Raw genomic sequence first — 125,992 nt, forward strand, 5'->3', positions numbered from 1 at the left:
CGCTCTGTAGAGCTGTTTGTCCGTTAGAGCTTACTGTACAAAACATGGCTGCGCAACATAACAAATTCGATGTACATAGGCCCGCTCCCTATGTAGATACAACTGGTTTATTCTAAGGTAATAAAAACATAACTTTTCATTACGTAAGGTTTTTATACACATCTAAAGACACAGTTTTGTATGTTATATTGCATTTCTGTTAATAGATCATACAAAACATCCCGCACTGTACCTTTAACGTTTTTCACTTGCCTAAATGTTGGTACTGTATGTGTTGTTCAGAAAATAGACTACTTTTAAAATACGAAGAACACATGCCGAAACGAAAGTTATATTGCTTTCACAATTGCCAAGGAGAAGAAAGAAAGATTCCTCAACGTACTCAGACCAGGTGGAAAAAAAGGTAAAGTGAAATGGTATTCGTCAGATTGTATAAATTATTTGATATGTATATAAATATATATGTATGTAGGCATGCATGTGTATATGTATATATGAAGGGTTTGGTTCCAAAATTAGATAAATCCTTTTTTTAAGAAATTCGTTTAAAACGTTTATTTTTTGTCATGTTTTTTTGTGTTTTATTGTGTTAGTTAGCTGTATTTTTTAGAGTTATTATGGCTTAAATCAAAAGAAACCAACTGCAGTTTGATTGATATTAATTGGAATGCACAATAAAAAAACATGATTTTTGAACATTATTAGTTATCTCATTTAGGAACCAAACTCTTCATATATATATATATATATATATATAAGAGTCTCTTATAATTTCATAATTTCAAGTTGTTTCTGACCTGTACAGGAAAATCGAAAAATATCTATGAATTGGAAGGGGATCATTTCCCAAATGCAACTAATGAAGTAAGTTCTAAGTCAGAAAATAAATCTGACATTTACAAAGGAATAGTGAGGTTACATAATGTGGGGACATTGTAAATTGATGTGATAAAACAGTTTTTCTTTTAATTTTTTAGGCACAATTCAAAAATAAACTTTTGAAAGGAAATAAAACTTTATCCACCTTTAAAGGGACTATTCTGTATAGACTGTATAGACTAGAATGTTTATTTACTTTTGACCTGTTTTAGTAGTGATACGTATGTTTCACGCTCACCGAAGAGGACTAAAGTATCCACCCCCACAGATAAAGGCCTCCAGGTAAAGTTAATATGACTGTTGATATAGGAGTATGTTGTTTTTTTATTTCTCATAATGCTGTTTCCCTCTTTTAGGACAATATACTATTACAACCAGAGACCACTAGCGAGTCGATAGAAAAACAGGTAAAACATTTTTAAGTGGGCATAGTAGCATTATGTGCCATATGTGATGCTGTTGCACGACCTTTACTGCAAAATTTTAAACAGTTTAATGGAGAGTATGGGTGTGGGCACTGTCTTCATCCAGGTGTTCAAGATAGTTACTGGACAATTACTGTGCTTAATTTGTCAGTGAGACATTTGCATACTGAGGATTACCAAAGACTATTCTTTTAAACTTAGGCACGCCTCCCTGAAAGGAAAGAACAGTCACAATCACCAGACACTAATGTAAGATTTCTTTCTTTAAAAAAGAAATAACTCTAAATACTTAATTCTGTATTTCTTAACATTCTTGTTCTGCTCCATCTTACGTTAGTCAGTTTGGTGCCACCTAGGGGTAGTTGTAGGAAAAAATTAATAAGTGTGAGTTCAGAATCGGCCACGTCTTCCAGTCAGCTTGTCATCAATCTTTCGAGGCCATCCTTTGTTTTGTCTTTGTAAAGCATCATCTGTAAGTTGATTTTGTTGTTATATAATCTTTGATGATGCATGTCTGCGTATAATTGTAGTGTTAGGCTTTGATACATCATTATTGGTGATCGTTAGCTTAGCCTATCTTTGAAATTGCTCTTTGTGTTAAACCTGTATTTCTTGCTATTTTATTTGTCATATAATGATTCCGTTTGATTAATTTGATGCATTTTCTCAGTTTTAGAACTAAAAAGAGGAATATTATTAGTAATTTTCCAATTCTTGATTATTGTTAATTTACTGTTTTTACAGTTTTACTCCTTATTCATAATGTACTCGGCATCTTATTAAACAAGAACAACTAAGATGAATCCTGACTCATCTGTACTTTGTGGATGGAGGTTGGCTGGCTGTTAAATTGCACACGTATACGCAACGAGAACAGTATAATTCTCTTTCACATTTATTAGTTATTTTTGTCCCCACATCCAGGTCAATATCCTGCTGAGGACACAGCAGCCTATATCTGTAGAAATACAGGTAAACATGGCCTTTTCCATTTTATTTTGTTTCTATATGTTTTGATTGCTATATTTGCTATCGATAGTTTACATTATATAAGTACTGTTCTTTTCAGGATGACAGACCTGTGTCAAATTCACCAGAGACTGCAGAAGAAGGGACCTCATCAGAAGTACAGGTAAATACAAAAGCTACCTCATATGTAAATCAGGAATGTTGTATGTAATTTTGGTTAATATGGTGTTACGTACATGTGTATAACAATTGTCTCTAAATGTGTAAAGATAACTGAGTTTGACATCAGATGCTTAAATCAGTACAAAGCATAATGTATTATTGATAAGTTTAAAAGAGGAATATCAGAATTTAACACATTTTTTAGTACACACTTAGCTTATGATCACTCAAATTTCGATTCTTTCTTATTTGTTACAGAATACCAACCAATCAAACCATGTCTCTTCAGGTCCCTCAAATTACCTTGTCACAGATACCAGTTGGCTCAACATCCTTGCATTTTCCCTGAAGCACAATGTAACAGGTGCTTTAATGGAGGACATGCTGAAGCTGTTAAGGCTATGTTGTGGGGATGCCACAAGCATCCCACGTAGCAAGTACATGCTAGAGAAGGCGTTTGAAGCTTTTGTAGACAAATCAGAATACCATCATTATTGTGGTGTTTGCAACTCTTACATTGGCCTTTCAGTGTCAAACGACAGTGAATTGAAATGTCAGATTTGCTCATCAACCCAAACTGTGAGACAAAGTTTAGAGTTGGGTCAATTTTTTATTTGTATGCCTTTGAGAGATCAACTTACAGTTCTTTTGGAAAACGAACCTATTACAAATATTTGCAATGACCAAAGCAGAGGTGGAATAACAGATGTTTATGATGGGAAGTTATATAAATATCTGAAATCAGTTGACGATTCTTTCTTATCACTGTCATTTAATTGTGACGGAGTGCCTGTTTTCAAGTCTTCTAAATTCAGCATCTGGCCCTTACTATGCTTCTTTGAATGAAGTACCCCCAGAGGAAAGAGATAAAAATGTCTTGCTATGTGCCCTGTGGTTTGGGTCATCTAAACCATTAATGACTACCTTCCTCAAACCTTTTGTGGAAGAATGTAAAAGTCTTAGACAAACAGGTCTTCAGTGGCAGGATCCCGTAGATCACTCAATCAAAACGGTGAAGGTCTATGCATTATGTGCCATATGTGATGCTGTTGCACGACCTTTACTGCAAAATTTTAAACAGTTTAATGGAGAGTATGGGTGTGGGCACTGTCTTCATCCAGGTGTTCAAGTGAGAAAAGGCAAAGGGACTGTGCGAGTGTATCCTTGTTTGAAGGAGATGCCAGACCTCAGAGATCACGACACAACTGTGCAAATAGGTGAAATTGCCAAAAATAACGAAAATACTATTTTGGGCATAAAAGGGCCATCTCCAATTGTTGACTTGCCCAATTTTGACTTGATTAATGGCATGGTCCCTGATTATATGCATTGTGTGTTGCTAGGGGTTTGCCGGCAAATAGCCAGTTTATGGTTTGATTCCAAAAGCTACAGTAAACCATGGTATATTGGTTTGAATACTGCAAGAGTGGATGGAAATCTTTTAGCAATCAAGCCTCCAAGCAGTTTTTCCAGAATCCCACGGTCTATTGTTGAGCGAAAGTTTTGGAAAGCTCACGAATGGCAAAATTGTCTTTATATTACAGTTTGCCGGTCCTGAAAGGGATACTTCCAAACAAGTATCTTTGCCACTGGGCTTTACTTGTGGAGGGTGTGAGCATTTTGCTAGGTTCAGACATTGGCCAAGAGGATATTGACCATGCTCATCAGGCACTAGAGCTTTATGTTAAATCAGTTCAGTCTTTGTATGGTGAAGATCAGATGACCTACAATGTGCATTCAATCCTGCATTTGACTAAGAGTGTTGAGAATTTAGGTCCTCTCTGGGCCCAGTCTGCTTTCATGTTTGAGAGCTATAATGGCTACTTGCTCAAGCAAGTTAAAAGCAGTAATGCAGTGCCTCAGCAGATTTGCAAAAGAGTAGCTTGGTCTCGAGCATTGCCACGCATAGCTAAGGTCTGCTCATCTAATGATGTCTCACCTGAAATGAAATCATTCTACACAGAAATGACCTCCAGTAAACATCATGTAAGGAACTATGCTAAATATGACAGGGTGACTGCACTTGGAGTGCCAAAGATTAGGCCGGTGTCTGAAAATGATGTGAATGCATTGCATGCATTTTTAGATTTACCCGGGACCTCTGTTGGCAGGTACTATAAAAAAATAGTTGTCAATGGAGAGGTCATTCATAGCCAAACATACACAAAGACAAAGAAAAGGAACAACTCTGTTGTGATATTGAAAGATGGGAGTATTTTCAAGGTTTCATACTTTCTCTGCGTCAGTGATGATGAACATCACTTATACGCAATTGGTAAATTTGGAAATTGTACAGTGCAGAAGCTGGTTCGAGGATGTACTGTCAAAATTTCACTGACCTTTATGAGGACTGTTCATTTTCCTACAGGATTTGAAAGAGCAGTTGACAGCAATGACATTGTGAGACCGTGTATTTACATTAATTGTGAACAGTGTGGGCCTGTTGTTTGTGAACAAATCAGAACATATTATTGTAAATGAACAAATTTGAGTCAAATATGTTTCTACAACAGGAATCTTATATGTTAAAACCGAGGTGTTGAAAGTTGGCTTGAATATATTCAAAAAAAATTATGTTTTACTTTGCTGGTGGTGATAAGCACAAAAATCACTTGACATTTTGGAAGGTTTTATGTCTGTAGGTTAAGTATAGAACTGTCTATATACTAAACTTCTGAGATAATGTTTAGAGAAATTATCAAAAATAAAAATGAAATCTGGTGATGTAGTATTTGGAAGGAAAATCTTGATATATAAAATATCCAGCTGTATCTTAAATACAGCTCAAATAAATAATTGTGTAATTAAATGTGTGTTTTTGTGTGTGGTTTACATAAATAATGTGTTTTATCCAAGGTTGAAAATCTATGATTGTACATTATATGACTCTGATTGACAATAGGCTTAGGACTCCACTTAATAAGAGCAAAGGCATGAGGGAAATACAGCATTATACTAATAGAGGATATGCATTGATGTCACTTTCCCACGTGAACATGTCGGGACACGCCCTGGCACACTCTCCCCTGGGTGGCAAAACACCCAGCAAAATGGCTGAGGAGAATAGGAGAAACAAAAAAACCAGTGGCCTATACCACGAAGCTGGTTTGGGTTTTTAGTTCACGTGTAGTTTGAGCATACTCCGAGTTTTCAGGCTCAAGAAGGTGGATTGGTTTTGAGCATGGTGACTTAGGCTACACGGCTAACCTGCTCCGGAGCAGGTTTTATTCTAGGTTAGAGATCGCAAAAAAAACTGGACCAGTCAGCTGTGAGAAAGTGGCGTATATCTGACGCAGTGAGCCACCCCCCTCGTATCTCTCGCTCCAAATAAAAAAAAGTTTAAAGTGATAAGATTTTAGAGGGAAAATCTTTTGCCGCTAAGTGTTTATTTGTATTGTATATTTAAATGTATTGATTATAATTTAAAACACGTTCATATAACTCTTATGTGAGTTGATAATTAATATTTATTCATTAATATTAAACATAGCATTTAAATTAATATAACTATATTCGTATAAAAACAAACTTTAATACATAAAGCATTTTAAAGTAATGAAGCATAGGCCTACATATTATCTTTAGATCTTTTTGTAAACCTATATAAATAATTTAAATGTTGCACGGAATTGCGTTTCCTGATATTGTAAGCAGTTGATTGGCTGTGTGTTTTGCCACCCACAGGGGCGCGCTCCCGCGTGCGCTCATGTGGTGTTCACGTGGTAAAGTGACGACACGTCCATACCCTCTCTAGGTAAACTGCACTACAGTATACAGGTGCATCTCAATAAATTAGAATGTCGTGGAAAAGTTCATTTATTTCAGTAATTCAACTCAAATTGTGAAAGTCGTGTATTAAATAAATTCAATGCACACAGACTGAAGTAGTTTAAGTCTTTGGTTCTTTTAATTGTGATGATTTTGGTTCACTTTTTAACAAAAACCCACCAATTCACTATCTCAACAAATTATAATACTTCATAAGACCAGTAAAAAAACATTTTTAGTGAATTGTTGGCCTTCTGGAAAGTATGTTCATTTACTGTATATGTACTCAATATTTGGTAGGGGATCCTTTTGCTTTAATTACTGCATCAATGCGGCGTGGCATGGAGGCAATCAGCCTGTGGCACTGCTGAGGTGGTATGGAAGCACAGGTTGCTTTGATAGATGGAGCACTTCATGCTTCCTTCTGCTGACAAGCTTTATGGAGATGCTGATTTCATGTTCCAGCAGGACTTGGCACCTGCCCACACTGCCAAAGGTACCAAAAGCTGATTCAATGACCATGGTGTTACTGTGCTTGGTTGGCCAGCAAACTCCCCTGACCTGAACTCCACAGAGAATCTATGTTGAGAGACACCAGACACAATAATGCAGATGACCTGAAGGCCGCTATCAAAGCAACCTGTGCTTCCATACCACCTCAGCAGTGCCACAGGCTGATTGCCTCCATGCCACGCCGCATTGTTGCAGTAATTAAAGCAAAAGGAGCCCCTACCAAATATTGAGTATATACAGTAAATGAACATACTTTCCAGAAGGCCAACAATTCACTAAAAATGTTTTTTATTGGTCTTATGAAGTATTATAATTTGTTGAGATAGTGAATTGGTGGGTTTTTGTGAAATGTGAGCCAAAATCATCACAATTAAAAGAACCAAAGACTTAAACTACTTCAGTCTGTGTGCATTGAATTTATTTAATACACGACTTTCACAATTTGAGTTAAATTACTGAAATAAATTAACTTTTCCACGACATTCTAATTTATTGAGATGCTCCTGTATGTGTTATACATGTCTTTAAAATATGGTGGACATTCATATTAAATTAGCATTATTTCCCTATGTTTTTACATTATAAAAAAAACTATAGGGCTTAAATTGTATGTAGGACATGTATGATTGCAATACATTAATGTCATGCAATTTGTATATGTGGTTTTTATCACATGTATGTCCCTTACAATATTCTGTTGGAACATATAAAAGTCACATGTGTTTTTAATAAAACTTATTCATATGGGCTCTAATGGGTCATTTGAATCATTTCTAACCCTCGAATCTATGAAAGCACTGGCAGATAAACGTTGGTATCTTTTCTCATAAAATGAGAGGTACAACATATTACAATCAGCATATTCAATACTTGTTTTTACTGTTGCCTGTATATGACAGTGGTTCTTAAATTTGCTTGAACAGACTCGTCTTTTGACAGGCAAGCGTGAGTCACATTTTCACTTCCTGTATTTTTGTCACATGAGTGACGAACTAAACAACTTCCTGCTCAGATGAATCTTCGAGACAGTTATATTTGAACAACATTTATATTTCCTCCCATATGTGTAATTATGTAACTTTTTAACGATTTTTGGAAAGAAGTCCAAAAAGTCCAAAAAAATGTTTTTACAAAATAATCCAATTAAATAAAAACGGAGTTTCCGTTTTAAAACGATGCAAATGCCCCAATATGAAATAACTACACACCGAGGCAATCGACATGGAAATGCCAACGTCTGTTCATTTTTTTTCTACAGAGCTAAACCAGAACGTTCAGCTTTTTTCTAAACTAGTGTTTATGGTCTGTAGCAGAATGCAGTCACGCCAAATCTGATTGGGCAATCGTGAAGTGTTGAACTTCATACTTTCGTTTCTGAATAAGTGGAGAGAGCACTGCCGCCTTTGTGCATTAGATTCTGGACGCACTTGACAATCCAGGAGGTTTCTGAAGACACCCAGATAAACTAACGCAGGCAAAAATGAAAAACGGAATTTTGTTGATTGCACTTCTCATGGCAGCAACGGGTAAATCATACATTTTTATTATTTCCAACAGTATTCCTGCTACCTTTAAAAGAAAATATGCTTTAATTATGCATAGGAAACCTTTATGATCGTTTTATTATACCATGGTATTTATATGATAGCCTACTATAAGGCACTACAAATACTACTTTCCAAATATATTTATTTTTAGTGCAAAACTAATAGGCCTAGGCTACTTATGTACAACTGACAGCTGTTAATAAAGCATACATGTTAACATAGCCTACAGATCTGCTAATTATGCTTCATTTATTCGTTTTTTTATTTATTCGAACGATTTTACGTCAAACTAGGAGTATTTTTGACATTTTCGAAACTTACCTACTTTCGCTTTCCGTGACTTCCTTGATTTGTAGACAACGCAATGAAGAGAAATTGATAAATCTCAGGTCACACACTGCTGCGCTCTTCAGCAACAGCAGAAAATTCAAGAAAAAGAGCGCTATGTCATATGGCGTTAATAATAATGCACTATACGTATTTGCAAAATAATCTTTTGCAAATACGTATAGTGCAATTCAACCAAAACATGTAGACTTTGGGCTTAAATGAACGGGTGAAACTTTGAAACAAACAAAGTAACAGTTACAATTGTCAGCAGTTACATTTCTATTATTCAGCTCACAGATCACGCGCAAAAGGCTGGATTGTCACATTTCCCCGTTGGGAAATCCTGGCGTGCGCTGTGACTGCCAAGGAGGAAGTGAATGTACATTCATCAGCCATTTTAAACGAAAGACCTTGCTAGGTTGTACGTCCATGGTCCATGGTGTTTCAAGAATCGTTTATTTTTTTTAACCAATCTCTGTAAACCTGACAGATTGTTTTGCATGAACATATCAGTGGACATCACCTTACTTTCACATATATTTCCACTAACAAACAATTAAAAACGTAATAATAACGTAATTATGTTTGTATGTGTATTTAAATCTGTACCTGAAACTCCGCTGAAAGAGCTTTGAGTTAGAGCAAAGGTTATGTGTTTGATCCAAACACACATACTGATAAAACATATGCTATGAAGACACTTTAAATCGCTTTGAGTAAAAGCGTCTGTCATATGTGCAAATGTAAAAATGGTTTGCCCAATAAATTGAAGAACCTTTTATTAGTTGCAAATGGGGTCTATTGCATTTTTTTCTTTCTCACGTTTTTTTATTCTGTCTGCATCTTTTTCCTCAGCTTTCACTATAGGTGTTCCACATGCTGCCCAGCCTAACAGCGCCACCTCAGCTCAGACAGAAACTACAAGCAGTCCCACTACCATGATGGCTATTGCTGTAAACAGAACAACTCCACATCACACAACCACGACTGTCCCTTTAAACACAACAACCCCACACCACAAAACCACGACTGTCCCTTTAAACACAACAACCCCAGATCACAAAACCACGACTGTCCATTTAAACACAACAACCCCACATCACAAAACCACGACTGTCCCTTTAAACACAACAACCCCACATCACAAAACCACGACTGTCCCTTTAAACACAACAACCCCACATCACAATACCACGGCTGTCCCTTTAAACACAACAACCCCACATCCCAATACCACTACTCCACACACCACTACACCATTGCCTGGACCGACCTCACCTACCAACATTACGGGAGGAAATTACACTGTTCTCGACAAAAATAACAAAACATGTGTTATGGCTGATTTTGAAATCAAGATCTTTGTGAACAACAGCGAGGTAAGATGTTATCTGCTGGAGTGACTTATTTGACATTGCAGCCTTCTTTTTCCATAAGATTGCTTTCCTAGTTATTTTTTCTTTGAATAACATGAAAAATATATTTTTTATTAATAAGTTTTCTTTCCTTAGGTTAATGGTACATTTATTGTTCAGCCGATCAAAACCAATACCTCTGGGTACTGTGAGGATAAAGTGGCTAGTCTGTTTCTACAGTTCGATGAGGGCGAAATCACAATGAAATTTAGAAATGTAAGTCTGCTTTTGTTTTTAAAAAATATAAAAATGTTGTTTAGCTATAAACATTGTCTTCCATGTATGATGGGTAATCTAAATTCTAAAGGCTAAAATTAAAAAGCTATTTAAAATCAAAAGCTAAATTCTTTCTAAAGTGATGTAAGAAAACAATGGTTTTGTTAAAAGGGGTACTGTAAAAAAATTGTTGTTTTTTGTTGGTTCAATTTACAAAATAAATTACCTGGCGCCCGTTTCAATAAGGAGGTTCAACCAACACTGCGTTAAAATGTGAACGCTGAGTTGTTTAACACCGAGATGCGAAACTTTGAGTTTTTAGTTTCAGAACAGCTGATTTGAGTTAGTTCTATCAACTCTGGGTAGACTTACCTTGAGTTAAGCGCTTTGCACCACAACTACGACAAGCCATGTTCAATGGAGCTCCGAAATTACGATTCACCATGACAACGGCACCAAAAAAAAGCAACATGGCGGCAGAAAGCGCTTGAGAGCGAGGAAAACTTTTCCGCTCTGCATACAGTGGATTTACAAATGTGCTTTAATATGTAAATGACTTAGTTGAAAGTTGAAAGTTTAAATTGAAAAAAGATAAATGTACCAATAAACAAACAAATGAATCAGTAAATTAATTAATAAATGAATGAAACAACAGAAATAAATCAGAAATAATACAAAAAATCTTATTTTCTAACTCCTCATGAGTACTCTAGTGAGGTGTCTAATATATCATGGTGAGTAAGACACTTGTTAGTGTGTCAGACTCTCATGTCAAAATCAGACTGTTCATCGGTTCGAACCCTGCTCGGAGCAGTTTTGGGTAGGAATGGCTGCACGTCTAAATTAATTGTTTATTATCTTTATCACTTAATTTCTGCATTTGTCTGTATTTATTAATTTCTTTATTCATGCACTTTATTTACACACTTTATTAAGTCATTTCTTATCCTCCATAGAAAACTACCATTTGTGCTCTGATGTAATACACGGCCACGATGGCTAATGTTATTGTTGTAAGGATGGATGAGATATATTTTGAATAAAAAATGCACAGGGAAATATGACAAAATTCCACTCTGGTCCTAAATTCCTTTCTTAAAATCAGAGAACATTCCTATGAATAAATGCAGCCTCTTCAAATACAGGATCCTCTATAAAAGCACTTATGACATTTTAGTCACTGAGATGGTCTCTGTGTGATCAAAATGCGTGCCATGAATGACTGTATTAATGAAAGAATGAATGAGGTACACCACTTGCACTTTAAAAAGGGGGAGGAGATCGAAAGAAACTCTGGGTTTACCAAAGAAAACCTGCTACCGACCAGGTTAGGTTCACAAAGTAAGTTACTATGGTTACTGACTCTGAGTATAAGTTACCTCTCTTTTAGAAATGGGCTTGAGTTACCCCGTTTTCTCGGGTTTGACATACCTCACATTCTGAAATGGAAAACCCAGAGTTTCCCTCATTTCAGGGTTGACAGAGTTTTCACTAAACCTCCTTTCTGAAACAGGCCCATGGTTGCCTTAAAATTTTGAGTTAATTCATCTTAAAAAATTTGTTTGTTTAAGTGACTAAAGTTGAATTAAAGGGATACTTCACCCTAAAATGAAAATTTACTCACCCTGAGATTGTTCCAAACCTGTATAAATTTCTTTGTTTTGCTGAACAGACAGGAAGAAATTTGGAATAATGTCAGATCTCATCCACCATTCACTGCCATAGTAGGGAAAATAAATACTATGAGAGTCAATGGGGGATGAGATTTGACAATCTTCCAGATGTCTTCATGTGTGTTCAGCAGAACAAAGAAATGCATATAGGTTTGGAACAATCTGAGTGTGAGTAAGTGATGACAGAATTTACATTTTTGGGTGAAGTATCACTTTAACTCAAAACTTTAAGGCAACCAGTTATTTTATTAGTATTTTTTAAGTTGAACCAACAGTTATTTTTACAGTGAGGCAATTGTTACTTTAAGAATCTATTGGGCTACTTATAAGATTACTTTCATTGGTTTCACCCAATGTAAATAGGTTGATTCAGTCCATTAACTTTAACATTCAACTGTTCATGTTCATGAAACTGGAACTGTTAATCGGAAGTCGCTAACTTTTTACTTTGGGGCCTGTGTTTCCATACAGTATTTCTAAAGTATTTATCCATAGGATGAAATACTTGTAAATTTAAAAGTAATGCAATTATTGAAAGGTCATACATTAACTGATTCCTATTTTTTTCGGGATTTTCCAGAATGAGACATCAAAAATGGTCTATGTTGAGACTTTGGAATACGAGTTGAACTATGCTTTTAAATCTGGAGGTAAATATCCTGCCATTTGACTACAGTAACATTATATGCCATGTAAAACAACCACAACACCGCATTCCACCACATCCTCTATTTAAAACAATTAACAGACTTTGGACTTTCTTCCTGTGAAGTTACACTATTTATTTATTGCATCATGTATTGTGGCAAAGGAGGTAAATATTAGTAATGGTATTTATATAGGTCTATGACATTGCTTAAAATAAAAAGATGCAAAAATGTACAAAATACTAAATTCTTGCAATAAAAACAAATAAATGGTTTCAGCTTTGTCTTAAGTGAGCAGTTAAAATGTCAATATATACAGTAGTTAAATAATGTGCCTTAAAATGATTCGATTTAACTACTATTTAACTATGTCTGTTTGGCTGCTTTGAATCCTTTTTCAAGGATCCAGACCGACCAGTTTGGCCACACTTGCATTGTAAGTCAGTCACATGCGAGGAAGAATAAGGAAGTATTGATCTCATTTTATGCAGTGGTTACAGTAAATGTTCCTTTTTGACGAAAAGTCCCTGCATGAGTATGCATGTCATTTTAGGAACGATAAAATGTGTGGGCCTTATGCTTATCATTTGAAGAATTTACCCTGGTTTATCTGAGATTACTATTACAGCTGTTAAACATATGGAGATTACTCTTCATTTTTGCATATGGCTGTTTGTTGTTAGGTTAAAGATTGTGTAAGGATGAAGAATAGGAGAGGACCTGGTTAGTTTGGTCATGGTTTATCAACAATAATGAATTTTATTTTTGTCAATAGCATTGAGAAAATACTCAGGGAAGAATGAATCTCTTCAGCTGTTTGCCGCAGCTGCTGGTCACTCATATTCCTGCAAAGATGTGAAAGTGTTCGTGGGGCAAGGTGTGCATCTGGATTTCACCAAGAGCAGAGTTCAGGCCTACAACATCAAGAACAAAAACTTTGGAAAGAGTAAGTCTGTCATAACCTTGTTGTCATCAGAGGACAAACATAATTCAATAATTTGATTATGTATTTGTTTTGAGATTATATGATGCACTGGGCACAAATCAAAAGGCACAATGTACATCACCATAGTTATATTATCACTAAAATACATGGTAAATCACTGGTAAATCAGAAAATGTTGATGACACTGTAATAATTTTAATTTTTTAAGACACCAAAGTTATACAGTATGTGTACTCCTCGACTTTAAGCTCACCTTTGTTCTGACATTCTGTACAATGCAGAGTGTTGCAAAAAAGCCATGTAAGAGAGCCGGTTAAACCTGAATGTAATTCATCAGTCATACTAAACACATTTTTACTTTAGAGCAGTATGTTAATACCTGAAGCTCATTTTAAGATAACCTGACAAAACATTTTTTACAGTGTGGGTATTATGCATATCTGTTGTGGTTACAAGATGGTCCAGTTTCATTTAACTCAACTCAACTTTATTTACTGTATATAGCGCTTTTTACCATTTTCATTGTTTACAAAGCAGCTGTACATGAGACATATTGACTATAAGCAAAACAATTAAAGTTATACCTGTAAAAACAAGAAAAAGGTGAAAACACAGAAGACAGACATACCCACATACAGACACTCCACACACACAATATGCACACGTACTAACACACATAGACATAGACACACACACGGACGCACAGACACATGGACGCGCACGCACACACACACACACACACACACACACAGACAAACACACACACACACAGACACGCACGCACGCACAGTGAAAGCACACATTTAAGATAAAGGAGAGAGAAACACAGGTCAAAAATTAAACAGACTATAAATACCTATATGCAATATTAATTAAGTAAAACTTTAAAATTCTAAAGCAGCCCCCACGGCCAGGCAAATAGTGCAAAACAGTATGCAAACGGTGGCGAGGAACCCAAAACTCAAATCGAGAAAAAAAACCTCAGGAGAACCCAGGCCCAACCAGGGGATTCCAGTTCCCCTCTGGCAAAAGCTGCTGCCTCTGCACAAACTCAACAGTGCTTGCACAACAAGGCTAAATAAAAATAAATTATAAGGTAAATTATAGATTTAAGATTATCATTAATAATCTAATAGCATTTGAAATTTTGTAGTGAAGACGTGTCAAGTCACCGCGTCCTCCTTTATCCAGCTCTATCATCTCAGCTTTTGTTAGATGGCCGATTCCCATTCTCCGCTCTACCATCAGGGCATGAACTGCATCCTGCTCGCTGTGGTAACCTTGGAACAATGAGACAAGACTGGCTGAGAGTAGAGTACTGTTCTGCACTCTTTGATGCAACAAGTACATCAGTTGTGTTCCTGGTTCCACTTGATCTAACTAATGCAGCCTAAACCCTCAGAGGATTTATATTATGGAAGTGTAGTGTATGCAAGATTAAAAAGATGTGTCTTTAGTCTAGATTTAAACAGAGTGTGTCTGCCTCCCGGACAGTGCAGGGAAGACTATTCCAAAGTTTAGGCGCTAGCTAGGAAAAGGATCTACCACCTGCACTTGATTTTGAAATTCTAGGTATTACCAACTGACAGGACGCCTGAGAGCGTAATGCACGTGAAGGACTGTAATACAAGAGAAGTTCACTCAAGTACTGAGGAGCTAAACCATGTAGGGCTTTATAGGTAATAAGCAAAATTTTAAAGTTAATGCGATGCTTTATAGGTAACCAGTGCAAGGTTGACAGAACCGGGCTAATATGTTCATACCTTTTTGTACGTGTAAGAACTCGAGCTGCCGCGTTTTGGACCAGTTGGAGTTTTTGTAATAAGCCTGCAGGGCAACCACCTAACAGTGCATTACAGTAATCTAGTCTTGATGTCATGAATGCATGAATTAACTTCTCTGCATCTGATAGTTACAGCATATGATGTAGTTTAGATATATTCTTAAGATGGAAAAATGCAATTTTACAGGTGTTGGCGACATGGCTCTCAAATGGCAGATTACTATCGAATAGAACGGCAAGATTCTTAGCTGACGACAAGGGTTTTATGGAACATCAATAGTTAAGCAGTATTCTTGGTTGTTACGTATGGCGGTTTTCGGTCCAATAAGTAACACTTCTGTTTTGTCCGAGTTCAGTAATAAAAAGTTGTTATAAAGTTGAGTATCATCAGCATAACAGTGCTGTTAACTCCGTGTCGCTTTATTATATCTCCTAGAGGTAACATGTATAATCTGAAGAGCAGAGGCCCTAAGACTGAGCAACTTTAAAGTTGATGTGAAGATTTTCTTTTCTGATTGTGTTTTTTTTTTTACAACAGCTGACCTGTGCAAGGCTGATCAACCTGACTACCGTGTTCCCATTGCTGTGGCCATCATACTCATCCTCCTCATTGTCATTGTAGTCATTGCTTACTGTATCAGCAGAAAACGGCGGACCAATGGTTACCAGTCTCTTTAAAGGCCTACACTGACTTCCCAAAAGTACCACCAGTAATACCAGTTTACAGGAATTTTAATAATGTTATGTAAATCCTAAAATAATGTTGCTCTGGTACAGATAAACATGGATGGCATAAGATTTATTTAACTAATGAGTTTGTGAAATGCAGACATAATGCATCCAAACACAAGCTGCTTTTGCTGTTAAGATTTCTGCATCACCAAAGATCATGTTACAATTCAGACAAGTTAACCTTAGTGCATACCTTATTTGGCCTACCTTTATAAAATTACCATTTTAAAGAACTTTTGAAAATAATAACAGTCAACTGACAGGGGATGTTTATTCTTTGCTGTTGCTAACGCTGCATCCAGTGTGGACGAAATGTAAATTTATAATGGGTTCTAATGCTTTCTATTGTCTTTTGTCGCATCGCGCCGCGTCCGATGTAAACACGGTGTTAACCTAAAGACCTGCACACATGTACTGCATTCTCTGTCTTTGGGGGCCAACCCCATATATTAATCTGATGTACATAAATCTAGGGAACTTTGAAAGGGAATTCAGTCGTGCTTTGTTTCATGCAAGCATTTTGTACTGAACTGTACTTTGTAATTAGTTTAAATATAAAAGAAAGAGTTTAAAAGGCAGGTATATCCATGTTTTCATTCTAAACTAATTCTTTAGAGAATTATAAATCGACTTTTTTGTACTTTTCTGCTGTTTTCTGTGAAAAGCTGCGATTTAGGATAAATTGGAAACGAAATACAGGAATGCACTGAATAAATTGGGGAATAATATACATGTTTTGTTTACATCTAATAAATGCATGGTGTTTCACTTTAATATCCAGCCTTGTTCTTTGTAAAATTTAAACTGTAATGCATATTTGATGTACACTAACATTTCCAGATGTGGACAGTTTTTACTGTTGTCCCAAAATGCATGTTATATTGAAAGATCTGCAAAACCTAACAGTCTGCGATGCTGTGAAAATGTACAGCAACATTTTTAGTCGAGGATGGTCTACAGTAATATGGAATAATAGTAGCCTAGTGTTCCTGAGACGTCCAGATGTGGAGAAAGGGGCGGGAACTGAAAATTCAACAACAAACTCTTCAACCAAGCCAGCTCTCCTCGACGGGATTTTTTTCTGCATCTGACTTTATAGGGTTTTGGTCAACTTCTAATCGAGTTTTTCTTTAAACTGACATAAGACCATATAAAAGAGAATGATAAGTGAGTAGTAAATTTACTGATTTTTCTTCACCCATCATTTTATATGCAGTCCATTCTTGCTTGTTCGTTTGTTCTTTCTTCTAATCCAACATTTTCTTTCAGTTTTGCATTTTTATCTGAAACAAGAATTTATTCTCTTGTCTATATCCGCTAGATTGATCCACGAGTCTTGTTTTCATAAACAGGCGAACACGAAACGGGGGTTTCGGATGCTGCTTCTGATGCGCCAGTCGAAAACCCTCGCCCAAGTCCGAGCGATTTGCTGGAAGTGACTTTCCTAAAGAACCCCAATCAAAAATATAAATACCGAGAAGCAGAACCCAAGATTTTAGGGGTAGGCTACATATGAAATTCACATCGAATAAGAATATTTCCAAACACTTCCTAATCGACTGAGGAGTCATTATTTCGTTGTGTTCTTTTAAAGGTTGCAGAGATAGCACTGACTGTCTTCTTCATTAGTTCCAGAACTGCGACTTTCACAAAGGATGAAACCAGTCGTTTTCTTACGCCCTTTTCTTCGATTGTAAGTGTCTGTTTTGATTGAGAAAAAACGTGAGCCTGAACGTTATCCACAAGACGTGCTGGTATTATTAAAGTTTCATGTCGTGTTTAAAAAGTAATAATTATTTAACACAATGTTCTCCTTGAATAGAGCATAATAGCTGGCGGTCTGGCAATAGCTGCAGAGAAACTCCACCTACCAATGGTAAGTTTTGAAGAGACCCCACTATGTGGACTGCAGTTTCACTGAGCATGAGCAAAAACAACTTTCGTTGTATATTACCCTAAAAGCAGTTTGGATGGCAAGTTTTAAAATGTTACTTTTAGATGCTGTTTAAACAAAATATTGTATCGCTGTTTCAACCTTTTGTCTGGAACAACCATCAATACGATCATAAGGAGAATGTTCTCGTCATGTGTGTCTAATTTCTTAACAGCTCAAGGCTTGTTTGGGAATGCAGATAGTCATGTGTGTGATATATGGGTTTCTTTTGGTCATTTTGAGCTCAGTGGCTCATCAAATCCCTCAAATGTCAATCAATTCTACCTGCTGGCTATACTACGAGAACCACGACGAACCACCTGTAGATGGTCCTGATCGTGGCATATGTACAGGTATCATGGTAAGTTAGCTTAAACCTTTTAAAGTGTTATCCTGCAGATTAATTTCATATGCGACTTAATCGGATATTGTAACCATCATCACTGTACACATCATACACAAATATAAGCTTACTCATTTTATTATTTTTATCCATAGGAAGGATATACTCATCTAGAGTTAATACATCAACTAATAGTAGCAGTTCAGATTGCTCTTTCGGCCACACTAGCTGTATATTGTTGCAAAGTTATTCAGTGCTGTTCACCCAGTTCTTATGTGGTATGTAATGCAGAAATGCAGCAACACAGTTCTAATGACACAATGCTGAGCTTTTGAAGGTAAACCTTTTCTGTCTTTTTCAGCCTGTCATTGCTATGAAGTCACCCACAGCTCCAGAGTGAAAGAGAGGGGGGTATACATCTATCAAGTCATGTGTTTATCACATTAGGATGTTATTTACCTTACAACAGGAACTGATCATTTTGTTATTACATGAATACAGCTAATCAAATATATGATTTACTGAACTAACACAGTCACTTATATCATATTTAAACATTTTAAGAGCATAAAACTGCCTAAATGTATTAAATGTTGTCTTTTAACAAGATGTACAGAGCTTGTACTGAAGTAGGTATGATGTATTATTGGAAGTTGTCATTATAATCTTTAAAAAATCTTATACATATTATATAATAAACATTTACTAGGTGGTTAGCGTAAAAACCATAATAAGAAGGTATTAAACAAATGCAAATAGCTGCTTAATGTTTTATGTAGTTATTGGTCTTAATACTGTTGTGTGCCACCAGTTTGTTTTCAATGTGAAAACAAACATCTAGTTATGAACTACGATTTTACCATAACAATAAAAATGTGTTACCTTTGGAACTATAAAAACTTCACATTCTCCTGCTGACCTTTTGATGTCAAGATGATATTTGTTACTCCTTAGAAAGCAAAAGTCATCAAAAATGAATGGAGTTTACATGTGTTTTACATTATCCCCAATCATTTAATGAAATCATTTAACATTAAATATTTCCCATGTAGACATTTCAGATACCACAAACCAGAAATGTTTTAAATTGTGCAATTCTTAGAAAGTTTTTTTATTGACAAAGCACATTAGTTAAGAATCTTCACAGAAGATAAAAACAGGTGGCAGCAAAACTGTCTATTTAAAATAAATGAAAAAGGTTCTGATCTCTTTTGGAAAAATAGTTACATTGAAGTCCTTTGTCATGCCACTGACTTCTGTAAAACATACATATAGGGACAAAAAAAACAAAGATATTACTGATTCTAAATTATTATTATTGAAATCTAAATAATTGGGTTGCATATACGTCACAACATTTTTAGACTGATCATTTTAATAAAGATCAAAAACTGACATTGAAAGAGAAATTAATGAAATATCACCTGTTTTCCCTACACCTGTATTGGTTTTCCAGCTCCACCTCTGAAGGTCTGATATATCCCAGGTTCCAGTAAGAGAACGTTCCATAACTTTAGTCACCTCTCCAATGCCCTGCATGACTTCCTGTTGAATAGCAATGAATGTGTTCACTGTTTACAGCAATGTTTATGAAATAAATATGCCAATTTGACAGTATATTCATGATCTAAAACAGCAAAAACGGTATAGAATGTATAAGGACCTTTAGGTTAATAGTGGTTGGCTTTGATAAGACTGGGTCCTCTCCTTCTTCATACAGATGTGTGACCCTCAACAGAATACGGTCAAAGTTGATCTTAAAATGTTTGTCTCCACCTCAATATATAATAAATAGATAATATATCTTTTAGTTTAAGTAGACTTTATATATTGTACATTAAAAAAAATCTATATTGCACTTAATCAAATATTGGTAAAAAGCATAAAGTTACAATTCTACAAGCCAGTGTTGGCTCACTGGATGCTGTCAGGAATATCAGTCTACCTGAGCCAAGATTTTGGAGCTGCCGGGTATGATTGGGACTGTAGTTCCAGCCAGGTATGCTGAGGGTCTGCATGTGTAGGTTTTGCGGCAACACAACGGGCTGATCAAAGGGCTGAATAGATTTCCCCTTCTGAATCCAGAGCTTTTCTGTGTAAGAGGGAAAGATTTACACACTACTATTTTTCTTTGTAATACATATATAAAGCAACCAAATAGGAGTAATGTATTCCAAACCAGATGTTGGGTTTACTACATATTTTACATAATAAGGTATGTAGGGCACATCTTCAGGATTACTTGAATTTTTTCAGGTAATTGTGTTCCACATGCTTAAGTACTATAGCATCTGCATACTCACGAGGTTTGTCAATAGGCATAACGACTGGTCTATGCTGTAGTTCTAGTGCCTCCTGCTGGTAAATGGATGATACTGCAGCAGGGGAGCCCAGTATCATCCAGAGGATTGGCCGTACCACAGAGGAGTCATTAAGGGTCAAATTATAACCCAGATTCCACTCCTGATTGTTCCAAAGGCACCTATGAAGCATCACCTGACACACACACAAAATGTTTGGCAAAGCTATAACATTTACTAGTCGTTTTCTAGGTAAGTTCTCCTACAGACTGAAACAATAACAGCAAGTCTGTGTGTTTTAAAGTATAAAAAAAAGTTGCACTCACCTCAAACTGACCCTGGCTCAGACTGGCCACTCCATGAGCTCTTTCGGTGAGGAATGCAACTCTGCAGGAATCATCTTCTATATAGGCTGCTCGTACCACTGGATAGTAATTCTGTGCACATACATGCAAAACATTCAAGTTGAAAAAGCACACGTGTACCTTCTCATATCAGATAAATTTGAATGAAATTTGTAAAAAACATTACTCGAGCAACCGTGTTGTTGACAAAGTTCTTATATGTCCTTCTCATCATCTGGTAGCCATTGTTGTCAGTAAAAAGTGTTCTGTTATTTTGAAGGCTTGTGCTGGTTCTGAACACAGTTTCTCGGTTCACCTCTAAGGGGCCTACTTTGTAGCTCTGCTCCAGTCGGTGGCAGGCGAGCTTACCTTGAAATCCTACTGGAACTCTGGTGACCACAGAGTATGTATGGTTCTTATCATCCTCGTTTCTGCAGAGACAAAAACACAGACTCTCAGTTTAGAGAACTACTACAAAATACACAAGGATTTTTAGATTTTCATAAGAAAATGCGGTGGCTGGTTGCAAGTGCTTTGCTGTGGTTGTTAGGAATATACCATGCAGCTGCCATTTATATCTAGTAAATACTCTTATCCAAAGTGACAATCTCTACAACTGTTAGAGACATATCCATTAGAAGAGCCAGAGAAAATCAAGGAAGAGGATTTTTCCTATAGAGTGACCATTCAAGGTCTCAAAAGTGCTCATCGAAACATTTCTGCAGTTTTTGAATATTGTGAGTGATGTGTCTGACATGGTGGCGTTATTTCATAGACATCTTTATGATGTTCATTTCCTTGGAAATTGTTTGGTTCCTCCTAATTCATTCTTTAGGTTTATTTTGCCTGCTGTACAATCTTCTATTTAAAGAATGTCAGTAACCAAACATTTATGACTCCCATAGTATTTATTTCCCCTACTATGGCAGTAAATGTTTGGTTACTGACATTCTTCCAAATATCTTCCTTTGTGTTCAGCAGAACAAAGAAATTTATACAGTTTTGGAACGATGTAAATAATGACAGAATTTTCATTTTAGGGTGAACTATCCCTTTAAAAATGTTAAACCCTTGCTTAGAACAGTGATATCACACCTCTTAAGTGGCACAAAGGTTTTCAAGATATAAAACATAAAATCGTTCATGTGTGTCTGGATTTTTGACTGATGAGTGTATGAAAATTCTGAAATCAGTTACTTTGACATTATGCTAAACTGTCCTTGGAAATGATGTGAACCACTAATTCAGAACACCAAAGGACTTTTGATTTCTTATACCTGTAAAAATACTGTCGGATCTCTGAGACTACTTTCCCTGGCACAATCTCCATAGCTACAGATTTGTAGGCAAGAACAGCTGATCCATTGGCTGTAAAGATGTAGTTGTCAGAGATGGGCCCAGCATTAACATCTCCATTGGCCTCATATTCGCAGAAGTCCTGTTGCACTAGAATACTCCTCTTTTCGTGCCTGTAACATAACATTTAGGGTAAACAACCTATTAAACACACCTTAAATGACTGTTTGGACACAAGCTCATACAAACGATGAAAAACATACCGATCTGTGATGCTGTGCAGAAGGTTTGTCTCTTGATCAAACATCAGTTTGTAGCATTCATTCAGCACTGGCAACAACTTTCTCCCTGTGCTCTTCCAATGGCTCAAGTACTTTCTTTTAAATTTCACTATCCTGGCAACATGGGTCTTCCTGCAGGCAGAGCCAGAGCCACAGTGGGATTGTGGGAACTGTACAAGGTATTTCCTGTACTGAAGTCCACCCAGCTCAACAACAAAGAACAGATCATAGCCAGAGGAATTTGTTGCAGATTGTTGAATCTGTGGAGTTTATTATCAGATTATTATAACAAATCAAAAGAGAATATGTGAAATGTGAAGCAATAAATGCAGCACACAGCAGGCATATACATATTATAAACATGTGTGCATATATATCTGAAAGCACAATTGTGTGTTACCTGAGCAGGTACTGGTTTTCCATCATCATCAAGCACAACTGCCATTGCATATGATACAGAAACATTAATATATGAAGAAATGTTCCAGGCAAGAGGGTTGTACACAATGACATGCTGCTCGAGAACATCTAAAACATAACAACAAAACATATCATCAATACTAGCAATGCCAAGGTCATGGGTTCGATCCCAGGGGATTTGCACATAGTCAGAAACAAATGTATAATACAATGCAATATAAGTCGCTTTGGATAAAAGCGTCTGCCAAATGCATAAGTGTAAATGTAATACAACTTTTTTTATATTATGTTCCAGGTATAACTGCTCAAATAAAAGCAAAAGGTACGAATTTCTTGATAATTTTACCCTTCTTCTCTACAATCGGTCTGGTTTGGGGTGGGTGGATGTTATTAGAATGTTCTAGGGAGTGCGGAAGTAAGAAAATGGCTGCCAAAAGTTCCTCAGCTCCCATCATGCCTTGCATGAGATGTTGCATGTACATGTCAGCCACTTTGGGGGATTCTGTACCTGTAATGCCATCATGATGCTGAACCTGGTCAAATCAGATCAACCATTATTAGTTTCTCAAAGCCTTGAAAATGGTTGCGGCACAAACAGATAAAATGTACCTCTGAGACAGCCCAACGCAGGGCTTGAGTTTTTCTAGAGCCCACTCTCTCGGAACTGGCCCATCTGGGTAGCTGATGCTGTATCGAGTGAAGAGAGACTCTGCTGCATGCAAGAGAGAGCTTGCTCGTCTTGCTATTCCTTTAAGAACATCCCTGGAGCCATAAAACCCTGTCCACGCCTGAAATGATTCTGGAATAAGGGTAAGAGATCATTTAGGGCCATGTGTAGACCTCATGACACATAGAGGCTTTATTACACAATTCACAATGTTTATGCTTACCTGTTGAATAAGGGAGGAAGTCTTTGCTTCCTCTAACATCCCAGGACAGGTTAGTCTGGTGGACAGCCTGGAAATAATCCCCCAGTGTGGCATATTGAACTGCAACTCCATATTTGTCACTGTGTGTGTTAATATAGTTAACCATCACATCCATGTTCATGAATTGCACTGAAGCATTGTAGAACTGCTTGTCACAACCCTGTAATAAAACAAAAACTCCAATGAGTCCGAGTAAATCAGCGAAATTAAAAACTATTTATTCACCATGAAGCTGAACTGACCCAAGGCCACAGAACATGACTGGTTTTGAACCACTGGGCTCTTTGTTTAATATTGTCCACCATGGTCTACGCATAAAGCTCCATGGTTTCCTTGGTCACAGGCAGACTCATGTTGGGGTAGATGCCATCTTTAGGTGGGTCTGGAAACAAGGCCACACCATTCCAGTAAAAGCCAGACCTGAACACAACCAATATCAGAATCATTCTATGCAGTCGAAAAACTTAAGAATGTAACTGAAGAATGTAAACAAATGAAACACAACAACATGTTGTTATACAGTCATGTATAGCCAAAATCTGCAGCATGCAGGAATTTACCTGTTAGAGAAGGGAAGGTAAGATGGCGTGCAGTAGCTGAACTGGTCCATGGTGTGTGTGAATATCTCTTGTTTTTCCAATAAAGAAGCAGAACCTCTCCATACAAACTGCAACTTCTATAAATACAGTTGGAATTAATATACATGTATCAATACAGCATAACCCAATAAACAACTCTAAAAGAACAACCTTGTTTTTCTGCATAACATCTTTCAGGTCATAATCGATACGGGAGATGAGGTGAGCGTTAAACCCCGCCAGTGCAAAGAGGACAGGGGTGGTGGCTGAAGCACCAAACGGGTCAACATGCCATGAGAACCGTGGCCGAACACCGAAAGTCTCATACAAGAAGCCATGACCCTCTACATGCCAGACAGAGAGAAATGGCAAATAAAAAACCCAGAAACATGGTAATACAAAGTTCTCATAATAATACCAAGAATATAAGGCACAAACACCTGTGAGTTGAAGGATGGCATCATCTACATCTGTCACTGCCTCATCATGCATCACCTGACCCCCAATTATAAACTCCAGACGACCCTCCTGCAGCAGCTGTTTCACCTGACATGTGAAAACAAAAAACATTTAGCACAATATAACTTATTTAACAGCATAATGTATAGAAAAAAGGAGTAAACCTATGTGTCAGTCCTTACCTGTTTCTTGTGCCAATCAGATGCCACATTAACCCACCAGAGTCGAAAAAACTCCTGCTCAACTGCGATGAATTTGCGGCTTTTGACTCTCGAGAGCTCCTCTACTACGCTGCTGTACACATTGCTGGCGTATGCATGCATACTTTCCTACAAAACAAGTTTGATACAGCTTTGACAGGTCCAAATATGCATAAACACAGAGTCTAAATGGACATAATTCCTTAAAAACCTGAGTTTACCTTCACTGTATACACCCAACCAACATCCATATGACTGTGAGGAATGACGAAAGCTTGAATCCTTTCAGCAGCATCGTTTTCAGAGGTTGTCATAAGTAGTAAAACGAAAAAGAAGAATAAAAACATGTTCACCACGACAGGACCACTAGAACATTATAAGCAAGGTTTTACTGGCGGTCTCATGACTGCGGGCGCGTGAGATCTTCTGCGCACGCGCACTTGTACGGACAACTTGTAGGCTACTTCCCTGTTCGATGTGCTGGCATAGAGGGTTTTGACAACTTTTTGAACCCCCAACTTCTTAAAAACGACAAGTTAAAAAAAGGTCATTAGTTTAATTGTAATATGTATACAAAATGATTTTAAAATAAAATAAAAACAGCATATAAACATTTGGCATTTTCGTTTTAATTTCAACAAAATATAACAACCCAAACATTAAGTGTATACAGAATGATATGGACATTTTTTCCTTGTTTACTGTTATGAACTTTTTTGTCAAGCCCACAAAATATTTGGTCTCCCGGGCGATAGGTGGCAATATACTCGGGTTTGTGTTTAGCAGTGTGCGCAAAGGAGCAGAGATGCAAAAGATGGCCGAGGTTGGTAATGATGGTGACCAAAAAATAGCAGACAAAGATGATTTACAAGTGTTAAAGGTTTGAACCGCTCGTTTACTTTCATCTCTTGTAATCCATAGTCAATCGATATCATAGATGTTGATCGTGGTTATTGATGACGTATATATTTCATGTGCATTGCTGCAGTTCTGCCTGTCACTATAACAACACGGTAACGTTACACTGCAGCTTCACAACAGATAATGTCGAAACTGGTTTATTAAGCTGCATTTCACTCTGTGATAAAGCCAATTCACTCTGTGATTAAACTGTTTTGTGTTATTTAGTTTCATTTCTATTGTTGATAACTATGTTCCCATCATATACCGAGTCATTAGTTACAGCAGTTGTATTATTTTAACTTCGGTAATCAGTCAGGCCACACCAGACACCACAAGGGACCATTCACACTATTACCAATGTTGGAAGCACAGAACGTCGTAGTGTGGTTTGGTGTAATGCAGTTTCACCTATGAGGGATACGCCAACCATTAGTATGCACTTTGTGCACCATAGATGTTTAGTTGGAATCTTTGTTACCTCTCAATTTTGTGGTTTTGGTTCTTTTTAAAGTATTCATATTGCCCTGTGTGGCAGTTTGCACAGAATATAAGCCAATTTTCTTCTCACTGGATCTTAAAAATGTTCAAGCATGCTTTTGTTCATTAATCACACATTTATGTCACAGGACCTGGTAGATGAACTTTACTTCTTTAGAGATCATTACTTTGAGACGCACAGCCTTGAAAATGCTGGTAGGAAACAGAATGATGTCGCTCAAGAAATGGCAAAAACACTTCGGAAGTTGGAGGAAAAGGAGGGTGAGCACCACTTCTTCATTTTCTACACCCATGATGCCACTGTAGGTGTAACAGTGCCAGAAAAAAATCTGTTTGTATCTTCTTTCATAACAGACCAATATAAACACAATGCACAGTTCCTGCAGCTGCGGGGTCGTTGTCTGAATGTTGCCCCGGAGTTCAGTCAGGCCGCAGAAGAGTCTCTGTCGCGGGCTGTTAAACTGGAACCAGGTTTGGTTGAGGGTTGGAACACATTAGGAGAGCAGTACTGGAAAAAGGGAGACTTGACGGCAGCCAAGACCTGCTTTACAGGTTCACTGCAGCAGGTGAGAAACAGCGGGAATAAGTGAGCAGATTTGTACATTTGAGATTTTTGTCATTTGCTTCTCTGCATGAAACTGGCATCAACCCTTTATTTCGTGTTGCTCCAGAGTAAGAATAAAGTGTCTCTGAGAAGCCTCTCTATGGTGCTGAGACAGTTGCAACCAGAAGAGGGCGCACAGGAGCAGAGCAAACGCATTTTAGAGAGCGTGGAGCTGGCTAGACAAGCGGTGCAACTTGACGTCACTGATGGGACATCTTGGTGTAAGTATTCCTCTTAAGAAACAGTATACTGTTAAAAATACTATTAAAAAGTAATGTACAACATGGAATTGAATTGACATTTTGCTTATGTAAAGAAAACCTGTAATTCATGTTATTAGGTCAATTAATATATTTTTATGATAAATCTTTATGCACTCTGATCTTCTTTAACAATACATGCAAATATAAATACTACAACATATGAAAGCTTTCTTGTGAATGTGTAATATAATAACTTCTGCTGTCCTCAAATCTTCTTATTAATTTTTGTAAAGTGATATTGGTCAGATATTGTAGAGTTGCCTCGCACTAGCCTATACAGCCCTGATTTTTATACGTTTTGTTTTGACCTAATAGATATTTTGGGGAATGCATATATTTCCATGTTCTTCACCAGTGGACAGAACCCACAGCTCTCTCAACAGGCCCTCAATGCGTATGCACAGGCAGTGAGTATTTTCCCCCTTTCATCACCTTATACTTTTACAGTATAAAAAGTAGACTTACAGGTACATCTAAAAAAATATAATATCATGAAAAAGGTCAATATTTTTTGTCACTCATTTCAGAAAGTGAAACCCATATATTATATAGATTCATTACACATAGAGTGAAATATTTCAAGCCTTTATTTCTTGAAATTTTGATGATTATGGCTTACAGATAATGAAACCCCAAAATTCAGTGTCTCAGAAAACTAGAATATTACACGAGATCAATAAAAAAAGGATATTTTAAACAGAAATGTCAGGCTTCTGAAAAGTATGTTCATTTCTATGCACTCAATACTTGGTTGGGCCTCCTTTTGCTTGAATTACTGCATCAATGTGGCGTGGCATGGAGGCAATCAGTCTGTGGCACTGCTCAGGTGTAATGGAAGCCCAGGTTGCTTTGATAGCGGCCTTCAGGTCATCTGCATTGTTGGGTCTGGTGTCTCTCATCTTCCTCTTGACAATACCCCATAGATTCTCTATGGGGTTCAGTTCAGGCGGGTTTGCTGGCAAATCAAGCACAGTACCACCATGGTCATTGAACCAGCTTTTGGTGCCTTTGGTAGTGTGGGCTGGAAAATGAAATCAGCATCTCCATAAAGCTTGTCAGCAGAAGGAAGCATGAAGTGCTCTAAAATTTCCTGGTAGGTGGCTGCGTTGACTGTGGACTTTGGAGATGGAGCAGTGTCTTTAAATTTTTTTCCTGTTCCTGCTTCCTGTTTCCTGCATCGCTGCCGGCAGCTTGTTTGTATCAGTGCGCTTACCACTTCGCTCTAATATTAGTGTATTTTATTATCGTTAATTATTATTGTCGTTGCTAACTTATCCTGATATCTCAATAATCCCTGTTCCTGTTATTTACTTGGAAGAGTCTAAACCAAAAGTGATAGTTAACTTAACGCCGTTAGCATAGCAATAGCGTGTTAGCTTGCTTTCTGTTCACACTGTGGAATATCATCCTGCCTCTTGTTTGTCTTGTGTGCTAACTGTTTCTCTTTTTAAGCGAGTATACTACGATCCATCGAGCAACCTTGGTAAATTGGAATTGCACTTCAAATCCGGTGAGTTATGGCTTCTATTCCTATTATTGTTAATTGCACCACATGTCATATGTTTAACTTAGCCTTCTCTGTCAGCTGCGAGGGATTTATATGCGATAAATGAAGGGAAATAGTTAGGCTGACAGAGAAGATCTTAGAATTAGAGTCTCGCATCCAATCATTATCTGAGGATAGTAAGAGTTTAACGACGATAGAAAACACTTTGGATGCGAGCAACAATAGCGCACACAGCTCGGTTCCGGTTGAAAATCCTCCGCAGCTGGGAAACTTCGTGACTGTGAGACGGCGTAGTCGCAGGACAAAACATCACTCGACCGTTCCGATTACAGTCTCGAACAGGTTTGCCCCGCTCAGTGACGCACCGACTGAGAAACCTGCTGAAAGTGCCCTAGTTATCGGTGATTCTATTGTTCGGAACGTTAACATAGAGGCACCAGCCACCATAGTCAAATGTTTACCGGGAGCCAGAGCGCCTGACATCAAGTCAAATTTAAATGTGCTGGCTAAGGCTAATCGTAAATTCAGTAAGATTGTCATTCACGTCGGCACAAATGATGTTCGACTCCGTCAATCGGAGATCACAAAAGATAACATTAAAGAGGTGTGTGAGCTCGCAAGCATGATGTCAGACACTGTAATATTCTCTGGCCCCCTCAATGCTTATCGTGGTGATGAGATTTATAGCAGATTATCATCACTAAATGGCTGGTTGTCTGAGTGGTGCCTGCAGAATGATATAGTTTTTATAAATAACTGGAAGAGTTTTGAGGGCAGACCTGACCTGTTGAAACGAGATGGTCTCCATCCCTCCTGGGCTGGGACTTCCATCCTGTCTAGAAATATGGCAAAAAGTCTTAATGCTAATGCTAAAACTTGACTCGCTGGGGCCCAGGTCAGGGAGCAGACAGTATGGCTTAACCAACTGTCTGCTTGCCGTCTCACGTCGCAGAATACACAAAATGTACAACATGTAGTAATCCGTTCTCCCAAACATCACAAAATAGAGACTGTGTCTGTCCCCCGGATTAGCAAACATAAAATAATGCGTAAACCTCTTGAAAGTAATTTAATAAACGTTAAACAAACTAAACATGAACAAAATACAGATAATCAACTGTTACGACTCGGATTGCTAAATATTAGATCTCTCTCTAATAAAGCACTTTTTGTTAACGATATGATAACAGATCATAAAATAGACATGCTCTGTTTGACAGAAACATGGCTAAAACCAGATGATTATATTGCTTTAAATGAATCTGTCCCCCAAGATTATTATTATAAACACGAGCCTCGTCTAAAAGGCAGAGGGGGAGGTGTCGCAGCACTTTACAATAACTCTCTTAGCATTTCCCAGAAGTCGAACTCTAAATATAATTCTTTTGAAGTCATGGTTCTTCATGTTTCAACACCTAATACTAAAGATAAAACACTTTTTAAATTGATTCTAGCTATTGTATATAGGCCTCCAGGGCACCACACAGATTTTATTAAATCAGAATCAGAATCAGAAGAGCTTTATTGCCAAGTGTGCTTGCACACACAAGGAATTTTCTTTGGTGTTGGAAGCTTCTAGTACAGACATTCAACACAATGACAATACAATATAATACGATTTACAGTCTAAAAGATTCTAAATTGTGCATATATAAAATAAAGACTATTTTACAGAAAATGGGGGATAATAACATATAAGAGACATTGTACAGGGTAGTATATAGTAGAATAAACATATTGTATGTACACTTGTGCAAATGGATAATTTAGTAAGTAGAGGTAGTGTTATATCATGTATACATAAGATGTAGATATAATAAGGCACTATAGTGCACACTATAGGAGTAGTGGAAGTGGAATATTGCTCTTAAGGAGCAGTTATCTGTTTAGGAGGGAGATTGCCTGGGGGAAGAAGCTGCTTCTGTGTCTGGAAGTCCTGGTGTTTGGTGCTCTAAAGCGCCGGCCAGAGGGCAGCAGATCAAAGAGTTTGTGTGCTGGGTGTGTGGAGTCAATGATGATTTTTCTTGCCCTGTTTTTCACTCTGGAATCGTACAGGTCCTGAAGTGTGGGCAGAGGAGCACCAATAATTTTCTCAGCACTACGAACTGTCCGTTGTAGTCTTCGTAGGTCTGATTTGGTGGCCGAGCCATACCAAACAGTAATTGAAGTGCACAGAACAGATTCGATGACCACTGAGTAGAACTGGGTCAGTAGCTCCTGTGGTAGGTTGAACTTCCTCAATTGACGGAGGAAGTATAACCTCTGCTGGGCCTTCTTTACAATGGAGTCTATGTGGGACTCCCACTTCAGGTCCTGAAAGATGGTGGAGCCCAGGAACCTGAATGACTCCACAGTATCCACAGTGCTGTCCAGGATGGTGAGGGGAGGAAGTGATGGAGGGTTCCTTCTGAAATCCACTAACATCTCCACTGTCTTGAATGCATTCAGCTCTAGGTTGTTTTGACTACACCAGGCAGCCAGCTGAGCAACCTCCTTTCTGTAGGCAGATTCATCACCGTCTTGAATAAGGCCAATGACTGTGGTGTCATCTGCAAACTTGATGACCTGAAGGCCGCTATCAAAGCAACCTGGGCTTCCATTACACCTGAGCAGTGCCACAGGCTGATTGCATCCATGCCACGCCGCATTGATGCAGTAATTCATGCAAAAGGAGACCCAACCAATTATTGAGTGCATAGAAATTAATATACTTTTCAGAAGCCTGACATTTCTGTTTAAGATATTTTTTTATTGATCTTATGTAATATTCTAATTTTCTGAGAATTTTGGGTTTTCATTATCTGTAAGCCATAATCATCAAAATTTTAAGAAATAAATGCTTGAAATATTTCACTCTATGTGTAATGAATCTATATAATATATGGGTTTCACTTTCTGAAATGAGTGACAAAAAATATTGAACTTTTTCACGATATTCAAATTTTTTTAGATGTACTGCTGGTAAATGCAGTGTCGAAAACATTCTTTAGCCAAAGGTTGTTGCATTTTATTTTATTGTAGTTGTCTATGTGTTAAATTCCAGGAAAAAGTTGACAAAGCATCCGCACTGAATCCTGACCTCCACTTCAACAGAGCAACGGTAACAGCTCTTCCATCATCTCTGTTTCCTGTGTAGTTTAGATACCTTCATCATAATTTAACACATCTGCGGAAAAACCTTTCGTTTGTCCAGTTATTTCAGTATGAGGAGATGTTCAGTTCAGCTTTGGATGGATATAGTCGGGCTGCAGCCCTTGATCCTGGCTGGGAAGAACCTCTGGAGAGAGAAAAACTGCTTTTGAATTACCTAGAACAGATTACAACATTACAAGAAACCAAGGTAATAGAGGTTACAGCTGAACATTTTGATACATCAGATGTATTCACTTGATGTAAGGAATGTGTGCATTTGGTTGTAAGAACAAGAACCAAGTAAATTTTTTCACCACATTCCCTTGTTTACAGGGAAAAGTAAAAGCACGGCGTCTGCGTAACATGCTCGCTTCTCTCAGCAACTCCACCCTGGGCCCATGCTCTTCCCCTCAGTTCCGTTCTCCTTCAGGCCATGTGGGAAGTATTGAAGCCCGCAGCCTCTCTGCTCTCACCCACGGCCACAACGCTCTTGTAGCTGCCATAGGAAAAGTGGTCTTCAGCTTCGCCTCAGAGGGTCGTATGGCCTTGTAAGTTCTGTAACTGAAATTTTTATTATTGTGTGAAAAATGCTCTATGCTAATACGTAACCATTGCTGGTTATGTAGTACATAAATGTGTGCTCTGTGAGCAATGTGGGATTTGTAATGTTTTTTTGTTTTTATCTTTTAGTACATTTGGCATGGTGGACATTGAAGAGACCTGTTGTGTGGTCATGGTGTACAACACAGCAGACAACTGGGGTGTTTTAATAGGAGATACTGTTGTCATTCCCGAACCACAGGTCAAACGGCACAGCGTAACGCATAAAGTTAAGGTTTGTGTACAAAACTTTTCTGCAGGCTTTAATATGTACTGTATGTATTGCCATCAATTTGATATTTGAGTTATTCAAGCTTGTAGTCATTTACAGCACATTATCAGTGATCAATGATGTAGAAACTTAATTTTATTTGAAAAGTGCCTAGTTTTAGCACAAAGGCCTTTTTATATTAATTTATGTTTTGACTTCTTTCTAAACAGAAAGTTTATGACTTCCGAAGTATACGTGTGGACTCTCCCTTGCTCCTCGTTGTAAATGGGAAAAGACAAGTTTTGAAGAGCCAAAGTGCAGCCTTTGTTACTTACAAACCACAGAGTGAATGATTACTCATTGAGAGTAATGAGGGTGGTGTTTTCTTCTGTTTGTATATATTGTAATGTTTCATGAAGATTCTGTTTGTGATACATTTTGTATATATTTTTCAAATTTCCTTTTTAATTTACCTTTGTGTTGAACTTTATTTGTAAGAATGTGCTGCTGTTTATTTATGTACATTTTGTGTCTTATTTGGGTTGTGAAAATAAAACACTCACAAGGTGCTCACTTAGTCTTAGTTATTGTTTATATTGAACTGGGACTGTTTGGAAGTACCTACAGATAATAAAAAGCTTAGGTTATGTACAGGTTTTGTGATATATTTTATTGAATAAGTTTCCAGAGCAAGGCCGCATCAAACTTGATCAATGATACAGTTTTCACAAAGAACTCCACAGAAACAACTATACCGGACAGTAAATTCAAAACTGATCAAAATTAATAAATTAAACAAATATTAATACATTCTCAAATATCCCGGTTAAACAGTCAGCATTAAAGACAAGCAACCAAGTCAGTTTTTCTTAATGAAAGGGTGGGTTCTGTCCCAGGCTGGTGAGTTGAACTGGAAGAATGTTTTAGCGTTTTCTGGCCCCAGTGAGAAAAACCTGTTACCCTCTTGTCCCAGGAAAGAGGGGCTGTTATGGAGAGAGCACTGTTTCACCAACCCTGTTCATAATTGCAAAAACACATTCAAGTATGCCTTTAAACACTTGATCATGTAAAATAGTGGCCAAAGTGATGTCTGGCGTTGGACAATTGACATACTAAAATAAATATTTTATTAAAGATGCATTTAAAAGATTTTGTGCTGCATGTTGCATTGGAGCTTGGGTATAGAGGAATTTAAGGAGTCTTGACATAAAAATGCTCACAACATGTGAAAAGGTTACTAAGAAATAGCCCATCAGAATGACTACATCACTTTTGGCCACTACTGTATATAGAACTCTTAACATGAAAAAGATAGTTACTGTGCTCATAAGCATAAATGAGACAAGTTCTGTCAAATATTAGTAGAATTTTTTTGATTTTTTTTGTTATTTCTAGTAACCCTTTATAGTCCCTACTTATTTCCTGACCTGTAGTAAAAGGGTGGGACATGGTGTCTTTCTCACCCGTCCCCAGAGTGTGCATCTGCATTGACTCGAAAAGTCCCTGTAACTTCTGGTATTGTCTGTTTCGTTCATTCAGACGGTCCAAAACCTCTCTGTACTTCTGCTTATATTCCTCCAGCATCTAAAGAATGTATTTCATAAAAAATAATACCGGGGATTAACAGCTATCAAAAGATAGAAAAGTATAAATATATGGAAATCTTGAAAAGTTGAAATCAAAAGTTTGGACAAACTTGAGTGCAAACTGTATGAAATGCTTATAGGCACAGTAGATGCTTCACATAAAATGTTTTTTAGAAGTTTATTTAATATCACTATATATGAATTTGGCTCTTAAAAACCAAAATGCAGGGTGAGTTTTAACACATTTAAATTGTAAATATTTTTAGATAAAGAGGGGATTCGTTGAATCAGATTGACAGAGGCGAAAGACAAATATTGTATGTAGAGCAAGAGAAAAAGAGTGTAAGCAATGGATTGATGTCATATATTTAAGACCTTCTTTAGTGATGCAATCTCCCCTTTTAATGCATTTAACTCAAGTTCTCTACTTTGGTTCTGCTGGGTCAAAAACTTCTCCATTTGAACCACTTGTCCCCCAGCTCTGGACAGATTGAATTCCATAAGCAACCTCTCTTGGTTTACCTGAAATAAAAAAAGAACCACAACAGAATGAAAAGTCCCACAACAAACAACACGTTTGTTGTAAATAAGCCATTGCAACCAAGTAACCCAACCTGGTAGGTCCAGAACGTCAGTGCTTTATGACTGATATCTAGAATGGTTTCAGGCGGCAGTCCGACCAAAACCATGGACTTGTACTGCTCTGATGGGACCAGTTCGGTTCGCAGCACGTCAAGTTTACCCGAGAGCACTGATGAACATGCAGGGCAGATGGCAGGTGTGCGGCTGAACTCGTCCGAACCGTGTTGATCACAGAATACATGAGAGCAGGCAGTGACCCACGCAAACCCACTCAGTTTCACCCGGCACTTGTGGAAATTACACAGCAAGGTGTATTCGGACGCGGACATGACTGGTCTTATGGAAGAAAAGACAGAATAACAAGTTTATTCGTTTTGAAGTAAAACATTTTTGTGGCACCATGTAAGTGTTATGCTAATAGCAAAAGGGGTAAACGTGTTTCAATCCCTATTTCCATTCCTATTAATAGTCCAAAACTAAACCAAATATAAACTTATATCGAAGCTCTCTTATAACATCTTATAAATTATATCTTATAAACTCGATATTTTTATTTTGCTCTGAAACTCACGACCATTTACAGAGTTTTCTCATCTGTGTCCTTTACAGTCAGTCAGTTTCGCGCTAGCGCTTAGCATGCGTCATTTAAATGGCTTTATCTGATTGGCTGCTGATTGAGCATGAAATGCATTGGACTTTCGAATGGTATGGTTTTGGCAAATTTGTTTAAACTTAAAATCACAATAAACTCAAAATAAAGACATGCTTAAATAATGGTTACCAAAAATATTATATTGTGTTCTTTAATGATCCTTTCTCTCTCTTTGGGTAACGAAAAGAGGTGAGTCTGCGTACAGACAAGAGGTTCAGCAGCTGGCTGTCTGGTGCAGTGATAACAACTCGGAGCTGAACACGCTTAAAACAGTGGAGACGATTGTGGACTTCAGGAGAACCCCCCCTGCAGTCCCCCCTCTCACCATCATGAACAGCACTGTGGCAGCAGTGGAGTCATTCAGGTTCCTGGGCACCACCATCTCTCAGGACCTTAGGTGGGACAATCACATTGGCTCCACTGCTAAAAAGCCCAGCAGAGGTTGTACTTCTTACATCAGTTGAAGAAGTTCAACCTACCACAAACTCTATTAAAACAGTTTTACTCGGCAGTCTGTCCTCTGCACATCCATCACTGTCTGGTTTGGCTCAGCCACAAAATCAGACATCAGAAGACTACAGAGGAAGGTTCGGACTGCTGAGAAGATCATTGGTGCTCCCCTGCCCACCCTCCAAGAATTGTATACATCCAGAGTGAGGAAAAGGGCTCAGAAAATCACCCTGGACCTCTCACATCCAAGCCATCATCTCTTCACAATACTGCCGTCTGGTCGGCGCTACAGAGCACTGAGCACCAAAACAACCAGACACAAAAACAGCTCCTTCCCTCAGGCCATCTACCTCTTGAACAGTTAAATGTTTTTTACCCATGCAATTAATAACTCTGTGCAATAATAATTAAGTGCAATATTAATTATATCCTCCAGATAATACACTATCTATTTTTATACAGCTTTTTCTGTAAATTATATTTCATTCTGCTGTATATAGCACATAGTACTACAATAGTCTATTGTTATTTTTTACTTGTACATATTTACATACACACATAGCTTTACTCTCTTTATCTTATGTTTATTGTATTGTATTTCTTTATTCTTATACCCATAGGCCCTTATTTAAATCATCTGTGTACTGTATTCTATTGTGTTATGGTCTCTGTGTACTGTTGTTGCTGTTTCTGTGTACTGGATGCTCCTGTCACCAAAACAAATTCCTTGTATGTGCAAACATACTTGGCAATAAAGCTCTTTCTGATTCTGATAACTGAGAGCTAATGTTTGGATATGCTGCAGGATGACTCGCCCATGTATTTTGTGGCAATTGACTCATTTTTACTTACATCTCAAATGCGATATATTGTTAATTTTAGAAAGACACTCTGAGCAAATACGAAATAAAGTATGCTTATATCTAAAAACCCTGCTTTATTAGGAAACTTGGCCTGACAAGAAATACTGTGCAGGTCGGCTGCTTGTTTTTGATACAACTAATTAAAAATGGCTTTTCACTTCATCCCTCCTCCACGTGGTGTATGGGAACATAAGCGGGGGTGAAAGGGGGCATTGTGTGGAGCGGCAACGGATTCTGGGGGTGAAGAGAGAGAAAGAGATGCCCACTCAACTGTGTCCAGGTCGCCATTGTTGGAAATTCCCTTCCCATTCACTGCATTTTAAATAGAGCTCCGAATATGCGGACACACCGACAAAGTGAATGAGCCACAGGGGGTCTTTACTCCAGTAGCCCATGCAGTTATAGTGTATATGCTGCTTGACGTATTATCCGAAACCATCACCTTCCTCGAATTTCATTTGTGCTTTAACACCGTCCTTTAATGTTTTATTCACTGTAAAAAAAGTTTAATCTAATGTGGTCTTTCTTTTCTTAACCTACCAAGGAACAGTGATTTGGAGAATTTGTGATCTTTATGGATTGCCACAGATTTAGTAGATAAAATAGACAAAGGTGTTTTCAAAGGGTATATGCGCATTTAATTCATAACTGAAAATAAAAAAATTGAGCAATTTTGATTGACGCATTTTGATATAACTCTGTCGTCCGAATTGTGTAGAGAGCTGCAATATAGGCCTAAGCATTAAGAGAAACGCCACGGAGGGAGAAAGAAAGAAAGAAAGAAAGAAAGAAAGAAAGAAAGAAAGAAAGAAAGAAAGAAAGAAAGAAAGAAAGAAAGAAAGAAAGAAAGAAAGAAAGAAAGAAAGAAAGAAAAAGAGACGGTGTTCCAAGCCATTGAAATGCAAATGTCAGAACAAGGAGAGATTGTATTTGTGTGTGAGAGAGTGTGTGTGTGTCTTTGGAGAAGGGGGGTCCACAGAGTGGACAACTTTGAGAAAGAGGAGACTTGTTGAGGAAAAACAGCCACACACGCACTCGTCAGTTTGCACAGCAACAGCGGACGACGTCACGGTCCGCTTTAGCAGTTGATTCGAATGTTGAGTTTATTTAACCAACTCTACTAACATATTGTCTTCTAACGTACCCTGCAAGTTGGATTATTGATGAAGACTTGGTTTTAAAATTAAACACTGCCGTTTTAACCTGCGTTGCAAACTTGTTGATGCTTGTAACTCTCACCGGCTGCTCGTGAATCATGTCACGCCGGAAACAGAAACGGCCTCAGCAGCTCGTTAATGCGGACCCCGGGGGCACGCTCTTGATGCCACAAGGTGAGGAAATCATTGCTTTGTTAATGAGTTGGGATATTTTGTACTAAATGATGATTGTGTGGCTGTGTAAAAACCTGTATTAACCTGTTTCAATCGGATTCGTGCTTTTTTACATTAATTATATATTTTGTTAAATAGTAAATAAATATTATACTGTAAAAAATATACCCTTGTATACCCTTATAAGCTATATATAGCTATATACATATATATACATATGTGTGTGTGTGTGTGTGTGTGTGTGTGTGTGTGTGTGCGTGCGTGTGTGTGTGTGTGTGTGTGCGTGCGTATAGCTCCTTTTTACATGGCTTGTCTAACCTAAAAAGTTAATGTATTAGGTTGCAAAACTCACTAGTCAGTGAGCCATTGTTTAAAGCTCAGCAGTTCTGCTTCAACATACATTTATTTTCATAATTATTTAAATACCATATTTACCCCAACACACATATGTTCGCGAGAGGGTTGGTGTCGAGGTGTTCAGCCGTATGGCTGGTCATTGTGTTTACATGAATTTCTTAGGGGCCATGACTGTGTTAGCTTTTCACCAACGTCAATCACATATAGAGACTTGCAGCATAGTCGGTTTGACTGCTGGGGGTCTGCTGCATTTAGAAGAGTCTCCTTTTCAGCATGAATAAGGTGCAGGCAAGGGGAGGAGGGTCGAGGGGGTGTTTGGGTAAAGATTAATCTCTTCACACTCTATTATTCTCTCTTCTCCCTTTTTTTCTCTCTCGTGTTTCCATGTGCTACTCTTTTCTACTCCCACCATGTTCCCCCCTTCCCACTCTCTTGCCTATATTCACTTTGTACTTCTCAGTTGGGGGATCCACTGTTAGAATACAGAGCGGTAAAATAATGCACGGTTGCATGCATGCATGGATAAAAAAGTTATCTTAGGAACCTAAAGATACAACACCTTTGAAGTGGTTTGACAATTTGTGTATTTGTTGACAAGCTAAGAGATAGCGAATAGTGCATTTCTCATGGTGGAAGGTCTCATCCCAAGATCTGATTGCACATTGGTCTATGTACAGTTATTTCATGTGTCAGTATGCCATACAGACTGGGAATAGTTTGTCTGTCAGTCAGTCCACTATATTCCCAACCCCCTTTTTCTCTTTCTGCGCTCAAGATTCTAAAGGAATTTGACCTTAAAGCTCTAGAGGTCAGGTCATCTAGCCAATCAGAGGGCATTGACAGTGGCCAAAACCTTTTCTATGCTCTGACCTCTGACCCTGTGTGGGTTCAGGGGGAAGGGTGAATAGAGAGATGAAAGATGTTGTTGATGGACAGAGGATTGGGTTAAGAGGGGTTATGGGTTGTTGTGGTGATATCCATTGTTCTTTAAATGCGTTGCAATAGCTGCAAGGTGGTCACTGAGTTTGAGGCAAGAGCAAGGACAGAATATGTGAGTGTTTTTTTTTCTATGAAGGTTGTGACGTAAGGGTTTCTTTTCAGCTGATTGACCAATGTAGGGTTGTAGCCGCGTGGCCGCCTAGTAGTAGTGACTATGCCACCCCAAATGAATGGGGAAATAACTTAAGGAAACACATATCCACTCCACTCGAGAGACTAGGCAAGAGGCGCGAGTTCTAATACAAAATCAGTGTTCGTTTCATTACAATAAAGAAAGAATTTAGCCAAATATCAATTAAAATCACAATAAATAAACACGAGTCAAGAAAGCCAAAATACAAAAGAACAAAAATCAGAATCAAAACCAATCAACCAGGAGCTGAGACGTCCTGTAAAGAGAGTAGGCTGACACACAACACTAGTTGTGCAAAGAATAACCACACCACTCAAGATCACACCAAAGGCACAGCAAATAACACAGCAATAGTGACACAGCAACCTTCAATATGATAGCACCACTTGGTGCAAAAAGGAGTCAGCCCGCCTCAGGACACACTCAGCTCCTGCAACAAAGAACAAAAGAACCACATTAAACCAAAAGAAACAAATAATGAAACAAAACAAAACCACTTCCAAAACAATCAATCAGAAGAGGTTAACAAAAGAAACCAAAATAAACAAACCAATCATACAGTCATCACTTGTCTAAATTAAAGGTCACGATATTACCACATGACCAATTCCACTCTTTCTTTAGCTAATTACTCACAGCCACCATAACGGCACGGCAGTGAAGGGCAGAATGACCACACCTGGGGTGACGGCGATGACCCTAAATAAAAAGAAACAAAATACAAAGGAACCCAAAATAACAAAAAACACAAAAATAACTTGGCTTTTCATGATGCAGCATAGTCCAGGAACAGCAAATAGACAGGAAAGTGTTACGGCAACAGTTCTCCCCACTAAACAGCTAAGAAACAGGGAAGTGTCATAACCACAGTTCTCCCCATAAAGCAGCACAATGTCCAAGAATGGCTGAAAGACGGGGAGGTGTCACTCGTATGAGAGAAGTGAACTCCTTTAGCTGATACCGCAACCACAGCTGATACTCCGACATCCATTAAACCAAAGCACAAAAATGGAAGCCCTGGGAATGAGCAGCATACTACGCCCAGTGCATCCCCACTGTCGCACTTAACAAACCTTAATGCAGCCCTGAAGAGGCACACCGTGGAAAGGCCACATTTAGTGGCCCAAAGTAACACTCCGTGATCCACAAAGAAGAAGGGGCTGGTCCCGGAACATGACGTACCCAAGAGGCATAACCGACAGCCTTTTATACCAAACCAAACAATAGCTCATTGGTCACACATTAAGTGATTGTTAAGTGATTGTGACGCATGCATCATTACAAGCCGACAAGTGTTTCATTACAAACTAACACGTCTTTCATCACCCACTCCACTACATAGGGTTAAAATGTAATGGCTAGTGATTTAGCAAAATAGAACCAATCATAAATCACAACAGTATAAAAATGCAATATGAACAATGGTTATTTAAAAACTGGCTTACTAAAATAATTGTAGACCATTTTCATCTTCTCAGAAATGATTTGTTTTTGTTTTCCTTGTTTTACAGATGAGCACTTTCCAGTGAAATCTCCATCCTCTCTTGCCTCAGAAGCTACCTCATCATCTTCCTCTTCATCCCCCACATCCCTTCAGGACTGTCATCCTCCTATAGCCCCAAGGCCATCCCCTGGTGGACTTCATGCCCCCTCACTCCCCAATGAGAGCTCATCTCCTCCCCATTGGCCTAATCACATTGCCTCATACACTACATCTCTGCCTAATGCATACTCATCTCTTTCTCCAGACTTTCCACACCCTTCTCTGTCCTCCCAGACCCACTCCCCTCCTCCTGTGCAGCAGAAACCCATTCATATGCAACCTCACCAGCCCCACTCCACTGTGAGTTCACCACCAATGGGTATTTCAGCAACAACCACTACCTCCTCTTCATCATCTTTATCCTCCTCATCATCATTGGGTGCTCCACCACATCAAGCAAGCCCTAGTCCAATTCACCAAATTCCTTCATCGCCCCACGAACAGTTTCAGGTGCCTCCTACCTTGGCTGTACTGTTAGAGGAACTTAGAGTTCTGCAGCAAAGACAGATTCACCAAATGCAGATTACAGAAGAGATTTGCAGGCAGGTGCTGCAACTTGGTGGTATGGTCAACGACCAAGATGGACCTCAACGACCTGTGGAGAGTCAACAGAGAGGTGCTGACCTCTCCCCACCTAACACTGCCTTCGGTGCTGCTTTGATTTCCCACGCTCCTGTGTCCAAGCCCAACCTGCCCTACACGAATGGAATTAAAGCCTATTCCTCCTCTTCATCCTCTACAACCCCTTCATCCTCTTCATCCTTAGTGACCTCTTCAGCCCCTGTTCACCCCCTTTCTCTAACATTGGGACTTCCACCTCGTTACCTCAATGAAAAGTCTCCCAGCAACTCCATCAATCACAGCAATGGTGTAAATTTCTCGACTACTCCCTTGCCCACACCCAGCCTTTCCCAGGACCACCTATCACTTAGTTCTACTGTTAGTACCTCAAACATCTCTTCAAATTCCTCTTCAGGCCGCCAGCAGCACGTTTGTAGGTTCTGTGGAAAAGTTCTAAGCAGTGACTCCTCCTTACAGATTCACCTCAGATCCCACACTGGAGAGCGTCCCTATCAATGTCCAGTCTGTCTAAGCCGCTTCACCACCCGTGGCAACCTCAAGGCCCACTTTCTTCGTCACCGTGAACAAAATCCTGAGCTGTCACTCTCCCTTTTGCCACCTGCTCTTTCTGAACAGTGCCAATCGGGATCTGGCTCAGGACCATCACAGAGACGAAGAAAACGTCGGGCAGAGGATGAGGAGCATTTTGGAGTTAAAGGCAGTGTAGGTGTGCCAGACAGTTTAGCTCTGGGTTTCCTGTCTGGGTCATCTCATTCATCTCCCTCATCCCTTCCACTTCCCCCCAGTGTTGATCTAGCTCTGCTTTCCACCGCCCACTCTTTGCTACAACTTAACCGTGCCTCAGCCGCAGCTGCAGCGTCTGTTTCGACTAGTGCACTGCCCTCATCCACATCCATTTCCTCCTCTAACTCTTCTGTCATGACCAGTCAGTTTAAAGGTTCAAAGCAGCAGAGATTTGATGAGAATACACCACCACACTCAACCCTACTCCCTGGTTCTCCGTATTCTCAGCTTGCACACCTTCCTAAGATTCTATTCTCCTCGGGCCCCTCCGCCCACCATCCCAGCCTTGCTCTTCTCCACCCTCCACACCTCTCCTCCTCTCACCTCCCACTTACTTTCCCCTTTTCCTCCTATGCCAAACCTCAAAATTCCTCTCCTCCATCCTCCTCTCAGTCGGCCACTTCAGACACCTCCAAGCTGCAAAGACTGGCACAGAAGTTAGAGAAGCAGCCCCTTCCTAAAAGAAGCAATGAAGGTCAGACAAATTACAATGCTCAGCCTCATGACATATCCACAACCTCAAATGGTATTACTATCTCAACTTACAGAAGAGAGATGATGGCAGCCTTAGGGCTAAACCCCAGCCCAAACAATGAGCCGACTAGCCAAGAGCTCTCAGGATCGGCTTCCCCCTCATTGGCCCCTAATCAGTGTGGGGTGTGTTTGCGTGTCCTCAGCTGCCCAAGAGCCTTACGTCTTCACCAGGCCACCCACTTGGGTGAACGTCCATTCCCGTGCAAACTCTGTGGGCGCTCTTTCTCCACAAAGGGAAGCCTAAGAGCTCATTTAGCCACTCACAGAGCACGTCCCGCCAATGCACGCGGCCAGAACTCCTGCCCACTCTGTCAGCGCAAGTTCACTAATGCCGTGGTACTACAGCATCACATTCGTATGCATCTGGGGGGTCAGTTGCCTCCGGAAGGGAATGGGGACATGCAGTCAGAGGAAGTCCCGGGTCAAATTGATGGGGTCTCTCTGCCGAAAAACATTCAGTCTCTTCCTCTCAATATGAGCACATCTTCCTCTGCCAGCATGCTAGAGTCTGGTGCTAGCCTCAGAGATGCCACATCGACTGATGGAGACCAGCTCAATGAGTCAGATCAAGACCCATATGACAACACACCTGAGACCAGTCCACCTCTGACTTTGGCGAAGCAGGATCATGGCACACCCTCCACAGAAAATAGCTCAACTGACAATGCCATTGTCTCAGAAGAGAGCCATTATGGCACCGCCAATCACAGCAAGTCTGAAGTTGTAAATGGTTCTGCAGAAGACGATGAAGACGTACCTCTTTCCCTCTGCACCAGAACCAACTCCCAAGATACCTTGTTTGGAAAAAAATTGCTCAATGGGACTTCACATCACACAGTGATCGCTGTGCCAAAACCTAGTTTAAGCACTGAAGCTCTGGATCTGTCCCCTGCCCTCACACCACCCTCCAGCCCAAAAGTGTCCACTGAGACAAAATCAGACCAAAGCGATCAGACAGCCTCTCATGTGAAGGGAACAGACAGTGGTCTTGAGCCCAATGACAGTGACTCTCAGCCAGCCACAGGAAATGCATCTAAAATTTCCCACAGAGCCCAAAAGGAGAATGTGAAAGTTACGAATGGACACACCTCTGATATGGAGGTGTCAGCCGCAGAGAATCAAGGGAAAGCACCACATGAAAGAGAGAAAACAGAAGTGACATCATCAAAAACTCCTGTGGCCCCTTCACAACCCCAGCGCTCTGAAAAACCTTACAGCTGCATGGAGTGTGGAAAAGAGTATGCTAGCCGCAGTGGATTAAAGGTACGCACAGATTTATATTTGTTATTATGTATTTTTATGAGAGTATGATTTTGTTAAATTACTTTTTTCCTGGAAGACTTTTAAGAATATTGCTTGTGTTTCAACAGGGGCACATGAAACTCCACAGTGGAAGTATGAATCAATTGGGCAGCACCGTTTCTGCACAGTCCTCTGAGGGAAAAGTTGTGGAGGAGCCAGTCACATGTCCATCTAATGGAAAACTTCAAGAGGAGGTTAAAAACTCATCAGAGGAAAACCCAGACAAACTGTCCTTTAATGAGCATCCAGCATCTACAACAGACAGTGATAACAGACCTTAATGCAGTGCTTAAAAGAAGAAAATATATAATTCCACTTTTTTTAGATTTTGTTCTTAGAAATAGTTTGTAATTGTTTGATATTTTAGAGTTGTAGTGAATCAGTCTTTATAAAATTGTAGTGCCTATTCATGAAGGCAATAAATAATATTGGTAAAGACTTAGTAAGTCTTTTGACTTCAAGTATCTGAATGCACAGAAATTGGATCTTGCAAACTAGTATTTGTGTATAACAAACGACATGCAAATGAATGAATATACCTTTTTTTGAACAATTCTGCATCTAAGTGCAATTTTAAAAATCGATTTGGAACTCTACAAGTCTTTTAAAATCTTAAAAATAAATATGTTTTCTTCTTAATCAAAAGGGATTGATCTAATGTGAGATGAGAAATGATGGTGGATTGTACCAAAACTGATGTGCTGTTGAATGTAAATATCCATTTTGTTTTATGTTCCCTGTTTTTATCTTTGTCCATGCTGCTGTATTTTGTAGGCGTTTATAGCTGCTCTATATCTGTGACTTTTAAAACTTTGTTTGACAAGGGAGCCTTTCAGTATTTCATCTGTTGGCTCTATTGAATTATATTTAGCTTTCATATCTAATTTTCTTGGATGTAGCATGTTCCTAACTTGTCAAAGAGAGGAATAAAGTCAAATAAATGTCACAAGAGTTGTCCATTATTTCATATACATTACATGTGTATTATTTTATCATCTATATTTATTTGATTATTTAACACAAGCAAACAACCACACTTAAAGGCATTTCCATGTCCTAGGAGAGTCATTTTGGCTCAGTGTTCTGTCTGTCTGCATCAGTAATTGTCATCTTTGTACCCCAGTCCCCCTTCTTTTTTTAAGTCTTCTTTTTAATGTTTTAGTTCCCAGATTGGTGGTGTGCATGTAGATGGCTGTATGTGTGTGTATGGTGGTTGGTTTGTTCACACACACATACTTGTGTAATGTGGTTGAGTGTGCAGCTGTACAGGCTTCACCCTCTTCCCTCCCCTCAAACACTCTCGCTTTCTGTGTCATGCTCTCTTTATATGCTCGCTCTTTCATTTTCTCTTTCATTCTTGCTTCTTTCACTCTCTTTCCACCCCAACCACAACCCACCCCCCCCCACCCGTGCAATGCGGCTGACACACAGGAAGCTCTAATCCTTGCACAATGTCCCCCTCCTATTATCCCCCCGAGCGTCTCTGCGAGGGATGAAGGGGCGGCGGAGACCGACCCGGGCAGCTGTCCCTAAAATGGCTCCTAATCCTGCCTCTGCCAGATCCTTGAAACCATGACAACCTGTAACCAAGGAGAGAAATTCTGAGGTTGAGAGGGAGAAAGACAATGAGCCAGAAACAAGACATGTGGGAGAAGTTTGTCCACTTGTGTTCAGAAAACGAAGACACGTCTCAATCAAAAAGGATAGAAAACAATGTCAGTTCTTCAGTTCCAAAATTTGGCACCTTAAGAGGCAAATGATGCTGCATGTGAAAGGTTTTTCCTTTAGTTTGACAGTAAAAAGTTTCCTTCATAAACCAGCAATAGGCCTACTGATAAATCATGCTTTATATTTTAAGGCTTTATGACCAAATCTGAATGTTTATTCTTAAATGATACATTGTATCATTGCAAGGAAGGAAAAAATATTCGATTTGAACCACACGATGGCGACACAAGCACAGGTATCCAAGACCTCCGCAACCTAAGTTTTCTGAAAAGGGAAAAAAATCACTTTCACAAGACCATAAATGAATAACCTGATTTAAAATGTTTGCGACTGTTTTTATTATTTTTACGTAATAAAATCCATGTCCGTACATCTCATTTTATTGAATTATTGAAATGTAACTGCCTATAAATCCTGCTGATGTCAAGCGGAGATATGGAAATTAGTCTATAACAGGCTATCTATCTTGTAAGTAGAAAACGAACTATGGTTTATCTGGTAAAATGGCAACAACCATGTTTTTGAAGGTTTGATTAACATTGTATAACTACACCGTTTTACTACAAATATAGTTCAACTAGCAAAACCATGGTTAATTTAAAATTTTACAAATTTATAAACAGTAGATAGAAACCATTAAATAGTATATAATAAATGTATCTCATATATAGGCTAATTTCATTCATAAAAAATATGAGAATATTGAATACGTAATTGTGTCTATAATGTTCTCCACTCCGTCCCTTTCCTCCACCCCTTTACTCACTATCTTAAATAGTGTCTGCTTATCTGAGAGCAGAAGTAGGCCTACATCAGTTGATTAAACCTCAGTCAACTACAGACAATCTCTAGCTCAGGAATTGAAGGAGAACTGTGCGCGGATTGTGACAGACTACGGGTAGCTATATGATTTCGAGCTGACCCGATCTATTAAAAGGAACTCTAGACTGACATTGATCTTGACTACGAAATGAACGTAAGATAAAGATCATCAGCACAAGCTTCATCTTTTTTCCGATGCCATATCACCTGGTGGAAAAGGTAAAACACTTGTTATGCGTAAGCAGGCTTTTCTAGTGACTTATAATGTAAAAGTGACTGGTCGATTTTCGTCGGTTTAAAGAACAACATATCCTTTCAAACAGAAAACATACTGTTGGATGGTAAGCTATCCGTTGAAGATATAAGATACACTAAACAGACATTATATGGACAATAATTACCACAAATGAATCATTACTGTAAACGTGTATAACATAACCTAGCATAGTGAAAGTTATTTTCAGTGATTCTTTCCAGCAAGGCTGTGGCTCAGGCTATAACATTTGAGTAATTTTGTTTTATATGTGTTTTTTTCCCTGAGTGCTTATCAGCAGGTCCTGAACCTTGCTCTCTTATCTTAAAGATTTTGCATTGGTGTGGCTTTTAATTATCACGTGCAGCAATTGTCTACTGTCCACCCACTCACTGCAACTCTTTGATCATTTTGTCTGTTCACTGTAAAAAAAAATAGTTGGTTCAACTTAAAAAAATAAGTTAAAAAACCTGATTGCCTTAATATTTTGAGTTAACTAATATTTGTATTAGTTTTATTTGAATGAACAAAAAACAACAAATCATGTTTTACATTGTTCAACACATTTGGACTTTCCTCAATGTGACTTTCTTCTTTAGTGATAAGACCTTCCTTAAACAGAACAACTAATCAGATTTATATGGCTACTTTTAGTTGAATCCACATTTCAGGTTCAATAATAGTTTTATTTTATGATGGGCAATAATGTCATTTGTTATCTTTTATTAAATTAATAAGGTCAGCAATTTGAAAAAATCCATATTAAATATGCTTTTATTATTTACAAGATGGCAATAATTCAAACGATTTGGCCAGATTTGTAAAAGAAAAGCTTTTTTCAAAATGTCTGTATTTTGTCCTTGCTGTAATTAATAAAAATATGTTTTATGTTATGTTTTGCCTCAGCACCTGAACTTAGTAAAGAGCACAGTTACAGCCTTGTCTTCTCAAGATGCTCTTCTGATTGGACTTGGTCAGCATTTTCTCTTAAAAATGCTGTCATCTTGAAGATTAAAATACTCTAGCTGTCAATTAACTAGTTCTATATGTATGTGCATTTTTCTTATATAGTCATATGAAAAGTTTCACAGTATTCTTGAGCCTAGCTCTTTTGAGTCCATTGAACCTTGAGGAGCATGTGACGAATCAGCATGCTGACGTGTCAAGAAATCTCCAACTAAAGGGCATGTGTAAGGGAGATAAAATGAGAATCGACAAGTTAAATTGACCCTGCCGTATTAAGAATCCCTTCCACTGCATGGGTCTAGGTTGACTAATAAAGAGATCAGATGGATCAATGTCCACATCAAGGATGGGGTACTATATCTACATATAACCTATATAGTAGATGTATATATCTATATGCTGTAGTATTAGATAATTTATATAATTGGAATTTAATGTTTTTCCTTCATGTGGACCTCCTGTAAACCTCCTACCCTGCTTTTGTGTTTACACACTTTAAAAATATGTTTGCTTTGTCTGTTCTAATGGATCAGTAATAGCCATACACATGTTTGAAAAGCAGATGATTACCCTGTTAGTTACTTAGGAGAGTATTATATGTGTGTGTTTATATAGAAATATGACCACTGAACACTCTTCCTGTAATCTTCCCAGATGTCGGCTGAAAAGATCAACAACTAACCAGCACACTTCTTAAAACACTGAACTTTCATAACATACTGAAGAACTGTTTCTCTGTCGTATCCTTCAACCTTCCAGTGCCTTAAAACAATGGCTTCCTACAGTCCGGCTCCCACAGAGGAGCCGTCTCCTGAAGTCTCGAATGGCAACCTCAAAACAAGTGGCTCTCAGGAGTCTATGAAACTGAAAAAAGAAATTTCTTTGCTCAATGGCGTGTGTCTCATCGTGGGAAACATGATTGGCTCTGGAATCTTCGTCTCACCGAAAGGCGTGCTGATGTATAGCGCCTCCTATGGGTTATCTCTGGTAGTGTGGACAGTTGGTGGGGTCTTCTCCATATTCGGGGCCCTTTGCTACGCTGAGCTTGGGACCACCATCACCAAGTCGGGTGCCAGTTACGCCTACATCCTGGAAGCCTTTGGAGGATTTCTGGCATTCATCCGTCTATGGACATCCCTCCTTATCATCGAGCCCACCAGTCAGGCTGTGATAGCCATCACCTTCTCCAACTACATGGTGCAGCCCATTTTCCCAACGTGTATAGCACCGTATGTGGCCAATCGTCTGCTAGCTGCAGCATGCATCTGTGAGTTGGTGTGTGTGTATGTGTATTTACCAAAGTTTTGTGTGTTACCTTAAGGCAATGGTTGTCAGAGTGTGGGGTGCATCCGATTGAAGAAGTGTTGATTCTTCCCACTGCCATTGATACTGTGTCAGCTTTAACATTTATTTGTTCGTATCTATCTAAAAAAACATAATTTTAACATAATTGGGTGTAATGTTTTAGAGGTTTGAGGGGTGGGGGTGACCATACAATTTTGAGAATCGCTGCCCTAAGGTATGCAAAAAAACTTTGAATTATATTTCAGATGTGTATACATTAGAATAGTCCATCCTTTGTTTGTTAAAGGAACAGTTTAGACAAGAATGAAAAATCGGTCATCATTTACTTATCTTCGAGTTATTCCAAATCTGTATACATTTCTTTGTTCTGATGAACACAAAAGAAGATATTTGGAAGAATGCTTGTATCCAAACAGTTCTTGGCCACCACTGACTTTCATGGGAGGAAAAAGTACAATTGCAGTCAAAAGTGCTCCAGAATTGTTTGCCGTCCTATATTCTTCAAAATATCTTCTTTTGTGTTCAACAGAACAAAAAAATTAAAAAAGTAATTTTCCCACTATGGTAGTCAATGGGGTCCAAGAACTGTTTGGTTTTAAGCATTTTCCAAATATCTTTCTCTGTGTTCATCGAAACAAAGACATTTTGGTGAGTTTGGGTGAGTAAATGATGACAGCATTTTTATTTTTGGGTGAACTGTCCCTTTACGTTAGCATGATGTCAGTTTAAATCAGTTTTAATGTATTTCAATGCTCATTTTGTCCTATTTTAAATTATTAGTCATCTTGAGGCCCCCTCGGAAGTCAGTTGAGGCCCCCTGTTGAGAACCACTGCTCTAGAGGTTAAAGAGATATAAAGTGGATTATGTATTGAAAAGTGACACGGTATGACATTATGAGCCATAATGAAAGTGTGTCATGTTGTAAAAGGGAAGAAGAACCGAATGTGTCAGATGTGTTCAGCTGATGTTAAAGTTATGTTCACGTGATTCTGTCTCATGCAGCACAGACATGCAAGATATATACCCACAGACACCAAAAAAAAGCAACTGATTTAGGAAGTGCACATGTGAAAGTTGATGATCAAATTGAGATGATTGAGAATGCTTGAGATCTGCAAAACACTATGGAATATTTCTTTGACAGTGGCTGAGGTAATTATACTGGGAATATGCTGATTTCTAGAAGTTAAAGTCCTCTAGATTATGACTGTGACCCTTATGGCTAATAACTAATGACAGCTCAGCAAGGCACAGAGTCAAAAGGACATTGAAAGAGTAGTGTGCTTTTTAAACCTCACGATCCAAGTCGCTTTCCCTCTCTTTATGCTATACCAGACTGTCTCGATGAGATATATTTCAGTATATTTCTTTAAAAGACACTCACCCTAAAAAGCTGTTAATCAATGAATTCCCTGATAACATGGAGTTTGGATAAAAAAGCATTATTTAGTGATGCAGTGCAGTTTTGTTCATAAAAAAAGTTTAAAAAAATATAAGATGGTGACAAAACCACTCAGGAATATAAGTGACTGCCTACCATATGTGTTCACTCTGTAAGAATGTGAACTGTAGATTAGAGCTCAAGCTCAGTAGTTTTATCTGGAACAACATGTTGCCAAATTGCTAAACTATCAAAATACAAGTTCAGAAACCACATTTTTATAACTTTACTTTATAACTTATAACTTTATAAAAGGATAGTTCCCTCCCACCCCCAATATTATCCCTCTAAGAGAACAACTTGGAACAAAATCAAAACAAAACTGTCTGGCCCTTACTTCTTTCTTTCCTTGCATTTCCCTTACAGTAAGAATTTAAAGAATTTCCGTAAAGTAAAAATTCTACTTTAGAATTTTAAAGTTTTACTTAATTAATATTGCATATAGGTATTTATAGTCTGTTTAATATTTGACCTGTGTTTCTCTCTCCTTTATCTTAAATGTGTGCTTTCACTGTGCGTGCGTGTCTGTGTGCGTGTCTGTGTGTGTGTGTGTGTGCGTGCGTGCGTGCGTGCGTGCGTGGGTGCGTGTCCATGTGTCTGTGCGTCCGTGTGTGTCTATGTCTATGTGTGTTAGTATGTGTGAATATTGTATGTGTGGAGTGTCTGTATGTGGGTATGTCTGTCTTCTTGTGTTTTCACCTTTTTCTTGTTTTTACAGGTATAACTTTAATTGTTTTGCTTATAGTCAATATGTCTCATGTACAGCTGCTTTGTAAACAATGAAGATTCTAAAAAGCGCTATATAAATAAAGTTGAGTTGAGTAACAACCCAGTCATTTGATAATTCATTGAGACTGAAAAATGTGCTGTTTATCTTTAAAGGAAGCAGCACATTAAAACCTTGTATTGAAATTAACCTTTTAATTAGCACCTTTTTGCACTAATGATTGGTTTAGCACTGTCATGGTGACCGGATCGCCAACTTGTCTATTTCAGTTCTGTTTCTATGCTTTTATTTTGTAGTAACGAACATGCTCAGGGGAAATGTATCAGAGTAAAAGTATACATTTTGTTCAGGAAATGTAGTGGAGCAAAAGTAAAAGTCTGCAGAAATATCTGTACTTTACTCAAGTAAAGTACAGATTCTCCCAAAAAAATACTTTAGTACTGTACTTAAGTATTTTTACTTCGTTACAATACAAAATGGTAACACACAGTCAGACCTCCGTGTAAATGCTGCCTAAGCACTTTCATTCCTTGCAAAACAACCAGAAGGAGTGCTAGAGTCAGCAGCCCTGCTTCCTCAAGCCAGGAAGACAAAACACACACGCACACACTTCAGGGTCAACAAACTGACCCTTGAAAATCATTGATCCTCACTCAACTCAACTTTATTTATATAGTGCTTTTTACAATTTTCATTGTTACAAAGCAGCTGTACATAAGACATATTGACTATAAGCAAAACAATTAAAGTTGTACCTGCAAAAACAAGAAAAAGTTGAAAACACAGAAGACAGACATACCCACATACAAAACACTCCACACACACAATATGCACACGTACTAACACACATAGACATAGACACACACACACACACACACGTACGCGCACGCGCGCACACACACACACACACACGCACGCACGCACGCACGCACGCACGCACACACACACGCACACACGCACACACACACACACACACGTACACAGACAAGTACGCACGCACGCACGCACACACACACACTCAGTGAGAGCACACATTTAAGATAAAGGAGAGAGAAGCACAGGTCAAATATAACAGACTATAAATTCCTATATGCAATATTAATTAAGTAAAACTTTAAAATTCTAAAGCAGCCCCCCCGGCCAGGCAGTAAATGCAAACAGCGGCGGAGGACCCCAAAACTCTAATCGAGAAAAAAACCTCAGGAAAACCAGGCCCAACCAGGGATTCCATTCCCCTCTGGCAAAAAGCTGCTGTCTCTGCACAAGCTCCAGAGAGCTGCACAACAAGGCAATAAAATAAATTAAACTACTAATAAGGTAAATTAGTAGTTTAAGATTATCATTAATAATCTCTATAGCATTTTAAATTTGTGGTGAAAGACGTGTCAGGTGAGACCGCGTCCTTCTTTATCCAGCTCTATCATCTCAGCTCTTGTCAGGTCGCCGCTTCCCATTCTCCGCTCTACCATCAGGTCAGGCCATGAAGACGTGTCAGGTGACCGCGTCCTTCTTTATCCAGCTCGATCATTTCAGCTCTTGTCATGTCGCTGCTTCCCATTCTCCGCTCTACCATCAGGTCAGGCCATGAACTGCATCCTGCTTGCTGTGGTAACCTTGGAACAATGAGACAAGACTGGCTGAGAGTAGAGTACTGTTCTGCACTCTTTGATGCAACAAGTACATCAGTTGTTGTTGGAAGTGTTCCTGGTTCCGGTTGATCTAACTAATGCAACCTAAACCCTCAGAGGATTTATATTATGGAAGAGTAGTGTATGCAAGATTAAAAAGATGAGTCTTTAGTCTAGATTTAAACTGACAGAGTGTGTCTGCCTCCCGGACAGTGCAGGGAAGACAATTCCAAAGTTTAGGCGCTAGATAGGAAAAGGATCTACCACCTGCACTTGATTTTGAAATTCTAGGTATTACCAACTGACAGGACGCCTGACAGCGTAATGCACGTGAAGGACTGTAATACGAAAGGAGTTCATTCAAGTATTGAGGAGCTAAACCATGTAGGGCTTTATAAATAATAAGCAAGATTTTAAAGTTAAAGCGATGCTTTATAGGTAACCAGTGCAAGGTTGACAGAACCGGGCTAATATGTTCATACTTTTTTGTACGTGTAAGAACTCGAGCTGCCGCGTTTTCGACCAGTTGGAGTTTTTGTAATAAGCCTGCAGGGCAACCACCTAACAGTGCATAACAGTAGTCTAGTCTTGATGTCATGAATGCATGAATTAACTTCTCTGCATCTGACATTGACAGCATATGAAGATGGAAAAACGCAATTGTGACTCTGGATTACAAAACCAGTCTTAAGGGTCAATTTTTTGAAATTGAGATTTTTACATCATCTGAAAGCTGAAGAAATAAGCTTTCTATTGATATATGGTTTGTTAGGATAGGACACTATCTGGCGGAACAACAACTATTTACAAAGCTGGAATCTGAGGGTGCAAAAAAATCAAAATATTGAGAAAATCGCCTTTGAAGTTGTTAATCTGAGGCACTGTAGCAGGCCATCCACTCACAAAAATAAAGTTTTTATACATATACAGTAGGAAATTTATAAAATATCTTCATGGAACATGATCTTTACTTAATATCCTAATGATTTTTGGCAAAAAGAAAAATCGTTAATTTTTACCCATACCCTGTATTTTTGCCGATTACTAAAAATGTTCCTGTGCTACTTAAGACTGGTTTTGTTGTCCAGGGTCACAATTTTACAGGTGTTGGCGATGTGGCTCTCAAATGACAGACTACTATCGAATAGAACGGCAAGATTCTTTGCTGATGACGAGGGTTTTATGGAACATCCGTCAATAGTTAAACAGTATTCTTGGTTGTTACTTATAGATCCTCACGAAAAACAAGGGAAGACAATATCCATTTCATGTTATTGCTGTGATGTCGTGACTAGACATCAGGTCCCTTCTTTACTGGAAAAGCCTCAGCAAACTCCTTAACAAAATGCATTGAACTGTATTGTGAGCAAAAGTGTCTTTAATCTGAAACTGTGCTTGTTCTGCAGGTCTGCTGACCTTTGTGAACTGCGCCTATGTTAAGTGGGGAACACGGGTTCAGGACTTCTTCACGTACGCAAAGGTCATCGCCCTCATCGCTGTCATCATCACTGGCCTGGTCAAGATATGCCAGGGTAGAAATGACACACAACTACATTTCTCGAAGACCTTTCTGTTCTCTCTACATTAAGCATTTATGTTGTTCTCTGCGTATTTGTTCCAGGTCACACACAGAATTTTGAGGGTATGTTCTCAGGTTCATCTCAGGATCCTGGTGATGTGGCCTTGGCATTGTATTCTGCTCTTTTCTCCTATTCTGGATGGGACACTCTTAATTTTGTCACTGAGGAGATCAAGAACCCAGAGAGGTGATTGTTACCCTAAATTACCCTATGTGTAATTTAAAGGTTCAAAAGGTTTCAAAATTGATGGTGTCCCAGAACTGTAATTCTCATTATAAGAAAACAACAGAGGCGGACCGGGAAGCAAAAACAGTCCTAGAGTCTTCGGCCCACATCAGCCCTCCTCCATTTCTGTTGACGGACAGGGGATGTGGTGGTGTATATAACGTATCATTGCGTTACATGTATATGTGTCCGTCCCGCTAATGCGTTCGCATTGCGTGCGTTCGCGTTACTAATGTAACGACCGTTCTGGACTTTGACAGAATGACCTACTGGTCAGTCCACCCCTTGACACCAATACGGCTCTGGCAATTTTAGGCCCGCATCGGCACTCCACCGAATCTGTCGACCGCGTGGGTTGGAGGGTGTAGAAGTTTGCATTCGCATTTATAATACGTCCGTCTAAGTGGCCAACGCCTCCGTTACGGCAACTATACGTTAGCGGCAAATGCGTCCGTTATGGCCCCATACGTTAGCGGCAAACGCGTCCGTTACGGCCCCATACGTTAGTGTTGGTGGCCCAGAACATGCAATTCGCAACAAATAAGAAATACACGTTTTACACAGAGGTACAAACTGTCCCTGACAACAGTAAGAGCCGTAAGAAAAACATAACTGTTACACAGGGTTACCAAAGTATGTTGTCCCCAAAACATCTCTCCCTTGGCAAAATTACTTCGAGCTCCCTACTAAAATGCACACTGTAATCTGAGTCTTCACAATGAAATTACGTGCACATTAATGCCTTTGTTGCCATCTGGTGGTTGTTTTTGTACATTGCAGAAATCTACCATTGGCAATTGCCATTTCAATGCCTATTGTCACAGTGATCTACATTCTAACCAACGTGGCGTATTATACAGTGTTGCCCATTCCTGCCATTCTGGACAGTGATGCTGTGGCTGTGGTCAGTACCTATCTCAGGGGGTGGTCAGTATTGCATGGACAAAGTAAATGCAGAATCCACCATCTTTTACATTTGGTACATTTGAATCCACAGACATTTGCAGACCAGGTATTTGGTTTTTTTAACTGGACAATACCGCTTGCCGTCGCTCTCTCCTGCTTTGGCGGTCTTAATGCATCTATATTGGCTGCTTCACGGTGAGTTTTGTTTATTAGGTTTATTATGTCTGCCACCTGTTTCTCTCATAGGTATCTCTATATACATTCTAAATATATAGAAATGCATAACTGAAATGTAACCTTGTATGCAATACACTCAATACCAGATTTGTGGTAGTTGTGGAAGTGATAGTTCACCCAAAAATGAAAACTCTGTCATCAATTACACACCCTCTTGACTTTTTTCTTCTGCAGAACATAAAAGAAGATAATGGCTGTACCCATTCACTTCTATTGTATAGGCACAAAACCAATGCAAGTCAATGGGTACCGCTGTTATTTGGTTACCAACATTCTTCAAAATATCTTCTTTTGTGTTCTGCATGAGAAAGAAAGTCATACAGGTTTGAAATTACAAGAGGGTGAGTAAATGAGGACAGAATTTACATTTTTGGGTGAACTATCCCTTTAATTCCTTAAAAGATGGTCATTAAGGAGAGCATTGATTGTCTTCAAGGACATCAAGCTGACATATAGTCTCATTCCGTTTATTTGTCATTTGCATATCTTCACTTAGGCTGTTCTTTGTGGGCTCCAGAGAAGGCCATCTGCCAGACTACCTGTGCATGATTCATGTTAGCCGCTTCACCCCCATCCCTGCCCTGCTCTTCAATGTCAGTCCCCACCTGAGCATTTGTGTGTCATAATTCATTACATCATAATTAATAATTAATAAAGTAATTAATTAGACTATGCTCATGTCTGTGCCGTCCTTTCCATTAACGATCATGCGTATGTCATTATCTACATATAGGACTCACATGTGCATGGGTTAAACAGTGTCTTGTTGTTTGACAGGGTGCAATGGCTCTTGTTTATCTGTGTGTAGAGGATATCTTTAAACTGATCAACTACTACAGCTTCAGCTACTGGTTCTTTGTGGGTCTGTCTATTTTGGGACAGCTGTACCTGCGATGGAAACAACCGGACAGAACACGACCACTAAAGGTAACACATAAACCACTACATACTTTAATATATATCATATACTGTATAGTAAATGATATATTATTGGACTACTTTAAACTTTAATGCATCCATCTGTTTCTTTCTTTTTCAGCTCAGTCTATTCTTCCCAATTATGTTCTGCATCTGCACAGTGTTTCTTGTGGTGGTGCCCTTATACAGTGACACCATCAACTCATTAATTGGCATTGGCATTGCCTTATCTGGAGTGCCAGTCTACTTCCTGTGTTGCCATCTACCTGCCTCCCGTAGGCCTATGTGGCTCCGCAGGTTTATTGGTAAGTATTCCAAGTTTAGGTTTTCAGAGTTAATGATTGTAATACATTGGTTCTTCTGCAGAACACAAGAGGTGAGAACTCCGCAGATTAGACAGCCTCAATCACCATTTACTTTCATTGTATGGAAACAACATGCAGTGAAAATGAATGCTGTTTGTCGTTGTAAACATTCTTCCTTCCGTGTTCCACAGAAGAAATGATGATTAAATTATGAGTTTTTTTGAGGTGAACTCTCTTTAAGTGTCTTTTAAGACATTTTAAGACAAAGGGATCGTGCTTTTTGTGCTGTTGCTCCAAGGCTCTGGAACTCTCTCCCTCTAACACTGAGAACAATGGGTTCTGTACAGGGACGTGCACAGACATTTTGAGGGGCATGGGCTCAAGTGGAAAAAAGGGCACTTCTCATATTTGTTTTAATTTTTTCCAAACAAAATGTTAAATATATTAAAATAAATATTTTTTGAAATCCCTCACACTCACCCAATTGTTTCATGTTCCGACAATGGTCTTCTGTAGAATTCACAAATTTTATCACAAGAACAGGCAACAACAAAGGAAATTAAGTCACAATGTGTATGTTTTTTATGCTAAAGTTTCAAGTATATATTTAGGATAAATGACTGCACAAAGGAAAATGACATATTTTCACTAATAATTTATATATATATAATTTATTTTGCACAAGCCAATAAACTGTTTTAAAGGAGTCATATTGCATGGCTAAAAGGAATATTATTGTTTGTTCTAGATGTAACGCAATGTGTATACACCATTTAAAGTTTAAAAAAACTTTGTATTTTCCACATACCGTGCATGTTTGTATCTCCTCTTTGCCCCGCCTCTCTGAAATGCGCTGATTTTTTACAAAGCTCATGGCTCTGAAAAGCGAGGTGTGCTATGATTGGCCAGTTCACCATTGCGTAGTGATTGGTCAAATACTGCAAGCATTTCACGGAAATGTAGCGTCTCTTACCATATTCGGAACATCAGGATCCAAAGCAATTGTACTGACAGACGATACAATGAGATTTACAATTACGCCCACCTTAACTACGTGTAGATTTGGGCGGTTTTAGTCAAATCATGTTACGAAGTTAGGTAGATTCGCCAGGGTGTGGTTACACGAGGCGTTTCAGGGAAGTCTGGTTGAGCATTCACTTTTAGATAGAATGCATCTTTTGTTCCCACACTTTCATTTGTGCAATTTTACGTGTCTAATACATGCATGGGCAACTTATAACACACCAAAAACACAGAAAAACACGTACTTCCGCCATATGACCCCTTTAATTATTTTTCTGTTATTGGGACACCAACAATGAACTTCACACTAAACTGAAAAAGGCAGTAGGTGCTAATTTGTTATTTTACGGGACAAAAACCTGCAAAATTAATTAAAACACACTGCAAAAAATGATTGACAAAATACAAAAATACAGCAGCTTAACTAATTATTATTATTATTAATATTATTATTGTTGCTATAATTACACTTACTGTACCACGCACACACACACTGATGGTGACAAGAACTTTGTTTCACATTTGAGGGAGGGCTGTTTAGATCTATCAGCGCATACACAACATATAAAATGGATAGTTATTAGATGAGGAGTCTGACATCAAACTTATCAAATTATTGTTTAAGGTGGGACACTTAATGTACTGTTCAAGTTTGAGATGTTGATCTATTATCTATTGTTAACTAATAACTGGTGGTATGCTTTAGTTATTTTGTTTATCCTATTCATCTTAATTGCCTGACAAATGTATGCAAGTTAGCACATTTTAGTTACTTAATGCCTGGTTTACATATCAATGAGGCGATTCTGATGACGTTATTAATTTGACTGTGTTCAGCTGTCGTTTCTCCATCAAGTTAGCATGTATGCCAATACTGCCTTACCGAAACATTAGCTATTAGCTTACTCATTAGCTCATAAGTGATGGATGTTAGCAAAACAATAGTTGCAGTTTGTCTTTTGGATAATTAGGTGTGAATTCGAAAGCACACGTAGCTAGTCTGTTCATCACCACTCACCTCCACCCCAAGAAGTAGTGATGTTTCGTTCGTGAACGAATCGTTCTTTTTGAACGAATCTTTTAAGTGAACGAATCGTTCTCGTTCACGAAATGCAATGACTCATATTTCTCGTTCACTGAAATCTCTCCCTCGAGCACAGAGCGTCTTGGCTTAAAAAAGTGTCTAAAGCACGAGCCAATGGCGTTCGAGAGTGAGCTTTGACAAAGCATATGATTGGTTGAATGTACTAAACGAATACGCCTTTCACTGAACGAGCCTGTGTTTGAGTCTGAACGAGACCCGCTGATGCTCGTTCGTGAACGAGCTGTTACTTCTGCCTCCTAAACGAAATGAAAGATGAGGTCTCTTGTTCAACAAGTACAGAAACGGACACAATGTAAATATCCTTACGAAAATAAATAAATAATACAAGCTAATGATTAAATATAACAAGGAAAAATTTACATTGTCATTTTTATTGCATGGAAAATGTCAAGGCCTGTTTACTCAGTTATTGTACTGCAAGCACAGGTGTTTTGTGTGCATTTTGTATCATTTATTGTTCTTTCAAATAAAAACGACTTCATTACGTTTAATTCATGTCATGCACTTCTCTAAAAACCAGTGGTGTAAAGTATTGGAGTAAATGTACTTAGTTACTTTACTTAAGTATATTTTTGGCTACTTTGTAGTTGTACTGAGTATTAAAGATATTAGCAACTTTTACTCTCTACTTAACTACATTTTTGAACAAGTATATGTACTCTTTACTCCACTACATTTGTAATGACTAATGCAATTACACGTTACATTTTGCATGGCACCTATCTTATAATTAATATTACCATTTACAGGGCAATGAAGGTACTACATTCTTGTGGATTTTGCCATAACTTACAAAAACTTGTCAACATGGCTTCTTCATATGAATATGAGTGCAGTATCGGGTAGATGTCAATCGCTGGAGGTTTTTACACGGTTAGCCCTTACCCGCTAGTTCTACAGTAATATATTGGCAACACTGTTGCCAGCTAGATACTGTAGGTCACACATCTACAAAAGCTCTTATTTTTAAAACTAACTCTTCCTAAATGTGCTCTAAACATGTTTGCTCAAAATTTGACCATATGGTGGGACTATTGCCATGAAGTGATGTAAACCAGTAAAAAGAATGTATAGTATTTCAATTTTCAAAAGTGCTCTCACACTACATAGACAAAATATTAACCCATAGAATGAGTCCGACACAGAGAAATGAACAATCCACATATTAATCTCAATAATGGTGACAATCGAACAGCTTCACGCTGCAATACATGCTGGGTACATAGTACAAAACTCATTCATGATTGTTTGTCACCATTGATGAGGTTTGTATGTCAAGTGTCTAACTGTGTCTCAATTGCAAAGAAAGATTTTCTGACAGAGATCTTTCCATTATAACATGTAATCACTTTACCAAACATATCTTAATAAATCTTAAATGCTATATTATTATTATTTAATGATTGAATTCTTTCAGATGTATCTTCAGTTACTAAGCAAACATAAAGTTACGGTTCCTGTAAAGTCCCTTTCAGTGTTATTGTATAAGTGTACATTTTAAAGCTACAAGAAAGTCAAAGAGTCCAACCAAAGCAAACACTGATCGCCATAATGGTGACTTAAAACATAATTGAACCACTATGAACTAGAGTTAAATCTCAATAAGATCTTACACAGATGACAGAAATAATGTGAAAGTGGTGTCTGTAATATGTGAAGATGTTATTGATGTTTGTGTTTAATTCTCCTCTGGTGAAATCTTGACAGATTTATTGTGTTCATCTGTTATTTAGACTTGTTCATCTAAGACTGTGTGACTTAAGTGCGTTAATAGATTCTTTAATAATGTATCTTCAAACAGCCATTGCAGTAGTTTACTGTAAAACACCTACAGTAACTAGCTGGCAACAGTGTTGCCAATATATTACTGTAGAAATGGCAGGTAAGGGCTAACAGTGTATGTGAAATGAGGACATGACTGCAGCTGGCGATGAGGCCCAAACCAGCATGTCCAGTGCAAAAAGGCTTTGACTTTAATTCTACTTAACATTATTTTATTTATCCGTTATATTGAAGAGACCTTTTTGAAGGAATTTGGTTTACTTATGAGCAATTGAGCTTAAATAGGGTGTTTGTAATAGATGTAGGTTATGGTGTCTACCATGATTTGTTGCAATTTTGAGGTGTTCAGTCTTATTATGATTTAAGAAAATAAATGCGATTGCTCTCCTCACAAATCAACTGTTTCTAGTTTTTAACTGACGTGTCTCTTAAGTGTTGAGGACTAGTGCTTCTTTGAGCCTACATTCAGTTGAGTAAAATACTCAAGTACTGTTAAATTCAGATACTCTAAGACTTTTACTGAAGTCGTTTTGGAATTGGTGACTTGTAACTTGTAACGGAGTAATTTTCACTGCAAGGTATCTGTACTTTTACTTAAGTATGGTTTTCAGGTACTCTTTACACCTCTGCTAAAAACTGTAAAACAAAAAAGTATTGGTTAGCTCTCATTCGCGTCACTTCAGCAAATAGCATTCCAGTTCCGGCTGTGAAGGGACGTGTAATTGGTTAGATTTTCCACTTAACGAATACGCCCACACTGACCAAGTCGCTGTTGAGTCTGAACGAGAGAGAGAGATCTCGTTCGTGAACGAATTGAACGACTGTAGGTCGGTCATTTAGCATGTGAGTCTCGTTCAGCAATCAGCAGAAAGCGGATGCAAAGCGCAGTTACAGGTAGGCTACTTTGCACGCTTGTTTATTTAAAATACATAAACACGTTTAACATAATCCCAGATTTATGAATGTGTAAATGACCAAACAATTAACTTTTTAATTATGCAGAAAAACCTTGTGCGTTGGTCATCTGAACATCTTATTTAGACTTATTTTTATTTATTTAATGAGTAGATCAGAGACACACATTTTAATAAAGCCTGTAATCGGTTTATACGTCCATTAATACGTTCGTTGACATAACACAACTCTTTTTCGCCACCTGCTGGCGTATTATAGAAATGGTCACTGAACGAATCAGTGAACGAATCTGAACGAATCATTTTGGTGAACGAACTGAAAAAGAACGAATCACTCAAATGAATCATAATTCCCATCACTACCAAGAAGAAAAACGCTACTGGAAAGGAGGGAGGTTTTCACTTCTGTGACTCTCTGCATGACGTGCCAAACGTGCTACACACATAGCTGTGCTGCGCGTGCCCGCTATGTGCAGCTGCGCGCCTGCGCGCTTGCGTGGAGACGCGGATGGGAGAAAGGCATCGGAACTCTTAACATTTCCCGACCTGACCTGACATTTTCTAATTGTTTGACAAGGAAAGCCGTGCGTAAACAGAAACACATACGCGTACACATTCATATATTCAATCCAAAAATCCCAGAAAAAGGGCACTTTCTCTCGAGGAAGAAAATGGGCCTGGGCTCAGGCCCCCAAAGCACCCCCCTCTGCACGTGCCTGGTTCTGTAAATTCATTGAAGTCATCTTTAAGACACACCTTTTTAAACAAGCTTTCGATTAACAGTATGGCAAGGCAAGTTTAATCTTTGGGATAGTTTTATATTGAATTCGTCCTGATTCTATATTTTATTGTATGTCTGAGTTGTTTTATTGTGTTTACTGTGTTCATTGTAAGGAACTTTGTGACTTTTATCTGTGAAAGGTGTTATATAAATACATTTTACTTACTTTTTATTCCCCTACTCAACAGCATCTTCAGGTGTGCTCATTCAGAAGGTGTGCTACTGTGTTCTTACCGAGATGGACACAGATGATGAAAAACAGTAAGAGGACAGTACACTGACCAACTATATCTGGAAAACACCCACCCCATTGAAAGAGGCCACTGTTGTGACAACCTCTATTGATGTTGATTAACACATTTGAGATTTTAGATCAATCATATGAAGTGAGAACCTTTAAGTAATGTCCTTTATATTTATTGAAGATATTTATGTTGAAAAGAGGCTTTTATTAAGTTTGTCACTGGTTTTAAAATGATAGGGACTAGTAAACGACTACCTTTTAAACTCAAGAGGAAACTACCTTTGAAAATTGAGGTTGTTACAGGGCTTGGTGAGATGATGAAATGATAGCACTGATAAAAGATTAAATACTATGTGAAATTTGTACCAGCTTTATGTAATGTGAATGGTTTTGTATATGAATACCTTTTAGCTGACAAGATTTCAATTAAATATACATTTTAATGCTTATACACTAAAGAACTAATAACACAACATTGTGGGGAAAATAAATGTGACAACACATATAATATTCATATGTTTTTGAAATATCATAAGCAGTATTTCTAAAAATATTGAAATGACTAGGACAGTGTTATTGTGGAAGTGTGATAACTCTGGTTGAATAAGACAAAACACCACAATAAAGGACAAACAATTCTGTTTGTTTTTGGCTAAAAAAATCAGTTAATGTGCTTTTAATCTGTGAGTGGAGAGTATTTATGTGCCCTGGTGGACAAATAAAAGTGGGAGATTCATTTTTAAAAGACAGAAGACAACAGTAAGGCAACCAAATTGCTCTTTAATATGAATACATAATACAACAACTTTTCCATTGCACACTCAGACTTAATTTTACCATCAGTTCCTCAGTCCATCTTAATACATATGTACAAAGCTATGGCACAATTTGCCATTGATCTTTTAGCCAATCGTGTCTTCCCAGGGTCTCTTCTTATCTTGTTTGGGAACAGTTGCCTTTCCCGTTGACATTGGTGCTGCTGACTGCTGCAGGGGGTTGTGGGTAAAAGTTTGCCTCAATGGACCTTGGAAAGATGCAGAAATGTACATTGTAAAAAGAAAAACATATGCCAAGCTCTGTGCATTAACCAATATGGCTACAAAAGTACACACATAAGCACATTCATTCACAAAAACATATTTTGTTGCCAACATTTATGGAATCGTTCATGTTGCCTTTTGAGATACCCTGTAATGGTCAAATTCAAATGATGCAAAAACTACAAACCCAAAATGGGAATTGTGAAAAATGTATCCAAGATGGCAAAAGACAAATGAGGAAGACATATTAAGCATAATACAGGGCTAAGCATGTCTAACCAGAGCCAATGTGGCCAATATTTTTGAAAAACATTCTTACTATCATGTCCTAAAATGTATTTAATGACAACAACTATAATGTACATGATGTATTTGTCATGCTTATAGCTTAGCAACGTGGTAACATTCAATTCTATTTGTGCAGAGCACGGAATAACTCAGCCTCTAAAAAGCATTTGAAATATTAAGTCAGGCAGCCATTTAGGTGGATACTACTTAAAAAGCTATCTGTTAATGTAGACAGTAGATGCAGTGGCTTCAAACTACTAGGTTTTGAAATAGAGAATGGACCCTCACCTTTGGCTGCCATATCAAGATGCCCTTTAATTCTCCTTTCTCTTTCCTCCAGCTGCTGAGCCAACTGAGCATTCTTCCATCCTGAAAACACGCGCACACACACACACACACACACACACACACACACACACACACACACACACACACACACACACACACACACACACACACGCACATGTCTGGTTTATTATCTCCGTGGGGACAATCCATAGACGTGTTTTTTATACTGTACAAACTGTATATTTTATCCCCTACCCCTAACCCAACCCCTAAACCTAAAGATCATAGAAAACTTTTTGCATTTTTAGATTTTGAAAAAATATTGTTCTGTACAATTTATAAGCTTTTTTGCCCATGAGGACCTCAATTTTGGTCCCCACAGTGACACGAGTCCCCATGAGTTGGTGTGCATTCAGGTTTAGGTCCCCATCGGGATTTAAAAACATTAACACACACACGCGTTACAAGAAGCATAATAAATAGAGAGGGATGAAAGAATAAAATCAATTCAAAGTCCACACCATTCTTGACGCTTTCAATGAAACCTTCATTTTTATGCAGCGCTGAGGGTGGGTGTGCGATGCGTTGTGGGATGCTTAGCTTCTGTCTCACTGCTGGATGCCTAAGCAGGGCCACCTGACCCAGGGAGAAGACGTTAGAGGTCATCCAGTAGGTAAATACAGCCTGGAAAAAAACACAGATAAGCGTTACACCAGTGAAAATTATTACAAAAGAGAAAACAGATCTCATCACAAATAGTATGTGATAGTTCGGTTAAAGGCTGAAGCACAAGGGAAAAAAGGAAGAAACATTAACTTACTGTGGGGAAGTTAATTGTCATAGGGAGTATAACAAAGGGCATGATCCTGAAGACAGTCTTCATGGCTCTCAGATTGGGGTTGTCGACACCAGATTCAGCTCCCAACTAAAAACATGAAAAAAAATAGTTTAAAAGCATGTTAGACCCAAAAATAAACTAGATGTCATACAGCACATTCATCTCAATACACATTTCTATAAAACAGATATTATACTATAATTATATCTGAAAGTAATAGTTTACAAAATAAATGAGAGGTCAGACCCCTATAACTTACTTTTTTTACATGCGCATGCATTAAAAACATTTAGGCTTTTAAAAAACTACAATAAAAGTGACCAGGGGCTCTGGAAAGGACAACATGATCCCCATAAATATAGTCCATGTGAGTTTGTTATATTCCAAATCTTCTAAGACCATTTAATAGTTCTGTGTGGGAATTTCGTTGTATGCTTTCGTTGTATAGGTAAAAAGTAGACTTGAGATTTATATTATATAAAGTAAATAACTAATTTATTTATTTATCTATTTTTTATTACTCCTTTAAATGTTTTACCTCGAAGATGGCAAACATTGTGCCTGTCACCGCTATGGGGAGAATGTAAAATGGATCAGATGCTGTTAGGTCTGGGAACCACCAGAGGCCGCCAGTCTGTAAACTGGGTACAGGGAGATATGCCATTTTGCGCAAGGCAATGAAGAACGAAATGAAGATTGGAGCCTGAAGAGAAAGATGATAAAAATATTTTACTTACTCAGCAGCCAAATTCACAACACATTTTGGTTGTGACACATACACAATGTTATGAAAAACACAGAAATATAAACTAGGGCTGTCAAACGATTAATTGCATCCAGGAAAAACTTTTATGTTTACATAATATACAGTATCTCACAGAAGTGAGTACAACCCACACATTTTAGTAAATATTTTATTATATCCTTTTATGTGACAACACTGAAGAAAGGACTCTTTGCTACAATGTAAAGTAGTGAGTGTACAGCTTGTATAACAGTGTAAATTTGCTGTCCCCTCAAAATAACTCAACACACAGCCATTAATGTCTAAACTGCTGGCAACAAAAGTGAGTACACCCCTAAGTGAAAATGTCCAAATTGGGCCCAATAAGCCATTTTCCCTCCCCGGTGTCATATGATTCGTTAGTGTTACAATGTCTCCGGTGTGAATGGGGAGCAGGTGTTAAATTTGGTGTTATCGCTCTCACAACTCTCATACTGGTCACTGGAAGTTCAACATGTATGTGCTAGTCTATGTGTTCATAACTACAAATTAATATGCACACAGACATATATTATGTAAATACACACTTTTATTCTAGATGCGATTAATCCCTATTAATTGTTGGACAGCCCTAATATGAACATTATGAAACGAGTCAGTAACTGACCTGTACCAAGGGCACAAGAAACCCACGCAAAGGGTTGACATCATGTTTCTTCTGAAACATCATCAAGTCAGTGTAGGCCTTTGAAACTAGAAAATTACGAGAAATCACATGCATGTCAGAGCAAAGAACAGTATTGGGGAAATTATTGTACTGCTTAAGTAAACAGTGGGACAATAAACACACTTCTTGCTGCATTATAGAGAACTAATAAGAAAAGAACAGGCAATGGGCTCTATGCATGCGTGACTTCCACGATTCACAAGAACCCTAGTTTCCAGTTGAGGAAACTTAAAGCAGAGAGAAATTTAGCAGATGCTGTACATTGCGGCACACAGTAGTGGTATATAGAAGTGGCGTTATACCGTATTTGAATGTTATAACGAAATGTTAACTTATGACAGTATCATTTCAAATACGGTAGAACAGCACTTCTATATACCACTACTGTGTGCCGCAATGTACAGCTACAGCATCTGCTAAATTTAACAATTTTCTTATTTTTCCATTTCTCTCTGCTTTAAGCCTCTCCAACCGGAAACTGTAGGGTTCTTCCTGTGAAATGCGGAAGTCACGCATGCACATAGCCCATAGCAATGGATAAGACAAAAAGTACATAATGGTTTATAACAAAACACTTACATTCAAATTTATTACCGCTCTGCTTGGCCTCATTCATGCGGTTAGTGAGTTTGGTCATTTCTGGCATGACGTTGTTCAGCTTGGCCGCTTCCCTCTGTCCTTTTACAATGACAGGGAACACGACACAACGGGCAATAATAGTGCCTGAAAAACAGAGATGTTAAAACGGAGATAATTCATGTGAAATCAATGTGATTAAAAAAGCATGTTATACATTTGTGTTAAACACACTGAACATATGATCATAACAAGCTTAGAGACTTAAGTGATCCTATCGAGCCAGTTTCTGACAAAAAACTCTGAAACAGATACAAGTTAATTTACTGTGCTGCCAGTTCACCTTATTCATATAAATATATATATATATATATATTGTATATATATATATTAAAAAAAAAAAATATATATATATATATATATATATATATGCAGTTATGAACTTGTAAGATGCATTACGTCTACTTTCCTTTGAACAGCAGCTGCGACCTCAATCTCGAAGCCATCACGCTCTCTCAAAGGCCCGTGGGGACTGTTATGAGAATCATAAATAATACCAGCTAACGAGATATGAATTGATTAGGTGGGGAAAAGCCCGCCGCCCCCATTCATCACCCTGCGATGTTTAACAATGGATTACCAGCCAATCATTTCCCCCGCNACTCCATGCCACGCCGCATTGCTGCAGTAATTCAGGCAAAAGGAGCCCCAACTAAGTATTGAGTGCTGTACATGCTCATACTTTTCATGTTCATACTTTTCAGTTGGCCAAGATTTCTAAAAATCCTTTCTTTGTATTGGTCTTAAGTAATATTCTAATTTTCTGAGATACTGAATTTGGGATTTTCATTAGTTGTCAGTTATAATCATCAAATTAAAAGAAATAAACATTTGAAATATATCAGTCTGTGTGTAATGAATGAATATAATATACAAGTTTCACTTTTTGAATGGAATTAGTGAAATAAATCAACTTTTTGATGATATTCTAATTATATGACCAGCACCTGTAAATGATAAAAGGAACTTATTAAATGGAACTGTGGTGTTTTTATTAATGCACAGAGGACGTTTGGTATGCTAATGAATGGACTAATTATATGGAAATTGAAATAATGAATGGGGTGTATTACAATATCATACATTTTTAAATACATTCTTACCTGCAACAATAGCACCCCACCATGGAAGTCCAATGCTAACATGCATAAACTCGAGCAGATTCTGGATCAAGCCGACAGGTGTGTAGCTGCCCAGGCCAAGCGATGACAGGCTGGCCTCAGCACCAACTCCCTGTAGAACATCTAATGCTGCAACAGGAGCCTCAGCCACCTGCTCTGTGATTGGCTGCATGGCAACAGGGGCAGGGTCAGTAATAGGATTTAGAATAGGGGCTGAGAGTGCAACATCTACAGCTTCTGTTGTAGGTAACACAATCTGAAAGGCTTCAGTTTTCTGTAAAATAAACAAAATGTACCTGTAAATCTGTATCTGCAATACATATGAAATTAAAGTGCACACAATCTTTTTTTCTTTCTCTCTCTACAAAAATGCCTCTATATCAGCAATTCATCTATAAATACAATGTAATTCAAACTACATGACAAAAGTACAAATCTACAATTTAACAGCTGTAAAAACAACCCACCTCTGAAGTGCTGCTGTGTCTAACTGCCACAGCGCTGACCAATAAGAACCGTCCATGGTTGTGACCCCCAAGCAGTGCCCTACCAAGTGAAGCTTTACTTCCTCTGACAGTGTGAAGATGTGATCTTGGTACAAACCACTGAAATAAGAGTTAACATGTTTGAGACATAACTAGACAAGAGATTAATAATAAACATAATATTAAGTACATAAAGGACGCTGTTGTTCTAACTAGGGCTGTGACTAGAGCTGCACGATTCTGGATAAATTGAGAATCACGATTCTTTTGTTTCAAATAGAGATTGCGATTCTTTTACGATTCTGAATGATGACTAAAAGTAATACATAATTTACTAGAGGTTCTGACAAAAAATTGTTTATTTAGGTATGTAATACGTAGGACTTTGCTTCAAAATTATTACATATTTTATGGTTAACCTACAGTAGTTATAGTGAGAAATTTTTAACCACAAATTCCATAAGTAAACTAAAGGTTTTTTTTATTTTAAATGCAAAAGTTTAACTTCCTAAAAAGTATTAATGCATTGAATTAACCTGTATATGAAATATTTCTCAGTAAAAAAAAATCATAAGGTGACACTTGCAATTAAAGGTCTTGCCTGATATCTACAGACTGCTTGAAGGGGTCTTTAAAGAAAGACACTACTGATAAACATAACAACGCAGTATTCTCACCTGTAAACAGTTTAAAATAACGTTGGCAACTTGATGAAAAGCTCTAATAGCGCAGCTTCTCTATTAGCGTAAATACAGTGATAAGCGCCACACACTCTGATGACGTGTTTACCGCAATGACGGATATAAACGCGCATGAAGATTTGTCAGCGCTACAAACTGTCTGCAATCGATAGTTTCGTTTCAAACCTGTCTAGTTAAGATGTGAAGCATATTCAGAACAATGTAATAAAGACACTCATAAGAGCAGTTTTGTTGTCAGGTTGTATTTACTTTATATGTTGGTCTGTTGTTTGGTGTGAGATTAATTTGGGCAGTGTAGGAGCTTGTAAACGCGTCTCATGCGTGTGAGTTGGCAAATCTCTATGGAAGGCCGTTCTATCAAAAATGTCTTTAGACGTAACGTGTACAGACGATATAACGCGTGGACGCGTTTTTGCGCCTAAAGACGTAATTTCGTCTACAGACGTATTGGTTTTAGCCAATGGAAAGTCACAAAACGGAAAGATTTGCATAAAATTGATTAAGCATATAGTCGTGACGTCATCATTAGCGTAACCACGTGTCATTCATGAATTATACATATAAATGTGATGCTCCCTCATGCGTGGTACTGCATATGGTCCTAGTAATGAATACGTCAGCGTATACGTGATTTTACGACAGGGGAGAAGAGGGCATTTCAAAATACAAGCGGTATAGACAGACCATCGAAAGCATGGCTTTGCGGAATTTTCTTAACTGCCGACGCGTTTTTCAAGAATGTGTGCATTTGTAAAATTATATGTATTATGCCGTCAACCCAATGGGCAACATGGGCTGCTGCCGAGAGTCCCGAACACTAAGGGATCCCGAGAGAGTTCTCATTTGCATTTTAACATTACACATAACACATATTTGTCCAGTATTATGCATATCTGAATCACTACGGACAGTACATGAAGATTAAAATCATGTTAAAAACACGAAAAATGTCAGAAAACCAGTAAACGAGGAAGTTGCGTTTTTTATTTTTTGTATGAAGCATAAATGATGTTTCATTAACAAAGTTCGGGAGAAGCCGGAGCACATAATCATCTCGGCTGGTTCGCTATCAGCAATCAGCTCAAGCGAGACTCCTTATAAATAAGACCAGAAATCTCACCTGCGCCATCTCTACAAGTAATTCAACACCCCTCCACCTCCCAGTCTCATCTTTCCGTTTCCGAGCTCGGCGCACTCGCCCACATCAGGGGGAGAGTGTTCCGGGTTCGGAAGGAACCGGCGAGCTCGGAGCCCGCTCCCTGGACAGCACGCCATACGCATATCTTACCTAACCCTGCTATCAGCATTATCCCTGCCATCATTATTATTTGCAATGGCGAACTCGTGAATAACGTTTACATTTCTCAACCAATTTCAATGGGTTACAGTATTGTAGACCCACATTAAAATATGTAAAGGAAAAACTGCTGCTACTGGAGCTTTTAACTTGTTCAATTAAATTCTATGTAGTGCTTTTTTTGCAATGTTCCAAGTGTTTCAATGCCGCTTTACAGGAAAAAACACAGGAGGAAAATAAGTGTAACTTAAGAAAAGGCACACTGATGCGCACGGGCTTCTGCAATCTTGAACATAATTACTATATAGGGAATGGCAGATTTTTAAACATTATTTTCGAAGATTTAAGCTCATGAAACTATTCCAATATTCGTTTATGTAAATGTGGTTTATGAGGACACAGAATTTGAATTATTATGGTTTTATCGCGCTCGCTTTTGCTTTTCCTGGGCAGCAACGTAGCCGGGCATGCATTTCTGGATTTAGTGTAAATAAGATAACGGATAAAAGAATGTTTATTGTATTACATACAGTATATTTCAAACAATTTCATTCCAGAAACCACATAAACAGGTTTATTTCGCCACCAAAATACTTTTAAATTGAATATGGGGAAAATGCACATTCATTCTTTTTGGTAAAGGGTAGCCCTAAAACTTGATTTTTCATTATATGAATGAAACGTAAGATTAATTCAATTACCAAAATAGGCCTACACAAGATATCGAAACTTATTGCAAGTAATGAATTGGATTTTTTAGTCACCGCAATGGCGAAATGACACAGTACCCACTAGCTAATCTCACTTGCATGGCGCGAAATCTACTGGTATTTCCCCAAACATAAACACAGGTGAGGGCCCATATTTATAAAAAGTTATAGAAATGTTCTTAAGGATAGTGATTTAAGTGCCAAAAGAAAATATTTGTAAAAGTATGACTTGTAGGAGACCTTTTCAAGAAGTGAAGCAGTAACCAAAATCAATGTAAAACATTCAAAGGTAAACAATTATTGGCCAAGTCAAATTTACGTCAAACATATAATGACAATTTATAAATGTAAACTCCATTTGACATCAACCCATTTAAAGATAAGTCCGTAAAATAACTTGCATAGTTACTAACTTTACTACATTAATAAATGTCATTAACTGACATTAAAATTTACATTAAATCAAGCAATGTTTCTATTCCAATTATACATTGACTATAGCTGACTGAGAGTCTTAGAATTTACTTGTGTTTTATTTTCTGCGCATCTTATATTCTGAATCTGATGTTCTCTGTGCGTGTCTGCCTGGTCCTCGACCCACTATACCTGTGGTTATACAGTACGTTCGGAAGGTTGGTCTGGAGCACTCTTAGCTATACCTTCCTTAACCCTGTTAAGAGTAGGCTACATCCCGCTAGTGGCCACAGTGGAAAAAAGCTTCTTTACAGCGCAGTCTTTACAAATAAAATTCTAAACTTAAAAAGAACATTATGTTGACATGTTTTCATGCAAAGAATATAATTGTCTTTACACTTATGAATGTTAGCTTTTTAATGATATTATCTAAATAAGGTGCATCAGCTGGCAACCCAAACAATTTTGAGTATATTTAAAGAGAAAGATTGCAAAATAAAGTTTATTCAAACTGCATTTTTTTGGCTAAATCAAAGACGGCGCCAACCGAGGAGCATTTTAGTGCATTTAAACCTTGAAAACCTGGCTACACTTTATGCTGCAATTATAATGATAGAAAAGTTAACCTGCCACAGCAGCAAATAGCTTTTGGATCGTGTTGGTCTAACTTTGGCAAAAACAAAGCCCCTAAATTCAGCTCTTTTTTCCTGCTATAGCTGTTGATTATGTTCAGGGTTCTGAAATTTTGTTGAGTAAATAATAACACTATAGCATCATAATAGGGGTAATATAATAAGGGGTTCCCAAACACAGGTATAATCAAAGGTAGGCTATCTCATGGCACACCTTTTAAATAGAACATAGGGAAACAACACACATTCAACTCTACTTTTTCTTTTTATGAATGAATATGTTTAATTTCAATATCAAAATACCTCATTGTAGGGCTGCACAATAATGGCATACTTGTTAATCTCATTCCCTTGATATTGTAAGTGTGATTAATAATGTTGATTATATTTTAATGCTTTAATAAACGCGGCCATAAGCTACATGCTTCGCGCTGTAAATACGCCGCTTGAGCATTCAGTGTCCAAGCACAATAAACGTGTGAACTATGTAAGTATTTGTATGCTACTCGAATAAACTTTTTCAATGCATCGCAACAGCAAGTGGCTTTGTGTGACCCTCCGACCCAAAGTTTGAGATCCTTTGATATGACCATACTGCCAGTTAGTGTAGCTGGTTGATACATTTGGGCATGAGATTGCGGGTTCTCACACTCATTTCAAAATTAAATAATATCGATGGTTGGATTTAGTTTACAATTTGGTTTATTTTTATCCTATGAGTCCTAATAAATGCAACTTCAACTATTTCTAAAGTGCTTATTTTATAAAGAACGCCGCTACCTCACATAACGCAGTAAAGCAGTACTTGTATAGAGTGAATAATTGGTTGTCGAACATCAATATTTATTCAGCACCACCACCATGGAAAGCACCTGGTAACGTGGGACGTAAGAAAGTAACCTCTTATGGGTATAGTTTAGGAAGTAGGCTATACGCCTAGAAAAGGATTAACTTGAGTTAAGGTGTAACTTCAGAGTCTTCATAGCTAAGAGACAACATTATCGGGAAACGCAGCCCTGTTATATTTAACATTTTATTTTGGGATCACAGCACAGGATATTGGTAGTTGACGAATAAATTGGTTAGTTTTACATTATTTTATATAATTAATATTTATGTTTATCATATAAAATAACATAAGAGGGATTTTATCATATAAAATAGCATAAGAGAGATTTATCTTCGTTTTTGTTTTTTTTCCTACATTTTTGCTGTCACACCATAGGACAAATTTGCATATTAATCATTTAATGATTATTGATTTAATCATTAAATTAAGCCTATCATTGCCATGTTTTAATAAAATAAGTATAACAGCCAACAGAAAAGAGTAGCAAAGATAAAATATCAGTAGGGTCTGCATTGCTGGATGTGACTCTTATTTTGACAACGGAGCCGCTAAGGTTTACGCGTCTACACGCAATTACGCGTCCACGCGTCTGTAGACGAAATTACGTCTTTAGGTGCAATAACGCGTCCACGCGTATAACGTCTGTACACGTTACGTCTAAAGACATTTTTGATAAAACGGCCTTCCATAAATCTCTGCTTTAATCCCAATACTTCTGTGATCATTGGACACAGAAATAATGATAGTGTGTGGTTGAAAAGACTGTTTGTGACGTCGTTACACCTTATGATGATAATGCTATCTCTGCTTCTGCGGCAGCACCAGCACATATTGAAGCGTTATGATTTTAGTCCGAGGTAAATTAGACACGAGAATCGTTGAATTTCATTAATGAGATCGCGTGGGTGTTTGAATAGAGATCGCGATCTTTAACGATTAACCGTGCAGCTCTAGCTGTGACGATAATCGCATCGCCGCAGTGATGAGATGCCGACCGCGGTGTTGAGGTCATCACCGCACATTTTTTGAATTGTAGAGCACAGAAATGGATACCTAATGTTCATTTGGTACACAGTGTTTTTTTTCGTGCGCCGCTAGAAGTAACGTTAGAGAGGTTACGGTAGTTTGGATCCCCGGAAAAAAAGGATGAGCAGTTTTAGTTCAGACGGTCGTGGATGTGTTTTACATTGCTCTTAGTTCCGAGTAACCTAAAAGTGAGTCAAAAAAGACTTTTGTCTGTCGTCCTTCAGACGCTTCAGTATTTTATTTATTTGCTGGTTAAAGTTACAGGAGTGCATATGGTGTGGGATATGAACTATAAACGCAATAATAAATTGTTAATCATAAAATACTGTCTTTCGTCCTATATGTTCAAGGGCTTCTGGGGGGGGAAATGCTTCGCGCAAGGAAGAGGGACAGTCCATTAAACATATGGGGGATTTATTCTGTGTGTGTGATCTGATTATTTTTAATTAAATGCTAGGTTTCAGTACTTGTGATGTCTACAGATAATGTTCAATAAAATAAAAACAAACACCGGCATAAAAGACAAAAGCATAACGTAAACAGTTAGTTGCAAGTGCTTATAGCGATGCTTCTCTTTTGTGATATAGGCTAGTATTTACAGTTGACAACATTATTTAAAAAATGGCCACGAATCTAGTGTCTAAGCCATATGTTGTGTCGCCTATTTGGGCACATTTTGGTTTTGACAAGGGGCAGCCGGTAAATTGCCACTCCATCGAGTGTGTATTCAGTGCTGCTGGCAACATTGTCACTCCGTTAAGAGTAGGGATGGGCATTTTTCAATAATTTCATATTCGAATATTTGAGCTCATAAAAATTTAAATAAACGAATATTGTTTTAAGTTAATAAAGACGTATTTTTAAAGTTTTTATTTAGTCACAATTTCACATCAAACCTATAATTATCTTTAAATATTCATAACGCATTAATATTATAGGTTTTTTAATGTTGAAAAATTAGCAACGTTGGAAAAAAAGAAATAGAAAAATACATAAAAACTGCATTTAAAGCTGCGCGGAATGGTATAATACAAAAAGAAAACATACAAAACAAAACAAACAAAATGTGTACTGAGAGTCAGTGATATACTGTATATTGTTTTCTTTGTCGTTCATGGTCAGTGTCTGTCTTGTTTAGCTTTGCATTTCATTTGCATCAATAAATAAGGTATTTATTTCAACTAAGGTAACTAAGGAATCACAGCGCGTTGTATTTACAGAAAAATGTATTTACAGACTGTAACCTGAAGGCAACGACCCTTCTGAACTTCTTTGAAGGAAAATTCAGGCTCTTTAGGTATGGAAAAAGGTGCCAGTGTTATGCTAAGGCCAAATTCATTAACATTAGTTGCAGTGAAATGTACATTTTCATGTTTCAAGTTGTTGTAATTAGCATTACATATTTTAACGAACAAATGAATTAACAAAGAACAACCGCTCCGAAGTTATGGTAATAAATAGATTATTGTTAATCATTTAATATTACCTTGGTATTTTTATACCTAATGCAAGTAATGTTAACGAATTCTGTGACTCACAAGTTTTGAAACATTTTAATATGGTGACGTGAGCCGAGCATAAAATGCGATCCGAGCATCCGGTGTATAAACTTAAAATATTTAAATTAGCTTGCGATCTGAGTGAACAAAGATTTAGGAACACATACAAATGATTTTTTATATTTTCTGTATATTATAAATTCATTACAGATGAAGTGAAGAAGCGTTAAATAATCGTGACAACTCTAGGGTCTTCTGTAGAGGTAACTTAACCCGTGGTGACGCAGTTTTTATTCTTATGGAAAATATGAATATTCGAATAGCATTTTTAATTTTCGAATAGTTATTGCGGGTCCAATATTTGAACATTCGTGCACATCCCTAGTTAAGAGCCTCGCTAAAACCAGACAAAGTGAACATGTTGGTTTTCCTCGCACGAAAGACCTTGCCGATTCACTAAAGCGGCCCAGTAGTTGTACAACAGCCGAACACTTGTACAGGCTATCCCGATGTTCCCTTTTTATGTTGCACTTTGAAAAAGGTTGTTTTTATAAATGTAGCCTAATTAATAGTTATATAATATTAATGATAATTTGCTGTTAAAAACAATAAACTATTCAAAGTTTCAACAAGTTGCGTTTGGACAAGTGCGTTTATATTGTTACTCTGTTGTTCTTTCTGCAGCTTCTGCGGAGAAAAAGCCTCTTTTTTGTTGCACTCTGAAAAAAATTATAAATGGTAGATTTGTGGAGGTGTGTTGTTGGGTGCGATTAACCGCCAAACCGCATGATTTGTTGCGTCTTCACCGCGGTAAGAAAAAAACCTTACCGTCACAGCCCTAGTTCTAACTCGTGTGTAAACATGTAATGACAACATTGTATTATGATGATGGACAATACAATTTTGTGCAATGATCCCACTAAGAAACCCAGACTGTACATGACACTTGGTGACTAGGAAACATGTTCATTCAACAAGAATCAAACAGACAAACATGATCTCAACATGGACGCTAAATATGTCTTAACAGACATAAATAAATGCTTTTAAAGAAAATGTAAAACAACAATCAACAGTAATCTACACATGCACATCTTTAAATTTAACGTTAGCTGTTTAGCATCTCTCAAAGTCAAGCCTTACAAAGTAGCTACTGGATTTGCGAACTTTGAGGGACATCTCAATATACACACAATCACATACGTCCGACTAACCTCGTTCTCTGTCATAACAAAAGGAACAGTGGAAATGCCCGCTTTTATTTGTCGAAACAAACATGTCCTGAGACATCTTGTGGACACTCCACTCGGGAGCGCAGCCATCTTTGAACAGAAAAACACATTGTACGGCACGGGGAAAGGACAAACGCGTTTCGACAATGCTCCCTCAAGAACAGTGGATGTGCGACTTGGTGCATGTAAATAAATGAAATAAAACGTAAAAATAAACAAACAATCAAACACACAAACTAAACCTAGGGAAGCTAATTATTTGTTTATTTGTGTTTTTAATTGCATTTAATTAAAATTAAATAGTTACAAAGAGTACAAAACTGTTATTGTAAAAGTATTATTGTAAAATTAAGAATGTTAAATTAATTGCATGAACAACAACAACAAAACCCAAAGTGAATAGGTTATATTTACAAATATATGCATATATAGCCTATATACAGGTGCTGGTCATATAATTAGAATCAGGGCCGGCCCTAGCATTTTGGGGGCCCTAAACTGATTTCAAAATGAGGCCCCCCATCATCTAATGTACACAACATACTAACCTTACACAGATATCACACTGACAATCTGACAATGTCAAATTAACAACACAATATAATCCCTTTACAGTTTTCCTGTAGCTCAGTGGTTAGAGCATGGTTCTAACAATGCTGAGATCATGGGTTCGATCCCAGGGATTGCACATACACAGAATGTATAGTACAATTCAATTAATGTAAGTGGCTTTGGATAAAAGCATCTACCAAATGCATAAATGTAAATTCTGATTTGCAAATACATACAACATAACTTAGAAAGCTTAAAGTTTGCAATCAGTTTATTCAAAAGAAAGATCTTACAAGCAGAACATCAAAAGTAATAACATGCACTACAGTAAGTTTTTACTGTATTTGTGAATTAATAAATGAATCTTTAAAATAAAATTCTAAGGACACCAGCATTCCAATTACAGATTAACAAAAAAATATTAAGTACTTTTACAAAACAACATCTCACAATAGAGCAAATTAACCTGTAAACGAGTAAAGTGAATTTTGCCATCAAGGCATCTCCTACTGCTGCCAAGCCCTAAATGCTTGCCCGTCTTGTTTTTTTGCTTGCAAAGTCATTTATTACATCATCATAGGATAGCTGGCTGCCAACCTCATGATTGATGCTAATAATGGCAAGTGCATTTAAACGTTCTTGTGACATTGAGGATCTGAGGTAGGTTTTTATTAGCTTAAGTTTTGAGAAGCTTCGCTCCGCTGATGCCACTGTCACTGGGAGAGTACATGAAATGCGTAGAGCTACCCAAAGATTTGGGTACAACTCACATATATCTTTATCATGCAGGAATTGCAAGTAGTTCCAGTGCTGTCATTTTGTCTTTAGGGAGAGTATGGAGGCTTTCTAATTCTATGGCAAGGTCTTTCCAATCAAGATCAGACTCATTTCCAGTGCTCACTGTTCTTCCAAGCTGCTCACATTGATACCTTATTGTCTGGGTATCAAGATTTTGAAAGTTATTTAACACTCCAAAGTTGTCCCTCACCTTACCCATGGAGCTGAAACGGTCTTCCAGTGTTTGGATAGCACAATGCACCACAACATTGAAGAATGAAACTTCCATTTTTTTTAGGGCACTGGACTCTGGCTCATCAGCTACTTCATAACTGAAGTGTCTCTTCATGGTTCTTAGCCTCTTCTCCTTAAGCAATGCTTGAACATTCATTTCCTCACACCTTTCAGTTGCTTTCTTGACTGCATCATTAAAGCCAGTAGCTCTGTAGCTCACGAGAGAAGCTTTTGTCTGATGGATGAGATCTACAGCAACATCCAGCTGCATGGTAGCAGATTGAAGCAGTTTGCTTGTGACATTAATTTTTCTCAGAATATTGTACCAGACAACAAGACAGATTTGAAATCTGAAGGAACCAATTTCTTCCGCGAGTGACTGGGCTTCAATCCTAACTGTAGGATCTTTAGTGTTCTCCCTGACCTGTAAAAGAGCCTCCCTCACCTTCTCTGGCTGGTGCTGCAACGGCTCAATACTTTTCACCCGACTTTCCCATCTGGTGTCACTCCAGCTTTTTAAAGTGATGTCAGCATGATCTTTGAGAATGGCCCATCGTTGCGGTGCAGCTGCAAAGAGAGTGAACAGCTTCTGTACAACTCCAAAGAAGTTAATTGCAACTATTGACTCTTTAGCTGCATCTGCAACAACTAAATTAAGAGTGTGGCTTCCACAAGGAACATAAAGTGCACGTGGATTTTTCTCAAGGAGTCTAGCTTGCACTCCTTTATTTTTGCCCCTCATGTTGGCTCCATTGTCATAAGACTGGCCTCTGCAATTACTAAATGGTATGCCAAGCTCCTCCAGTCTTTTTAAGATAAGAGAAGACAATCCAGCGCCGGTGGAGTCAGGAGCATCTAAGAACCCAAGAAAGTACTCCTTTATCTCTGGCCCTTTTTCTAGACTGACAGTTCTGGCCACCACAGACATTTGCTCTGTGTGGCTGACATCTGGTGTGCAGTCTAAGATGATAGAAAAATACTTTGACTCTTGAATGCCAGCCACCATTGTTTTGACCAGTTGATCACCGATGCAGGAGATTAGTTCATTTTGTATTGTTTTGCCAAGATAGGTTGTGTGGTTTCCTTGCTTGTCAGCTAGTCTGATATGCTCTCTTAACACAGGGTCAAACTTAGCCATGAGCTCAACCTCTTTTAAAAAATTGCCATTGTTGGGTACCATTAATTTGTCTTCAGAGCCCCGAAAAGCGAGGTTTCGCTCTGCAAGAGACTTAATGATTGCAATCAGTCGAATGAGAACCTCACGCCAACGTCTCTTCTCAGCCTCTGTGAGGGTTAGTTGTGTGTGGTCAATTGTTTGTCCCTTTTTTAAACCTAGTTCAAGCTCTTTCCATGACACCACACTTTTTATGTGTGCAGGGCTGTTTTCATGTTGTTTAAGGATTGCTCCAATATTAGTCCAATCACGCTGTCCCTCTGTGATTAGCTTTGAAGAGCCCTTTGAAAACAATTTGCAACACCAGCAAAAAACAGCATCACTTTTCATGGAGTAAACAAGCCATGTACGTTGGATTTTTTCCCCATTAGTGAGGAGCCGAAACTTGTAATGGAAATGAAAGCTTCTTCCGTCTTGTCTTTTTGGAAATTTAAAGTTAGGATTTAAATCGCTTGGTCCTCTAATAACTAAACCAGCCCTCTCTTTACCTGACAAGACCTCAGGCCAGTCAGCTGGATCTCTTGAAACAGCTGAGACATTTGCAGAGCAGAAAGCTCCTTCTGTGATTGCACTGGAGGATGTGGTGGAGGCAACAGCACTGTAGGTTAAGGTAATGTCATCTGCTCTGGAGGATGTAGTGGAGGCAACAGCACTGGAGGTTAAAGTAATGTCAGCTGCTCTGGAGGATGTGGTGGAGGCAACAGCACTGGAGGAAGAGGTAATGTCAGCTGCACTGGGGGATGTGGTGGAGGCAACAGCACTGGAGGAAGAGGTAATGTCAGCTGCACTGAGGGATGTGGTGGAGGCAACAGCACTGGAGGAAGAGGTAATGTCAGCTGCACTGGGGGATGTGGTGGAGGCAACAGATAAGCTGGAAAAAAGACCAATGTAGGCTGAGACAGGGCCAAGACTGTCATGTGAGGAGGAGGTAGCTGCTGCACAAAATAGATGGAAAAACAGAAGTAAATCTGATAGCTCATTATGATAATTTAGTATTTGTGTGTTAATTTTAATATTTTTGACAATTTATTTTACTAATAAACCTTTGTACATGTAGTATTATTAATATAAAAAGGCTATTTTAGTTGTATTTCAGTTAAGTGAGATCTATAAGAAAGTTATTTAACTGACCTGCATTTTCACCAGCTGTAAGTACATTCTTTGGAAAATACTTCAAACGTCTCCCTAAGGTGCAAAACACACACAAACACACGCACACACACACACACACACACACACACACGCACACACACGCACGGAGACAGACACATGACGCACACACATGGTTTCTGAGGACTCTCCATAGACACATTGAATTTTATTGTACAAACTATTCTGTCCCCTTCCACACTAGCCCTCACAGAACACATTAGGCATATTTTATTTAAAAATAAAACACCATTTAGTATGTTTACTGAGCGAATAGTCATTGTACAGAACCACATTTACAAGTACACACAGCTTATTATAATGTTTTATATAAAGTATCTTGTTAAAATTGATTGAATTTTTTAATTGAACACTTACCCTTTTCTTGATCTTTTCTTTTCTCATCTTCTTTCCTCTTCTTCCTCTTCTCTGCGCCAGACTGATAGTGCCGCCTTTTCATTTTGAAGCTTCGCACAGTTTAAAGCATACGCACATGATGACTGACACTGACACAACGAGCAAGTAAATTCAATTTTTACGCATGGCAGGGGGCCCCCTAGTGGCATCGGAGGCCCCATGCAACTGCCTATATACTGCACCTTATTAGGTGGGGCCGGCACTGCCTGTAGTTCCCTAGTTGGGGTTTTTTGACAAGGGGCCTTATAACAGCCACCTTATATCCTATCCTATCCTATCCTGTCAGAGATGGGGCAGTCGTGGCCTAATGGTTAGAGAGTCGGACTCGTGACCAGAAGGTTGCCGGTTCGATTGGTTGGTAATGTGCTGGTGGGTAATGACTGCTCCAGGTAATGACCTTGAGCAAGGCACCTTACCCCTACTTACGCTGCAATGATAGCTGCCCACTGCTCTGGGTGTACGTGTGTACACACTTGCTGTGAGTGTGTTCACTACTCTCTGGGTGGGTTAAATGCAGAGGTCACATTTCGGGTATGGGTCACCATATCTGACTAATAGGTCACTTTCACTTTCACTAATAATACTAAGAAGAGGATCTATAATTTCTGGGAGCATCTCTTTCAGTAGATTTGTAGGTATAGGGTCTAGCATGCATGTTGTTGATTTAGATGATCTAATGATTTTAGACAGCTCATTGTGATCTATGGTATAAAATAACTGCATTTTCTCCTTAAGGGTGCTGTAGTTAGTTTGTTCAGCAGGTTTAGTTAGTTTGTTCTGATGTTATAATTTTTTCTCTAATATCTTGGATTTTATTTGTGAAATAAACAGATCACCCAGCATGCATTGCATATTTTAATGGTCTATACTGTACAATATTTTTTTACTATAAGCATCATGTTTTTAACACATCACACAAGATGACGTAAAAGCAAGATTACAGAATAGAGATGTAACTTTGCCAACACTGCCATCTCTGTGTGAATACTTGTGGGGGAGATATAAATGTATGTAAGTAAGTATATGTTGTGGTGAAAATTATATTATTATTATAAACGTATAATAAAAGTAACGAGGAGGTTTAAAACAACTGTAAAATGAATGAGGATACAGAGAAAACGTAAGGATTCTGACTTGTGAGCTTTTAAACAGCAGGGCTAAGTGCTTTGTTCGTCGCGTGTCATTTAAATAAAGCTAGTATTAAAAGTTGTGACAGATATCAAAGATTCGCGATGCATCACAATATCATAAGAGATAAAGCGGAGCAAAGGAACACGTGAATTCGGTGTCAGTCTCTCTCGAACCGTCATTTTTCGGCACAACACCGGTAAGCACACTTTCAAAGCAACTTTGACTAAAAGTGAGCAGTTTTATCAAAGTTACCTGACGGCTTCAGTGGGACTCTCAGTTTCAGTCACTGACAGGACGAACTCCTCAGATGGCGCGATGCCAACACTGATGATGACGCGCTGGATGCGGTTGTTGGGGGTGGGGCCGCGGGAAATTGTTGATTTAAAAGAAAACTGAGTAAATGAATCGCGTGTTTAAAAACAAAAAAGCAGCAAAAGCAACTTGGATACGTTTTAAGCAGCAAAACAAGTGGGTATACGGAAGGTATACACTAATAAAGATATTCAGAAGTCGTTATATGCAAACAGCGCTAAGCATGAGGCGTATACCTGTGTATGGCCCCGACACTACTGGTCGCTATGGTTACCAGTGTTTCAATAATCACATCATCGTAATAATGATATTGCATAGTTTTACATTTAAACCTATTTTAACAACAAAAAATTATAGTGATCGATCAACATGCGAGCAAAAGAAACAGCTAAATTTAAATCCAATATGCTTTAGCGGCTAGCCTATAATCTCAGTTTAGGTGGGTGCACCGGCCGCACCCTTTGCGATTGTATATAACGTTAGTTAGTTAGTTAGTTAACATTGTTGCATGACACACTCTATACAAACATGATCCCAATCACACTCTGCGATCTCACCTGTAATTTATGACAGACGACTCGCGCAATAAAACAATCCAGAATAATACAGTTGGCGGTGTTTGTCAAGCGCCAATAACACCCGACGAAGAAGTTCGTCCAGAGTGTACGTCATCAGACCGTGACGGTGAAGCGCATACACGCGCAGAATGCTTGCAAGTACAGCACAACATTCTTTAGACTTTGTTTTGATTATAACTTGTCTTGATAATAAAAACATGAAAACAAAGAATCATTTGAAAAGTACAGTGTTTTTTCCATTTCCTGAAAAACATAAAAGGTTTCAGAAGGACAGCAGCGTTGTTGATTTGGCCGCTCTTAATGTTCCTGGCATCTTTCTGACGGATGTGTAGTGTTTTTAAAATCTAACTATGGTCTGTTTCACTTGCATGGAGATCTCCCTGAACCCCATGATGTGGGTTCACAGCAACAGCTTCCAAATGCAAACACCACATGTAGAATCAACTCCAGACCTTTAACATGCTTCATTTATGACAAAATTATTTAAGGAAAAGCCCATACATGTGAATAAAACAGCTTTTGGTCCCTTGAAAAAGGGGGATGCTTCATATTAAAGAGCTGTAATTCCTAAATCCTTCAGCTAATCTGGATGTGAATACACTCTAAATAAAGCTGAGAGTGTGCACTTTAAGACAATATCTATTATAAAACTGTAACTCGAAAACATATTGATACACAGCTAAAATAACAAAAAATGTGCCTCTGTCCAAATATTTATGGCCCTAACTGTATGTTTGAATAATATTTTTATTTATTTTAAACTTACGTCAGGGCTGACGACGATTTTCAACTATGAGAAGGTAATGCAGTAACATCTGGACTGGACGTTTCATTGAAGTATATACGAGCTCCTGCACGCTCGGAGACTCAAGCGGTGCTACGCTGACGGGGCCTTTGGTGCACAGCAGTGGTGCTTCCATGCTCTCTAATGCCGTTATACTGCCGAGGCTTGGTATTTGTGACCTAGCTGATGAGAGCAGTTCTATGCGGACGATGTGCGTGGGGTATTACTGTCGTGTTTCGAAGCCCTGTTGGCGAGGCGCCGTGAACATTTGTTTTGTTGCAAAGGCAGATTGGCTGGTGCCGTATCATGACTCTATGTTGCTTTATTCTTCAACTGGTCTCAGAGACATGGTACGGGTCCCTACAGACCAGGTTGTCTATATGAATTTGGACGATTGAATCATGTAAATAATGTAATGTAACATTGTTTAAGCTTTCCTGTGGCTCAGTGGTTAGAGCAAAGGTCACGGGTTCGATCCCAGGGGCCGCTCATACTGTATAATGCAATGCAAGTCGCTTTTGCATCTTTGGCATCTGCCAAATGCATACATGTAATACTAATTCAGTTTTAACAGAATATGATTTACTCTGTCTTTACACTATGTACTCTTTACATGTTCTTAAATATTTTAATACAAATGTATGTATAGGTCTTCTAATTTTTCAGTTTGTTATTTAAAATCAGTGTCTTGGTTTCAATGATTTATGAAATTGGCATGAATGAATGAATGTAAAGCTGATGTGTAACCGTGTTTACCAAACTGACTTTTTTATCTTTTGAAATTGATCACTGTTTTCCTGTTATATATGTATTATTTATATCATTCAAAAACAGTATTTTGTAAAGTTGCTTTGCAACAATGTATAAATTAATTGAATTATTTTCTGTGATACTGTTTTTTTCAATGCGTGCATTCCAACTTTCTACGTTGATAAAGTATCCAATTTTTGTTTCAAACGAATGTTCATTATTTACAGTAATATCATTATAGTCAGATGCCATTTTAAAAATATTATAATTTAAGGGGCAGAATGATGCTGTAATGTAAACCCATACATGCAAATAATCTTGACACGTTTTTGATCAAACAAATTATCACTGTTCATTTACATAGAATAGGAAACATGATAGGGAATATAGTACAATAATCAATACAATCGTAAAATATTAAATAACATGAAAAGGCTATAACTTAGCATATCATTTTAGAATACAGTATACGAATATAATACAAAGAATAGAAACTATTAAGTAATAAAGTATTGGAATATAATATAATATATTCAATAAAAGCAATATACATCTTTTAAAGAAACATTTAGCAGCGTTACCATTGTTCATACAACCACGTTAAAAATCCCCAAATCTAGGTTGCAAATCTACTGCTGTGAGTCTAAAGCTGAAGTAAAATGTTCATAACTAGTGTACACTGTATTGTCAAGTCCCTTTCAAGTAGACATCATTTTCACAGGGCAAAAGCTCTTCTTTTTGTATTTCTTGTGTCCCGGAGTTGGTTGGTGGCATAATGTACAAACGGGCAGGTTTTGTACGCGTGATAGCTTGGTTCCAACATTAGTAAGGTTATCTGTGTTTTTTCTTTTGTACAATGTAGCTCTTGCCCAGGCTATGTCCACACTCTGTGATGTGTCTGTTTCGCTGGTGGATGTTGCCATTGATGATGTGTTGGTAGAAGTGGCTCAAGGAGTCACTGATGTAGCAGAAGTGATGTTGGGTAGATGTTTGTAGACGGTAGATTTTTTCCCCGTTACAACAGTTCTACTCACTGGCTGTGGTACGTGGGGCTTCTGTGGAGGTTTAAGCCGTTGTAAACCATAATGGAGACTTCGGTATCATGATGTCCGTTCGTCTTTTAGAACTTTGGTCGCTGCTTTGCTGGGAATGCGGTCATACTGAATCAGTGGGTACTCGGGTGGAGAAAGAACTGACGGCTGACACGGCGCCGGAGGTAGATCAGTTGAAGACATGGACACGGTCTTCCAAATGGCCGCAGATGGGATTTTCGTCGACTGGAGGTTTAGAAGTCTCTCTTGACGACGGATGAAACCGCGGACTGTTTTGGTGTTCATTTTGGGTAAAGGAATCCCCAGTTTGCTACATGCATCCTCCTGTTGGTAAGAAAACTAATCAGATGTAACATTGAAATGCTTATGGTTGCTTGTGTTAGCTGCATTTAATATAACAGTCACGGAGAAAGGTATACGCTAATATTCTGCTAGAGGTAAACAATAAATTGCTTACAAAGGCTGGCGGGTGAGCTGAAGTGGTCTCATCAGTTGTGAGAGTTATGTGGGCAGGGATGGCAGGCCCCATGACGTAGTCTCCCTCTGTGTCACTTCGGTACGCCACTGACCGGGCTGAACCACCTCTTACTCTGGAGAAGGTCCATCCTGTGAAATGTCTTTAAGGGAGAAGGAACCAGATTCACCCGTGCTCTGATTGAACAGTATTCCAGACCGAGCAGCTCATTACGCCAGCATCAGCGGTGCACGGAAGCTCGTCCTCCGTCAGTTTCTCCAATAGCTGTGACTAAATCAGGTCATACCTTTATAGGGAACGTGCACCACAGTGGGCGGACCTAAAGTAATAAGACATTTAGCAAACAAAATTAATGGACGTCTAGGCAAACTAAACATAATTGACTATTAGACTTGTGCATCCACTATGGTTTTCAGATCTAACTTAGCTTATAGAAAACTACCTAAACAGAGAAAAAATCCATTTAACAAGGGGTATTTTAATTGCACCAGTATGTAGACCAGCTGTTTATATCCCGTGTGTCAGACTGAGTCAAAAGCTAGTGAATATGGAATATGGACATGTCAGTCAGTAAACAGTGTGGCTCTTTGATGTCACCATCTTTAAGTACATGTTACTAAATGACAAACGATGCACAACACACCTTCCGAAGAACCATTTGTCATTCTCTTGTAAAAACGGTGGGTGATGGCAAAGAGGAATTGAAACTGGTTGCTGACACTGGGAGATTCAACTTCATTGTTGGACTCAAGCGCTGGGACAAACTGCGATGAATTAAAACAAAACAACAGTGGCGTACTGCCCAAGGTTACATTTCCTTATACAAGAATGCATGTTTGGCATTAGGTTATCTTATATACCCTATATGATCAACTTACTGCAGATAATTATTCAGCTGACTCTAAAGTCTACAGAATACAGGTAGACTGCCATCCAACAGGAAGTGGAAATGGCATATAGACAGTAATAGTTATGGAGACATTTGTGAGAACAACTATGAGTAAAATGAAATTCGAGTCAGTGTAAATATATCACACTACTCATAAATAAGTAACTTTAGGCGTTGACAAACTTGTGATATGGAAATACTCTGTTGCATCTTCTCCCACAAAGTCAAATAATATCTACAAAAGAACCGCATGAAAAAATCTGTTCATTTTCAAAACTGGAAACACTGCTCAGTAATTGCAGCCTGTGACGTCACAATCATAAAATAGTGGAATCAGGAAATTGACCTGAATGGATTCAGACAGAACAAACCTTCTTGTTCTGGTAATGCCACCGGGGTATTTGAATCTGAGCGGCACACCATGAGCTGCCTCAGGAAAACCAGCCATTCTCAACCGTCTCTCATGTATAATCTATAAAATCAGTGTTGTTTTAGTTTGATCTCTAATATGTCAAAAGACAGTGAAACATGTCTGTGACGAGGGAGGCGTGACGAGAGCCGTGGGAGGAAGAAGCGAGGCCGGGACGCAATTGATAATGAGTGTCAGCTGGGCGTCATTCCGGCCTCCTATCTCACGGAGGAGCGGAAGCATAAAAGGACGAGCGGCAGGAGAGTACGGCGAGAGAGGACCGGGCCCGGACATGAGTTGAGTTGAGTTGAGTTGAGTTGAGTTTAAGTTTAAGTTTGTGTGGCCAGCAGTCGTCCGTGAGGGGCTGCCGGCCTGTTATTTGCTGTTTATTGTTTATTTATTTTGATTAAAGATTGTTAAATGTTCATGTTTGAGTTCATGTTTCAAGATGAGTTCATGTTTAAACACACATTATAAACCCACAGAATCAGCAGAATATTTATGACACTGTTGTATGCTTGTATGTAATATTCTTCTTTTCTGGTTACAGCTCTTGGGCTCTATGTGGTGGTTATCAATAGCTACCATCCCATGATCAGATTGGAGATTGAGAAGGGCGTAGATTCAACCATATCATCTGTCGCTGGAGAGAGCTATACTACAGTTCATGTAAGCCGATCTGAGATTTTTCGCAGTGTGAAGGATCCAAAAATGTATTCAATTTCAGTGTTGGTTTCAGATTTGATTGTTAATAATTATTTCTTCTTTTAAGGTTGATATTAGAGACGCATTACAAGCATGTGTGGGTGAGAACTTTCTAATCTTTATAGATGGAGAAATGGTGAAGCCTTCCTGAAAGACACACATTTTACTACCAGTTACCATTATGATGCCCTCTTTGACTTTCCCTACTGGTTTGGCCTCAGCAAGCGAGAGTTTATAATAAAAGTTTATAAGAGTTTGAATAATTACACAGGTTGTCTTTCTTGCTGAAGAGTGATGGTTTAAACATTGTAAGCATTACACACAGCAAACATTGAGTATATGACCTGAAATCTAATTTTGTAGATCTCCTACTGTGGAAGATGAGGTCAAAGCAAAACATCTTAACTGAAAAGGACCACAGATGAAGAGATACTGAGATATAAAATTCATCAAATGGAACTTCTGCACTTTTTTGTTTTTAACTTTATTGGCCCATGACAGCAGTAAAGTAAATTTTACGTTTATGCATTTGGCAGAAGCTTTTATCCAAAGCGACTTACATTGCGTATTATACATTTGTTTCTGACTATCTACTGGGATCGAACCCATGACCTTGGCAATGCTAGTGCCATGCTCTTAACCACTGAGCCACAGGAAAGTTATAAATGATTGTTTACATAATCTGTAACAGATGAGTCGCTTTTGTAATCCCCTTTGTGTAATCTAACAATCACAACTCACTAAAGTTATAATACTTGTAAATCATCATTTGTACAGGGCTACTTACATAATCACTATTAAGGTTTTCTCATGGGTGGTCTATGTAAATAACCTTTTGCAAATAAATGCTTGTTACCATCTCTGTGAGCGCATTACCAGTCTCAACCACATCCTTTCATTAACCAACAAACAGTAAAAAAAGATAATCAACACAACCAGTCTTTATTATGGTTTCCACAGTTTAAGGCAGAAGCAGGAGGGTTTACGCAGCTTTGGTGATGGTCTGAATGTAGTCATTGCCGGCATAGGTGAGCAGCAGGTAATTTATGATACCCACAATTCACATGAGTGAAGAAGAGGACATGTTTTCCAAACAGGAAGCCTGGAATGCTGTCCGGGAAACAAATATTACTTTTGTCCTCTATTTGCCAGGAGCTGGTTTAACTTGGCAAGTTTCTTTTTCTTGAGCTTTTTCTTTTTTTTTTTTAATAGTATTTTTATTAGGATTTTAACATTTTACAAAAAAGTTAAAAAAAAGGACACATAAAAAATATATATATACACAAATCAACGAATGACAATATAATAGTAGTAATAATAAAATAAAAAAGGGAACTAAGAACAACCAAGGGCATATGTGCAGTTCCAATGATAATAAACAAACAAACACTCTCTAGGGGATAGAGCAGATGGCATACTATGCCCTCCATTACTGATCAGAGTCAGTGTTCAACTGGTTAAGATGATCCAGAAATGGTTGCCATATATTGTAAAATTTGTCAAGGTTACCCATAAATCCATACCGGACTCTCTCCATGTGCAACATTCCAGTAATATAGGTCAACCAGGCCTTGAACTGAGGAACATCAACGGATTTCCAGAGTCTTAGAATGATGCTCTTAGCAATAATCATTCCATAAACAATGGTACTTTGTACAGAGACATTATAATCTGACAGAGAGAGAGAATATCCAAATAATGCAATCTCTGGATCGGGCTTAAACACGAAACCGTACATGTCAGAAAACCATTTAAATAGGTCACACCAAAAATCATAAAGTTTAGGGCATGTCAAAAAGAGATGGGAAAGAGAGCCCTCTGCAGATTTACACCGGTCACAAGTAGAAGAAATGGTGGGGAAAATTCTATGTAATTTAGATTTTGAATAGTGCAATCTGTGCATCACTTTAAATTGAATTAACTGATGCCTAGAATTAACAGAACAAAACCGAATCCTGCTAAGGCTCTCCTCCCACACTTCATCCCCTATCAGTATATCTAATTCTTCCTCCCAAGCAGCTTTTAACGAATGCGTAGACTAACTAATTTCTTCAGAAAACACAGTTACAAAATCTGAAATCAAATGTTTGGAATCAGGCAAGTCCAACAATAGCCTATAAATCCCTCTTCCCTCTGGCAGTGACTCAAAATTCGGCACTGCATGACGCACATAATTTCGAATCTGTAAATGTCGAAAAAAGTGTGTTGTGGGAAGAGAAAATTTTTCTTTTAATTGAGAAAAAGAAGCAAAATGTTTGTTAATATACAAGTCCTCCAAGGTAACAATACCATTCCGCCTCCACATGTTGAATGTTGCATCTGAAAGAGGGGGAGGAAATGCGTGATTGCGATATACTGGGGCAAAAATAGCAGTGTCAGGTAATCTGCATCCCTTCTTAATTTGATGCCATATCTTCAAGCACTTTGAAACAATAAAATGATCCACCTTAACAGTTGCATGTAATACAGAAGCCGAGAAGAGAAGCGCCAGGAGCGAACTGTTTTCAACAGCATTTTTTTCAATAGCAACCCAGTGTGTGTCAATCGAGATTTCTGTATTATAATCCTCCTGCCAATAAACAAGGGCCCTCGCATTCGCTGCCCAGTAGTAATGCAAGAAGCAGGGTAGCCCCAGCCCACCCCTCTCCTTCGGCTTCTGAAAATGTATTTTGGATATTCTGTGGGCTTTAAAGCCCCAAATAAAGGGTAGGATTATTGAATCTAATGTTTTGAAAAAAGCCTTTGTCAAGAAAATANGGTAGATTTTGAAAGAGATACAAGAATCTAGGTAGAGAAACCATTTTAGCAGCGTTTATACGGCCTTCCATAGATAGAGGAAGAGTCCTCCATTTGCTAATGTCTTTCTGTAGATCCTCCAATTTCTGAAGAAAATTCAACTTAAAAATCAATTTAGGGTTTTTGGGTAGAACGACTCCAAGATACTTAAATCTGTCTGTGATTTTGAAAGGGAGATGGTGCAGGAATTCAGTACCAAGATCAGCACTTAAAGACATGAATTCACTCTTCTGCCAATTAATTGTGTATCCAGAGACTGTGGCAAAAGATTTTATAAGATCTAACAGTAAAGGGACCGACCGCTCAGGATTCGACAAAAAGAGAACCACATCATGGAGTTCAGGAGATTGTCTTGACCCCTAAATGCATTGAAGCAACTGCCATGTGATTGGTTGATTAGATAATTGCATTAATGAGAAATTGAACAGGTGTTCCTAATAATCCTTTAGGTGAGTGTATAATTACATATTACATATAATTTCGTAGTAAACCGTAGTGTTACATATTTTATTGGTGAAAACTCCAGAGTTCTGTATTTTGTAAAACAAATACACAATTAGAAACACCACATTAATTAACGTTGTATGTTTGCACGTGCTTAAGTGTGTCCCATCCGGTTAGAAATGCTCACTTGGGACCTTCATACATAAATAACTACAATGGGACAACAAGTGTGATCGACTTCACGTGGCGCTGTGACAACAAATATGGTGGTTTTTCTATTATAGTATTGAGTTTCTTATATGAGATAATACATTTAAGTTAGTTATAGGTTTCATACACATCTCAGATACAGCTAAGGCTATGGCCTCATGGGTCAAAGGTTATGGGCCCAGGATGAGCACCAAGCAGCACCATTAGACATTTGCTTAACATTACAAACACACAGACACTTTGAAGACACATACAGCATAAACACTTTGCAGACATTAGTTAGTTCAACCATAGTTCAAGTACATGTTTTGCAACACAAAAGTAGACAGTAGTCTGTGCATTACTATACTTTAGTGCACAAAGTCACCAGTATCAGCTTGTTATTGCACAAAGTCATGAACACAGATGTGTTCAGTATTAACTTGTTTTAACAGTAATCTTTTTGGGTCACAGAGTATAACCATGAGCTCGTGGTAATAAAAACTACATTAAGCAAGGAAGGGTTTAGTGAATGACAAATATGATATACATTTGCCTGCTAAAAGCAAATGTATACTTTTCTTTTAAGAACTTCAAAAGGGTTCGCCTCGGTTAAATCCTAGCATAATAAACCTGACATATAACTGTAGCAGGTCAAGAGCTGAGTAAGATATAATGGTAGCAACTCAGAAAGAGGATGAGTTAACAAGAAAGGTGATATCATGTGAAACCTGATTGGTAGAAGGTGATGTCAGGCGAAGCATGATTGGTTAACACTGTGAAAAACAACTTGAGGTTACTGTATAAAAGATGGAGTCAGATATGTATGCTTTGGACATCATCAGATGAACTCTGTGTGTCTCACTTTGCTTGCTCGAGCAAATAAAGTTTAAACTCTTGGCATCTGGAACCCTTGTCTCTGAGATTTCTTTCGGCGATGGAAGGCCGATTCGCCACAACACAAAGTACCGCGAGAGCGATTAGAAAGTACCGCTTGCTCTTTCCGGTGTGATGACCTCAAGTCTGTCCCAAAATGCACTCCCGTGTACCCTTGTGGACTCGTGCCTAGTGCCGTATAGGTCTGCACTTCCTGACGTCACCAAGTGTGGACTCCGAGGGGGTCCACAAGACCGGAGTGCGCCATTTGGGACAGGGCCCAAATGATTACGGTGACTGTAGACTCTCGACCAATGGAACGTACGCACCCTGCGTTCCATTTCGAAGGGCTCATCCCTATGCCCTAAGCCCTTCGAATGGTTTACCCACCGGAGTGAGAGCTTTGAAGGGTTAAAGGGTGTAGGGGACCAAACAACTGTTTCTTGAAGTGCCCTTCCGCGTCATCATCCGGCGCCCATAAGGAGGCGGCGTCACCACGCAAAGAATCTGCGCAAAGAATCATGGGAGCCCGAAGTGACCATCAGTTGTATCCTCCGAAATCTTTCATTCTGAAGGGCCCTTTGAAGTGGCCAGTTATGAGCACTTTGGTTTGGAACGACCCTTCAGTATGGCAACCATGATTGTTGTCACTCTGAAGGGCCCTTGGGAGGGCGATATATCCCAGTTGGAACGCAGGGTAAATGTCTACAGTAGCTGGCTGTAAATGTCATTAATAATTCATTACATTCACTGAATTCTTTCGGAATGCAGTAAATGACTCATTGGCCGTAGTGTTGCGCGTCTCTGAGGATAGGAACACACGCCCTGCATTCCAATCAGCATACTATCCATCCTAATAGTATTCGAAAGTAGAATTAGTATGTCCGAAATCGTAATATGTTGAAAATAGTATTCCAAGGATTCCCGGATTGTCTACTACTTCCGGTAGAAATTCGAAGTGCAGAATGATGCACACTCTAACGGCTGATATTACCCTCATCTCACCGCGAGTAGGCCGAGTTAAGTGACGCTCCACTGCATTAATACATTATTTAACTGATGCGTCACTAAATGAACAAATGAAGAGTTTGGTTCCAAAATGAGAACTCTATTTAAAAAAATTCCAAAATCATGTTTTTTATTATGTTATCATGTTTTTATTGATTTTTTGTGTGTGTGCGCGTGCGCGTGTGTTAGTTAGCTGTATTTTTGTAATGGCTTAAATTAAAACAAACAAACTGCAGTTTGATTGAGATTAATTGGAATGCACAATAAAAAACATGATTTAAAAAAAAACGGAGTCATCTCATTTTGGAACCAGACTCTTCAAATGTAAGTATACAGTAAACATTACATACGAAATAATGTATGAATGAACACCTGAATGGAAAGAAGTGCTGTATTTTGATGTGTGTGACAGTTATTGGCCACAAGGTTGTCTTGGCAACAACATCCAGTTAGTGTGTCCCAGTTTGTGTAATCTATTTTGCCATGCACTCAAATATACCCACTATTCCAACACAAAACCAGTACCTACTATTAGGGCTACTTTAAGTAGGCGAATTGGAACGCAGGGACGGTGTGGTTTCGTTTCTAAATCAATACGTTTCTTGAGTAAATCAATTGTGTGAATCAATGAATCAGTGGCTCATTCGTAAAGAGTCATTTACTGCCTTCCTGAACGAACTCAGTGAATTGATGACATTTACCGCCACCTACTGGCAGTTTTTGATTCTTCAAAGAATTTTAACAGTATGCAAATAAAAAAGTTAATGACAATACTAATAAATTGGCGATCGGTTGCCCGAAAAAGAAAATTCTGCATATTTACATTTTCTTACCCTCATGTTGTTTCAAACCTGAATTACTATTTCTTTGGGGAAAAGAAAGATATTTCTTTAATTATACACAAAGAATAATTCCGCTTCTAAGAAACAAAATTATGACCGTTTTAGCTTCTGAACATCTGAAGCTACCCAGATAGCAAACTGACTCCGGAACGGATCCGTACCTTCAAAAAAAATCAAAGAGGCCTTTAGGCAAAAATAAAGACAGGTCGCTGCCCTTCCTCCCTCTCTGTGGCCAAACAGGAGAAAAGATCAAAAGAAAAAAAGAAAAGGAGCCTGTTCCAATACCGGAACACTTCGTTATTCTGGATTAAATAGGGTGCCAACACAACACCGTAAAGAGTAACTTTTTAAACTCTACAACGTATTTCGAAGTTCACACCAAAAGGACATCTCTCCTCTCTCCTCTCCTCGCTGGCGTGAAGTTGTNTTGTCTTTTATGCCAGAAACAGTCAGGTCAGGCAGTCTGGGAAACAGGTGCAGGTAGTGGTCCGCTAATTAGATGGAGAGACACGCGGAAGAGGGAGGAGAGACACACAGCAACAAATGCCACACTGACAATATAATGTTAGACACAATATCCACCCGATAAAATATGTACACAAACACATATATACGTCAAGGACGTAACACTGTGAACTTAAAACCCATCTCTTCTGTGAATACTTGACAGACAAATGAAAAAAAAAACAGGTATTAGTCTAGCTTTTGCTGAAACTAGTAACTTTGTATTAGCACCTATTGTATTATTGCTCCTGTATGACATATCGCTTATTGCTCCCTGAACGCTCTGTAAGTCGCATTGGATAAAAGCGTCTGCTAAAAATGACTAAATGTATATGAATGATGTTGTGGATGTGGCTGTAGATGATGCTGAGAGTGTAAAGCTCATTGCACATTGAGTCGGAAATTTGCGTCCTAAATTTCTGCACGTTAAAAAATAAATACGGCCTCACGTTGTGTCAATCACATTTACACACTGCATCCGATATTTTCATCTGTCATAAAAAAAATCGGACTGGGTTCGATTTTCTGCGTTTTTCGCATCCGTAGAAAGCCTTTTGAGAGGACTTTTTTAACAATTCAGAGACACCCTACAAACAAGCGAAATACGAAAAACCGCATAAGAACATTTCGGACTGTATGTGCAAAGACCTTAACTGTGGCTGTAGATGATGCTGTGAGTGTCACTGTGGATGATGCTGAAGAATTTATTTCACAGTTTCTCTCTCTTAGGATCCTTATTGCAGGAATTATTTGTAGCACACAGCAGAAACCAAACATGATGAGTCCGCATCCGCAATAGCTCCTACATCCCGGTCTGTAAATCTCTTATTATTTCAATATTTGAGTTTCACTACATTCTGCACATTCATCTTGCTCTGTGCTTGTCAACCGAACTGCAATTTCAATGAACCAAGTGTGGAGAGTAGGACTGAAATGTTGCAAAGACTTGAAGATAATGGGCTACACACGGATAACAACCATATGCTTCTGTGACTACATACATGTTACTTGCCATCACCATCTTTTTTAAACAAAGACTTAATGAAAAACAAATAAAACTGTAAATGCTTACAACTTCATGTAGCCCACATCATTGGCCACAAGCCAGTGGAACGGGCGTTGAGGTATTGACCGAAGGGTAACACCATTTTCCAGGGATGCCATCAGCACGAAGAACCCTTTCAGCATAGACCATATTGAGGTACACTGAAATGAAATGCATATATGAATATTGCCTTGTTAACTATATTGCATTCATATGAAAATGTATTTGTATTTACCAGCTAATTATCATTGTATTCAGTAAATTAGTCAATAAACAAATTTCACCAACATCATCATAACTTATGATTTAATTACTTTGTCACGTATCCTACTGTGTAATCATTCTGATTTCAGTTTCTTCCCTTAAGAAAATTAACCAGGGTTTTATTATAGTATATTACAAGTGTATTTGCAACTTTTTAGCAGCTTACTGTTTGCATTATTATATTTTTACTACAAATACCACAGTTACTTTATGGTTACTATGGCTGTACTTTGAAAACCTCAAACTATGGTTAGTTGAACCACGTTTAATCGTCATAAGGGAATTGATTGCAAAAACAAGTTCGGAACATAAATGTCGAGTGTTTTATCCTTCAGATGATGCATAGTTCGTGATATTTGGTTGAATAATAAAGTAAAACAAAAGTTATTAAAATGCAGACACGATTAAAAAAAGCCTTTTTCATGGGCCCTGTGCATGTTAAGGGGACAACATTCAAAATTACGTTACGTAAATGAATGTAGTAGTATAATAGGATCATTCGCATGGTATAAGGGAACGTAACAGTTTGATTACATTTATAGAGTGTAGGGGAATGTAATATGTAACTTGTCAGCTCATATATCTGGTCACATCAAACACGATAGCAAACTTAGTAAATACGGTGTGTAACGCAACTGTCATCAATTAACTATATATCCAGGTGTGCTGCGATCTGGACAAGGATCGTATGTTGGCTTAACCATAGCCTTTGCTATGAGACTCCTAGTCTTTGCTGTATCAGAGATGTGTATGAAATCTATAACTAACTTAAATGTACTATTTCATATAAGAAACTCAATATTATAATATAGCTGCAAGCAGCAATTACCGGGTTCGAGCAGTTTAAGGCGTCTAAGGTATGTTTGTGATCGATTAGTAGGCTCAGGAATCGCACCATAACACATCGACAACGGATGACGCTCTCCCACACCAAGTAAAATGACAGAAATGGTCAGTAACATTTAATACAGACTACGCATGCTTACACTCATATGCAAAAACAGGTGTGAACTGATAATACCTAAGGGACGAGTGACATTAACCAATTCCCATGTCTCTATGATGTTCTGTTGCAGAAATATAGATCTTGCTAAATGGTTGCTAAACTAATCTGTTTGGTTGCTATGGGCGTGGAATGACACCTGCCAATTGATAATTCACTAAGCCATGAGTAAAATGTACCCACCCCCATGTCTCCACGATGTTCTACTGTAGAGATATAGGTCTGGCTAAACGGTTGCTAAAATAATCTGTTTGGTTGCTATGGGCGTGGTATGGTACCTGCCAACTGATAACACTAAGCCACAAATAAAACAAACATACTTCCGTGTCTCTACGGCGTTCTAGTGCAGATATAGGTGTGGCTAAACTGTTGTTGAGCTAAATTTATTTGGTTGCTATGGGCGTGACTTGGCACCTGTCAATTGATAACTCAATAAGCTATGAGGAAAACGAAGCAACCCCAGTGCCTCTACGATGTTCTACTGCAGAGATATAGGTCTGGCTAAATGGTTGCTAAGCTAATCTGTTTGGTTGCTATGGGCGTGGCTTAGCAGCTGCCAATTGATACTACACTTAGGCACAAATAAACCAACCAACCCGTGTCTTTACTATGTTCTAGTGCAGAGATATAGGTCTGACTAAACGGTTGCTTAGCTAATCTGTTTGGTTGAAGATCCTGAGAGACTGATTGGTTGCCTGAGTAAAATGTGGCAACCCCCTTGTCTCTACGACACTGTGCTGCAAAGATATGCATCTGGGTCTTTCATAACGGGAGTCTATGGGATCGGTTGCTAGGTTGCTGTAAACTGTTGCTATGGGTGTGACTTGATTGTTTAATGTTGATCCCGAAAGAATGGTTTGTTGCCTGAGTAAAATGTGCCCACCCCCTTGTCTCTTCTGTCATCATTTACTCACTCTCTTGGCATTTAAACCTGTATGGCTTTCTGTCTTCTGCAGGAAACAAAAGACGATATTTTGAAGAATGTTGGTCACCACAAACTGTTGGTAACTTGCATTGGTTTTGTGTTCATACAATGCATATTCTTCAAAATAGCCTCTGTTGTGTTCTGCAGAGAATGTTATATAGGTTTGAAATGACAAGAGGTGAGTAAATGGTTTCTTTTTCAGGTGAACTATCCCTTTAAAAGTATTTTTATGAACCTCGTAAGGAGAAATTATGCATATTGGTGTTGTCATCAAATTTCAATGAGGTGAAAAAGATGTGAATGAAATGCAGAAATCATGTCATGGAGGGCTATATAGTTCCAAACATTGCACGGAAGCTCATTCATTTCATTGTTTCCCAAATACATTTGCTGGTAATTTGATAACATGTGTCTCTGTCCAACTGGTGTTTTATCATAAGGATGTTTAAAAGATGTTTTTACTAAAATTTACTTTATTGCTTTTGTGTCTTTGTATGTGTGGTTGAATGATTTTCTATGAGAACAGCTCATTAAATGACAATGTTATCTACTGTTTCCCAACAGTTTGTTGCCTTGTTCATTGTTCGGCATTTTTGTGGTATATTTGCTTGGAGTCATTGATTAGTTATTGATAAATTACTTGTGCATTTTTATGTGAATGTCATAAAGCGCAGATGCATACAAATACATGAGCATCACGCGTGTAGCACATTAAACTGTGCAGTTCATTCACGCAGACACGCAGAACAGACAGATGACATGTGTAAATAACAGGATTCGGCGTCCACAAGTCCGCATCTAGTTTGATGGACTCAATGCAGCCAGAAAACAAGTTTCACTCGCAAAATAGAGTAAAACTAAGTAAAATAGCAGTTCACCATTTCAATAAGCTATCACTTATTTATCAGCATGAGAAACACGTGTGAGCATGTGAACAGACTAAAATGCGTGTGTCTCGCATCCATTCATTCCAGGTGAGGCTTCACTCACAGCACCTCTCAGACAACTTTTGAGAAAAGACATTGTTTTCCAGTGGCAACCAGAACACGAGGTGGCATTGCTAGCATGTAAGATGGCATTGACCAACACACCAGTTCTCAGGTACTACAACCCCAACACGATGCTCACCATTCAAACAGACGAGTCCAAAGATGGTTTAGGATCATGACTGATGCAGGATGGACAGCCAATAGCATATGCATCCCACGCATAGACAGACACGGAGCAAAACTACACTCAGATTGGAAAAGAGCTACTAGCGATCGTATTCGCCGCCAAAAAGTTTCATCAGTATGTGTACGGACGTGATGTAAAGGTACAGTCAGACCACAAGCCATTGGAGGCCATTTTCAAGAAATCACTGAGTAAAGCACCAGCAAGCCTCCAACGTATGCTTTTGCAGCTACAGAAATACAGCCTCAATGTTCAATACACGCCAGGGAAAGACGTGTGTTTCCAGTCAGAGCATAATTGCAGATGCCCTGTCGCGAGCTGTCGCAGACGGTCAACAGACGTGTGCAGAAGATTTCAGTGAAGAAAGAGTTGTATATGCGCTAGAAGCAACAGAGGCTCTCAGTGAAGAAATGCTGAAGCAGCTTAATGAAGCCACTGCAAGAGACAGTACACTACAGTTACTCATGAAAACACAAAGGAGCGGATGGCCCACACGCAGAAAGCAACTCGATCTTTCAATACATCAGTATTGGCCTGTTAGACACACTGTGTCTGTACAAGACAACATATTGTTGGTATCGGACAGGATTTTGATTCCAGAGTCAATGAGAGCAGAGATGCTGCAGAAACTACACATCTCGCAAAAAGGAATGCAACGCACAAAAGCACATGCCAGAAAGTTTCTCTATTGGCCGTGTATGACAAAGCACATAGAACAAATGGTCGAGTCATGTTCAACCTGCCAACAGTACCAGCCCAAGAACCAGAAAGAGCCGCTCATACCTCACGATATTCCTGAGCTCCCATGGTTAAAAGTAGCTGCTGACATCTGACATGCCGAAATCAGAGGTCAGTCATTCCTTCTAGTTGTCGACTATATGTCAAAGTATCCTGAGGTAATGAACATCAAAGACAAGACGGCACGTACAGTAATTGAAAACATGAAAGCGGTGTATGCATCCCAAAAGAATTAGTGTGTGACCACGTACCATTTGCAAGTTACGAAAAGAAGAACTTTGCTGCAGAGTGGGGCATTAAACTGACACATTCCAGTCCAGGTTACCCACAATCAAACGGACTAGCAGAAAGAACAAACAAAACTGTCAAACATGTTTTGAAAAAAGCGGAACAATCAGGGCAGGATCATCACCTTGCTCTACTCTCGCTGACGGATACTCCTATCACAGGTATGTCCTATGCTCCATCTCAGGTCCTAATGGGAAGAGTTCTCAGAAGTACCATCCCAGCATCCAGCGAAGTCTTACGACCTACCACTCCCAGAGATGTTCACCAGACGCTGGAAAGTCTGCAGAAGAAACAGGAGTGTTATCACAACGAACGAGCGAAAGCCCTGACAGAGTTACATGCTGGAAACACAGTTCACATTGAAACGGACAGAGGGTGGAAACCGGGTCTTATCATTTCAAAACGAGGTGAACCAAGATCATACAATGTCATCAATGCTGCAGGAAAACAGATCAGACGCAACAGGCACCACCTGAGGAAAACTGTTCATAAAAGCACAGAGTTGTTTGAGCCTGCAGATGACGATACACACTCTCAGATCTCAGAGCCACAGGAGGTAGCAGGACAGTCTGTACAGCAAAGTCCAGATCAAGTCTCACACAAATGCCACACAACCACCACCAGAAGCGGACGGGTTGTGAAAGCTCCAGTGAAGTTTAAAGACTATTGCATGACTTCAATAGACTAACCTATGGTGGTCTGAGAATCCATTATTACAGATGGTATTAATGTGGAATAAATATGCCTAAAATTTAAAATGCTAATTTGGTAATATGTTCAGTGTAAGTGAGAAAAAGTGTTTGTTTTACAGAGTTTGGTATCTGTGATAAGTGCACATAATCTGCTTGCACTGATGTTGTTCTATTAATGTCATTGGGAAAAAGGGGGGATGTGGTGTATTTATGCAGTGCAGTGCATATACATATTATCCCCACTAGGGGACTGTAAGGGTCATTGGTGTGCCTGTTACTTGGAGGAGTAAGAACGTTGTTACGTTGTATACGAGCTACTTATTGTTGTGTTCTAATAAAGATGTAAATTTGAGACATAACCTATGGGCATGCAGTTCTTATTTACCACTCATCACGAAGTGAGTATACAACACGCTCGACCTGATTTTGCCAAGTGGTTGATGTCCTCAGGGCAACATATTTTGTTGACCAAAGGACAACATTTTTATAAATAAAACCTAAACCCACACCAAACCCTAACCATAACTTACCCCTAAAATCAGAGGGAAATGATATGTGAAAAACAATGGTCTAGAAGCACCTAATCCTGGTTGGAAGATTAAATTTAAAATAAACTTTAAACTTATTTCTGAAATCTGATTGGTAAAAATAGGAGAGCCACAACACACAATGCCACCAAAATCAGATTTTTTTGCTCATATGCGACCCAGATCTGTTTACTGCATGACAGTGTTAACAGGACAGACCACATGAAATCCGATCTTTTTTCATCTGATCTGAGCCACTTCCATATGTGGTCCTAAATCAGATACAGGAATGATGTTTCGCAATGCGAACTCAGTCTGAACGGTCATATCGGAATTCATGCGACTTTTGCGTCATTGTAGATCGACATGCGTCACAATTCTGCGCTTATTTAAAAGCTTCAAGCGCTATAGGCCCTGTCCCAAATGGCGCACTTCAGGTGGACTTGAGGTCTCGNTTAAAGGTCTCCTCAGACGAGCACTTTCAACAAGTTGGTATGATTTATTAGGGTCTTCATGAAATGTCTGGAACATATTTTGCTTAAAAACACTCAATGGCTGTGTAAACAAAACCCTTCTTGCCTCGTCAAAAACAGCTATGCTCACAGCAACCCGTTTTGGTGCATGTCTCTTTAAATGATAATGAGTTACAGTGAACCCCACCCCCCTTCTGTCCAGCGTGTCAGCACAACACACGTGTGTAGTACTGCCTTGGCAATGGTTTAGCTAAATGATATTTCCTGAACTCCTCTGAGGTTAGTTTGGTCTTAAACGTCTCAAATCATTCGTCTGTTGACAAAAAAACAGTCACAGCAAACAGTGCTCACGTTGTGCGTGTATGCTCGCCTAAAATCCACGGAATGCGCACTTGCAGATCTCAGCGGAATTACGTGGATTTTAGCTCTTGTCGTTGACAAGTTAGAACGTTACACACACAAAGTGAGAGCTAGTTTGCTGTGACAGATTTTTCAGCCTAAGCACGAATGATTTGAGACGTTTAAAAAGAAACTAACCCCAGTGTTAGCCCCTGTTCATTAGCAAAACAAACAGCTTGCCACAGCTAAATATATTAACGCACATAATGTATTAACATTCATTCAGGTTTTTACTTATGGTTTCTGATGGATTTCCACTAAAAATAAAATAAATCCACTCCTGTCTCTTCCGAGGTTAGGACTCTGTGCAGCGACTACATTGCATGTTAACCACAAACTTTAGCCTTGCAAAATCCTGCCACTTCTTGCAGACATCCTTGCCTGATCTTTTAAGCCCCTGGTTGCTGTTAATTTGGTAGCAATGTCCTCCCAGATGTTTTTTTTTCTCTTTATTTGTATGGCGCCCTTTAAATCTGGAGAAAATAATGTCTTTATTCTGCTCCACCTCTTCTAGGACTTTTATTTTGTCTTTTTGAAAGGTATCTTTTCTTGTTTTTTTTTTGCTCAGCCATTTTGTCAGTGCCTCAGCCAGTAGCTAGGTGCTTTATGTAGACGTCTCTTAATTGCTAATCCACATCAGATGACGATTATTAGGTGAAACGTTCAGGATACGATTCCATATAAGGTTATACGTATAGTTCAGCACTTCGTAAATGGACAGCGACTCTTAAGTAGCACTTAGAACGCTTGCACGTCCATGTTAAGTGCAGTTTTGGGAAACGCACGTGGAATTGCAGCGAGGGTTCGTAGCCTTGCACGTAGAGAGTGCTCTTAATAGACACATCTTTATCGGGAAACCCGGCACTGGGCAGACTGGGCTGTGCTGCAGTGCAGTTAAATAACACATAGTTGTAATTGAGAATGCATGAAGAGTTCAGATGCAAAACCCTCTGACCTTTTCATTTAAACAAACATTTTTTTATCAGGCTCCTCCATTTACTTCCAGCAATACCAGATATTTCAGACCAGGCAGAGTGTAGTATTAAGTGGGTTTTGAAGCAAAATTATTTGAGTAACGTATACTGTATGTGTGGAGAGCATCCTCTTAACATCATAATCTGAACTCTTCATATGACTCTAACCCCCTCAGGACCTTTAAATGTGGCATGTAAATCAACGGCCAGTGTATGGTGTGTGTGGAAAAGACTGCAAAGATTTGTCCTTTGATTTAGCTAATGCTGCCGCATGGCCAGCTGATTTACATGCCACATCTGAAGATCCTAAGGAGGTTTATAGCTGCCTTGGGTGGAGCGTTAGGTTGAGAGTAAAGGGGAGACAAAGCAAAATCCTGTGGAAGACAAGAGTTCATGTTTAAACACACATTATAAACCCACAGAATCAGCAGAATATTTATGACACTGTTGTATGCTTGTATGTAATATTCTTCTTTTCTGGTTACAGCTCTTGGGCTCTATGTGGTGGTTATCAATAGCTACCATCCCATGATCAGATTGGAGTTTGAGAAGGGCGTAGATTCAACCATATCATCTGTCGCTGGAGAGAGCTATACTACAGTTCATGTAAGCCGATCTGAGATTTTTCGCAGTGTGAAGGATCCAAAAATGTATTCAATTTCAGTGTTGGTTTCAGATTTGATTGTTAATAATTATTTCTTCTTTTAAGGTTGATATTAGAGACGCATTACAAGCATGTGTGGGTGAGAACTTTCTAATCTTTATAGATGGGGAAATGGCGAAGCCTTCCTGAAAGACACACATTTTACTACCAGTTACCATTATGATGCCCTCTTTGACTTTCCCTACTGGTTTGGCCTCAGCAAGCGAGAGTTTATAATAAAAGTTTATAAGAGTTTGAATAATTACGCAGGTTGTCTTTCTTGCTGAAGAGTGATGGTTTAAACATTGTAAGCATTACACACAGCAAACATTGAGTATATGACCTGAAATCTAATTTTGTAGATCTCCTACTGTGGAAGATGAGGTCAAAGCAAAACATCTTAAATGAAAAGGACCACAGATGAAGAGATACTGAGATATAAAATTCATTAAATGGCACTTCTGCACTTTTTTGTTTTTAACTTTATTGGCCCATGACAGCAGTAAAGTAAATTTTACGTTTATGCATTTGGCAGAAGCTTTTATCCAAAGCGACTTACATTGCGTATTATACATTTGCTTCTGACTATGTGCTATCTACTGGGATCGAACCCATGACCTTGGCAATGCTAGTGCCATGCTCTTAACCACTGAGCCACAGGAAAGTTATAAATGATTGTTTACATAGAAGTATAATCTCAAACATAAATTCGTTGTAACAGATGAGTCGCTTTTGTAATCCCCTTTGTGTAATCTAACAATCACAACTCACTAAAGTTATAATACTTGTAAATCATCATTTGTACAGGGCTACTTACATAATCACTATTAAGGCTTTCTCATGGGTGGTCTATGTTAATAACCTTTTGCAAATAAATGCTTGTTACCATCTCTGTGAGCGCATTACCAGTCTCAACCACATCCTTTCATTAACCAACAAACAGTAAAAAAAGATAATCAACACCACCAGTCTTTATTATGGTTTCCACAGTTTAAGGCAGAAGCAGGAGGGTTTACGCAGCTTTGGTGATGGTCTGAATGTAGTCATTGCCGGCATAGGTGAGCAGCAGGTAATTTATGATACCCACAATTCACATGAGTGATAGGAAGAAGAGGACATGTTTTCCAAACAGGAAGCCTGGAATGCTGTCCGGGAACAATTATATTTGTCCTCTATTTGCCAGGAGCTGGTTTAACTTGGCAAGTTTCTTTTTCTTTTCTTGAGCTTCTAGGGAGCTATAGTAGTCAAAGACATCTAGCGCCTGTGGAAGGATTATTCCTAGCTGGATTTGGCAGAGCAGGGTTACCTTTTGGTTAATGAACCATAAACTGGTTCGGCTGACTTTGCTGGGCGAGCTTGTTGTATTTCAGAATATGTCTTTGTTTGGGAGAGACTGGAAGGAACCAGAACGTGTGTTCTGTATGTGCTTCTGAGGGCTCGAAGACAGACAATCCGAAGACAGACTAGATGCTACTGGAAGATTGGGGGACAGCGGGCACGATAGCTGAGCACTGTGGAACTGGAAGATGTGTTGCCTCGGTTGCGGCATTGGACTCTGCCTCCAAAAAACGATGTGGTTTCCTTGGCACGGAATGTTAACCTTTCATGAGTGATCGTGTTAGGGTATTTCAAGTCATCAAGTTCCAGCCATGATCCTTTGAGAAAGAAAAATACAGCAGATTTTTATTGAATAAAGGTTCTTTGCATATAGAACAGGAGTCTTCAACTAAAATTGCTTGAGGTCCAATAAATGACCCTTCCTTACCAGCCGAGGTCCAGACAATTAAATACCTAAAAACATGAATTGATGCATGTCTTTTCATGTCTATATGACAGCATAACAATGTCTGACAACAATATAATGAAGGAAAATGTGCAAAATGCCCTAATCGCTAAACCTGCACTGAACATATATTAATTTCAACATTAACAACTTTAAAAAAAGAAAAATTAAGTGTTACATTTACATTTATGCATTTGGCAGACGCTTTTATCCAAAGCAACGTACATTGCATTATAATATAGAAGATGCTTGTGACCTCATGGCTATTCCTTCAACCATTACTTAAACATTTAAAAAATACGTACAGTAAGTAAGGTCCCGGAATCAAACTCAGGACCTTGGTGTTGCTAGCACCATGAAAAGCACAATTTTTATCTCGTTCCACAAACTAAATAATTTAAATGCTACAATGTAAAATATTTTGTAAATAACTACTACACAAATGATAGATCAGCTAAATAAGTCAGGAAAGAAATGTAAGGCTCACCATTACTCTGGCGGATCCACGTGACAAAGTGCTTAAGTTCTTTATTGTACTGAATGGCAGTGCTAACATTGTAGTGTGTTCCCTCAAACTCAAATGAGTATTTAGAGATGTCTTTTCTTGGGACACCCTCCACAAAGTGAAGAGCAAACACTGAAGATAACCTGCAAAAGTAAACAGAAGTGTGAGTATCAGCAAACTGTGAATTGCATTTAAAGCCTTAATTATGTTTAAATCGTAACAGTGGGAGAGCTAAAACAACTCATTCGTACCGCTCAAGTACCATTCGCCTTCTCTGGTTGCTACGTTTGCAGTTACTGCATTGAGTACGGTGGGTCGCTTTCAGCGGGTGCCAGTCTGACAGAATCCGATTTAATGTTGTAAGAGTCTTCTTAACGCTTTAAGAGAAAAGGAGAGCCACGTTAAATGCATGTGCATAAGTCTACATTTTCACTAAATATGTTTATGAACCCAAGGGCAGGGATTAAATATAAAATACTGACTGACACAGCATTGCTCTGAAGGGAAGCTTGCACAAAAATAGGGGTATAACAATATATCGAAGTAATGCATATCGCAATACAAAAACATTAAGATATGTACTGTGAAGCTATGGCAATATATGCTTAAATGAAATATATTTTTTATATTTTTATGTTAAAATTCAGTTTCATTTTTCTGTGACAGATCTATTCAGTTTTTATAAATTCACATAAAGATGAAATTGAATTAGACCTTGAATGTTGTCAATTCTTTAACAAAATAACAAATATTACTAAAAATGTTTAATGTTTTGGGGAAAAATAAAGTCATTTGAGTGTCAGCTTCTAATATTTTTCTAATATCATGATGCAATCGCAAACCCAGTATCGTGTATTGTATCGAATCGTGAGCTGAGCATATCGTTACACCCCTACCTCAAAAAAAGTTGGTCATCAATTTATTCACCCTCATGTCGTTCAAAACCTCTATATGACTCTTGAGATATTTTGAGAAATGTCTGTGATTTTGTGCCCATACAATGGAAGTTAATGGAGGTCACTGTTGTTTGGTTATCAACGTTCTTCAAAATCTCTGTTAATGCTCTGCAGTCGAAATTAATTCAGATTTGGAATGACATAAGGGTGAGTAAATTTCTGTGGTTTTAGATTTTATTCCTCAGAGCAACATCTGGACCTAACAAGTACCCTTTGATGAAAGTATGACCACAGGATGTGCACTTAAATTCCCAGCGGACAGTGTGCTGGAAAAGATCCTCGGACCATTTATCTGACCGCAGAATAAGAGGGAGAGCAAAAACAGGCATTTTCTCCTGACCTGTGGGACAGACAGACCGATAATTACATAAGACAAACAACAAACAGTTTTATATGATCAACAGATGTTAAAATACTTTACCAATTTCACACTTGAGTGTAGGCTGAAGGAGCTTGATGAGTGACAAACGGAGATCAGAGAGCTGTCGCTCCGCCTCTTCTAGAACATCAGTGGGGACTCTGGTTACCTTGTCTGTTGTGAGAAAAACAGGTAAACTCAACATACATTTATAAAAGAAGCACCTGACCTGACCAGGGGTCACTTTAGTTAAAGGTATAGTTCACCTAAAAATGAAAATTCATTATTTATTCACACTCATGTCATTTCAAACCTGTATGACCTTCCTTCTTCTGAAGAACACAAAAGACGACATTTCGAAGAAAGCTAGTGACACCGTTGACCCTACACTGTATGGAAATACAAAACATCTTAAAACATCTTTATTTGTGTTCCACATAAGATAGTCAGTCATACAGGTTTGGAATGACATGATGAGGGTGAGTAAATGGAGCACCATTTTTATTTTTGGGTAAACTATAAAAACTGTGTTTTCCTCTTGAGACAACAGCATATGTCAACCTGTGACACATCATATAAAAGTGCCAAAACAACATGCTGTTTGTCTCAAAACGCCATTGAAAATCTGAACTACAGTACTTGTGCAACAGAGCCCACAGAAAACAAAACCATTTTGTTGATCCCTGAAATGTGTTTCATACTCTTACCTTCACACTGCTGTTCCTTTGCTTTTACGTAGGAACATGTCTTATCATACGTTGAGAAAATGTTCCTGGCCACAGAGTCCGGCACATTTACATCCTGATTCAGAGCCTCTCTCATCGTCCTGCAGTTCACAAGCATCACCAACAACGAATCTAACCAACACAGGTTATCTTCATTTTTCCAGAAGAGGTGAGGTCGCAAAGGAACTAATTCTATTGGTGTTTCCATTTCTAATCCAAACATGTCCTCTGTTTTTTGAGTGCTAGATACATTATCGTCCTTCTTGTTGACATCCAAGTCGACCTCGTGAGTTTTAGACAAACTAGCACGCACATCCAGAGATTGTCTCACTTATTTTTGACAGTATCAAGAAAATGGGTAGAGGAAGAAATGGATAAAAAAGGATGAATAATACCACTGGATTTGTACAGCGCAAAATGGTCTCCTCCCAACTGGTGGCATAGTACCGGAGAGCATTTGTCTGACCTTTGGCCAAACACCAAGGACAATTCCCAAGTGAGGCATTTTTGTCTTCCCACTAAAGAAACAAAAATAGAATGAATTAAAAGCAAAGGGAATGCAAAACCAATACACATTTGCAAGAAACTAGTGTAGTTAAACACATCCACAATATATTCAATTCTTTCGCCTTTTACAGATTTCCTCAGTGCTCTTGTTTCATTTGGTCAATTTCGAAGCTATAGTTTTCTTTCATACAGTATCCAGTGAGCTTTGCAAAAGTGACGGGGGAAGAGAACTGAGTATAACTGACTTTTCCAAATGTCCACACCACCGCTGGGGTTGGACCTCCTATACCAGTGTCTTCGCTGTTCATTTTCCTGCCACTGATGCTACTGTTCCCTGATGACCCCTGCTGCCATAAACTTGACATAGTGTCAGCTGCTTCACGCCCTGCAGTGAAAGAGAATAAACTCTGAAATATCAACTCAGCATCAGTAATCACTAACTTGACCATCACTCACCACAGTTTCCATCCCAAACACACTGCTAAACGAAAATTATAAATGTGGGGGGAAATCAGTGCTTGCGAGATAGCAAATGGTTTTGAATTTAGATCAGCTCATAACAGTGAGCTAAAAGGTTTCTAGCATTTCCTTATCATAGTGCTTTAGGTATTATTTTTGAAGGATTTAATGGTATTGTATTGGTTCATCACACTAACAGACATAAAACCATACAACACCCATCTTACAAATATTAGTGTAACGTTAATTCTTTTAAACAATGAACTCAATTGATTTTGCAAAAGCCAATAGTGTAGAAAAACAGCTGTGAAGTCGAACACAATTCTCTATCTAATGCTAAGACACACCGTCAACTTATAATACAACCATACAGCAATATATTTATACATTTAATGTTTAACTATGTTGACTAACGAGCAGATCGCCCAAACCGTTAATTCGATTGCATTCACAACTAGTTAAACCCCGAGGTGCAGATCACCTAAACCAACACATACCTCGAAGTCGGATGTAGAGACTTTCAAATACGATTTCATAAAAGCAGCGGACGATCACACAGAAACGCACTGCACTGCCTTTTTTGATAACTTTTTGAAGAGTACTTTTTACGTTGCTACGCAACCACCTATCAGCTGCCCAAAAAGTCAAGGATTATAGCGCGAGCACTCTAGTTGCTGTTAACTGTCATATTAGCAGAAACTAAAACAGGTACAAGCAAAACGCGCTTGCTCTGAACTTGCTCGCTTAACCTGCGTCAGCGCACCCTTACAAAAAAATCCTACAGGAATCCTGCTGGATTTTAGTTCAATGTGCAGGGATCCTGCACAAATTGTGGTTTGCCATTTCAGACATCTCTCCGATTTCTTTACAGGCCCTTTCACCTTCTGTTGTTATCTGTTTTAAATGAGCCTGATATTCCTTTATTCATTAATATCAGTTTATTTTAACAAATTTGTTAACTGCTTAGGGCCTATATATGATTTAATTCAGCAAATCCAATTTTCTTCTCCCCTATATATTTGAAAATATATTTTACCACTTTGTATTTTTTTATATATTTTCTCTTTGTATTTTATATCAGATTTTCTTCACATTGGGTACATTCTTCCAATGTTGTATGTTCACATTGCAGCATAATTTATTTTATAGCACAGCTTACTGTACTTTTCTTCTGTTCCAATACATTAAGTGTACTATCAATATAGTGAAGTCAAATGGGAAGGCCAAATTTACATTTATTTTATGGTTAAATAATTATAATAATTTGGTTAATAATTATTACTTTTCCTCACAAAAGTTGGGTACTATTGGGTGTTTTAAGTACAGTCAATTGCTCTTTTTAGACTGTTTACTGTTTTTTTGTTTTAATAATTAAATTTCGAATTAAATTCGAAAGAATTGCTGCATCCTCTCAGCCTTATAGTAACTTATTGATATTTTAGTCATGGCTCTTTTTGCATGGCACAGCCAAAAAATAGAGGTTTTGATTAAGTGGTTCTGTTTGCCTGTTGTTAGTTTGCCTGTTATGCAGAGAACTTTTGTCGTGTGACTCGTGTCCTTGGTAAGAGATAAGAGCACCTCTCCCCCTTCCAGGAGATCACTGGCACACAGGAAACTTAGCTTGGCTTTATAATCATTTTATTCGGACATTATTTTTGTCCGATTCGTCCAAATTGATAAAGCATATTATTATTAGTTTCATCACACTCTCTTTATTCCCAAACTTAATTGGTGTGACGGAACTCGCTTTTGCAAGACTTTAAATAGATTTTAGCAATTGCTCCTATTAATCCAATTCTTACTGCTTTACCTGTTAGGAACATTTTGCCTTTTCCTTAAAGCAAGAATTTTGGCTCTCTAGTCCTTTTCCAGGTCTCCTGGAAAGAACCAGCAACCACTTGCTTTGCAAATCATTCATATTCATTTCAATGCTTTATGAAGCAAGAAGAACCCAGCTTTCTTTTGTACACCTTTGTTCCTTGAATTTGGCCTTTGTTGTTTAAATCACCAAAGGTCTATTGCCAAAATGCTATGCCTACCATACACATATCAGCAATGTTTGTTGCTTATTGTCTTTAACCCACGGAAATGAATCCCACATTTTTTTTAGGAGTTTCATGCATCGTGTATCTATATTTAGTAAAATACTTTTCACAGTTTCTTTGAAAACTTATTTTAGGATTGTACAAACCACTTTTTCCTTCTTAGCCTCACCATTATCTGAGGTAAGTGGGGTTGGTACAATTTGAGGGTCACTACTTTCCTAAATGTGTTCTTCCTGATTGCTCCCATTCTTTGCACCTGGTCCTATGTATTCTATCCCTTGTTTTTTGTGCCAGATCCAGATTTTCCTTTTTTGTGTAATGTAATGTAATATATTCTTTCTTACTCTGCATTTTACTCTGATTTCCTGTGGCTCAGTGGTAAGAGCATGGCGCTAGCAACGCCAAGGTAATGGGTTTGATCCCAGGGGATAGCACAGAAAGAAATGTATAGTGCAATGCAATGTAAGTTGCTTTGGATAAAAGCGTCTGCCAAATGCATAAATGTACTATTGGGTATTTCCCCACAGTGTGATTTTGACACATCGGCTATAAATTCTTCCAAAGTTTTCTTTTCGCACAGACCAGAAAATAATTTAGATTCTTTTGTACAATTTGCCACTTCTCTGATAGTAGTCTCCTCTACTACTATCAACGGAGTAGTGAAATCAACCAATGGCCATATTCCTGTCAATGTTATAATTCCGGTTATTAATATTACCCCTAGAACTGGTCAAGGCAAACATGGTTCTCTCCATCGTTGTAATTTTCTTGCCCATTCTTCACTCTCATCTCAGTCTTTTAATTCCATCATGCCTGTAAAATATAATAGAGATTTAGACTACCCCCAGAACCATCGTTGTTTATTCTTGTGCTAACTCTACGTCGACAGCACAGGCCAGAATTTCGGGCTCTGAGGTCATGGTCATATTCGTTATTAATCAAATCCCTTTATTGTCACTCACCCATATACACAAGTGCAACAGTAGGTGGAAAAACTTGGGTGCAGTTCCGACCAACATGGCAGTATGACAGACATGAGACAGAATTGTAGATTACAAGTAACAAAATAGACATTAAAGACATTAGACTTTACAATAGACATTTTCCTGTACACATTTTCACACTAAACATTTCTGTACAAGTGTTTAACCATAGTATAATGAATGACAGATAATTTACATATAACTACACAGCAGCAAATGTACGCACAATGTGCGTAGTGTACAATGATTGGTACATATTTTGGTATTACAGTAAGACAGTATATAAATTCGTCCGACTGTTTTAGAGTTCTTATTGGTTGTAAGAGTTTAAGAGCCTGACTGCTTGGGGAAAGAAGCTGTCACGTAGTCTGCTGGTGCGGGTTCTGATGCTGCGGTATCTCTTTCCTGATGGAAGGAGTGAGAACAGACCGTGACTCGGGTGGCCAGTGTCTCTGGTAATCCTCCTTGCTTTTTCACACACCGTCTGGTGTAAATTTCCTGGAGGGAGGGAAGCTCACCTCTGACGGTTTGCCTGGCAGTTCGTAGCACTCTCTGCAGGGCTTTCCGGTTGAGAGCGGTGCTGTTACCGTACCAGGCAATGATACAGCCAGTTAGGATACTCTCTATTGTGCCAGTGTAGAATCGAGTGAGGATGTGGTGACTCAGACCAAACTTCCTCAGCCGTCTCAGGAAGAAGAGACGCTGGTGAGCCTTCTTCAATATGGCTTCAGTGTGAGTGGTCCATGTGAGCTCCTCTGTGATATTGACACCAAGGAACTTGAAACTATTGACTCTCTCCACTGGCGCTCCGTTGATGGTGAAAGGACTGTGTTCTCTGTCTTCCCTCCTAAAGTCCACCACCAGCTCCTTGGTCTTACTGACGTTGAGAGAAAGGTTGTCTTCTTCAAACCAACGTGACAGAGTGTGCATCTCTTCTCTGTAGGCTGTTTCCTCAGCGTCAGTGATTAGACCTACCACCGTCGTGTCGTTGGCAAACTTTATGATGGCATTGGAGCTGCGTGTTGCCACGCAGTCGTGTGTGTACATGGTGTACAGGAGTGGGCTGAGAACACATCCTTGTGGCGCTCCAGTGTTTAGGGTCAGTGATAAGGAGGTATTGTTGCCGATTCTGACTACCTGGCATCTGCTAGACAGGAAGCCCAGGATCCAGCTGCACAGCAAGCTGTTTAAGCCCAGCGCCCAGAGTTTTACATCTAGCTTGGAGGGCACTATGGTGTTGAATGCAGAGCTGTAGTCTATAAACAGCATTCTCACATATGTGTTCTTTTTTTCCAGGTGGGAGAGAGCAATGTGTAGTATGGCATCATCAGTGTAGTGGTTGTTGTGGTATGGAAACTGGCTAGTAGGTGGTAGCAAATGACTGTTTTAATGAGTGAGTCACAGAAGCGTTCATTTAACCCATTCGTTTAAAACAGTTGATTCATTCATGAACAAGCAAGAATGGGTTACTGAATCACTCAATCGATTCGTTCAATATCTGGGATTTGTTCAGTAAAAGTTTTTATTGTGTTGTTGTGAAAGACGCGTTTTCCTGTAGCCTATCTGTACGGAACTGTTGGCAGCCGCGTTGCTACGCTGGAAATTTTATTGTTACTTAATACGTCCTAAATAAACTAACGAGGTCAAATGCCTACTACAGCCATTTTGCTTATATATCTAGGATTTTGGATGCAAGAGAAACATCACAAATTGATAAAACACTGCGGTCACTGTGGTACAATTCCTTATTATTTTCTGTGCGTCAAGAGTGACACAATAAAGCTTTTGAGAGGCTAACGCCATCGAATTTTAAGTTTGACGTTGTGAATTACAAACATGTGATTAACAATTTGGTAACACTTTACAATAACAGTACAGAAATTATCATGTACTAATGTTCAAACTAAGTGTTACTTTATTATGAACTAATGATGATTTAAGGCATATACTAATCAAGAATTAACCTTAACTACAACATGAGTCACACGAATTCATGTGTGAATAACGGCTACCTTAATTACGTTAGTACATGTTTGTTAATTAATGTATTAATTAACACTGGGCTAAGTTAAATGTAACTTGCTCTATGAGAAAGAAAATGTATTAAAAGTGCCCTATTTAAAATACATAACAAACACCTTTGGATGGCGCGAACTATTTTTTTGTGCCTTTACCATCTGTAAATATGTAAATTCAACAACACACAACCCTGTACAGTTTCTCTTGTTATTCCCATTTTCTGTACATTATTCTTATTTTATATATGCAATTGTTTTAAGAATCTTTTTAAACTGTAAATCTTTATTATAATTTGTCTTGTCATTGTGTTGAATGTGTGTACTAGAAGCTTTCAACACCAAAGAAAATTGCCTGGCAAGCACACCTGGCAATAAAGCTCTTCTGATTCTGACAATAATAAACACCTGTTTTGCATGATTATTCATACTTTTATTCATACCCACCTTGACTGGTTACGGTAGACTGGGTCCCAAGGCACTGCTCCATTGACCTCAAGGGTGAAGTACAACGTGTAGTAACATGTATTCATGAAGCAGGCGTTACTTCCAAACTACAAATCAGTTTTAGCCTACAGATGATGGTTTTCTTAGTATTGATCAGGTCCCCTGTCTATAGTAAACAGTCTAAACATAAGCACATCTGCTCTGCTCTTTAACTTGACAAACCATCAAATGGTACTCAATGATAAGTGATTATGATGAGCTGAATATGTGTAGTGCATGTGTAATTGATAACTTTACAATGATGCATTAACAAGTCACGAGTTCATGTTGGTCTATGAGTAGTTATCAGTAGCCTAAGTAATAACCTGTAGCCAGTCATTAAGTAATTGCATTAACATTATCAACATCCACCAAGGTCTTTATTTTGCACCAGAACAATATCCAAAGATCAACATGCTCTTCTAAGATCAGATGACCAGCGGTAAATATGCACAAAATTTAAAACAAACTTAAATGTTACAAAATTCAAGATCACAAGATTTTTAGGAACCTGTATTTACTTTAAACACAGCATCTATCGATGCAAACAAATTAACATTATCAACATCCACCAAGGTCTTTATTTTGCACCAGAACAATATCCAAAGATCAACATGCTTTTCTAAGCTTCAGAACATCACATCAAGATTTTTTAAGAACTTTACACCAAACACATAAAATGCAAAACAGCAAAAAATGTTCAGTTTTCCTCTAAACAGGAAATTGATGTCGAATATCTTTTAACAGGCGTCCAAGGGGTCCTTTTCACCAAGCCAGTGAGTCCACTCTATGAGTGAGAGGTGTTCTTTAAGCATCTTCTCTGTCCTGTTCCCTCTTAGTCTCCATATGTTTGTTTTATATGTCACCCATGCTCTTTCAATGTGTTGTGTATGAGCACCACTCTGTGGGTCTACAAACCATTTGGAATGGTTCACTGTAAAATGTCTGTAACCCATATTGCCCAAAGCCCCTCTGTAGGCTCTCCACTCATCAGAAATAATAGTAGTGCCTGGACGCACATGTTTTACAACTATGGGTAAGAGGTGATGTCTTGATCTTCTTTTCACAAGGCGCAGCACTGGGTGCCGGGATTTGTCCATCACACCCAGTATGCCAAACACCCATTTCTTTCGTCTCCATGTTGTTGATGCTCTCCCTCGTCCATACTGTAAAAGTGAAATATGTAATGAAATACAGAAAGAGACTATATTTAAGCAGATGGTTGACAGATTAAAGGACATCTGTGGTTCCCTTTTGCTGTGTGGAGTCCATTTATCAGTCCATTAAATGGTCAGAACAGAGATCACATTAATTCTATGATAACAGTTCTATCCAAATGGAACTGGTCTCTTTCAGAATGACAATGTCTTGTTTAAGAGTATGAGAGCTATTGCGCTCCTAAATTCTAGACATTATATTTGACTATTTGTTACATAAATATCGGTATTGTTTTGATGAAAAGACTGAATGGTGTGATGGTGTTTCATACCTATTACAGTAGATGACTGCTCTCTGGGTCAGTAGCAGTGCCAGAGCAGATTTGTATGTACCAGTTTGATTATGCTTGTCAGAGGTTTAATAGACATACAATGACATTGTTGTCATTTAGGAAAAAGATTGCATGGTGTTGGAATAAATAAAGTGATTGTTAGCGATATCGTGCAGCCCTAGTAAAATGCAAAACTGTTACAATTCTGATATTTTTTCTTCTATTGTGATTATAAACAGGGGTGCACATAAGTTTTTCTATCTGGTTCTCAAGAGAGCACCTGGAGATTTGGTTTGGTGCTCACATTGCACAAAGTGTGACAAATACGCCCTTTTCACAATGACGTCACTTAACTTCCGCCTTTTTGCAAAGCAGTGTATCATAACATCTGTCTTGCAACAAACAAGAAAAGAACAAGAAGAAGAACTTCCGTTTTGCCGTCGCGCTGGAATTTAACAACAGTGAGAGAAAAAACTGACAGAACACGTATTCAAGTACTTATCCTAGCACCTTCGCTAACACAAAAAGAAAACAAAACACTTACCTTCATAACAGGTACTGTTCAACAAAGAATTTGTATCCTTTCTCTTGCGTTGATCTTGTCGTTAGCGAAAATTTGTCTGCAAGACGTTGTACATCATCTAGCCGTATTTGTGGCAGATGTGCAAGCTACTTGGTAAACTCCATTCTGAGGCGCTAGCGGAAGTAACTTATTCTTCTTCTTGAGTTTTACTGGCGGTTGGCACCCGATCCGTCCCGGAAACACGATTTGTTCCGCGCATGCGCGAAACTGACGTCACTTGCTGTTATCGACCTGGGACCAGCTCGGAATCTGGCAGGGGTGCATTTCTCGGCATTACACCTGTTCCGGGCGTCTTCGAATTTTATCATCAAAGGTAATTAAATTGCGTTAAGCGATTTTATAATTAAAAGGAGAACTGACAATCTGTTACAACCTGGGTCATGTGCTTAATTTACAAAGTTATGTTTAAAATATCGAGCTACATTAACTGTACTTGTTAAATTCCCGTATAGAATAAGAAAACGATAGAACCCTTCACAGAGATGCTAATGCAATAACAGTACAGAAATTATCATGTACTAATGTTCAAACTAAGTGTTACTTTATTATGAACTAATGATGATTTAAGGCATATACTAATCAAGAATTAACCTTAACTACAACATGAGTCACACGAATTCATGTGTGAATAACGGCTACCTTAATTACGTTAGTACATGTTTGTTAATTAATGTATTAATTAACACTGGGCTAAGTTAAATGTAACTTGCTCTATGAGAAAGAAAATGTATTAAAAGTGCCCTATTTAAAATACATAACAAACACCTTTGGATGGCGCGAACTATTTTTTTGTGCCTTTACCATCTGTAAATATGTAAATTCAACAACACACAACCCTGTACAGTTTCTCTTGTTATTCCCATTTTCTGTACATTATTCTTATTTTATATATGCAATTGTTTTAAGAATCTTTTTAAACTGTAAATCTTTATTATAATTTGTCTTGTCATTGTGTTGAATGTGTGTACTAGAAGCTTTCAACACCAAAGAAAATTGCCTGGCAAGCACACCTGGCAATAAAGCTCTTCTGATTCTGACAATAATAAACACCTGTTTTGCATGATTATTCATACTTTTATTCATACCCACCTTGACTGGTTACGGTAGACTGGGTCCCAAGGCACTGCTCCATTGACCTCAAGGGTGAAGTACAACGTGTAGTAACATGTATTCATGAAGCAGGCGTTACTTTCCTCAGCCGTCACAGGAAGAAGAGACGCTGGTGAGCCTTCTTCAATACGGCTTCGGTGTGAGTGGTCCATGTGAGCTCCTCTGTGATATTGACACCAAGGAACTTGAAACTATTGACTCTCTCCACTGGCGCTCCGTTGATGGTGAAAGGACTGTGTGCTCTGTCTTCCCTCCTAAAGTCCACCACCAGCTCCTTGGTCTTACTGACGTTGAGAGAAAGGTTGTCTTCTTCACACCAACGTGACAGAGTGTGTTCCTCAGTGTCAGTGATCAGACCTACCACCGTCGTGTCGTTGGCAAACTTTATGATGGCATTGGAGCTGCGTGTTGCCACGCAGTCGTGTGTGTACATGGTGTACAGGAGTGGGCTGAGAACACATCCTTGTGGTGCTCCAGTGTTTAGGGTCAGTGGTAAGGAGGTATGGTTGCCGATTCTGACTACCTGGCATCTGCTAGACAGGAAGTCCAGGATCCAGCTGCACAGCAAGCTGTTTAAGCCCAGCGCCCAGAGTTTCATATCTAGCTTGGAGGGCACTGTGGTGTTGAATGCAGAGCTGTAGTCTATAAACAGCATTCTCACATACCTGTATGTGTTCTTTTTTTCCAGTGGGAGACAGCAATGTGTAGTATGGCACCATCAGTGTAGCGGTTGTTGCAGAATGGAAACTGGCTAGTAGGTGGTAGCAAATGACTGTTTTAATGAGTGAGTCACAGAAGCGTTCATTTAACCCATTCGTTTAAAACAGTTGATTCATTCATGAACAAGCAAGAATGGGTTACTGAATCACTCAATCGATTCGTTCAATATCTGGGATTCGTTCAGTAAAAGTTTTTATTGTGTTGCGGAAAGACGCGTTTTCCTGTAGCCCAGTGGTCACCAACCCTGCTCCTGGAGATCCACCGTCCTGAAGATTTCAGCTCCAACCCCAATCAAACACACCTAAACTATCTGATCAAGGTGTTCAGGTTCGCTGGATAATTAAAGACAGGTGTGCTGAAGCAGGGTTGGAGCTGCAGTCTGCAGGACAGTCGATCTCCAGGAACAGGGTTGGTGACCACTGCTGTACCCTATCTGTACTGAACTGTTGGCAGCCGCGTTGCTATTCTGGAAATTTTATTGTTACTTAATATGTCCTAAATAAACTAACGAGGTCAAATGCCTACTACAGCCATTTTGCTTATATATCCAGGATTTTGGATGCAAGAGAAACATCACAAATTGATAAAACACTGCGGTCACTGTGATACAATTCCGTATTATTTTCCGTGTGTCAAGAGTGACACAATAAAGCACTTTTGAGAGGCTAACGCCATCTAATTTTAAGTTTGACATCCCAAATTACAAACATGTGATTAACAATTTATAATTACTTTAATTTAATGACAGACTTAATATAAATTTAGAGACCATATAAAAACCTGCTATATAAAAATGCTGTTTCCACATTCTCAGATTTTAGTTGAATTACAGTTAACAGCTTACATACCTTTTCTTTTTGAAGTGTAGATATCCTGCCTTCGTAAATGCATACAGCAAATCTTCTTAGTCAATATTGTCAGTGTCAAAGTGTTTATATCGAAAAGAAAATGCCCTCTTGAGAGATTCCTCTGCTCTCTGCATTTGGCGCAATGTATTTCTGTGCTCGTGCAGCGTCATGAAACGTGCACTCGCGCAGACTGACTCAGATCATTGGTTCCGCTCCGTGTCTTGCGTTTTGTTTACCAATGTTGCAATGTATATTTAAAATAATTAATTACAGTTGTTATAAAGTAAAGTCTTGCCAAGTCATGAAGTTCAAGTCAAGTCAAGTCAAGAGTCACTGGATCCCAAGTCAAGTCGAGTCATTTTCTTTATTTAGTCAAGCGAGTCACAAGTCCTTAAATTTGCATGTCATGTGACTCGAGTCCCCCATCTCTGCAATCTGCAACACAGTTTCTTTTACCTGGACGATACTGAACATCATACTGGAAACACAAAAGCCTGGCAGACCAACGAGCTACTCTCATGCCAGCTCTGTTCATGCCTTTTGTGGAGAGAAGTGTAGTAAGAGCTTGATGATCAGTCCTCAAAGTGAACCGGCGTCCCCACACATACGTCCCCACACATACGTCCTCCACTTTTCCACTGCCCAGACACATGCAAGTGCTTCCTTTTCCACCGTGGAGTATTTCCGTTCCGAAGTGGATAGCGTCCTGGATGCAAAAGCTATCACGCGTTCAGCTCCATCAGATCGTAACTGCGTTAAGACAGCACTATGGCCATAGTCCGAGGGATCAGTACTAACGAATGTAGGCAGGGCAGGATCATAAAAAGCAAGAGCTGGGCTCTCCAGCAGCATTCTTTTGAGGGTCTCAAAGCTTTCCACAGTCTTGTTGTTCAACTGCAGTGGAGCTTGCGCATCCATTCTGATCATCTGCCTCAGCGGCTCAACGACAGTAGCATAATTCGGAAGGAATTTGTTGAACCAGGAAATCACATGACCCAGGAATGGAATGCTTTACTGGTTAAAGGAGCTTTTTTCCAAGTTAATCTGCAAGCCAACCTCCTCTAGCTTTTGACGAATAGCTTTGAGATGTCTATCATGGGCCTCCTAAGAATCACCGTATACCACAATGTCGTCCAAGTAATTCTTTACACCATCCAGCTCCCGTAGGACGGATTGCATCATCTTCTGGAAGGCTGGCGGTGCCGAAGCCAATCCAAAAGGAACTTGTGTGAAGCGGAACATTCCGTCATGTGTTATGAAGGCAATCAAATTACGACTGTCAGGGTGGAGAGGTAGCTGGGGTTAAGCAGAACTCAGGTCAATCTGACTGTAGTGTGAAGCTCCTACTAGTTCTGTAAACAACTCCTCCATGTGAGGCAACGGGTAACAATCCATAATCACACTCTTATTGGGTTCACGTAGGTCCACACAAAGCCTCATGTGTCCATCACGTTTACGTACTACTACCAATGGACTAACCCATTCTGAAGCATCAACGGGTTCAATGATACCTGCTGTACGATGACGGTTCAGCTCTGGGGACACCTCCTTGTGAATACTAAGAGGTAAGTGTCTTAACTTTTGACGTATCGGTGTCACTGTTGGGTTAACTTGCACTTTGTGAAAAAATCCTTTCACGCAACCCAGGTGAGTAGCAGATACGTGTGACACTGTGTTCACAGGGCTTGTGACATACCCAGTCGCAGGAGTAGGTGCAGACCCAATTTCACTTTCATGCCCAATGCACTGGACTTTGCCACTTACAATGTTCAGGTTCAGCAATCGAATTAAATCCAATCCGAGTAAGGGAGATCCTGAAGTAACTACATAAAAAATGGCAGTGACTACATTGTTATTTACTGACATTCCCACTGTGGCTGATAAGCATCCAATCACTGGTAAGTCCTCTTTGGCGTAAGAGACAAGTTTGATTTTGGGTTTAGTCAGCGTGCATTGTGAGAAATGTTTCTTGTACACGGCTTCTGGAAGTATGGAAACCGATGCACCCGTGTCCACAACCATATGTACTGAATGTGTCTCACCTCCCGGTGCTGCAATCTTCACATCACAGGTAATCTTATCCTTGGCTACAGCAGACGGATTCCTGTTATTTACGCAAAGCACAGTCACGTCTGGAACTACCACCTCTCTTACTTCACTCACCACTGTTTTACACACTTTAGCAAAGTGACCTTTCTTTCCACATAGTCTGCATGTTACATTAGCGGACAGTCGACGTTGTTGCCCGGTCGCTGTTTGTTTACGATCCTCCGTTCGTCTCTGAACAGCCTTTGGTTGTTTAGTCATGTCTGCGCTCCTTCCACCTTTGCTGCATTTAGAAATCACACTAACTGCTTGCACCGACTTCATTGTAGTAGTACTAGTAGGGTTACAAAACAATGAAGAATTTCTCACAATAGCTTCCACTTGTCTTCTACAGCAGCCAACGAGGCATTCGCTATCAACTGACCACAGAGCATTTCACTCTTCATTTGCCCAAATGCACACGGGGCAGCTAACGCTCTCAAAGCAGCAACGTATTGTGTAACAGTCTCATCTGGTCTTTGCACATGTTGACGAAATGTATGTCGGCATGCGACCACATTAACTTTAGGCACAAAATGTTTCTGGAGTGCAGCCATCGCTTCATTAAAAGTAGTACCTTGGTCTGGCAGAGTGTAAAACAGGCGCTGGCCTTACCGTCCCCAAGCAATGCAGCCGCTCGTCTACGCTCCTCCGGCCATGCATCTCAGGTGGCGTGGATCACAATCATGTAATTATGAAAGATCTTCTGCCACATCTCGAACGGAATCGGCGGCTCCCCACCAACACGAAGAGACGGGGGTGTGCTCGGCACTGAAGCGATAATCCTCGTCGCCAATTTGTAGTGTTTTTACTCCATTACAAAAACACTCAGCCACATGTCCAGCTAACACTTTTACTTTATTCTCTCCTTCATCTACATTGTCTTCTGCATACAATTACTCACTAGAGCCCCCAGTGGCGCAGCTTCACATCACATATAATAAAGCAAGTTCCCTTTCTGTCGGTCTCTCGACGTTGTGTCGAGCCGACAGATGGGGTTTGACTTGAGAACCTATCATCTTCTGATATTTTAGAAAAGGCCAATGAAATTGGCGAATGAAATTTGCATGCCGGACTCCGCCCCGGATATTATTGTGCATAATTCCGATCATTTTGTTGATGTTGTATTTGCACTTTGCACTTTTGGGCTCTGTTGTACACCCCAGTTATAAGAAGTATTCATAGGAATGATATTACCATAGATGTGTTAATAATCAGACCAATGATTGAGTGTTACAAGTAAATATATGAAGATGATTTAATGATTTAATGATATAATCAGTATACATAAACATTGATTGAGTGTTGTTTGAGCACATAAGTATATTTTAATCATTTTAACCAAGTATAGAACAGATTACAGCAATACAAAATTCAGTGATGTCTTTGAGGCCTGTTTGAGGCCTGACCTAGATAAAGTTCAGAAGGTCGAACATGTTGTTCACTTTGAGGCCTGAAAACCGGTACCAACAGGAAAACTTATTTTTTTAAAAACCAAGTAAAAGTCAACATCCCACCATTAGATACAAACCTTGTTGCCTAGAAAATAATAGTGGCAGACAAGAATGATTGGATAATAAAAAATAAAAGATGAAGGGAATTTACCTGATTGGTTTAGGAAAGGACCTCCTTTCCTAAGTTTCACTATAACTGTAGGCTGGAAAACGTCTCGGTTATGGTTGTAACCTCGGTTCCCTGATGGAGGGAACGAGACGTTGTGTCGAACCGACAGATGGGGTTCGTCCCTGAGAACCAATCGCTTCCGACTTCTTAGAAAAGGCCAATGAAAATTGGCGAATGAAATTTGCATGCCGGACTCCGCCCCCGGATATCCGGGTATAAAAGGGAGACGGCGTGCCTCATTCATTCACCTTAGTTCTGAGGAGCCTGAGACCTCTCACGACTGCTGCAGTGGACAGCACGTGTTGTGGCAAGAGGACACAACGTCTCGTTCCCTCCATCAGGGAACCGAGGTTACAAACGTAACCGAGACGTTCCCTTTCTGTCGGTCTCTCGACGTTGTGTCGAACCGACAGATGGGGTTCCAATGGAAAACGCCATAACACTGTGCCCTGTCACAATCTCAACGAAGCGACGGTGACTGGCCTGGGCGTGTCAGCCGTGAACGCTACCGCGAAATTGTAACCTACCAGTGGGTAGGTAGGGGGTCCCAGAGCTTTCTTGAAAGGTGGGAAGGCCCCTACCTTCGGCCTCACAGGCGGCGGCCTTGTTTCTCTAACAGCGAGAAGCCGCCCGGAACCGTAAGGCCACTGGGTAAGCGCTACTTCCTCAAGTGGGGGATGCGCTACAGAGACCACTTCCTACCGCAGGGAGGAGACTAGTGGAGATACCAACATGGTCTCACCGATGGGGGAGAACTCATGGGAAGAAAGTGCGGACTGAAGGAGTTAACCGCGAGGTGGAGGTCCACCTAGGGAAGGTCATGGGTTACCAAGGTGGGAACCAATCATGAGGATACATCAGACGGAACCGCCCTGCTGGGGGGTTACAACGTCCGGTAGCACTAGGTCCGGTTAGAGCTATGTTGTGGATAACTCAGTTGGTACCCGGCCTAAGGGGCAGGGCTGCTCTGCCCAGCCCGCCCGCAGGAGGTGCTTGCTTAGTGATGGATGGAGTGCCTGTTCTTCACCCAGTGGGGGAAGAAGGGAGGCTAGTAGTACGCTGACCCCCTTAGGAGAAAGGGGGGAAGGTACTGTCATAGGCGTACACCCTACCGGCCGCCGGTCTTGCCTGATGCCTGCAAGACTCGAGCCGATACCGGTTTTACGCGGAGGCTGTAGGACCTCGCGAAGGTGATGGGTGTAGCCCAACCCGCAGCTCTGCAGATGTCTGCCAGAGAGGCGCCTCGAGCCAGTGCCCACGAGGAGGCTGTACTCCGTGTGGAGAGAGCTCTCACCCAGTGGGCGTAGGCGATCTTAGGACAGGTACGCCATAGTGACGGCGTCCATGATCCAGTGCGCCAATCTCTGTTTGAGACAGCCCTCCCTGCTGATCTCCAAAACAGACAAAGAGCTGCTCAGAGCTTCTGCGGCTCTGCGTGCGGTCCAAGCAGAGGCGCAATGCGCGTACTGGACACAACACGGATGGGGTTGGGTCTTCCTCCCCGGTGGGGAGCGCCTGTAAGTTCACCACCTGGTGTCTCGGGGGAGTGGTGGGAACTTTGGGCACGTAGCCGGGCCGGGGTCTCAGGATAGCGTGAGAATAACCGGGCCCGAGTTCTA

General features: G+C 38.9%; 11 protein-coding genes across 14 annotated transcripts; 6 read left to right on the top strand and 5 right to left on the bottom strand.

Annotated features, from left to right (window-relative positions):
- The first annotated feature begins 1,665 nt into the window (after window positions 1-1,665).
- Window positions 1,666-6,293, top strand: LOC130549655 (uncharacterized). Of its 2 annotated transcripts, XM_057326935.1 has the most exons (5): window positions 1,672-1,776; window positions 2,049-2,137; window positions 2,229-2,276; window positions 2,374-2,436; window positions 2,694-6,293. In XM_057326935.1, exon 5 carries the CDS (start codon window positions 3,954-3,956, stop codon window positions 4,914-4,916), a length of 963 nt encoding a protein of 320 aa, XP_057182918.1. In that variant the 5' UTR covers window positions 1,672-1,776; window positions 2,049-2,137; window positions 2,229-2,276; window positions 2,374-2,436; window positions 2,694-3,953; the 3' UTR covers window positions 4,917-6,293. The 2 variants fall into 2 exon arrangements, with proteins under 2 accessions (XP_057182917.1, XP_057182918.1); XM_057326934.1 differs by lacking the exon at window positions 2,049-2,137 and having other exon boundaries at window positions 1,666-1,776.
- A 1,742-nt stretch (window positions 6,294-8,035) lies between these two features.
- Window positions 8,036-16,779, top strand: cd68 (CD68 molecule). Its single transcript, XM_057326927.1, has 6 exons — window positions 8,036-8,242; window positions 9,449-9,972; window positions 10,105-10,224; window positions 12,478-12,547; window positions 13,320-13,490; window positions 15,812-16,779. The coding sequence occupies exons 1-6, from the start codon at window positions 8,197-8,199 to the stop codon at window positions 15,949-15,951; spliced, it is 1,071 nt and encodes a 356-aa protein (XP_057182910.1). The 5' UTR covers window positions 8,036-8,196; the 3' UTR covers window positions 15,952-16,779.
- Window positions 16,780-16,895: 116 nt separating this feature from the next.
- On the top strand, window positions 16,896-19,189 carry LOC130549649 (uncharacterized). 2 transcript variants are annotated; one of them, XM_057326928.1, is made up of 7 exons: window positions 16,896-17,172; window positions 17,358-17,506; window positions 17,600-17,698; window positions 17,828-17,881; window positions 18,114-18,299; window positions 18,437-18,559; window positions 18,643-19,182. In XM_057326928.1, the coding sequence occupies exons 1-7, from the start codon at window positions 17,166-17,168 to the stop codon at window positions 18,679-18,681; spliced, it is 657 nt and encodes a 218-aa protein (XP_057182911.1). In that variant the 5' UTR covers window positions 16,896-17,165; the 3' UTR covers window positions 18,682-19,182. The 2 variants fall into 2 exon arrangements, with proteins under 2 accessions (XP_057182911.1, XP_057182912.1); XM_057326929.1 differs by lacking the exon at window positions 18,437-18,559 and having other exon boundaries at window positions 18,643-19,189.
- Window positions 19,190-19,352: 163 nt separating this feature from the next.
- Window positions 19,353-25,510, bottom strand: man2b2 (mannosidase, alpha, class 2B, member 2). Its single transcript, XM_057326926.1, is given in 20 exon segments — window positions 19,353-19,537; window positions 19,706-19,826; window positions 19,945-20,057; window positions 20,227-20,373; window positions 20,585-20,777; window positions 20,908-21,018; window positions 21,113-21,356; window positions 22,203-22,394; window positions 22,485-22,762; window positions 22,903-23,030; window positions 23,269-23,455; window positions 23,532-23,554; window positions 23,557-23,721; window positions 23,813-24,011; window positions 24,094-24,271; window positions 24,412-24,527; window positions 24,601-24,773; window positions 24,870-24,975; window positions 25,071-25,217; window positions 25,310-25,510. Coding segments are annotated over 20 exon segments (3,027 nt in total). The 5' UTR covers window positions 25,436-25,510; the 3' UTR covers window positions 19,353-19,457.
- Window positions 25,511-25,883: 373 nt separating this feature from the next.
- ttc5 (tetratricopeptide repeat domain 5) lies at window positions 25,884-33,374 on the top strand. Its single transcript, XM_057326930.1, has 10 exons — window positions 25,884-25,968; window positions 26,618-26,750; window positions 26,844-27,055; window positions 27,161-27,314; window positions 27,672-27,763; window positions 31,907-31,963; window positions 32,057-32,203; window positions 32,329-32,543; window positions 32,686-32,830; window positions 33,037-33,374. The coding sequence occupies exons 1-10, from the start codon at window positions 25,894-25,896 to the stop codon at window positions 33,157-33,159; spliced, it is 1,353 nt and encodes a 450-aa protein (XP_057182913.1). The 5' UTR covers window positions 25,884-25,893; the 3' UTR covers window positions 33,160-33,374.
- A 249-nt stretch (window positions 33,375-33,623) lies between these two features.
- Window positions 33,624-35,303, bottom strand: LOC130549656 (E3 ubiquitin-protein ligase CCNB1IP1). Its single transcript, XM_057326937.1, has 4 exons — window positions 35,007-35,303; window positions 34,768-34,914; window positions 34,234-34,390; window positions 33,624-33,820 (listed from the first exon to the last, which is right to left on the bottom strand). Exons 1-4 carry the CDS (start codon window positions 35,301-35,303, stop codon window positions 33,666-33,668), a joined length of 756 nt encoding a protein of 251 aa, XP_057182920.1. The 3' UTR covers window positions 33,624-33,665.
- Window positions 35,304-37,855: 2,552 nt separating this feature from the next.
- si:ch211-212k18.5 (sal-like protein 4) lies at window positions 37,856-45,443 on the top strand. Its single transcript, XM_057326938.1, has 3 exons — window positions 37,856-38,270; window positions 41,271-44,464; window positions 44,572-45,443. Exons 1-3 carry the CDS (start codon window positions 38,195-38,197, stop codon window positions 44,782-44,784), a joined length of 3,483 nt encoding a protein of 1,160 aa, XP_057182921.1. The 5' UTR covers window positions 37,856-38,194; the 3' UTR covers window positions 44,785-45,443.
- Window positions 45,444-47,050: 1,607 nt separating this feature from the next.
- Window positions 47,051-63,452, top strand: slc7a7 (solute carrier family 7 member 7). Of its 2 annotated transcripts, none has more exons than XM_057326931.1 (10): window positions 47,051-47,272; window positions 48,927-49,539; window positions 54,781-54,906; window positions 54,996-55,140; window positions 55,960-56,083; window positions 56,177-56,280; window positions 56,819-56,915; window positions 57,100-57,249; window positions 57,362-57,545; window positions 63,339-63,452. In XM_057326931.1, exons 2-10 carry the CDS (start codon window positions 49,044-49,046, stop codon window positions 63,413-63,415), a joined length of 1,503 nt encoding a protein of 500 aa, XP_057182914.1. In that variant the 5' UTR covers window positions 47,051-47,272; window positions 48,927-49,043; the 3' UTR covers window positions 63,416-63,452. The 2 variants fall into 2 exon arrangements, with proteins under 2 accessions (XP_057182914.1, XP_057182915.1); XM_057326932.1 differs by lacking the exon at window positions 47,051-47,272 and adding an exon at window positions 48,525-48,623.
- On the bottom strand, window positions 63,338-78,011 carry oxa1l (OXA1L mitochondrial inner membrane protein). The gene is made up of 10 exons (XM_057326933.1): window positions 77,885-78,011; window positions 69,524-69,661; window positions 69,039-69,330; window positions 67,879-68,022; window positions 67,240-67,325; window positions 66,387-66,551; window positions 65,831-65,935; window positions 65,532-65,694; window positions 65,011-65,091; window positions 63,338-64,418 (listed from the first exon to the last, which is right to left on the bottom strand). Exons 1-10 carry the CDS (start codon window positions 77,990-77,992, stop codon window positions 64,297-64,299), a joined length of 1,404 nt encoding a protein of 467 aa, XP_057182916.1. The 5' UTR covers window positions 77,993-78,011; the 3' UTR covers window positions 63,338-64,296.
- A 28,552-nt stretch (window positions 78,012-106,563) lies between these two features.
- On the bottom strand, window positions 106,564-107,799 carry LOC130549645 (SUMO-specific isopeptidase USPL1-like). The gene is made up of 3 exons (XM_057326923.1): window positions 107,633-107,799; window positions 107,364-107,524; window positions 106,564-106,748 (listed from the first exon to the last, which is right to left on the bottom strand). The coding sequence occupies exons 1-3, from the start codon at window positions 107,644-107,646 to the stop codon at window positions 106,564-106,566; spliced, it is 360 nt and encodes a 119-aa protein (XP_057182906.1). The 5' UTR covers window positions 107,647-107,799.
- A 705-nt stretch (window positions 107,800-108,504) lies between these two features.
- Window positions 108,505-110,292, bottom strand: LOC130549646 (SUMO-specific isopeptidase USPL1-like). The gene is made up of 5 exons (XM_057326925.1): window positions 110,173-110,292; window positions 109,868-109,938; window positions 109,403-109,722; window positions 108,759-108,869; window positions 108,505-108,677 (listed from the first exon to the last, which is right to left on the bottom strand). The coding sequence occupies exons 1-5, from the start codon at window positions 110,290-110,292 to the stop codon at window positions 108,505-108,507; spliced, it is 795 nt and encodes a 264-aa protein (XP_057182908.1).
- Between the last annotated feature and the right edge of the window lie 15,700 nt (window positions 110,293-125,992).

The sequence above is a fragment of the Triplophysa rosa genome, unplaced genomic scaffold, assembly GCF_024868665.1.
Source record: "Triplophysa rosa unplaced genomic scaffold, Trosa_1v2 scaffold147_ERROPOS1033765+, whole genome shotgun sequence".
Taxonomy (NCBI): domain Eukaryota; kingdom Metazoa; phylum Chordata; class Actinopteri; order Cypriniformes; family Nemacheilidae; genus Triplophysa; species Triplophysa rosa.

Bases quoted from the DNA above. Each gene is read 5' to 3' on its own strand.
- LOC130549655 (XM_057326934.1), top strand. From the start codon at position 3,954: ATGGCAAAATTGTCTTTATATTACAGTTTGCCGGTCCTGAAAGGGATA.
- cd68 (XM_057326927.1), top strand. From the start codon at position 8,197: ATGAAAAACGGAATTTTGTTGATTGCACTTCTCATGGCAGCAACGG. The intron at 12,548-13,319 runs GTAAATATCCTG...TTTTGTCAATAG, and splicing joins CTATGCTTTTAAATCTGGAG to CATTGAGAAAATACTCAGGG. The intron at 13,491-15,811 runs GTAAGTCTGTCA...TTTTTACAACAG, and splicing joins GAACAAAAACTTTGGAAAGA to CTGACCTGTGCAAGGCTGAT.
- LOC130549649 (XM_057326928.1), top strand. The intron at 17,699-17,827 runs GTAAGTGTCTGT...CTCCTTGAATAG, and splicing joins TTACGCCCTTTTCTTCGATT to AGCATAATAGCTGGCGGTCT. The intron at 17,882-18,113 runs GTAAGTTTTGAA...ATTTCTTAACAG, and splicing joins AGAAACTCCACCTACCAATG to CTCAAGGCTTGTTTGGGAAT.
- ttc5 (XM_057326930.1), top strand. From the start codon at position 25,894: ATGCAAAAGATGGCCGAGGTTGGTAATGATGGTGACCAAAAAATAGCA. The intron at 27,315-27,671 runs GTAAGTATTCCT...TTGACCTAATAG, and splicing joins CACTGATGGGACATCTTGGT to ATATTTTGGGGAATGCATAT. The intron at 32,544-32,685 runs GTAAGTTCTGTA...TTTATCTTTTAG, and splicing joins TCAGAGGGTCGTATGGCCTT to TACATTTGGCATGGTGGACA.
- LOC130549656 (XM_057326937.1), bottom strand. From the start codon at position 35,303: ATGTCCGCGTCCGAATACACCTTGCTGTGTAATTTCCACAAGTGCCGG. The intron at 34,915-35,006 runs GTTGGGTTACTT...TTTTTATTTCAG, and splicing joins TGACGTTCTGGACCTACCAG to GTAAACCAAGAGAGGTTGCT. The intron at 33,821-34,233 runs GTCAGGAAATAA...AATTATGAACAG, and splicing joins GTCCCACCCTTTTACTACAG to GGTTGGTGAAACAGTGCTCT.
- si:ch211-212k18.5 (XM_057326938.1), top strand. From the start codon at position 38,195: ATGTCACGCCGGAAACAGAAACGGCCTCAGCAGCTCGTTAATGCGGAC. The intron at 38,271-41,270 runs GTGAGGAAATCA...CTTGTTTTACAG, and splicing joins CACGCTCTTGATGCCACAAG to ATGAGCACTTTCCAGTGAAA. The intron at 44,465-44,571 runs GTACGCACAGAT...GTGTTTCAACAG, and splicing joins CTAGCCGCAGTGGATTAAAG to GGGCACATGAAACTCCACAG.
- slc7a7 (XM_057326931.1), top strand. From the start codon at position 49,044: ATGGCTTCCTACAGTCCGGCTCCCACAGAGGAGCCGTCTCCTGAAGTC. The intron at 56,084-56,176 runs GTCAGTACCTAT...TTGAATCCACAG, and splicing joins ACAGTGATGCTGTGGCTGTG to ACATTTGCAGACCAGGTATT. The intron at 57,250-57,361 runs GTAACACATAAA...TTTCTTTTTCAG, and splicing joins ACAGAACACGACCACTAAAG to CTCAGTCTATTCTTCCCAAT.
- oxa1l (XM_057326933.1), bottom strand. From the start codon at position 77,992: ATGGCTGCGCTCCCGAGTGGAGTGTCCACAAGATGTCTCAGGACATGT. The intron at 65,936-66,386 runs GTAAAACATTTA...TCATGTTTTTAG, and splicing joins CAATGTTTGCCATCTTCGAG to TTGGGAGCTGAATCTGGTGT. The intron at 64,419-65,010 runs GTGAGGGTCCAT...CATCTTTCCAAG, and splicing joins TCTTGATATGGCAGCCAAAG to GTCCATTGAGGCAAACTTTT.
- LOC130549645 (XM_057326923.1), bottom strand. The intron at 106,749-107,363 runs GTGAGCCTTACA...TCTTTCTCAAAG, and splicing joins GTGGATCCGCCAGAGTAATG to GATCATGGCTGGAACTTGAT.
- LOC130549646 (XM_057326925.1), bottom strand. From the start codon at position 110,292: ATGTCAAGTTTATGGCAGCAGGGGTCATCAGGGAACAGTAGCATCAGT. The intron at 108,870-109,402 runs GTAAGAGTATGA...TTCTCACAACAG, and splicing joins AAAGGAACAGCAGTGTGAAG to ACAAGGTAACCAGAGTCCCC. The intron at 108,678-108,758 runs GTAAAGTATTTT...TCTGTCCCACAG, and splicing joins TACACTCAAGTGTGAAATTG to GTCAGGAGAAAATGCCTGTT.